A 144,179-nucleotide genomic window follows, 5' to 3' on the forward strand; every position below is an offset into this window, starting at 1 on the left:
GGGGGCACTGTGGATAGGGAAGACAAACTCATCTAGAAAGCATGAATCAATTCTGCAAAGAATGAATTGCTGCCCTACAGTCACACACACCCCATGTCGCAGGAACCCAAAGTAATCAATCTGCCAAAGTGACTGGCTGGTCTCCTTGAGAAATGGTGCCATACTATGGGCTCATTGTTGGTCTCTGCTGCTGGTAGGTTGGGCCAGTAGTAGCTAATTCCGCCTTGTTAAGTGGAAGCCATCATTGGGCTTGAAGGGGGTCTGCATTCCATCAACAGGGATCCCTTGGCCCTTTGTTTCCCTTCTTAGAATGCAAGCATAAGAAGCACCTCGTCCATGGTGGACTACTCAGGCTGCTTATTGCCAGGCAACCTAGATTCGGGTTTTATGGGCATTGTCTGGGACCTTGATACTGATGGGATATTACAGTTCTCCTGAGAGAGGAGACTTGGTTGTAGCCCACCCCTCTGGGAGAAGAGTGGATTCCTGTTTTCAGTTAGTTTCTTGCCTGCAACCCAGCTAGAGTTCTTAAGGTTATTTTCAGACAAATCTCCTCTTTGTACTCAAGTACCCTATTTAAATTACACTAACTTTCACTTCTGTGTAGACCACTTGATTAATTTTATTGCTTTATAATCATATTTTTATTGTGATAATATATATAACATATAATCTGCCATTTTGGCCATTTTAACTGTATGATTCAGTGGTATTAGATACATTCACAGTATTGTACAACTATCACCACTATTTCCAAAACTTTTCATTAGCTCAAACTGAAACTCTGTATCCACTAAGCAAAATCCCTCCATTTCTCCCTCCCCCCAGCCCCTGGTAACCTCTAATATTCTTTCTGTCTCTGTGAATTTTCTTATTCTAGATACTTCATATAAGTGGAATCATACAGTATTTGTACTTTTGTGTCTGGCTTATTTTACTTCACATAATGTTTTCAAGGTTCATCCATGTCAGCATGTACCAGAACTTCCCTTCTTTTTATGACTGAATAATAATCCATTGTATGTGTATATCACATTTTGTTTATTCATTCATTGTCTGATGGACACTTGAGTTGTTTCCACCTTTTGGCTATTGTGAATAATGCTGCTTTGAACATTGGTGTACAAGTATCTGTTTGAGTCCTTACTTTCCATTCTTTTGGGTATATAACTAGGAGTGGAATTGCTGGGTCATATTACCTTGTAATTTAGTGATTCTCAGTGGAAAAGGACTCCCTCATAACCTAAATTTCCCCTTATTTTCTACCCAATCTTTGCTTCCTACATTACCTTCATTTAGCACTTCCCCTGTACTGGTCAATACCCTAAATAATGAGCATGTGAGAATATCTTCCAGCTGGCTGAAAGTGTTAAAGGCAGCCTATTTTAATTTTGCCTATAATTGCCACAAGGAACAATTGAATTGGGCCCTCTTATATCAAGATACTAAAAGACGGAAAATAACATATTAATTAGGTGTGAAGGCCAAAGAAGGAAGAGACACCTAGTTGGAACTATCCATCACCCTCTACTTTCACCTCTGGTCCCAGGGCAGGACAGGCTCACTCTCTCAAGACTCAGCATTCTCTAACTTAAGAATTATGTATCTGATGCTAGATAATATGTTACTGCTCTTCCTTAACTTGGCTCACCTGTGCTCACCAGGACTCTTTTGGGAACAAGTCAGCATAATAAGGTTGGTTCTCAGGTCCTCACCTGGATTGATGGATGTACCACTGATGTGGGCTATGGGTGTCAGGCCCTTTGTCTCTTCAGAGATAATCTAAACTATCTGTGACTTGTGGGTGTGGGATGATGAAAGGCTGCAGTCCTGCCCTTGGGGAGCAGGAAACAGTTTAACAATGCAAGGTCGACAACCTTTAAGTATTCAGGGGAAATGCAAACCAAATATGCTAAAGGCTTATCTAAAATGTCTGGAGTCCATGCTAAAAGCTTACCTAAGATGTGGAAGATATATATGCTAATTGAAGCCTATTGAGAACTGAAACAAAGCGACCTTTTGGCCTTTCCTTGGGGTATAAAAGACATTTGAAAAATCTTGTTCAGGGCTCGGGATTCAAACTGAAAGCTCCCGAGTACAGCTGGCCGTCAATAAACCATTTTTCCTTCTCAAAATCATTCCTGAGTCCTGGCCTCTCTATACACAAATAATTGAACCTCTCTCAAATTCTATAACATTTTTGGCGACTCTGGTGGGACAACAAACGAAGGCCAGAGACGGTAGCATTTTGCTGCCCCTTCCAAATCCCCGAGGAAGCCGGGAGGACTCGGGTGAACCCCAAATCTGGGCGCCCCTGGATGAAATTTAATCCAGAAAAGATGTGGGCTCCACCAGAATCTTCCCGACAAAAATCGAGGGCAATGGAAGGTCTGAAGAGAAAGATTCTGGGAAAGAAAAAGAACTCCGAACATGGAAGAAGGTAAGACTCCCCGGGTAAGCACAGTCTGGAAGGCCCTAGCTTTAATTGCTAGGAAGGGGAGGCTGATCACCTCCCAAGAGAACCCTAGTAGCCCCAGAAGGTTGGGGAGAAGCCATTCTCTCTAGGCTTGGGAAAAGGAGAAAAACCGGGGAAAAGCCCTGGTGTTTTGGGTTTGTCTAACTGCATGTTAGAATCTGGTACTAGTCTTATATCCACTAAAGGAGTGGAGTCTTGATTTTAATAGGAAGGGCTTTTATAGGTTCGAGTCCTAATGTCCTGAAGAAAACTGGGAAAAAGCCCTGGTGTTTTGGGTTTGTCTAGTCTTATATCCACTAAAGGAGTGGAGTCTTGATTTTAGTAAAAAGGGCTATTTATAGGTTCAAGTCCTAATGTCCTGGAAATTGGTCTAGATTAAGAAAAACAAAACTTGGTTACAGGAAAATGGATCGGCTTTTCTGGTGGAGCTTGGTCGGGGTGTAAAGTTTAAACAGTGGAAAAAGTCTAGGTGAAATCTTTTGTTATGGTGCTAAATTGTGAATGAATTCGCTTTATACCAAATGTTAAGTGTTCTGAGGTTTGTGATGGCTGTGGGGGCAGCCATGGTGAAAATATATATAAACTTGTGGGTCAGATTAGTGACCTTTGTGCTTCTGTTTGTGTCAGCTCAATGCTAGTGTTGGAGTTGTGTCCTTATGTAAAGTAGAATTACAGCCGAGCTGGAGCCCTCCCTTGCCATTGGCAAGGGGGTGAAATGATTCTGGGGCAAAACGGAAGAGTCTGGATGTTTGCGGAGTCTAGATGTTTGTGCATGCTCTGCTGTCTTGTCTCTGGTCTGGCCCTTTGCCGGGGCTTGGAGGCCATCTGTGTCCGTGCCATGCACCCAAGTTTGTTGGGGCTGCCCCAGTCAGGGTGGCTGGGTCCCCTGGAGAGTTGATGTATTTGAGTAGGTTCTGTCTGCCCATTTTGGCCTGAAAGCTGGGAAGGGGGGAACGGCTTGCCCCTTTCCAGTGAGTCCACACCTTCTATTCATAAGCTGCATTCCTGTTTGATTGCTGTGCACCTGACTGCCGTGAAGGGGGTTAAAAGCAGAATCAGAATAAAATGCAGTAAAGTTCCCTCCCTAGGGTGTCAAAACCAAAATACCTTTGCATCCTGCCCAGGTTCTTAGAAGGTATTGTAGTAACTTTAAGTAAGAGAATGTGTTCTGTGAAGGTAAAATTTGTCTTAAGGGTATAAATAATTATAAAAGTTTTACAAAGCATTGTTTAAATTAAGGTATTTAAATGGCTAATTGCAGAAGGTCATTATTTAACAAAAACTGAATTGATGATAATAATAATAAAAGGCAATTTTATAACAAACTTATTCTGCAGCCAGTCTCCCCTGCCAACTTGCTTCCAAAAAAACTGTTTCTGGTATTACATGCTACTAAGTATTTAAAGTGAAGAAAAGTTCATTATTTTAACAAACTTGTTTAGTATTAATGGCAATTATATGTTGTAAGAAGTTTGCCTGGTAACTTAGTATGTGGGATATATGGAGTGTGTTTTTATTGTTAAGGAAACAGAAGATGATTTTGTCCTAAGATAAAATGATTGATTATTGGAAAGAGTAGAGTGTGGGACAGAACCTGAATGAATACTGAAAGTGTAGAAGGTTTGTGGAAGGAAAATTTTTATGATTAAAATTGAGTAAGATCAATATACAAAGAAAATCTTTACAAAATAGCTTCTTGTGCTTTAACCTCATCATTTCCTCAGTGTTTGAAGAAGAGTCTTACCTCTTTTAAAAGAACATTTATGTTCTAGAAATCAAATCCTGAAAAATAGCTTTTTATTTCAAACTAACTGCAAGAGATTTATACTTTTACTTTAAAGAAAAAATTAAAGTAATGGTTCAGTTCATTTAATATGTTATAAGTCGAATGAAAGGTATTTAAAGGTGTTATAAAATTAATAGGTTTTTTAAAAAACTTAATAAAAACTGTAAGAGTTAAAATCATTTATAAATGCATTTATGTTATAAAACAGTGGAAAGGTAATAACTGAAATTATAGCTGGGTGAATTTAGCTTGAAATTATTAAGTGTAAACTCTAAACTTTACCTTTCCTTAGTTTATGGTTCCTTCAAGTCTAACCTCACCCCTTGCCTTTGCCTATGGTTATTTCATAATAGCTTCTGCCCCTATAGGCCAGGGAAGAGCTGGGACATCACTGTCTCCTCTCCTGGTATTAGTAACCCTTTCTCTCATGAATTCAAGTGTAAACTAAATAAATTGCTGCCTGATAGAATAAGGTTAAATGACCACTGGAGTTTTATTATCTCCAAAATCAAAAAGGGGGGTCGGGGGGAGAAGTCTCCTGCCTTGACGGTCAGTGCTCCTAAGAGTGGCAATTCATGAGAGAAAGCAGTCTGTCTCCCTGAGGCTTCAAATAGCCTCAGTAAATATATATAAAATTAATCTTGTTGCTTATCCAAAATTCTGCTAAATTCAAAGTAAAATATAAAGTTCTGAAACAAAAAAAAATAGTGCTAAAGCATTGAGAACATTTTGGTTACAATCCATTAAGAAAGAAAATTCTTGTGTAAAACTGCATAGTCATAGTATAAAACTGCACAGTCATAGTGCAAATTAAGAGTTTCACGAGTCTTTGAAATGTTTTGCAGTCACACTTGTTTTGTAAGAATTAGAAGTTTAAAGTAACTAAAGTCATGTTGCTGTGTCAAACTATTCATGTCTGCCTATTTGCTCAAATTGTTGAGGTTAAATATGCAGTTATAAGTAATATATATTTCAGGACCCCAAATTAAGCTAAACAATATATAAAATAATGCAAATTATAAATAATATCAATGAGTTTTGTTTCTGTGTCTAACTCTTTGTGTCTGCCCATTTGCTCAGTGTATGTCTTCATACATCAGGATAATAATATCTAATTAACAAATGAAAATTCTTAAAAGAGCTCTATTCAAATTGTTAATTAAATATGTAGTTATATATGTACATAAATATTCTTAAAGCCCAAATTAAACTGAGCAGGATGAAAAAGTCATAGAAATCTGATTATAGAATCAATTGGGAAAGGGCCTCCTCTTTGCAAGAGCTTTAAAGGCAAGACTAGGTGTAGCAGATTAAACCTATCTACTAGGCTAGGGAATTAAGAATCAGTTTGCCTGGTAATTTCCCAGTTTAAACCTTTTGTCAGCCATAAAATGCAAAAAAACAAAGATTAGGTTAATTTTCACATAAGACAAATGTTGATGTAACCTGGCGGCCTGCTGCCTCAGTCTCCCACTCCCGGGTTGGACAGCAGTGGAGGAGACCAGTTTAGGCCAGTCCTATGGGCAGTGGAAGGATGCCCAAGAAGGAGCTAAGTCGGTGCCATTTCAGCACTAAATTCTATTCCTTATTTGACAAAGGGGGGAGCAGGTAAAAACTGAAATGGTTGGAATGTGATAGAGGAAGCAGTTAAATCAAACTTTTGCATGGGAAAGTTAAATCTCAGATAAGCTGTAACTTCTGAAGTATCCAGTCTATGGAAAAACAGAGGAAGAGCTTGCATGCTAGGCTTAGGGGTATAAATTGTGTCATTTTTCTTTGTTTGGGGCACCAGCCATATCTGGCTCTGCGCCCCTTCTTGCAAGATTGAGAATAAATTATTTTCTTCTCCACAATCTGGTGAGCCGTATTTTCTTCCAGAAGATTTCTTTCCAACAAAATAAAGGTAATTAGTGGCTCTATTAACAAATTTCAGTAAGTAAAGGAAAGTGTTGCTGCCTCCCTTCACCCCTCCTCCTTGCCTTTGTTATCTCCCTTTTCCAGCCGTTGCTATCCTTCCCGCTAGTCCTGTCCACTTAGCCAACTCATAATCTGCCCCCTTTCTTAATCACCGCCTACTTCATAGCTGCCTGCACAGTTCCGCCTATCTACTACCGCCCCGTAGTTTACCCGCCCTAATTCCTACCCCTCCCTTGACCCGACCTTATATAATCAAGTGTATTTCCGCAATAAATTAGACTAGCTCATTCTCACAGGCTGTCTCCGTGGTTTTTACCGTGCGTCCCCCACGCCTGGAGAACCTAGGCCTACGCGTTGGCCTAGGGGCTCACCGCTGAGCCGTGGAAGCCCGCCCGGTCCTCGTAGGTTGCTAACTTAGAATAGCAGCCCACAGCAGGGGTTGCTAACTTGGAAAAGCAGCTCACAGCTGGGGGCCCGCCCGGGATCCTTTCCTTCCACCGCCCTCCGGCCCCTCTCTGCTGCTGCTGCTGCTGTCTACTGGCGACCATTTCAGCTCTCCAGGTAGGGACCCATTGCCGTCTTTTCTTCTCCCACTATGGGCACCTCTCTCTCCTCACACCATACCCCTCAGGTTCGGCTTTTAGCCGCCCTGCTTGATACCAATGGAGTCCGCGTTTCCCTGAAACAGCTCCAAAAATACTGGGACCTGCTCCTCCCTTTTAATCCGTGGCTTGCCACCTGCCAGCTCTGGAGCCCAGACACATACTCTCGACTCATAGATCGAGTCACCTCCGCCATAGAGCATGAAAAGCGGTCTTTTCTGCACGGCCTGCTGCCTGCTCTAGTAGCCATACGCGCCTGTCTCCTTGGTGCGCCGTCAGAAGCTATCCGAGACAAATCGGTTAAGCAACCCAATGACTATGAACCCGATGATCCTGGCGACACAAATTCTCTGTCTGACCAGCTCGCCGCCGCTCTCGAGTGCGAACCTCCCCGCCCGCGCTCCCCACGGCTCGCAGAAGCCGCTTCAGTAGCTCCTCAAAATAGCGGACTTTCTCCTTCTTCTTCCACCTCTGCCCAAAATGGCGCACTTCCGGCTTCTTCTTCACCTATGTCCGAGCCCGCCGGCGGGAACAAAGACGCTTCCTCTCACCTTTACCCGCCCCTCCCTGTCTCGTCATCTTCCGGCCCTGCCCCGGACATAATGTCGCCGCCATCTTGGCCGGCCCCCGGAAATGACGTGACTTCGCCGCCATCTTGGCCGGCGCCCAAAAATGACGTAACTACATCGCCATCTTGGCAGGCGCCTAAAAGTGACGTCGCCGCTCCGCCATCTTGTCCAGCGCCCAAAAATATCCCGCCGCCAGTTTGTTGCCGCCTTGACGCTGCTAAGCCATCATTCTCTCATCTGTTTCCCGCTACCGTTCATCCCTCGCTACCACCGTATGGCAGCAGCTCCCCACCTGCTTCTAGCGAAGCACATTCTCCCGCCCCCCAGCTATACCCGCTCAACCCGCTGCCCACGCAGCAACGCCCTCAGACTTGGCTTCCCTTCACAGCCGAAAAAGTTAAAACTCTTCGCAAAGCTGTTAAAGAAGACGGCATAGGTAGCCCATATGTCCAACAATTAATAGAAGAGTTAGGGGTTCAACTTGCTCTTCCTTATGACTGGATTTCTCTAGCCCGTTCCATCCTTCCGCCAGGCCAGTTCCTTGAATGGCGTGCTTACTATCAAGTAGCTGTTGATAAGCAAGTGGTAGAAAATGTCCAGGCGGGTATCCAAGATCCAGCTGACGCCTACACAGGAATTAACAACTATGCTGACCCTCGTTCTTATATAAACATAGATCCAGGGTTTTGGCACCGAGTAAAAGCTCTTGTCCAGCGATCGTTCTCTTTAGTTTCTACCAAGCAGTCCACCAAATTTACACAAATGCTTCAAGACTCGCAAGAAACCTTTCCAGCATTTGTCGCACGCGTTTTAGAAGCATGCCAGCGGAAAATTACTAATGAAGATGCTCAGTTTGTGTTAGCAAAGGAACTCATTCTTGATGGGTGCCTTGCACCCTTCCGGGCTGTTATTCTTCCTATCCGTGATAAGCCAATACATGAATGGGTATTGGCTTGTCGAGATATTGACCCACAGACTAAAGCACTTACTGCTGCCTTCGCTTCCGCCATGGCTGTGTCATCTGCCTCCACTTCTGCCTGCTTTCGATGCGGTCAGCCCGGTCATTTTGTCCGCGAGTGCCCTCAACAGGCAGCTCCCCGCCCTGCCGTAGCACTGCACAGACCAAGAGGCCCCCCCACACCATGCCCGCGCTGTGGCAAGGGGTATCACTGGGCCCGTGATTGCCGCTCATCGCAACGTATCTCCCAGCCTTTAAACTTCCAGCGGGGCAGGCCTCAGCCCCTCCCCCAAGAGGCCCTCCAGAGAGCTCCAAAACCTTAATGTGGACAATGCCTATCAAACGTCACCAAAAACCTTCCTTAGAGCTTAAAATAAACGGACAATGGCTTGAAGGGCTCTTAGACTCTGGTGCTGAAATCTCTTGTATTCCCTTTGAAATCGCCGCCTTCAATCATTGGCCCCTCGAAACCGGCCCTCAAGTCATCGGCGCCACGGGAGCTGCTACCTCCTGGAAAACCTCCCAGCCTCTGCATTGGAGCGACCGAGAAGGTCACGAAGGCCAGATTCGTCCACTCGTCCTTTCTTCAGTCCAAACCATCCTGTGGGGAAGAGATGTACTCAGCCAGCTAAAAGCTCGAATCACCACAGAAGCCTTCATAGCTGCGCCACCCCCCCCCCCTTATAGGGGCCACTGCTCCCATCTCAAGACCTGACCCTATCCCTCTGGAATGGGACACAGAGGAGCCCATCTGGGTCGAGCAGTGGCCCTTGCCAACTCATAAACTGCAAGCTCTCTCTGCCCTCATCGAAGAACAGCTACAAGCAGGGCATATTGAGCCGTCTACCAGTCCCTACAATTCGCCAGTCTTCGTCATCAATAAAAAGAACACGAGCAAGTTCCGCCTCCTTCATGACCTTCGAGAAATTAACAAACATATTAAGCCAATGGGATCACCTCAGCCTGGTTGCCCGCATCCCACTGCAGTCCCTCAGCATTTTTATGCAGCCACCATTGACATCAAAGATTGCTTTTTCTCCATTCCTCTTCACCCGCGAGACTGTCCACGATTTGCGTTTACAGTCCTGCGTACCAACAATCAAGGAGCAGCACTCCGATTCCAATGGCGAGTACTACCACAAGGCATGCGGAACAGTCCAACTATATGTCAGCTCTATGTCAATCATGCCATTGAGCCGCTACGCTCTAAGTTCCATCCAGAGCACACATACATCATCCACTATATGGACGACCTCCTTTTAGCAGCAAGTTCTAACACACTTCTCAATGATTTACTCTCTGCAGTTACGACAAACCTTTCAAGTCTTGGATTAATAGTGCAACCTGACAAAGTCAACCCCCAGCCACCTTTCCAGTTCTTAGGCTTTCATTTTCATCAATATATTCGGCCCACCAGCCCGCAAATCCATGTTTCTGATCACATGACGCTGACTGAGCTCCAACGGCTTTGCGGACAAATCAATTGGCTTCGATCAGCACTCCCCATCACAACAGCGCAAATGCAACCCCTTTTCGAGCTCCTGCAGACTAAGTGCAGTCCATCCGCTGCAGTCGTTCACCCCATCACCATCACCCCAGCTGCCAAAGAAGCCATCCAACAAGTAAATGCTGCACTCCAGCAATGCCGCCTAGAGCGATTCTCTCCCGATCTCCCAATCCTTGCCTTAGTTTTGCCAACACCAGTCACCCCAACGGGTCTCCTATGGCAAGATGGTCCTCTTCTTTTTCTACACACGTCAAAAAGTAAACTCCCAAAAATCTGCCCATTTACAAGGGCTTGGATCACATTAGCCACTGACTTAGTACTTCTCTCCATACAAACGTACGGCGTCCCGCCACACACCATCGTTTAGCCCTTTGATGCAAAAGAAGTTACCTCTCTCATCATGAATAATGCCCAAATGCAAAGCCTAATAGAATTCTTTCGTGGCTCTTTTGACAATCACTATCCGCATCATCCACTACTACAAGGGGTATCTCAATTAGCATTTCCAACCCGTTCCATCCGCTGCCCGCAAGAAAGCCAATTCCTTTTGCCATCACTGCTTTCACCGATGCTTCAAAAAAGGCATTCGCTGCTGTCATATATACGCCAAGAGAACCTAAGCCACGACAATTGGTGTTTGCTAATGACTTTTCTGTCCAAACAGGTGAACTTTTAGCTGTCGCCGCAGTCCTCAATCTCTACCCGGACCAGCCTCTTAACATCTTCACAGACAGCTTATACACTTTACAAGTGTGTCGCAGCCTCCCGCTTGCTACTTTCCTACCCAGTGACTTAACTATTGACCAAGCACTCGCTTTTGTACAGTGACTGCTTGAAGAAAGGCAACAACCCTGGTTCATTGCTCATATCAGAAGTCACTCTGGCCTGCCAGGACCGCTAGCTCAAGGAAATGCCCTCGCCGACGCTTTAGCATCCGGCCGCCATGTATGCCCAGTTGCCATTCAAGAAAACCTCACTGACAAAACAAGACTGGGAGACTTTGTCAACCAAGCTAAGCTCCTACACTCTCAATTCCACTTCTCAGCGCGATCCATTCAAAAGCTCTTCCCAGACCTCCCCATTGAAACATGTAAACATCTTGTGCGCTCCTGCCAAACATGTGCACCTTTGCTGCCTCTTGGACCCTTGCAGCCTCGCGGAGCTAATCCCCGCGGCCTACGGCCTAACTCCCGCTGGCAACTTGACGTCACACACGTTAGCGCCTTTGGACGCCTTAAGTATCTTCATGTTGCAGTTGATACTTTCTCGCACCTGTGCTACACCATGCCCCTCACAGGAGAGAGCGCTAAACATTGCATCAAAGCACTCCGACAAGCCATTCTATTCATGGGAATTCCCTGGGATCTCAAAACCGACAATGGACCAGCCTATCGCAGTGCCACCTTTGCCAGCTTCGTACAAATGTACCACATCACACACCATTTTGCCATCCCCTACAATCCACAAGGGCAAGGAATTGTTGAGCGCACTCACCAACAGCTCAAGCTACTCATTCAAAAAGAAAGAGCTTCCTCCCCCCATAAAGCCCCTGCTGACGTCATCACTGCCTGCCTTATTCATCACAATCTCCTGACCTTCGATGACAAGGGACTTTCCCCAACCCACAAACATTGGGGACCCATGTGGCAACCCTCGCAAGTCCCTCTTGTTCACTGGAAAGACCCTGCCACAAATCTTTGGCAGGACCCGGCTCCCTTGCTAGCACAGGGGAGAGGTTTTGCTTGTATCTTCCCAGACTCTGAGCCACAACCACTCTGGGTTCCTGGGCGCTATATCAGGCCTGCCACCGACCCCAAGGTTCCCCTTAATGATAAGTACCCTATGCCCTCCGTGAGAGACAACATTAACAGCAGAAGCCCAGATGTCGCCCCATTCGCTCAAATTCAGCACCAACCAGCCCCTCCCTGAAATGCTTATATTTAAATAAGTGCTCTCTCCGAGTTTCTTTCTGCTGATTGCCCCTCCTCTATGAGGGCTCTCTTCTCCTTCTTTTGTCATTACAGATCTCTCAAAGGACCCAACTCTGCATACTCCACAAGAAAAGCCTTTGCTACCTCCGCAACCCGCCGTTGACAAGTGCCTGACCTTCACCAAAACGTGCTTTATAGTTCATCAGAAAAGAACTCTCAGTGCAGATGCTCCTCAAGCTCCCCTCGCACCCACTCTTACTCTGCTTCTTTCTTGTAATTTTCATTTTCTTAACAATCTTCTCAGCTGTTTGCCTCGCAGCTACAGCCCCAACAGATTGGAACCTCCGTCAACGCCTCCTCCTCGCTGTCGCCTTTCTACTTTTAATTGGCATTTTCACCTCTCTCGTCGTCCTTCTCCCATGACCACTATACGCCCCCAGGTAAATTCACCCGAGTCTACCTCTCCGACACCGTCGTCCATGGGAACCACACCAGCTCTTTCTCGCCGCGAACGACGTCGACAACGTTTCTTTGCCCACCGCCTAAGCCGTCTTTCCCTTGAAGATGATGACCCCATCGAACGCCAAGTTCTCCAACTCCTCCGACGAGCCCGCTCTGTTCATACCCCCGCCTCCTGTTCCCCTACCCTCCCCTACCTCATCCATCTCCTCATTCTCATGTTGTCTCTAGCCTCCTCTGCCCAAAGCTCCTCCTCCCATCAGCCATTCAACTGGACCCTGCAGACATTTCCAGAAAAACGTGTTCTCGCTTATAATGTTACTAGTGTCACTCCCTCCTTTTTCACGCACGTCTGCCCTCTTGCTGGAATTTCCTTCCATCCCGAATGCCAAGTGAGTAACATCAAAAAAGCAAAAGTAGGCTTCCACCATTCCTCATCCTGTCGAGGCGGGAATACAGCATGCCTGCTTTCTCGAAACAATCGTCTCCTTGGCCCTCAATTTAACCCTGTGTCTGGTTTTTACATCTGTCCTGCTAGTGCTCGAGGTTGTCATGACCCATCACACTTCTACTGTCCCTCTTGGGAATGTGTGACCATGGCCCATGGATGGTCCGGCGCCCCCAACAGAGACCCGTATCTCTCTCTCCAAGTAGCCAACAATTCCCGTTGGGACTTCATTTCGCTGACAGTAAAAAACCCAAACGACGATACATGGCTGGCCGCTCGCCCCTATGGACTCCGGTTGTATATGAGCAACTATGATCGTGGCGCTTTGTTTGAAATCCAAAAGCGTGTTGTCTCCGCCCCACCCTCTGCTATTGGTCCCAACCACATCCTTTTTTTTTTTTTTTTTTGAATTTTTTTATTTTTTATTGACTTTGTAATAATATTACATTAAAAATATATATGTGAGGTCCCATTCAACCCCACCCCCCCACCCCCCCTCTCCCCCCCCCCCAACAACACTCGTTCCCATCATCATGACATATCCATTGGATTTGGTAAGTACATCTTTGGGCACCTCTGCACCTCATAGACAATGGTTCACATCATGGCCCATACTCTCCTCCATTCCATCCAGTGGGCCCTGTGAGGATTTACAATGTCCGGTGATTACCTCTGAAGCACCATCCAGGGCAGCTCCATGTCCCGAAGACGCCTCCACCTCTCATCTCTTCCTGCCTTTCCCCATACCCTTTGTCCATTATGTCCCCTTTTCCCAATCCAATGCCACCTCTTCTATGTGGACACTGGATTGGTTGTGTCCATTGCACCTTTATGTCAAGAGGAGGCTCAGATTCCACCTGGATGCTGGATGCAATCCTCCCATTTTCAGTTGTAATCACTCTAGGCTCCATGGTGTGGTGGTTGTCCTTCTTCACCTCCATCTTAGCTGAGTGTGGTAAGTCCAATAAATCAGATTGTAGGTGCTGGAGTCTGTTGAGGCTCAGGATCTGGCTATCACATTGTCAGTCCAGAGATTCAAATCCCCTAAATATATCTTAAACCCCAACATTAACTGCACCTCCAGCACATTAGCATGGAAGTCTTATGAAGGGAGATCCCATCTGAGTCCAGATTCATCACACATAAACACCATTTCCAAAGAGGGGCCATCTGCCCTGGTAGTTAACCCCATCGGCCATGACCATAACTCCCATGGGTCTCTTTAGCCCTCAAAGGAACCAATATCTGGGGGTTGTATCTGCTTTATCTGTCTCTCTGACTCTGCTCAGTTGTGCATGAGGGCAAACCTTCTGCCAGCCTCCAGACTCTTTTTTAGAAACTCGTAGCCATATAAACTCATTTCTCCTTTCCATTTCCCCCTTACTTTAGGTCAAACAGCATTTTAAAGTCATGGTATTTTATGTAGACATGGATATTCTGCTGATCCGCATTGAACCTTCCGTATAAGGTCATTTTCCAGTTGCATCATCAGTTGGTAGTTGATAGTGGTCCCTCGTTGCCAGGGAGGCTCATCCCCGCCAACCACATCCTTAACCCTCCTCCCTCACCCACTGTTCACCTTCTTCCGTCCTCATCTACTCCCCTCAAAATCTCTTCCACCTCGGCCGCCGTCGTCCCTTCTACAAGCCCCACTTCCCCCCCTCGCTTCAGGTACACAACCACATCCTCTCATCCCCTCTAGTCCCTACTTCAAACTCCTAAACGCCTCCTATTCCTCTCTCAATGCCTCCCACCCCAACCTCACTCGCTCTTGCTGGTTGTGTCTTTCCCCCAGCCTCCCCCTCTATGATCCACTTGCTATCCCTTCACCACTCTTTACTTCCTCCACCGACGATTCCCCCTCTTCCTGCAATTGGAATCAATCTACTCATGTCCCACTCACTTTTACGCACATCTCTTCCAAAGGTTTATGCATTCACCCCCGTTCTTCCCACACTCCTAGCCTTACTGCCTGTGCCAACTATGCCTCCCCAAACATCTCTGCCAAATACTTAGTTCCTCTAAACACCACCCAATGGCTTTGCTCTTCCACCGGACTTACCCCATGCTTATCTGTTGCCACACTTAACAAGACCAAAGAAACGTGTGCTCTCATCCTCCTCACGCCTCGAGTCGTCTATCACACTCCTCTACATTTCTTTGAAGCCTTTGATCACACTCAAGAAGCTATTTACCTCCACAAACGCGAACCTATTACTGCTGTACTCACTGTCACTTCCCTCCTAGCTACAGCTGGAGCTGCCACTGGTGTTGCAGCCCTAGCCACACAAGCCTCCGCCCTCCAAAACCTCAGACAAGCAGTAGACTCTGATATCATCTACCTCCGAGATGCAGTCAAATATCTTAGAGACTCCCTCAATTCCCTTTCAGAAGTTGTCCTGCAAAACCGCCGAGGCCTTGACCTCCTCCTCCTCAAAGAAGGTGGCCTATGTGCAGCTCTGAGAGAAGAATGCTGCGTCTATGCCAACTATACCGGTTTAGTAGACTCCAGCTTAAAAGAACTTGAAAAAGGTCTCAACCAATGCCGACTTGAACGAGCCCAAACTGCTGGTTCCTGGGGCTTTCTGCAGCCCCTCCTCCCCTATCTCCTCCCGTTACTAACCCCAGTTCTGCTCATCATCCTAAGTCTCACCGTTAGTCCTTGGGCCATTCGACGAATCATCCGCCTTGCCAAAGATCATGCTGACAGTGTATTTTCCTCATTTGTTCAAATCCATTACCAACGTCTTGCTACCTCTGATTCCATTCCTCAATCTCGACCACGTCCTCACCCCCCTTCCCACCGTACTTCCCGCCTGTGAAGCTGCTTGCTGTGAAACTCCCTGACTTTAGCCGCCGGCACGGGTTTGTTTCCCTCGGCGTAAAGGGCTTGGGTGCACCCTCCGCCCCCCTTTATTGCTATACGCCTGAGAATTCTTCGCAGTTAAGCTAGCCACAGCGCTATCCACCCCAAAAAAGCGTGCGCAACATCATGTTAGATATTTCGTCTAGCACCGGCACGCACCAACCCTAAGGGCTATGCATACATTCTGGCCAAATGATATGTCATTTGCCCATCGCCAGTCAATCCTGCCCCCTTTTTCTCTCACCCTCCACAGCCCATCCCCCTACTCTCTCACGCCCCTTTTTTTATAAAACAAAAGGAGCAATTTTTGCTGCCTCCCTTCACCCCTCCTCCTTGCCTTTGTTATCTCCCTTTTCCAGCCGTTGCTATCCTTCCCGCCAGTCCCGTCCACTTAGCCAACTCATAATCTGCCCCCTTTCTTAATCACCGCCTACTTCATAGCTGCCTGCACAGTTCCGCCTATCCACTACCGCCCCGTAGTTTACCCGCCCCAATTCCTACCCCTCCCTTGACCCGACCTTATATAATCAAGTGTACTTCCGCAATAAATTAGACTAGCTCATTCTCACAGGCTGTCTCCGTGGTTTTTACCACGCGTCCCCCACGCCTGGAGAACCTAGGCCTACGCGTTGGCCTAGGGGCTCACCGCCGAGCCGTGGAAGCCCGCCCGGTCCTCGTAGGTTGCTAACTTAGAATAGCAGCCCACAGCAGGGGTTGCTAACTTGGAAAAGCAGCTCACAGGAAAGTCCATAAAAACTATGGAGAGATCTTTCCTGGGTTATGATTTTAAAAAATTAAGTAATTGTGTAATGTGTTTTAAAACCTGGTAGTCAGTATACTTTTAAATTAATAATTTTCATAACTTAAAGAAAAGAAGTTTTTAGCTTCTTGTAAGGGAAAAAGAGAACATTCCTTGCATAAACTACTATGGTTTCAATTTTATTTAACTTGAGTGTAATCTCCCATAGTTAATTTATAAACTAAATTAACATTATGTACGAAATCTTTAGAGTAATGAAAATTGTAAGTTCACATTGGTGAAATTAGGCTAAAGGAAAAAGATTGTAGATATGCTCTCTTAAATAAATAGAGTAAATTTCTTTGGTAATTGTAATTTAATCAGTTTATTTAAACATGAGGTGTCTAGTCAATGTGGTTATAGTCAATTATAAGGAGTTTATTGAAACATTTTCAGTTTGGCAGATGTTTTACAGTTCTAGTTCTAGAGAAGTCATTGTTAACTAAAAATTAGATTGGTATTGGTAGCAGAAATAACTTAATGATAATAAAACCTGTCTGAAGGCCACCACAAAGTACATATTTAAGTAAATGGTAATAAAAAGTTATCTTTTTTTTTCTCTGATTCTCTTTTTTTTATTATTATTATTATTATTTTTTATTGACTTTGTAATAATATTACATTAAAAATATATATGTGAGGTCCCATTCAACCCCACCCCCCCACCCCCCCTCTCCCCCCCCAACAACACTCGTTCCCATCATCATGACACATCCATTGGATTTGGTAAGTACATCTTTGGGCACCTCTGCACCTCATAGACAATGGTCCACATCATGGCCCATACTCTCCTCCATTCCATCCAGTGGGCCCTGTGAGGATTTACAATGTCCGGTGATTACCTCTGAAGCACCATCCAGGGCAGCTCCATGTCCCAAAGACGCCTCCACCTCTCATCTCTTCCTGCCTTTCCCCATACCCATCGTCCACCATGTCCACTTTTCCCAATCCAATGCTACCTCTTCTAAAAGTTATCTTGATTATATTGGAAGTCTTCTGTTTTCATTTTAACAATGAAAAATAATATTTTTCCTCTATTACTAAAGTACCTACTGTTATCTTCATAATAAAATTGTGTAAGTAAACAGTCATTTAATATATGATGTGTTGCATTAAATTGTTTAAAATATATATATATATAAACAAGGAATAAACGTTAACATTATCAAACTCTTGTGCATTCGAACCAGGCCTTGTATACATTACAGGTGGCCTCTCCATGTGAGTTATTGGCTAGGCTGGTCACTGACCCCTCAATTAAAAATATTTGCTATATCAGCCTCTGGTTCTGCTCCTGAAGTCGATGGAAACTACGTTGCAGTTTCAAGCTCCTGCAGCAGCCAATAATGACTCAGTACAGCCAAGTGTACAATGGATATCACCTCCAGATTGGCACTGTTCCATAGTGCCGGAGAGCACTATGCACCAGGCTAGTAGAATACTGGAAAATCTCTCTAAGATCAAGGATGCTGCAACTTGCTCACTGCGTTGAAGAACATGCTAAGTGGAGCCATGATACCAGGATACTGTAAGTGAAACCTAAACACAATTGGCATTATGGCCTGCTCTCATGGAGAGATAACATGTAAAGTATTACAAACCTGAAACTCAAAACTAATAATTGCAACTCTGAATCCTTATGCATTAAGTAATACATTAGTTAATATTAAGTGCTGTACTTTTATCCTGTACTAAATATATGCCTAATAATTATAACGTTATCTTTTCTATTTTGGATCAAGTGCAGAAGTATATTAGACATGTTAAATTCCTGGTAAAATCATTTTCTAAACAGTTAATAAACATGTCTATAGAATAAGGTGGCAGTCTCAGCCAGTCTCAGTCAACTTCTATATTCTGCTGTACTCTGCTGTGTAGCAAAGGTGAGGCTTGCTTGCTGATGGTGAGTCACCTATTGAACAAGTCAAAATTGCTAGAAATTGTACAATGAAAACCAAGGTGTAAAAATCTTTATTCTGTAGTTCTGATCACTCCCACAGGTGAAAACTAAGAGTATTTCCAAATTAGTGTTCTAATCCTGAGTGAAGCCAGTTGCCCAAGGAGTGCCAGTTCACCAGGAGCATCTGACAGAGCGAATGAGTGTCAATCATTGAACAGCTTGGGATGTGTCTTCAGACAAAGCTAAGTGTCTGTTGCAATTTCTCTCTAAAGATGGATAACTTAAGAATATATATGCTGTTCCCACCAGCTTTTAAGGAGTGCCATCTTTATAGGCACCTAACCTTGTCTACCTCTGTAATCCAATGTGCCCTCTTTTAAAAACGGGTATTCCAAATTTTTAATTAAGTTTGTTTCTTTCAGTGTGAACATCTTATTAACCATATGAAAACTTCATCCAACTTCGTACAGAATGCCAGATCCATCTTCTTCCAGTTAGAATAAATTAAGAGTTTTACACCTTATTAGGCAATGACTACAACCCATGGCCAGCAGGAAGCAGTTACAGAAAAGAGATCCATCTCCCTTCAGCACCCCTTTTAAATTAAAGGTGTAAACTCTTCAAGGGTAAAATAAAATTAATAGATGGATCTGGAACCTGACTGGAAATCCATGTGAGCGCCGGTGGCCACAGGATGACTGCAGGAGGCTCCCACCCCAGGATTCTGCTGTCCAGAATGAAATCTTCTAAACTCTTAAAAACAGTCCTGGATGCTACACTAAAGATTGATAAATAATCAATCAAAACAACAAACAGCCATCCACCTCATAGCTCCAACGATAATTATGCCAAAGCTTAGCAAGTTAAACTTTGGCAAAGGGGGGAAATGATGTGGGCTATGGGTGTCAGGCTCTTTGTCTCTTCAGAGATAATCTAAACTATCTGTGACTTGTGGGTGTGGGATGATGAAAGGCTGCAGTCCTGCCCTTGGGGAGCAGGAAACAGTTTAACAATGCAAGGTCGACAACCTTTAAGTATTCAGGGGAAATGCAAACCAAATATGCTAAAGGCTTATCTAGAATGTCTGGAGTCCATGCTAAAAGCTTACCTAAGATGTGGAAGATATATATGCTAATTGAAGCCTATTGAGAACTGAAACAAAGCGACCTTTTGGCCTTTCCTCGGGGTATAAAAGACATTTGAAAAATCTTGTTCAGGGCTCGGGATTCAAACTGAAAGCTCCCGAGTCCAGCCGGCCGTCAATAAACCATTTTTCCTTTTCAAAATCATTCCTGAGTCCTGGCCTCTCTATACACAAATAATTGAGCCTCTCTCAAATTCTACAACACCACCACCAACTTCAGCAACTCCAGCCAGATGCCAAGAGCAACCCTTGCACATTTCTCCCTTTCCCTGCTCTTAACTACTGGTTAGCTACTTGTGCCCCCATACAGTAGATTAAGGTCAACTCTCCACTGGCTCATTGCCACCAAGCTGCCTTCTCAGGAACTGTAATTTATTTCTGAGGGGAAAAAAAGAGCATTAAAATTGGTTCAAATTCTTTCTCTTGTTTGTAGTCCAAGTTTAATGAATAGTAGAAATCAAAAAATTTTGGGGGCCAGTTCTTTTGACCAGTACAAAGTGATCTCTAATTCATATTTTTTAAATGCCTTTCAAGTAGAAAACATGCTCAATACCTATTTCTAAAAAAATTCGTGGTGACTCCCAATTTACCTTACCTTAATGCTAGATAAGCTCAACAATCCTCTGGGAGACTCTGCATACACAGGCTAGCAGTTGCCCACCTTCTTTAACTCCCAAGTTTTTAAATAGATCTTTTAAAAAGTCTCTTCTCTAATGGGCCAGCAAGGTAGGCTTACAGATATAGTGGGTAGGTAATTGTGGTAGGGGAAGGCAGGAGAGAAAAACAGTGATTTTGGTTAGCCAGATAGAAGCAAATGAGTGGATAGTGGATCAGGGTCCAGCAAAAAAAAAAAAAAAAAATGCAGAAATCACTCTAGTTCTTACAACAGAGGGAAAATGAAACAGGAAGTTGACTTCACAAGTGGTGAAGCTGAGAAGTCAATTAGGGAATGGTGAAATAACCCAGAGATTAGAAACCACAGAAAGATGCCACTCCTAGGGATGGAGAAACACTTGGAGGAGGTGGCATTTTCAGACCCCAGACACCAGGGCCACCTGGAGGAAACTAGAACCTTGGCTGGGTCTGTCTGGTCGGAACTGTCCCAGTAGGAGGTGGGACCATGGAGGGAGGTTTGGTTTGGCAAAATCTGGGTCCACAGAAGAGATGCTGCAAGCCTGGGGGAGAAAAAAAGAGGAAGAAAAATACTCTGGTCTTTTCCCTCTTGCTCTCCCATCTTCTGTCACTACCTTCCACTGGCCAAACCTATCCGGAAGCCAGAGAACAAAGGAGCCTGGGAAATAAAGTTCCCTATCATACAAAGCAGAACTAAAGGGCAGCAAGGGATCGGAGAGCAAACCAGGCAGTAATGAATGAATAAATCACTCTCACCAGTATTTCCAGTATTGTGTGTTATCATCATTATAAGTGTTCTTTTGGCATGGGAGACTATATAGTTCAGTAGTTAAGAGTACTAACTCTGAAATCAGACACTCCTGGGTTTGAAACCTGCTCTAAGCACTTCCTAATTATGTGACCTTGGGTGAGTTGCTTAACCTCCTCAAGCCTCTGTTTCTCATATATAAAATGCTGTGAAGATTAAATGACATAAAGCACTTAGCATAGTGCCTAGCACAAAATAAGTCCTCAATAAACATTATCTAATGTAATTGTTAAGGGGAACATGAAATTTCTCAATTAGTGTAATTTTCATTCCTTCATAGAATAAACATTATCCAACTGATTTTCCTTCACCATATGTATTTGCCCAAGAGTCAATTTTCTTTTGTTTCTCTTAACTAATGAGGCTTAGATATCGTCCTTATAAATTTGAATGACTTGTTAATATGGTGTAGTCATTAATTCTTTGTCACCCTTTATGTTTCACATCGCTTGAAGCTGATGGGTAGTCATTCCTATACAAAAATGAAAATATTCCATTTTCTTCTGGATTTCTAGAATTGGATTATGATGTATAATATTATTAATTATATGTTTGTGTATAACAGATAAATAAAAATCTCTCCTCTAAAAGTCTAGGCTAGTATAACACTCTAAAGTATCAGAAAACCAGGCTCCTTCCACCTTGTTCTTTCATTTATAGTGTGCTGCCATGGTCTCCTGGTCGAGGTTGGCTCTCTACCACCTCCATATTCCAACCAGCAGGAAGGGGGAACAGGAAAGACATGCGCCTTCACTTTAAGGACACAAACTGCAAGTTGCTCACTTCATGCCCACTCACATAACATTGGCTAGTACTTAGTCCCATGACCACGTCTAATCACAAGGGAGACTGAGAAATGCAGTTTTTATTTTAGGCGGCCCTAGACTCATCTCAAAATTCTATTATTAGAGAAGAAGGGGTAAATGGATATTTGGGGGAAAGTTATTGGCTTCTGCCATTCTGCCATTCTGGCCACACGAACGTTTATGCCTGCCCTTCTTCCCACCCTGAGAACATATCGAGAGAACTCCAAGGTACAATCCAGTTACTACATACAGCTCAAAGTCCAGGATGTCTGAGTGAGGTGTGCGGCTCTTTATCAAGTTCAGGTGTGTGTCCTTGTGGTCCTGCAATTTATAAAACATGTTGTGTGTCCCATCTACAACATCATGGTGGAATCAGAGCAAACTATCAACAACAAAGGCACTGATACTGAAGAGGGAGAAGGGGAACCATTCAGCAGTCATCATGGCAATTATTAAGTCCAATGGACTTAGAAATGCAAAATCTCCCTATCCTAGTCTTGGTTTAAATTCCTCACTCAGCATCTCTGACAGCCCTTTCTGCTGCCTTAAAGGAACCCCTTGTTCATTGTCCTGTGTCCTGTGTGGCTTTTGTCTCTGCCCTCCTGAAGGTTCATTTCCATTGATTTGTGTGGCCACATTTGCAGTGGGCCTTTCTTCGGGATTGCTCAGCTTTCACAGCCTCTTTCCTGCAGAGCAGTTTGGGGGTGGTAACTTTACTCTGGGGTTCTAGTAATCACAGGCATTTGCAAGCCAGGCTTTTGGTCTCTTTGGCTTTCTGATTGCCTCTAACACTTCATAGGCCTCGGGTCTATTTGCTTCTTGTCAATTCCACGTAGAAGTAACCATAGTCTAAGATGTCTTCCAGGGAAATGTTCTTGCTGTTTCACTGTTCTCAGTGATGACTCAGCCTCCTCTCATTCAACTTAATAGTTGCTACCTGACACTTTTCTGTTTGGGTGGGAAGTGGATGTCCTTGATATGGACTTGCTCTCACTTGCTGGTCAAGAAGGAAGGTGCTTGAGAAAGCGAGGAGTCACAGTCTCATCTCCTGCCAAGTGTTCCTTTTTAGCACACTTTAAACTGCTTTGCCGTGGGGTTACCAAGAGTAGTTGGTTTTTTCAGTTGTGTGGGGCTCTGGAATCGCAGGCCACAGGCAAAGAATGTACTCTTGACAGCTGTATTCCCTTCCATTTTTGGTTGCTGCCTGGCCGGCTCTAACCAGGGTCCATCCCTCTGTAGGATGTTGCTAAAAGTAGCAAGCAGCAGCAGACACTTCCCAACACTGTAAATCTTTCTTATCATTTACCCAAATGCTATTGCTTCCGTTGCCTGTAACCTGCCTCCAAGATCTTGCTGACCATACTTAATGTTGTCCCTAGCTAAAGCCATGTGCCAAGCGAAAATTTCTATTTCTGTGGAAGAAAGAGAAAATTGATATTGGGAGAAAACTAGCACGGTCTGCCACAAATGCCTATTGATTCAGACAGGTTCTTAAGTCTGCTCCATAAAGTGAGTCAGCAGCTTGTGGGAGGCATGGGGCCAATGAAACAAAAACAGGAGTCCCCAGATTGCCTTATTGTTTGGTATCAAAAGACTCACTGTGAAAAAGGAAACTCAGACAATCTCCTTCCATCCCTCCCTCCCCCCAGCCACCCACCCTGGCCCATTGTAGCTATTTTTGCTACTTTTGATGTGATTGGTATAGATACCCAAAGATTTATCTCATAACTAGTGATGAAATTTACTTTCTGGGCCCTGTCAAAAACTGAGGGGAGCGGATGTGGCTCAAGCAATTGAGTGCCTGCTTCCCACAAGGGAGGTCCTATATTTGGTTCCCAGTGCCTCCTGAAAACAAAAACAAACAACAAGCAAACAAACGAAAAAAACCAACTCAGGGGAACCAATGTGACTCAGTGGTTGAGCACTGGCTTCCCATATACCAGGTCTTGGGTTCAATCACCAGCCCCAGTACCTCAAAAACAAAACAAAACAAACAAACATAAAAAAATAACTGAACAAAAGCTTGATTTTAAAAGTCTAATAAAACAACTATACACCTATACACCAATTTCAAAGCTATAAAGATGAGAAAACCCATGCACTATTACGATTTTTCAATCTTGTTGTCAGATTGCTAAAGTTACTTCTGAAATTCTTTGATTCTTTTTTAGATATCTTTACTGACGATTTGGAGTTGTTACATATTCTAAATATCTCATGATTTTTCCTCCCTTCTTACATTATAAAATAAACCTTTAAAGAGAATTAAAAACTAGAGATTGTCACAAAGATTTTTCTTTCTCTTCTCAGCATGTTTATTTTCTTTATTATCACGGTTTTTTTTAATGTTCATTTTGTCTGATAAATCTGCTCCTGAATCTTTCATCTCTAGCACTAGAGACACCTTCATTAGTTTGTACTGTCAAAATACAAATTAAATATCAATTTTATTTGAAAATGGAGACTGACCATTTTCAGCAGAAGTTCTGAAACAAAGCCTACAGACTTTGAAAAGTTTATATTCTTGTGGTTATTCATATTGGTGTGAAACATAAAAGACTTGTATCTATTTTGTCAAGTACTTGGTAGACACAAAAATATATTGGGCTAATGAATTGATGGATTTTTCTTTTTTAATAATCCTAAAATACACTGGAAAATATAGCACACCAAAGTAGTTCGAGGAGTGTTGGGGCTTTTTGAGTTCAAGAAGGAGAAAACATGGTGGGCTTATATAATTCAGAGTATTGAAGTTTGTAAAAGTATTAAGACTGGGTGAAAAGGAATTTATCTCAGCTTAACGTCTCTGAATATTCATACCAGGAAAGAGGAGGATGGACACAAATGGAGGGGACACAGTTATGTGAGATAAAGTATCTCAGACATGAGTCTCTGACAGGAAATGATGGCTGGGAAGACACGGATCATACTGACTGGTAACATCACTATTGAAATAACACACATTTTCAAGTGCTCTCCATATAGATACTCCTAGTCTCACAACAAATTTGAGAAATATTTTCTATTTTTGTTCTCATTTTCCAAATGTGGAAATTGAACCTTGGAGGGATAACTTCTCCAAAGTTACCGAGCTAATGATTGGGTAGAACCAAAACTTGAAGGTCTTTGAATGTTAGAAAATGAAGTCATGCATTTTCTCCATTGGCATTCAGCTCTTCTGCAGTTTTCTCTCTCCCTCGACCCCCTTCTGCAGCATATCTCCCTTTCAACTTGTTAAGGCTATTATACTAATCTAATGTTAATAACACCAAGGACATATTTTCTCTTCACGTGTCCAAGGGGTGCATGTCTTTTGCTTGGTCTTCAAGTAGTAGATAGTAATGGCTGGAGCCAAAGTCCCAGAATTCTCCACTAGCAACCTACCATGTCACAGATTGCTGGGAGAGCTATTTAGTGGGAATACGCTAGCCCACGGTTTTGAGGCTAAGAGAAAGCCCAAATTAAGGCATCATCAACTGATGCTTTCTTCAGAAGACTGGCATTCTGGGGCTGGCTGTTGGCAATCCTTGTACCTGGGCTCCTCTGTCTCAAGGCAATGAACATGGTGGCCTCTTCTGACCTATCTCTTTTCTTCCAGGTTCTGCTGATGTTCAGCTTCTTGCTTTCCATGGCTTTCTCTCTCGCTCTCTCATTCTGAATTTCATTCTGCTTATAAAAGACTCCAGTAATAGGACTGGACTGAGGTGGGCCACACTTTAACTGAAGTAGCCTCATCAACACGTTCTTCTTACATTTTGTTCACACCCACTGGAATGGATTACGTTTAAGAACGTTTTTCTGGGGTACATAGTGCCAAACCACCACAACTGGAAACTGGCCAAGTGTCCTTCACCATGTGTCTTTTGTCTTGAGCCTGAACCTGATTTCTTCTGCATGCACATGGGATTGGGGGCCTTCTTCCAAGCCGAGGTAGGGGTTGATAGAAAGAAGGCTGTGGCATTACTAGTCACTGAGGACAAGAGAAAGAGCCCAAGAATAAGAACCTCCAAAGAGGAAATCCAGAGAAAGAGGCATCCTAATGACTTGCTCACAGAGTAATTTAACTTCTTAGCTCATCAGTGGAAGCTGAGGCTATTGATTTGAAACCTTTCTTCTTTCCTAACATAGGCATTTAGTGCTGTAACTTTTCCTCTAAGCACTGCATTAGATGCACCTCACAAATTTTAATATGTCATGTTTTCCTTTTCATTCAGTTTGAAATACTTTCTAACCTCCCTTCTGATTTCTTCTTTGCTCCATTAGTTGTGTTATCTAGTGTTCAAATGCTTGGGGAATTTTCCAGACATCTTTCTGTTATTGTTTTCTAATTTAATTCCATCATAGTCATAGAAATACTTTGTATGATTTAAATCTTTTTAAATTTATTGAGATTTGTTTTGTTGCCCAGAATACAGTCTACCTTAGTAAATATTTCATGCTCACTTGAAAAGAGTGGGTATTCTGCTCTTGGTGAATGGAATGCATTATACATTTTAATTCAGTTGTATTGATTGATAGTCTTGTTCAAGTCTCCTATATACTTACGGCTTTTTCTGTTTACTTACTTTATCGATTATAGAGAAAAGGGTATTTAAATCTCCAACTGTAATTGTGGGATTATCTATTTCACCTTTCAATTATATCTGTTTTTGCTTCAGGTATTTTGAAGCTTTCTGATTAGGTTCATAAACATTTATGGTTGTTATGTATTCTTGATAAATTGACTCCTTTATCATTACAAAATGACCCTCTTTATCCCTGACAATAGTTTTTGCTGTGAAATCTACTTTGATATTAATATAGCCATTACAGCTTTATTTTGATTAGCATGATTTATATTTTTCCATTCTTTTTACTTTTAACCTATTTATGTCTTTAAATTCAAATGGGTTTCTTGTATGCAGCACATTTGATCTTGCTTTTTTATCCAATCTGACAATCTCAAAAGTCATTAGGCATTCTATTTATGTCTAGTTTGCATTTCAAACTAAAAAATTCTTTCTGATGTATGTGTGTGTTGGTACATGTATATATTTTATAAATAAAGGAATGTATAAATATTGGAAAGCACTATCAATTTTTTTTTACTGCTGGGGCAATCCACCAAAAAAGCATGAAGAGGGGAGCCATGCAGCTCAAGCAGTTGAGTGCCCACCTCCCTCATGGGAGGTCCCGGGTTCAGTTTCTGGAGCTTCCTAAAGAAGACAAACAAAGAGAAAACAATGAGCAGACAATGAGCAAAAGAAAAAACAAAATGAGCAGGGAGCAGATGAGGCTCAAGCAGTTGAGTACCCACCTCCTACATGGGAGGTCCCAGGTTCAGTTTCCTGTGCCTCCTAAAGGAAGTACAAATAGACAACGAGTGCAAACTGAGCAAAAAAGCAATGAGCAAAACAGATGAGGGAGCCATCTGTAGGTATTGAAGCATGAAGAGGAAGCCAGTGTAGCTCAGTGGTTGGGCACTGGCTTCCCATGTATGAGATCTTGGATTCAATCCCCAGCCCCAGTATTTTAAAATAGTAATAATGATTCCATTTTAAAAAGCATAAAAACCATAGTTTTAGGGGAATATGGACAGAGGGACAGCCATTTCAGTGAGTAGAAATAAGGACTAGATGGTGCAACAACACAACTCTGAGTGGCACCCGTGGTCACATAAGTGAATGATACTCCCTAAAATTGTGTTATGCTGTGGCCTTTGCTTAAGCATCCATCGGTGGGGAAGAATAACAAAGCCATGCGGGAAAGAGGCTGTAGGGGTCTGTTCCCAAGTGGACACAAGGCCAAGCAAGCTGTCCTGACACAAATCATTGCCCATGAGTCCAGAGTGTTGTGTTAATCTCCTAGGGCTGCCATAACAAATTATCACCAACTTGTTGGCCTGAAGAAACAGACATTTATTATTCTTCACCAATTTGGAGGCCAGAAATCCAAAATCAAGGTATCAGCAGGTCTATGTTCCCTCCATAGACTCGAGGGAATAATCCTTCCTTGCCTCTTCAAGTCTCTGGTGTCTCCTAGTGTTCCAAGACTTGTGCCAGTACAAACGCCTATCTCTGCCTCCATCTTCACATGGCCTTCTTCCCTGTGTCTCTGTGAATCCTCCTCTTGTATCTCTTGTAAAGACACTTGTCATTAGATTTAGGGCCCACACTAAATCCAAGATGATGTCATTTCAAGATCCGAAACTAATTACATTAGCAAAGATCCTTATTTCCAAATAAGGTCATATTCTGAGATTCTGAATAAATGTGAAGTTTGGAGGATGGGGTGGGGTGGGGGACACTATTTCAATCCACTACAGTTGTTCACTGGAGGGAGCTGTGTATCCTGGGCAAAGTACCGGAGGGAAGGGGATTAAGAAAAATTGATCCAGAAATCCGCACAGGGGTCCCCTTGAGTCTATAACTGAGTAGTAAGCTATACAGATGTAGGATTTAAATGCATAGTGTGCTCAAAAGTTGCGAAGCCTTTATTTGGCAAAGGCAAAGTTTAAAGTACAGTCTCTGAAAAGGAGCTATTTTACAAAAGCAAATACTTACAAAACATGCTATTTAAAATAGTTCACTTGGGTCAATAAGTACATTCCACTAAAGAATATTGGTAATTATCTATTTTTAAATGATACTTTTAAACCCAAAGTGTGTATGTGGACTGCCTAAAGATGATCACATTCAATATCAGCCTTCCTGAATTTATTTTGTGAACTTCCAAAAGCAATCCAAAGCCTGATATTTTCTGAGTTGTGGATTGAAGGTGTGAATTTTCCTCAGCCCTTGTAGAGAACTACTTTTGAATTTGTTTCCCTGGCGTGAGATTGCTCCCTCCAAAGCAATTTTGGAGGAGCTATTAAGTGCTGTAGAACTGGAATTGGAGAAATGGGCCAACAAAATCATTTTAATCAGAGCTGTGTGGGAACACATTTAATCACTGTGTAATAGAAGACTTTAAAGGAACAACACTTTGTTTAAGAGACTTATTGACTGAGAACTTAATTTAAATTGGATTCTCTTTCTCCCTCTCTTCCCTGGCTTTCCATTTGGAAATGTTCAGGCGTGTTTGAACTCAGTATTTCTGTTTGGTAGCTATTCCATAGACTACCCCACTACCCGCCCCCAGCATCTTCATCCTTTGGACTATAAATGGAAATTCACATGTTTTGGTTTTTGTCCTTGCAAGTTATACTTGTCTCTGACAATTCCCTTTTCATTTGAGAAAAGCCAGAGTGGTGCTGTGTATTTTCAGTCAGATTCTCTCTAGTATCAAATGTCACAGCTGGGTTGCATGAGGGTTTATTTGTATTATAATAGCATTTCCTTTAGAGCTCAAGGGACCTCTATCTCTAAAATCACTTGTCTACTGGAACTTCAGGGAGAATAACTTGACCTTTTTTTAACGTAAATTTTCCAACTGAGTATCTCCCTCTGGATCTAGGTTCAGATGGTGTGTGTGTGTGTGTGTGTGTGTGTGTGTGTGTGTGTGTGTGTGTAAGAGAGGGAGAGAGGGAGAGACTTGAGCTTTTAGGTTAATGTGAAATCTGACTTTTCAAAGTGATATAATGTGCCTTTGACTTCCTAAACAGTGGGAGCTTTTGTTGATTGTGATGATGAGTAAGCTATAAGAATTTCTTGAGATAACTATGTCTGCTCTTCCTTCCTGTGTTTCCTTCCCCACCCCAGAAAGTTCATCAATTCTTTTGTGCTCCTTTCCAAAGGAGTAGTTTATATTATATTCCTAGGCAGAAGTAGGGTGACCAGTTGTCCCAGTTTGTCCAGGCCTTGGGAGATCCCCAGGATGCAGGTCTTTCAATACTAAAACCAGGAAATCCTGTGCAAATGGACATGAGGTAGTTACCGGAGGCGGAAGTCAGGTACTTGACACCTCCCATCCTGGATTTTTTTTTCTGAACTCTGAGTTCATTGAGGAGAGATGCCCCTAAGGGCAAGGTAATAGAGGGATACCATTTTCATGTAAAATTCTAATTGAAATATAACATCCATGTGGAAATATGCCCAAATCATAAGTGTGCAGCTCTAAAGTCTCACCAAGGGAATTAGACGTAATTAGAATCCAAATAGCCATTATCTACACTCAAAACACCTTAGATTAGTTTGGCCTGTTTTAAAAATTTTATAGAAATGGAACCATACAGTTTGGACTCTTGTTTCTGGTTTTGTTCATTCAGCATTATGTTTGTGAGATTCATCCATATTGTGTTATTAATTTGTTCATTCTAGTTGCTGTATAATTTTCCCCTGTATACCACATTTTATTTATACATTCCACTTTTGATGGACAATTGGATTGTTTTCCAATTTGGGGCTATTATGAAGAGTGCCACTATGATGAATACTTTTGTTGGTAAGGAGAGAAAGGGAGAAAGGGACTGGACAATCGCAGGGAAGCAGCAATGATCAGAGGGGTGGCTGCAAGGTGGACACAGGGAGGCTAGACCTGAGCCATGGATTTCCCAGCTCTGTGAATTCTGTGATGTATGCAGGGCATAAAAGCAGGGAACTGTTTTATCAAACTGCCCCTTTTCTCTATAAGACTTCTGGATTCTAATGCACAATGGAAGGGGAACTGTCCTGATAATGATGGAGATCATTTGTCCAGTGGGAATAGAGACCCAAAACAGAATTTAAGGTAATTTATAGAGAACCAATAATGCCCTATCTCCTGTGTGTAGCAGAAGAATATTTTGAAGTGAATATCAACGTGTGTTTCATGACGAGTAATTCCTTTGAACCCCCACAGCCTTATTAAAATGAGCAGGAAGAGAATCACTTAATTTTTAAAAAAACTATGATATATATGAGACCTAAAATTCCCCATTCGAACCGCTTTCAAGTATATAATTCAGTGGTATTACTTGCATTCACAGTATTGTGCTACCATCCCCATTCTCCTGTCTGTTAGAGAATCATTTACTTTCGTATTACAAAAGAGGCTTTTGAAGCTCTTTTGCAGAGCTGACATTTATGAGAGAAAAGGTTTTGGAGTTGCAAGAGCCTGAGTGGTTTGGGTATCAAAAGCTAAGGCCCTGAAGGCTTCAGGGTAGACAGAGAAAGATCTGGACGAAGACCAGATCAATGAGAGCCGCCTAAAGCTATATAAAGGCTTCCCAGGACTAGAAGAGAGGAGAGTCAGAGGGGAAAGAGAAACTCACAGTGTGTTCACAGTGTGTTCCTGAGAAGGAGCTCTGTGCTCTGTCTGCACTCCCCCACCCAGACCTAGGCAAAGAGAATGAAAGGGCAGAGGAGTAAATGTTGCTTGGAGCAGACAATGTCAGTGCCCCATCCAAGTCCCTCAGACCTTAGCCATTTCTGTGTGTTCTCTCTGACTTCCCTTGGCCAGTAACTGCCTGCATCTCTGCATCTGAAGGTTTTTTGTTCCCCCTCCACCCCGGAATTGCTCTGCTTGATGTGGCAGGGCCAAAAATGCCAGGAAATCAACTCTTGAGAGCAGGCCTCAGCCAAAAACGCTCATTATAATTATTATAACCCATTTGAAATTATGTCTCATGAATAATATCCCAGCTCCTTCACCCCTCAGAGATAAGTCTTTTTGTTCTGTTTTTACATTTTTGTTCTGGTAACATATACAACTGAAAATTTCTCCTTTTACCCACTTTCGGATATACAATACAGTGGTATTAAGTCCATTCTGAAGTTTGTGTCACCATCACCATCATCCATTATGAAAAATTTACATCACCCCAATCAGAAACTCTATACCAATTAAGCATTAACTTCTCATGCCTCACCCCCACCTGGCCCCTGGTAATCTGTATTCTAGTTTCCGACCCTATGAATTTGCGTGTTCTAGTTATTTCATGTAAGTGAAATGATACAATATTTGCCCATTTGTGTCTGGCTTATTTCACTCAACATGATGTCCTCAAGGTTCATCCATGTTGTCACATGCACCAGATATCATTCCTTTTAATGGCTGAATAATATTCCATTGTATGTGTATACCACATATTTGGTTTATCTATCTGTTCATCAGTTGATGGACACTTGGGTTGTTTCCATCTTTTGGCTATTGTGAATAATGCCACTGTGAACATTGGTATACAAATATCTGTTCGAGTCCCTGCTTTCAGTTCTTTGGGCTACATACTGAGAAGTGGAATCACTGGGCCAAATCATAATTCTATACCTAACATTTGGAGAAACAGATAAACTGTCTTCCACAGTGGCTACACCATTTTACATTCAGGTAGGATAATTCTGAGGAATGTCTTTTACACCTGTCTCTCAGAGTTGCCTCATAGGATTAAGCTCCAGGTACCCACCAGAGTAGCTAGCTTAATAATATACCTCATTACCTGCCTTGCCTTCTCTGGTTTATTTCCCCCTCTCCCTACAAGTGTTTCCCCCCTGACCCCCACCCCTGAGATGGCTCCCTTGTTTGTTTGCTTCTTGTTTTTGCTCGTTGTTTGTCCTCATTATCTGCTCGATGTTTCTGCTCATTGTCTGTTTTGTGTTTTCTTTAAGAGGCACCAGGAACTGAACCTGGGACCTCCCATGTGGGAGGCAGGCACTCAACTGTTCGAGCCACATCTACTCCCTACAGGTACCTTCCAGATTAACTACTTGCCCTTGAATTCTTGTCTCAGGGTTTACTTCTGGGGGTGTCCAAACTAAGGAATAACTCTTCCCAAATGTTCTTTTTTAAAAGACTCATTAAGAATAAGTAGGGGAGTGGATGTGGCTCAGGCAGTTCAGTGCCTGCTTCCCATATGGGAGGTCCTGGGTTTGGTTCCTGATGCCTCCCCCAAAAAACAAAAACAAACAACAAGCAAAACAAACAAAAAAAACCAACTCAGGGAAGCCGATGTGGCTCAGTGGTTGAATACCCGCTTCCCACTTATGAGCCCGGGTTCAACCCCCGGCGCTGGTACCTAAAAAAAAAAAAAAAAAAAAAAAAGGAGGTGGTTCCACCCTACACTTATCAGATATCAGATTTCTCTGTGGTTCCTTGCATAAGGATTATTTGAGTAATAGCATCTGCTAATACTCAGGGCAGACAGGGTAGAGAGTTTCCTTGTGTGCTTTGTAATTTTTTCCTATCTTATCTTCAGTGGGAGTTATCTTCTATGAGAGTCCTCTGTGTACCCTAGGATGAGGAGATGTCTCAACTAGATGGCTTGATACTTGCTTCTGCTCTGGCCCTGCAAATGTCATAGATTCAATATCAGTTTTTTCCCCAGATTTTTAAAAAGCCATTGATGAAGAAAATAACAAAAAACTGCTTTGGCAATCACATACATAAGCAGACACACAACTACCAAAGTGGCCCTGTAATAGATACCAGTGGGGCATTCATCATACAGTACCTGAAAAATAAACAGCTAAAAAGGAGTCTGCTGAGCATTTAATTTTCAAATTCTTACTTGACTCCCTGTTGAATGGCTTTGAGCTAGCATATAGTGAGTGAGAGGTAGAGTCCCAAGTATAATATCTGATGCCTCAGGGCTCCATTAAAAACAAAAACAAAAACAAAACCATTTCCTTCTCTACTCAAAGGGAAGCCTATCCTATTTTTTTTTCCTTTGTGAAAACAGAAGCCAAGTTTCTCTTCCCAAACGGTTCAGCACTCCCAATCAAAAGTGTTGTGTGGTAACCTCAGCATTGTGCTTTGTTGAGCCATCGGATTTTCTTCACCTTCCGAATTCTGTAACCATTCAACAGAATGCTTCACGTGGTCAAGAAAAACACTGGTCTTTGGAAATATGTGCTTCTTTGTACCATGTCAATGCTGCTTCTTCACTCGAAGATGTCAGCTTTGTGAAAGAGAACCACAATCTTCTGAAAGGCTTCCATGAAATGGATGCTGTCGTAACACCATTCCTGAACCTTCTGGAGGAGGATCAGTTCTGGCTGACCTTAGGAGCTGAACACAGCCAATAGGGGAGCGTATTGCTTAAGGTGCTAAGGACTTGCTCCGCACCGAATTCCTCCTCCTTGTTCCATTCAACAGCATTCCCACAGGTCCACAGAAGTCCAATCACTGCTGTTTCTGAGAGACCATTCCTCTTCATTTCTTCTTTGACACAGAGCACCATCTCCTTGATTGGGCATTCCTGAGAAGGATGCTCCTTGAGCAGCTTCCAGAGTTCTTTCCAGGTGCCCAGGGACTGCTGGTCTTGGAGGAAGTCAGAAAGCTCCTTCAAACCTGCGTCAGTGAAATATTTAGCAAAATGATCCACGCTCTGTCTGTTAGCTGGAAAGAGTTCAAGCAGCCTTTTGTCTATGCTGGCTTTTTTTCAAAGAGGAGATAACAGGGTTGGCATTCTTTTTCTGCCATCCCTGCTTTAAAAAGCTTGATAGCAAATGAGGCCACGATGCCTTCTTTGACTAAGTTGTCAGTGAAGAGACTGGTGAGAATGGTGGCAGGAAGAGTGCCGTTGTCCAGCAGGATCCCCGACAATATTGCCAATTTTGTCTGTTTGGTTCCAGAAAAGGCTTTAAGGGAGAGGGGAAGCTTTTTCATTCCATTTTCAAATACCTTTTCCAAATACTTGTATCTCCTGATGAGTTTATTGAAGGTCTGAGCAGAGTTTCAGATGGTTTCATGATCTTCATTTGCTGAAAACACACAGTGGTTGCTCATCTCAGTCTTGTCACCATCATCACTGCGTGTTCTTCCAGGGGCCAGCAGACTGCCAGCCACCAGGATATTGAAGAGTGTGTCTGTATAGCAAAGATAATCTAATCTTGAGCCTGTAGAGTCCATAAACTTGGCTATAGCTTCAAGGTCATCACCAGCTTCATTAAGGCCCGGACGAGGGTATCCCTGAAGACTGTGGGTTTGAATTTCTCTTTTTCATCCCTTTTCTGAGTTTTGAACCACTGGGCCTATTAGCACTGGCTTCAGATGCTTATTCATAAAATTTCTGTCTGAGGAGGGTAGCGGTGATGCACAAGACTAGGGCTGCAGTGATAATGGCAGTGGTGATGGTGGCAGTCTCAGTATCGGTTTTAAGTGAGTTTCTTAGCAAAGGATACTCACACTCCAAGGTAGTGTGAATCTGCCCCCAACTCCCAGGCACAGATGAATCTTGGGGTTCCAGTTTCTTACTGGCAGCTCTGTTTCCTCCAGTGGTTCAGGTGAGCACTGTGCTTGTGTCCGTGGTGCTTCTACTCTCTGAGTATGGTCAGGGAAGCCCCTTCCTGAGAGCGTAGGTCCAGTGTCCCAATATGACTTGCTCCTTTCACCTGGACTCCAGTCAGTAATGATCAGATGTCAATAGCCCAACCCCTGAAATGTGTTTCCAGGACCAATACTCCAAAAGCTCCTGGAGTTCAATTCTTTTTCACTGCTTTGATTTTTTTTTTTTTGAGGTACCAGTGGCCAGGTGGGAAGTCAGTACTCAACCATTGAGCCACATCAGCTTCCCAGAGTTGGTTTTCTCATTTGTTTTGCTTGTTATTTGTTTTTGTTTTTTCAGGAGGTACCAGGAGCCGAACCTGCAACCTCCCATGTGGGAGGTTGGCACTCAATGGTTTGATCCACATCCGCTACCTGATTTTGACACCTGTTGTTCTTCTGCCACCTAGGGATTTGCTTTTGTGCTCAATTATGTTCTAAAATTACTTTTTCATTTCTTACCTAGCATTTCTATTTTAGGAGCAGAAGAAGGACTCCATCATCTTGCCAAGTAAAAATAGATAGCGAACATGAGTCAAAGCAGCATAAACTCTAATCATTACCACCCTTCCCATAATGAAGACAATTTTTTCACATTATGCAGTTAGATTAGCTTCTCATTGTCTATTCTTGAATAGGATCTTGGCTTTACTTTTATGTAACCCAAAGGCTTCCCAAAGCAAAAGAGCTCTGGAAAAGGAATTTGAGCCTCTGTTTAAAGCACTTAGGCTTTGTTTCAAGATTTCAAGAATCCCAGGAACAATTTCTTAGGCAGGTCTCATAGTAAGTGCACCTGAACTGTTCCTTTCCCCAGAAGTCTCTGCAAGAGGAAAGTGCTTCCCAAGATGGGGGCCTAGCCTTGACATGAGGAGATATGCAACATAAGATGTCTCTTCCAATTGCAGAGAATTTAACCTCAGGCATCACAGCTCTTTTCCTGCGCTAACATATATTGGAAAGCCCATCTTGAAAGTAATTTGGTATAAAGACCAAGGACATCATAGTATCAAAGACTAATTTTCAAAAGTTAAAAACACAACTCATACAAATATAAGATGGGCACATTTCAAAGTGTTTATTCAATGCATTAATGAGGGAATCAATGAGATGGTAAAGCTGGTTCAAAGAGCATATTTATAGTCAACCAGGAAAAGCATTTTGAAATAAGTTTACTAAGTTAGAGACAAAATCGGCTAATGTCCAAAGGACAATGAAACTGTAACTTGGCAGTTACATTTTCTACTGGACATAAGTATTAAAAATATAACATTGGAGTCTAAACCCTTAATTAAAAGAAATGGCAAGTGGAGCAGGTATAGCTCAGTGGTGGAGTACCTGCTTTGCTTGTATGAGGTCCCAGGTTCAATCCCTGGTACCTCCTAAAAAAGAAGAAAAAAGTAAATGGCAAAGCCACACACAAATATATCCCACTAAATAATTAAATAATCCTTGCATGATCCTGTCAGTGCTCCAGTATGGCATCAAAAGGACATGTAGGGAAACGGACTTTGGCCCAGTGGTTAGGGCGTCCGTCTACCATATGGGAGGTCCGCGGTTCAAACCCCGGGCCTCCTTGACCCGTGTGGAGCTGGCCATGCGCAGTGCTGATGCGCGCAAGGAGTGCCGTGCCACGCAAGGGTGTCCCCCGCGTGGGGGAGCCCCACGCGCAAGGAGTACGCCCCTGAGGAAAGCCGCCCAGCGTGAAAAGAAAGAGCAGCCTGCCCAGGAATGGCGCCGCCCACACTTCCCGTGCCGCTGACGACAACAGAAGCGGACAAAGAAACAAGACGCAGCAAACAGACACCAAGAACAGACAACCAGGGGAGGGGGGGAAATTAAATAAAATAAATAAATCTTAAAAAAAAAAAAAAAAAAAAAAGGACATGTAACCTAACTTTTTCACTTATTTCCCAAGTTTTAAAGAACAATAGCTAGGATTTGTAGTTATGTAATATACAGGCTTGTGAGCATCTACCTAAATCCTTGGACTCAGTTTCTTCATTCGTAAAATCGTAATAATATCTATCTTGCCTGACCATTCATTTTTTTCTTGCTCCCCAACTAATGGAGACCATCTGGGATAAATATCTGGTCTGACTGGAGATGGAGTTGGGTGGATTTTACATTCTTGATTGGGAGCAGAGACCTGAGGATTCCAGGGTGTGGGTCAGGAAATGGACCAAAGCTTGGATCACCTTATCTGAGGACTGGGGAGTCTAGAAGGAAAACCAAGTGAAAGTGAGCAGCAAATCTAAGGAGCAGTCAAAAGGAGAAGGAATCCAGAGATGAAGTCAGGAACGTGTGCCACCCAAAGTCATACACAAATTTGGAGCTTGAAAAGGAAAGGAGTAGGGAAAAGAGGATAAGAGTAAATCAGAACCTGAGTCATGGAAGGTGGCAGCTTTCCTGCTATTCAGTTTTGCCAATAGTGTGGGATGACCTATGCTTAGAGGTCAGGGTTACCCTTGGAAAATGAGTAAAGGCTAAAGATAATTTACACCAGGCATCTTGTTTAGTACATAAAAATAGGAGGTGTTTATAAACTGTAGCAGTGATTATACTTTTCATCTGCTTGCTTCTCAGTAAAGATTGTAGGTGAGACAGTTCTCCTTAGATGGGAACTATGAGAAGAAAAGTGGCTGTGAGTTGCTTGTTTAGTACAGAAGCCATTCATATTACTGATGAAGATGAGGTGGACATGTGCTGATTTTGCCTGCTATGGCAAGAGGGGAAGTGTGCCACTTGCATCTTCCTTTAAGAAAGACCACCTCTGACTGCAGTTCCTTCAGGAGTGGCCTCAGCAAAGGATTATGCCCCATACATAGTTGTGAGGCCCTGCTCCTCCAGGGTAACCCCAGGCAATGCCCAAGCATAATGTGGCTCCTAGAGCCTGGCCATTTTTTCCCAACTTAGGTCTTCACTAACAACAATCCCTGATCCAGAGCTCCCAGTTGTGTTGGCTGAGACTTTGTTAGATGTGCATTGCAATCTGAGGCTCTCTGCCCAATTCTGTTTCTCCCTCCCCATTTTTTTTTCATAGGGGTCAGATCTGCATCAAGATCTTAGAACCAGATTTTGTCTAGGTTCTTGACTATGCTGCAGAAATGAATTTCAAGAGCATGTCAGGTTAGTTAGTCCAGTAATTTATTAATGTAGGGAGGGAAGAGAAATGGGAGAAAATAACAGATCCTGGGTCCTAGGTAGACAGGAAGGGGCTGAAAAGTGGTAAAGTAGAATGATTTACATACAACTATTTCCCATTATAGATTATAAATGTCCAGGTTTTACTTGTGTGTTGATCCATGTGGGGAGACACAATGAGAGCAGGGTGCAGAAAGAACAGGGTTCCAAAGGCAAGAGAGCGAGTTCACCCTTTGTGCTTGCTTTTTATTTATTTATTTTTTATTTCTCTCCCCTTTCCTGCCTCCCCCACCCCAGTTGTCTGCTCTCTGTGTTCATTCTGTATCCACTTGCATTCTTGTCAGCGGCACCTGGAATCTGTGTCTCTTTTTTGTTGCGTCATCTTGCTGTGTCAGCTCTTCATGTGTGTGGCACCACTCCTGGGCAGGCTGAACTTTTTCTTTTGTGCTGGGCGACTCTCCTTATGGGGTGCACTCCTTGCGCATGGGGCTCCCCTACATGGGGGACACCCCTGCATGGCATGGCACTCGTTGCACGCATCAGCACTGTGCGTGGGCCAGCTCATTACACGGGTCAGGAGGCCCTGGGTTTGAACCCTGGATCTCCCATGTGGTAGGCAGACGCTCTATCCATTGGGCCAAATCTGCTTCCCATTTATGCTTGCTTTTTGAACCATTAATTATGGCAGGAGAGGAATTCCAGCTGTTTGCTGTTTTGACTGATTGCCCCACCCATCAATCACCCAGGAGGTCCCAATTAAAGGCCCCTGGAGAATATCCAGAGCTTCTCCTGGCTTCCAGAGGAAATCTTGTTCTGAATTGGATTTCTCATGAGAGACTTCCAGCAGCCATCTTGGGGCATCTTGGATTTCTTGCTAGGTTCCAGATCTGTCTATTGATTCCCCGTCTTACTATCCTGCTTCAGTCTGAAAGGCTTTTCCTGTTGATTTTGCTTCCTCCTCCTTTATTTTTTCACAGGTGTTAAGCCCCCAATAAAACTTTTTGCACACCTAACTTCATCTAACCATTTGCTTTCTAGGAGACCTATACTGACACAGTTGGTACAGGGAGTGGTCTGAGAAAGTAGGAGATAAGATGGGGGATGCTGACATAGTCACTCACCTATGGCTGGTAATGAAGAACCCCATCTCACTAGTGATTTGGGAAAATATTCTAGAAGGGAATGCTCTGGCCCAGGCATTGACTTGAAAAGTATGTGGGTGGGGAGGTGGCAGTGCTTATAAGAAAAATAATATTGGCTGGTTGCTCTTAAATTTCATTGACACCCTACAGAGGGAGTGAAAAGCCCAGGGTAGTTAATAACCAATTGAAAAAGAAGTGTGAAGGCCAGAGGGTCTAGTCTCTTTAGGAGCTTATCTAGAGGCCTTGATCTCCTGCCCTGGGAGAACAGAAATAGCTCAAGACAAAAGTCAATATAACTATTAACTTCGTTCACTGACCTTTAGAGATGATTAGAATGCTCAGCCTAGACAGTCTGTTATGTCAAGGTCAGGGCCCTGTTTGGGGTTTCTGAAGATTTTGGCTCCCCAGACTCCTTTGAATCCTGAGAGCCTTCCGAGGTGGTCCACCCCTTCCCATTAAAAGCTAGTGCTCCCATCCCAGGGGAGGGGGAAGTTACTGAAGAGTCTTCTCCCCCACAAGGCAATAGCAGCCTCCCTCATGATCTGCCTCCACTGTAGCTTCTGGTTGCCAGGCCAATAATCAGAATTAAGTCACAGCTTATCTCACCTGGGAAAGTGCTGGGCCTGATAAGGGAAAAAAGGGGACTGTACCCCAAAGGGGCTGCTAGACCTAGCAAACTTTACCAGCAGGTGCCCGAGAGTACCCATGGACTGAACTTCGAGGGTGGTTGATCAATGGGGTAAAAAATTTGACTGGATAAGGGAGAATTTATTGACTTGAGGGCACTCTCTTGGCATTAAGATTTAACACCCTACCAAGGATCCCGGAGCACTGTGAGGGTGGCTCCTAGAAGCCCGGAAAAAGTGGTAGCCCAAGAAGAACAAAGTTGAAATGCCCAAAATGCCATAGCAAATGGTAGAGGAAGGAATAAAGAGTCTGAGAGAAGTGGCAGGCTGGAATGTATCTATGATGTGAAACCAGTAGTTCCTCCTGACCCCCCAGTGAATTATGTTTACCACAAGGCCCAGAGAACACCCCATTCACCAAAGCCATGAGAAATGGACTGGTAAAGGGGCATCAGTATCACTAAGACATTCAGTGATAGGTTCCTCTGCAGGCCAGGGTGTCTCAGAGCTTGGGTATGATGGGCTCAAAAGTGAGAGGCCAGCTGGTGGTGCTTGACCAGAAGCAGGGGATTGCAATTATCATCAGTATCAGAAAGGTCAGAGGAGTTGCCAAGGAGCCTTAGCTACCAGAAAATTGTGAAGATGGCTAAAAAAATCACAGCTCCAACAAATAAAATAACAACAACAAAAATCAGATCTCCCTGGGCAAAACTGATGGGCATATGCCTCAGTTTCCTGGCTGCCATAAAAAGTACCACCAACTAGTGGGTTTAAACAACAGAAATGTATTGTCTCCCAGTTCCGTAGGCCAGAAGTCTGAAATCAAGGTGTCAGCAGGACCATGTTTCTTCTGAAGTCTGTAGGGTTCTGGTGGCAGCTTGCCAGCAATCCATAACTCAATCTCTGCCCCCATCACATGGCTATCTGTCTCTGCCTGTCTCCTCTGGACTGTCCAAATATCCTCTCCTCATAAAGACACCAGTCATGTTGGATTAGGACCTACCCTAATCCAGTTTGGTGTCATCTTATCTAATAACATCTTCAAGGATCCTATTCCAAATAGGATCACATTCACAGAACCAGGGATTAGGAGTTGAACATATTTTTTTTTTGGATACAATCCAATCCATAACAGCATATAAAAAGAGTGCTTCTTTTGTATGCTCAAAATATATACTCAAAAGGAAGCAAAAATGGATGAGGCTTAGGGTGATCACTCAAATAAAAACTCATGAGGCATTGCCTGTTTCCCGGATCTGAATCCAGTTTTCAGATCTGGAACCACCAGAACCCATTGACTGAAGAGGTAGCTGGGTAGCAAGGGTATCAGGTTACTAGGAGTAAATACCTTGCAAGACCATGACAATTCCCCCATCAACTCAAGTGATGGTATACTGGGGAAAGGGGAACACCCAGATATTCTGAGGACTGTTGGACACTGGCTCTGAGTTGACATTGATATCCAGAGACCTAGAGCAACTTCATCATTCCCCTTTATAGAGTAGAGGAATATGAGAGCCAAAGTGTAGCTTACAGTGTCTTTACAAGGTTCATGGATGCAGCTGGTGATCATTTCCCTGGTCCCTGGCAATAGCTCAAGGAAAGGGAATTTAGAATGGATAGTGAAGGAGTGTGTATTAGTCAGCCAAAGGGATGCTGATATAAAATACCAGAAATTGGTTGGTTTTTATAAAGGGTATTTATTTGGTGTAGGAGCTTATAGATACCAGGCCATAAAGCATAAGTTACTTCCCTCACCAAAGTCTATTTTCACGTCAGAGCAAGATGGCTGTTGATGCCTGCAAGGGTTCAGGCTTCCTGGGTTCCTCCCTTCCAGGGTCTTGCTTCTCTCTGGGTTCAAGGTTCCTTTCTTCCTGGGGCTTGCTTCTCTTTCCTCTATGTGCTTGCTTCCTGGGGCTCCAGCTTAAGACTTCAGCATAAACTCCAATATTAAGAACACTCAACTCTGTCCTTTGCCATGCCTTTCATCTGTAAGTCCCTATCCACCATGGGGTGGGGACTCAACACCCTAATGGCATAGCCCAATCAAAACCCTAATCATAACTCAGTCATGCCCAGGTACAGACCAGATCACAAACATAATCTAATATCTACTTTTGGAATTCATAACCATATCAAACTACTACAGAGGGAGAGGGTAAATACCACTTATGCCAGAGACCAACTGTACAGACAGGGTCTGTAGTTTGTCCCATTGCCTCCCCTGTTCTAAGTTTCCTGTCAGGTGGAAGGGCTCATGGAAATACTAGAGCAGTTGCTTCTCAAACATTTATAGAGAAGTGGATCTGTGTGGTGCAAAGGATGGACCCTGGCATTATGGAGAGGCACTGCTCATATCTCCCGTCAAGAGGACCTATAATTAGCACTATACTTGATAAATACATGTCCCAGAGACTTAAATCTTTGGTCGTTGATGTGCCAGTTGAGACCTGAATCTCAGCAGAGTTATAACACCTACTCTTCAGTTCATTGGACTCACCCAGGGCAACTAACAAGGTGGTGATGATGGACAACACCCATCCCAAAGATAAAAGAGTGTCAGCAACTGCAAGCAGGATAGCTCCATTCATCTGCCCCATGGGATCTAAGCTCTCTCTCAGTTAGAGGCAGAATGGGCATCACCATCCCAAAAGCCTCAAGATTGGGGAATGAGCAATGGACTAAAATAAAATTATTATTCTATTACAGACGTATTATTCTAGCAATGGAAGAATTTTTTTTAGAGATTTATTTTATTTATCTCCTTCCCACACCCCACTCATTGTTTGAGCTTGTTGTGTCCATTTGTTGTGCACTCTCTGTGTCTGCTCATCTTCTCTTTAGGAGGTACCAGGAACTGAACCCGAGATGTCCCATGTGGCTCAATTGTTTGAGCCACCTCCACTCCCTGCATTGCTGTGTCTCTCATTGTCTTTCCTCTTTGTGTCTCCTTGTTGAGTCATCTTGTTGCGTCATCTCACCACACCAGCCCATCACATCAGCTCACTGTCCTTCTTGTCTTCTCTAGGAGGCTCTGGGAACCCACCCTGGGACCTCCTCTGTGGTAGGTTGGCACCCAAATGCTTGAGCCATACCGGCTTCCCTGGAAGAACTTTTATCATTGATAAAAAGGCAGCGGCCACCAGAGGTCCTGAGGAGAGGAAGAGAGAAAAATAGTTGTAATATGGGGGCATTTTCAGGACATTGGAATTGCCCTGCATGATATTGCAATGTTGGATCAGACCATTCTATATTTTGTTGTAACCTACAAAATTGTGAGAGACAGAAAGAAAACTATAATGTAAACTATAGCCCATGGTTAGTAGCAATGCTTCAATATGTGTTCATCAAGTGTAACAAATGTACCATACTAATGAAGAATAATACTGTGGGAAAGTGTGGGAGAGGGAGAGAGTAGGGCATATGGGAATCCCCTATATTTTTTATGTAACTTTTATGTAATCTAAAGCTTCTTTAAAGATAAAAAAATAATAAAAAAGATCAACTTAAAAAAAAAAAGAAATAACCTGCTTGCTCACAATTGCCAAAGGATGGAAACAACACAAGTGTCCATCAACCAATGAATGGATAAACAAAATGTGCTGCATACATATGATGGAATACTATGCTGTAGTAAGAAGAAATGAAATTGGGACACATATGATCACATGATGAATCCTGAAGACATTATGCTAAGTGAAATTAGCCAGGCACAAGAGGACAAATATTGAATGGCCTCACTAATATGAACAAAATATGAAGAATAAATGCATGGAGCTAAAACCTAGAGTAGAGGTTATTAGGAGATAAAAGGAGGGCTGAGAAGGAGTACTGATGCTTAATGTATGTAGAAGTTTTAATTAACTTGTCTGTAAATGTGTAGAAATGCATAGAGTTGATGGCAACACATAGTGAGTAACAGCTGCTTTATAAATGGGATTGTGGCTGGAACAGGTAGTCTGGGGATGTAAATGTCAATTGAAAGAAAGCTAGAGAATAATCTAGGAACTGAGTAACACTGTGAAACCAGAGGTGGATGAGAATTGTGGTTGATGGCACAAATGCAGGAATGTCCTTCTGTGAACTAGAACAGATGTATATCACTATTGCAGGGTCGTGGGAATGTGGAGAAGCATGGGGAAAATACAATTAATGTAACCTATGGACTATAGTTAACAGCAATACTGTAATAGTCTTGCATCAATGCCAAAGATGTACTGTGTTAATAATGGGGAGGTATGGAAAATATGTCAGATGTATGCTATGGACCATAGTTAGTGGTAATTGTCTGGTGATATTATCTCATAATCTGTAATAAATGTTCCACCACGGTGTGGTGTGTTGGTGAAGGAAAGTTGTATGGGAATTCTGCACATATGCAGGATTATTCTGTAAATTCACAACTTCTGTAATAAAAATATATTTTAAAAAAGAAAAAGAAATAACTTGCTGTTCAGCTGCCAGGAGTGCAGTTCGCTGTCTCCAACTGCCTTCAGAATCTGCCTCAGTTTTGATCTGAGGCCTCGCTTACCTGGGCAACCTTCAGCCAATGACTTAGCATGATCAGGGTAGGCTATTTATGCCCCATGTGGGACTCCTTAAACAAATAATCTCTGCTCCAGTGCTCCCCATGAGGCTGGCAGAGACTTGTTCAATTTGTATTGAAGTCTGAAGCCCTACCTACCCAAAGTCTGCTTTTCCTTTCACAAGAATTGGGGTCAACATCATTGTCTGAAGCCTTTTCTTGATGATCTTCTTTCCTCCCCTTTTATTTTTCCCCAGGCATCATCACTCCTCTGTGAATCATTTGCTCTCTTAATTCTGTCTTTTTTTAAAAAATTTATTTCTCTCCCCTTCAACCTCCCCGCCCCCCTGCCCCAGTTGTCTGTTCTCTGTGTTCATTTGCTGCGTGTTATTTTTTTTTTGTCTTCTTCTGTTGTCACCAGCATGGGAATCTTTGTTTCTTTTTGTTGCATCATCTTGTTGTGTCAGCTCTCCGTGTGTGCGGTGCCATTCCTGGGCAGGCTGCACTTTCTTTCATGCTGGGCAGCTCTCCTTATGGGGCGCACTCCTTGCGTGTGGGGCTCCCCTACGCGGGGCGCACCCATGCGTGGCACTTCTGCGTGACACAGCACTCCTTGCGCGCATCAGCACTGCTCATGGGCCAGGTCCACACAGGTCAAGGAGGCCCGGGGTTTGAACCTTGGACCTCCCATGTAGTAGACGGTTGCCCTATCCACTGGGCCAAGTCCGCTTCCCTTAATTCTGTCTTAGTATCTGTTTACCAGAAGACCTGAACTGACTCCCTTGTCAAATAGCTCTTCCCTCATTTCCAAAATAGAACCCTTCTTTCCTGAAGGAAATATATTCCATATAGTTTGAATGGAGCTAATGTTTGTCCAACACACAAGCGTGGACCTATGTTCCAATTCAGGCCACATAGACAAAGCCTTCCTGGGATATAACCCAACATAGGAAAACAACAACAGTAAACATATTTAAGAAGTATAGATGATTTTCTGATGACACAGTCTGAGTACGTAAAATTAACCATTCGTGGACTTTTCAATTACGTGAGTTAATTTACCCCTTTGTTGTTGAGCTAGTTTGAGTTGAGTTTCTGTTACTTAAAACAAATAGAGGGAGGCAGATGTGACTCAAGTAATTGGGTTCCTCTCTACCATATGGGAGGTCCAGGGTTTGATTCCTGGAGCCTCCTGGTGAAGGCAAGCTGCTTGTGTGGAGAGCTGGCCCATGTAGAGTACTGACCCATGTGGTGAGCTAACCTGAGAGGAGTGCTGGCCCATGTAGGAGTGCTGGCCCACACAGCAAGCTGGTCCTAGCAAAAATCTGGCACAGCAAGATGATGCAACAAAAATAGACACAGAGGAGAGACAATAAGAGACGCAGCAGACCAAAGAGCTGAGGTGGCACAAGAGATTGAGAGCCTCTCTCCCACTCCAGAAGGTCCCAAGATCAGTTCCCAGTGCCACCTAAAGAGAAGACAAGGAGGCGGCAGACTTGGCTCAGTGGTTAGGGCATCCACCTACCACATGGGAGGTCCGCGTTCAAACCCCGGACCTCCTTGACCCATGTGGAGCTGGCCCATGTGCAGTGCTGATGCACGCAAGGAGTGCCCTGCCACGCAGGGGTGTGCCTGCGTAGGGAAGCCCCACGCACAACAGAAGCGGACAAAGAAGAAGACACAGCAAATAGACACAGAGAACAGACAACTGGGGGCAGGGGTAAGGGGTGAGAAATAAATAAATAAATCTTAAAAAAAAAGAAATAATTATAGTGTATCCATAAATTATCTTATTTTAACTAATACACATGGTGGGTTGTTTGGAAAACTGTAGAAGTATTGGAGAGGAGTCAGTTGTAGCTCAGTGGTTGAGTGCCAGCTTCCCACATATGAGGTCCTGGGTTCAATCCCCAGTATCTCAAAAAAAACAAAAATAAAACCCAGATCCTTTGGGAGTAGATGTGACTCAAGTGCTAGGGCACCTGCTTCCCACATGGGAGGTCCTGGGTTTGGTTCCAGGTGCCTCCTAAAAAAAAATAACAAACAACAAGCAAAACAGGTGAGGAAACCAACTCAGAGGAGCAGATGTGGCTCAGTGGTTGAGCACTGCTTCCCACATATGAGGTCCTGGGTTCAATCCCACCTCGGTATCACACACACACAAAAAAGTATATTAGTGGCTCCTCGTGCCCATGTAAAATATTGCCTGAATGATCTCATAAATAAAGTTTGTCAAGTAGGAACAGATATTGAATATAAATCGAATCAAACCAATAGGTCTGTAATTTGGGGAAGATTGCCTATAAAATAATTTGATACTGTGTGAAGAAGCCCCACTAGGAATACAATTTTACCAAGAATGATTATATAAGATTTTAGGCAATTATCCTTGGATTAGTAAAGCTGAGTAAAGAAAACCTTCTGGGTGTCAATTGAAATCAGAACTTGCTTCTCTGACCTCACTCACCAGTTTCAAAATAAGAATTCATAACGTTCTCTAAATTATGTTCATTAGTGCTTACAGAGACCTAGCCTCAGGCAATTATATATGACAAAGGCATGTTTTACTTATGCAATTTTTTTACTAAAACAATTTTTAAACTTTTTATTATTTATTTTTTACTTAATCAATTTCTTAGACAATATAAAGTCTGTAATGAGCATTCATTTTAATAAGACCCTCTGAGCTGGCCTCTTCTGTGTATCATTTCACATGACACCTCACTGAACTGGTTAAGGTTTTGTTTTGTTCTGTTGCATCCCCAACAGTACTTGTCAAATCAGAAACTGGAATGGTGAGGCCCACAATTACCAAAATCTGGAACATGATTTTAATTTTTAACGGTCTGTTGTTAGACATGAAAGGGGAAGCATCTCTCTCCAGGCACACAGGGTAATTTCAAGGAACAGAAGAAAATTGCCAATGGAATTTTTTTTTAGGATTTATTTTTATTTCTTTCATTCTTCCCTCCCGTTGTTGTTTACGCTCACCTTCTGCTCACTGTGTCTGTTCATTGTGTGCTCATCTTTTTTTTTTTAAGATTTATTTATTTCTTTCTCTCCCCTTCTCCCTCCCGCCCCAGTTGTCTGTTTTCTGTGTCTATTTGCTGCGTGTTCTTTGTCTGCTTTCTGTTGTTGTCAGGGGCACGGGAATCTGTTTCTTTTTGTTGCATCATCTTGCTGCATCAACTCTCCATGTGTGCAGTGCCATTCTTGGGCAGGCTGAACTTTCTTTCGTGCTGGGCGGCTCCCCTTATGGGGCGCACTCCTTGCGTGTGGGGCTCCCCTGCACGGGGACACCCCTGTGTGGCAGGGCACGCTTTGCGTGCATCAGGACTGCACATGGGCCAGCTTCACACGGGTCTAGGAGGCCCGCGGACCTACTATGTGGTAGATGGACGCCCTAACCACTGGGCCAAGTCCACTTCCCCTGCTCATCTTCTTTAGGAGACACCAGGAATCAGACCTGGGACCTAACATGTGGTAGGCGGACGCCCAACTGCTTGAGCCACATCCACTTCCCTCAATGGAATTTAAAAACCCCTTGCTTTGGATTAGTTTTCTCAACCTTTTAATCTCCACCATCAATTAGACTAATAAGACTCCAGTACAAGTTAAGCCACCAGTTAAAGAGAGGAAAAATTGTATACTTTCTACAAAATATCTATGATGCAATATATAGAAGTGCTGTCAAGGGTATAAAAATATTTTCTCAGGATTGGTCACATTTCCTATCACTCAGAAATATGCAATTTATGATTATAAGTAGTTTGTCAAGAAATTTTACATTCAAGCAAACACAGCTTTCTTTGGACAGCTAGCTTATGGAGAACCTGCCCTTTGCCAATTGTGATGTTTAGATTTCCAAAGATCCATAAATAAAGATTATTAAAACTAGTAAAGAATAAAAGAGAAAAACACTATCTCAGATACATTCAAAATATAAATTGGAATATAATATTCTGAAGGGCAGTTTGGCAATATGTATCTAAAGCTTTAAAAAGTGGATTTCTTCATCAGGGGATGAACAGGCTGGTGGATGTGTGACACAGGGCTCCATGTTTTCTTTGGTCTCCTTGATCATATTGAATATAATTTAAAAAAATATTTATTTGTATTTATTTATCCCCCTCCCCTTGCCGCTTGCTTGCTCTCTGCTTTGTGTCCATTTGCTGTGCGTTCTTCTGTGTCTGCTTGTCTCCCTTTGTTGTGTCATCTTGCTGTGCCAGCTCTCCATGTGTGCAGCCCGTCGGCTCTTCATGGGCGCAGGCCAGCTTGCCTTCACAAGGAGGCCCTGGGAAGTGAACCCAGGGCCTCCCATATGGTAGACGGGAGCCCAATTTGTTGAGCCACATCCGCTTCCCTGAAGATAATTTTTAAGAAAGTCTTTTTCTGGTATGTCCAAAGTCTAGCATTCTTCATTGATGGTTTCTCAATTTTTGTCTTGTCTCTTTGAATGGGCAATAGTTTCCTGTTTCTTTGTCTTGTAATCTTTTGTTGCACAATGCACATTTTAAAGTTTTAACTCTGGGATTTAGTCCCTGAACTCTGTCCTTAAATTTGTATCCAGCTAGCGCCATGACAGATCCTCCCTTGAGCGCCAGGAGTTAACAATTGCAAAAAGACCAAGGCAAAACAACAGTACCTTTCACAATCTTTGCAATTGGCTCTGTGTTGGCTGGTGCTCACTTTCACAGTTTAGCCCTCTTATTAAGAAATCAGCCTGGGGCAAAAGCAAAGTGCAGGGTTCTGTCAGTGTTTTCTGAGCCTCTGTCTCTATCTGGGCTTGTGCTTGCTTATTGCCTTAGGAATTCTTCTGTTTCCAAAAATCCCAATGCCCCACCTATGGCCTGTGAAATAGACTTTCTCTCCCTCCCCCTGGGTGCTGTACTGTCAGATTTAAAACAGGTAGTCCTTTGCTCTAGGCCACTTTGACTTAATTTTTCTTACACTGCTTTATCTGTCTGGAAGTTGCCTCTGCCTGCAGGGCTAGTTCTGGGAGGGTGATCAGAGATGAAGCTTCCTGGTTCAGTTTCTCAGGCTGCCACCAATAGATTGTCACTGACATATAGAGGTCCCAGGATGAGCATGGGGTTACTACTCTGTTTCCTCTGGAACAGGGATAGGGACCCACAGTGGGTGTGCAGGTGTGGAAGGGTCAGCAAGCACTACTATATTCTCCGACTTTTTTGAAAGCTGCCTTTTCTTTTAAGATTTATTTCTTCCCCCTCCCCTCGTTGCCTGTTCTCTGTGCCCATTTGCTGTATGTTCTTCTGTGTCTGCTTGTCTTCTCTTTAGGTGGCACCGGGAACCGATTCTGGGATTTCCAGAAAGGGAGAGAGGTGCTCAATCTCTTGCACCACCTCATCTCCCTGGTCTGCTGTGTTTCTTATTGTCTCTCCTCTGTGTCTCTTTTTGTTGCATCATCTTGCTGCACCAGCTCTCTGTGTGGACCAGCTTGCCATGCAGGCCATCACACCACGTGAGCCAGCTCGCCACGTGGGCCAGTTTGTCTTCACCAGGAGGCCCCGGGAATCGAACCCTGCACCTCCCATATGGCAGATGGGAGCCCAGCCGCTTGAGCCACATCCACTTCCCAAGCTTCATTTTCTTGATTTGGCACTTGCCCAGTTATTACAACCTTTTACCTGTTTTCTAGATTTTTAAGGAAGATGGCTCTGCCAGTTTTTGCTAGTTGTTCAAAGTTTCTGTGAGTGAATGGCACTCTGGAGCATCTTAACTGCCATCACAGTCTACTGGAAGCCCAATCCTATGACTTTTAAGTAGCCTTTTTCTTGATTCAGCGCTTGCCCTCTTACTGAAGTACTTTAAGTGTTTTCTGGAACTTTGAGAAAGATATTTTTGCCAGTTCTTGCTGTTTTTTTCAAAGCTTTTGTCCAGATATATTTTTTTATGTCCATTAGTAATGGTTACATTTATTTGTAGGTCCCCAAGCATTTTTGTGGTTGTTGTAAATGTGATCTCTCTTTTTTATGTACTTATTAGTTGGTTTTTTATATGTAAAAATTTTTTTAAACTTACAATTGTTACAAAATTTACCAAAATATTAATGATTCCTGAGAGCACTGTTGGTTCTTTTTCATTTATTTCTCCCTCCCACCACCCCCGTTGTCTGCTCTGTGTCCATTCACTGTACGTTCTCCTGTGTTTGCTTATTGGTTCTTATTTCTTACTCTTTTCCCATTAGTTTCATTTTCTCATTTCTGAAGTATATAATCTAATATTTATGTAGGGAAAGTCTGTTTTAAACTGTCCCTCACTCTTTATAGTTTTACAGTATGCTGTCAGTCTGTCATTCTTAGTAGATTACCTGTTTTGTTTTGTTTTTCCTTTTTGGTAGCTGTGGCAAAGATTAGCTCTATGGTTTGTAACTGTTTTCTCTTCTTGGGCACAAAGATAAATTACATTTCCCAGCTCCTCTGCATCTAGATGGGCCTATGAGACTAGGATTTCTTGCCAAAGAAATTTAAATGGCAGTGACGGGTCATTTCTGATCTGAGGCAGCTAGGAGCCAGTATGTATCATCCACAAACTCCCTCTTTTCTCAACTCCTATCAGGATTCAAAAATTCCAGTGGGGGGCGACAAGGACCTTGAAAATGGAAAGAGAATTGTTCCTTGGAAAATCATATGGAAGCCTTTTCTTTTCTTTTTTTTTATTTTCCTTTTTTTATTTTTTTTATTTTTTTTATTGACTTTGTAATAATATTACATTAAAAATATATATATATGTGAGGTCCCATTCAACCCCACCCCCCCACCCCCCCTCTCCCCCCCCAACAACACTCGTTCCCATCATCATGACACATCCATTGGATTTGGTAAGTACATCTTTGGGCACCTCTGCACCTCATAGACAATGGTCCACATCATGGCCCATACTCTCCTCCATTCCATCCAGTGGGCCCTGTGAGGATTTACAATGTCCGGTGATTACCTCTGAGGCACCATCCAGGGCAGCTCCATGTCCCAAAGACGCCTCCACCTCTCATCTCTTCCTGCCTTTCCCCATACCCATCGTCCACCATGTCCACTTTTCCCAATCCAATGCCACCTCTTCTATGTGGACATTGGATTGGTTGTGTCCATTGCACCTCTATGTCAAGAGGAGGCTCAGATTCCACATGGATGCTGGATGCAATCCTCCCATTTTCAGTTGTAATCACTCTAGGCTCCATGGTGTGGTGATTGTCCTTCTTCAACTCCATCTTAGCTGAGTGTGGTAAGTCCAATAAATCAGATTGTAGGTGCTGGAGTCTGTTGAGGCTCAGGACCTGGCTATCACATTGTCAGTCCAGAGATTCAAATCCCCTAAATATTTCTTAAACCCCAACATTAACTGCACCTCCAGCACATTAGCATGAAAGTCTTATGAAGGGAGATCCCATCTGAGTCCAGATTCATCACACATAAACACCATTTCCAAAGAGGGGCCATCTGCCCTGGTAGTTAACCCCATCGGCCATGACCATAACTCTCATGGGTCTCTTTAGCCTTCAAAGGAACCAATATCTGGGGAAGCCTTTTCTTAAATACCCAATAAGTCTGTGACATAAGCAAGAAATAAAACTTTTATTTTGTTAAGCCACTGAGATTTGAGAATTTTTTTATGGCATCTAGTTTTCCTTAACTCTGACTAGTAGAGTAACTAAGATTTTTCTCTCAATCTTTAATATATTGCAGTTTCTCCACATTGTATCTGATTGTAAACTTTATTTTTCTTGGTGTTTCATATGCACTTTTTTAAAAATGAGGATTTAGTTCTTTAAAATAGGAAAATTCTCAAATACTAATTCTTCAAAGAGTACTACTTCTGCTACTTCCCCTTTTCTCTTCTTCTGAACCATATCAGATATGTTTTGGAGCTTCTCAATATATTTTCCATGTCTTTTAGCTTCTTTCTGATACTTTTTAATCTATCTCTATGTTGCATTTTGTGTGAATCGTCCAGTACTATCTTCTAATTACTTAGTCCTTAAAAAAAATTATCCAGCTTATAAATTCTCATTTTGAATATTTTACTTTTCATCTCTAGAAGTTCCATTTAATTATTTATTTTTCTTTCATTTTTCTCCTCACTGTGTTCCTGTTTTTCTTTAAATACTTGAACATGGTTATGTTCGCCCTTTTAAAGTTCTTTCACACTAACTCCAGCATCTCTGTCATTTCTGGGTCTGTTTCTAGTGATTGATTTTTTTCTCCTGGCTATGGATAACAACTCCCTGCTTTTTTTCCCCAAGTCTAATAATTTTTTAAATTTATATATATTTTATTAGAAACGTTGTAGATTTACAGAAAGACCATGAACAAAATATGGAGTTCTAATAATTTTTTATTGGATGCAGAACACTGAAGTTTTCATTGTAGGATGCTATGTCATTGTTTTTCTTTAAAGAGTGATGGACATTGTACTAACAAGCAGTTAAATTATTTGCAGACCAGATTAATCTCTTTGAGGCTTTTGAGGTTAGGGTGGATTTAGAGAAGTCTTTATTCTAGAACTAGGTTAACCTCTCTACTAAAGTGTAATCCTCTGGGCTCTTCACTGAAGGTCTGTATGTTCAACACGAAATCTCTCCTCTAGTTGGGTAGAACTCAAATATCTCACAGTCTTGTGTGATGTCTAGGAATTGTTCAGATTATTTCTCTTTTCCCTAACATCTAGTATTTTCACCCTATGCATGTATAATGTAGTATTCAGCAACAAACTCAGGGGACCTCTACATTTATTTTTTGGAGTTCTTTCTTTTTGCATTCCCTCCTCCCTGGTACTCTGCCCTACAAATTCCAGACATTTAAGTTTTCCTCAATACTGATATATGTCTCTTCAATTTAGTAGTAACATCTCCATGGGATTCTACACCACAGTCTGGAAATTTCTGTCAGGCAGAAAACTGGGATGATTGTATGACTCACTTCATTTATAAAATGGAGATGATGAGAGTATCTACCTCATGGAGTTATTGTGATGATTAAACCAGATAATATAAACCAAAGGTCTAGCATGATACCTTGCCCACAGTAAGTGCTCAATTAATATTTTATTATTACAGGGTGCCATCATCAAAGTTAAGCAGGTAGATGCAGCTAGACCTTCTCCTGTCCATATACTCACTTCACGGTCACATTTTTTCCCTTTAAGGTTGTACCTAATTTTTTTTTTAAGATTTACTTATTTATTTATTTCTATCCCCTCCCCCCCACCACCCCAGTTGTCTGTTCTCTGTGTCTATTTGCTGTGTGTTCTTCTTTGTCTGCTTCTGCTATTGTCAGCGGCACAGGAATCTGTGTTTCTTTTTGTTGCATCATCTTATTGTCAGCTCTTTGTGTGTGCGGTGCCATTCCTGGGCTGGCTGAATTTTCTTTTGTGCTGGGCAGCTATCCTTATGGGGCGCACCCCTTGCGCGTGGGGCTCCCCTACCCGGGGACACCACTGCGTGGCAGGGCACTCCTTGTGCGCATCAGCACTGCACATGGGCCAGCTCCACACAGGTCAAGGAGGCCCGAGGTTTGAACCGTGGACCTCCCATGTGGTAGACGGACGCCCTAACCACTGGGCCAAGTTTGCTTCCCTGTACCTAATTTTTTTTTTTTTGAAGGAAATTTATTTATTTTTTTAATTTATTCTGTAAAAATATTACATTAAAAAAAATATATGAGGACCCATTCAACCCCACCACCCCCACCCCACCACTTCCCCCCCAGCAACACTCATTCCCATCATCATGACACATCCATTGCATTTGGTAAGTACATCTCTGGGCACCTCTGCACCTCATGGTCAATGGTCCACTTCATGGCCCATACTCTCCCCCATTCCATCCAGTGGGCCCTGTGAGGATTTACAATGTCTGGTGATTGCCCCTGAAGCACCATCCAGGGCAGCTCCAAGTCCCAAAGACGCCTCCACATCTCGTCTCTTCCTGCCATTCCCCATACCCATTAGCACCATAGTGGGAACAATTAAAAACTACAGCTGGGGGGGTACTGGGATCCTGGCCGGTGGTGCTCTGTCATGGTCCCTAGGGGAGCAGTGATAGTCTCCCAGGTGCAGCAGCAAGGACCGGGAAGGAATGAAGGTCCAACAGTGAGCCCCTGATGCTAATGACTATGCTTGTGAACTGATATGCCTGAAATAAGAACAAGACCTACAGCAGCATTGTGCCTGGGAATTTCCTCCTGACAGCCTTCATGTTACTCAAATGTGGCCAGTCTCGAAGCCAAACTCAGCATGTAAATGCAATGCCTTCCCCCCAGCGTGGGACATGACACCTGGGGATGAGCCTCCCTGGCACCGAGGGATCACTATCAACTACCAACTGATGATGCAACTGGAAAATGACCTGGAATGGAAGGTTCAATGCGGATCAGCAGAATATCCCTGTCTACATAAAATGACTTTAAAATGCTGTTTGACCTAATGTAAGGGGGAAATGGAAAGGAGAAATGAGTTTATATGGCTATGAGTCTCTAAAAAAGAGTCTGGAGGCTGTCAGAAGGATTGCCCTTATGCACAATTGAGCAGAGTCTAAGAGACAGATAAAGTAGATACAACCCCCAGGTATTGGTTCCTTTGAGGGCTAAAGAGATCCATGGGTGCTAGGGTCATGGCAGATGGGGTTAACTGCCATGTCAGATGGCCCTTCTTTGGAGCTGGTGTTTATGTGTGATGAATCTGGACTCAGATGGGATCTCTCTTCATAAGACTTTCATGCTACTGTGCTGGAGTTGTAGTTGGTGTTGGGGTTTAAGATATATTTAGGGGATCTGAATCTCTGGACTGACAATGTGATAGCCAGGCCCTGAGCCTCAACAGACTCCAGCACCTACAATCTGATTTATTGGACTCATCTCACTCAGCTAAGATGGAGTTGAAGAAGGACAACCACCACACCATGGAGCCTAGAGTGCCTGCAACTGAAAGCGGGAGGATTGCATTCAGTATCCATGTGGAATCTGAGCCTCCTCTTGACATAGAGGTGCAATGGACACAACCAATCCAATATCCACAGAGAAAAGGTGACATTGGAGTGGGAAAAGTGGACATGGTGGCCCTGTACCTAATTTTTAAATATCAGATTATATCAGGATCAAAGCAGAAGGAGGAAGCAAAGCAGAAGTTCCAGCTGCCCCAGGGACGGACTGATGCATTGTTGAGAGCAAGAGAGGACCTTGAAGATATCATGATGAGTGAAATAAGCCATACATAAAAGGACAAACATTGTATGATCTCACTGATTTGAAATAATTAGAATAAGCTCATAGAGTCAGAATCTAAAATAAAGGTTACCAGGAGATGGGGCGGGGATAGGGAATGAGAAGTTAAAGCTTAAAATATACAGGGTTCCTATTCAGAATGATGGAAATATTTTGGTAACGGATGGTAGTGATGGTAGCCCAATATTGTAAATGTAATTAATAGTACTGAAATATATATCTGAATGTGATTAAAAGGGGAAAATGTTAGTTGTATATATGGTAACACAATACAAGTTTTAAAAAAATCTGTGGAAGTATACTTGGCAAAGTGAGCCCTCAGTTAAACCATGGGCTATAGTTAATTAAAAAAATCCATGGAAGTATACTTGGCAAAGTGAGCCCTCAGTTAAACCATGGGCTATAGTTAATTGTACTATTACTATAGTTAATAGTATAATTATTAAGAAAAAAATATGCAAGGTGATTATGATTATGAATCCCAACTTTTGGAATTCATCTGATACTTCCTGGGCACTTTAGTTCTGATCTCAGGTTGAATGTCATGCATTTTCCTCTTCATTTTAATATTCAGGTTGACTGTGACCTGAATATGTTAACAGTGTGGTCAATGTTTGTTGAGGGAGTCATCTCATAATCAATTCTATGTGACACAAGAAGGAAAATGAAGCCTAAAACTAGTTTCAATACCAAAAGCAAAATCAGCTACCATTATAGCTAATACAAATTTCTGCAAAAGGGAATCATGCCCAAGAGAAATAAGGTATTTTGTTAAAGAATATCATGTCCAAACAACTTTATAAAATGAGATTTTCCAACCATCAATTGTGGACTGGCTTTGTTTTTCCTTTTTCTCCCAAAAAGTCTGAAGAAATACTGAGTTCAAACTAAAAAAGTATTATCCATTATGAAGACAATAGTTAAAATGTCACCTTACATTATTAAAGACCTTTATAGTTTTCACAGAGCATTTTTTTCCACTTGATTCCCTTTACCACCAGCTAATTGAAGTAGAACATAAAATTTGTCCATAAACAACGAAGTCGGTAAGAAGCATGATGATGTAAGAGCAATTTCTGCCCCGGACCAGGTGAGGATTCTATGAGGGTGAGAAAAAGGAGGAATTTGGAGAGGAAACTGAGAGGCTTAGAGATTAGTGAATGTCACTAAAAGAGTACTGGGACTTGGCCCCCACTCTCTGGGATGGGTTTGGGGTAGGAGGAGTTTAATGCAAGCCTCAGTTGGATTTGGGAGGATCTGAAGGTGGAAGGAATCATTTCATACATCTCAGGTGTAACCAGAAGATTGCAAACCTCTAAGAGAAGTCTCTTATTTAGCAAGGCACCAGATCAGAGGCACTAATACTGAGAGATGTCTCTAGCAGATTTACCAGATGTCAGTCTTACAGAGGTTTGTGCACATCAGCCAGGTGTGTTGAAAGCAGGTGGGTGTTCTTACAGCTCTGAGAGTCTGAGAGAGTATCAGTATGTCTGAGAATGCTTGGGATCAGGATGGAAAAGAATTAGAGTTGTTGGTCCTGGTCACCCCGGGCCACTATGGGATTATAGACTTCAGCATGAATGCTGAAGACGTGATAAAGACTGGATGAGCAAATTGAATTCCAATAAATTCTGGTACAAGACCTATCCCTACTGAAGTCTGATGTGTAGTGCTGGGAATACTGAGTTACTCAAAAGAGTCTCAGTTTCAAACTGGAAATGGCTAAGTTACTTTGAATTGACAAGATTAAGCTTTATACTGCTGATGCTGCTCAATAACTAAATTATATATGGCTAAGGAGAAAGGAAGAAAGTTACATTTCTACACACTTACATTTTGGGATTGTGAATTTAATACCCATTGCTTTTGTGCAGGTATGTCATACATTTCCCTATCTCATGGAAAAAGGTCTTCTGAGGTTGGAGGGATTATAGACTGGAGAAATGAGAGAGAGGGAGAAAAGGAGAGATGGAGACCTGCTTTGAGTTCCTGGAGTCCCAATTTAGCTCCACTCTGGGATTCTCAAATACATAAGCCAATGTATTTTATTTTGTTTTAGTTCATTTGTTCTAGTCTCTGTCACTCGCAACTGAAATTCTTGACTGATAAAAAGAATCTAATAAGAACACACAAGTCTTATATGAAGACAACTGTAAAGCTTTATATTATATTCTAGGAGACATGAATAAATGGAATAAGTGGAAGTATATAACGTGGACAGAAACAATGGACATCCAAGAAGACACCTTTCTATTTGGAAGGGATCCCCCACTATGCAGTACTAGTAGAAGCACCATGGAAAATAAAGTGAGAAAGCCTCCTTTTCCCTTTGTTCTTGGGAGGTGGTAAGGGAGCACATGACAAGGGCTCAGCAAATCAACTGTATGGTTCTTGAATATGAATGTTAAGAAATAGAGAATTTTAGAAATTATTCGTAGGTGCAGTGGCCATGAGAGCCTAGTAGTGGTAGTAACAAAGGCCTAGCACCAGAGCAGTGTGTGTGTTGGTGCCAGCATTTCCATCCTAACTGTGGTAGACACATTCTAAGGTGATTTTCCCCACCAATGAATCTCGCCATTGAATAATCCCCTCACTTTGAGTGTGGGAGGAACCTGTGACTTTCTCCTAGCCAATAGAGCATGGCAAAGGTGATGGGCTAGTCACTTAGCAGGCAAGGAGCAAGAAATTCTCCTGTTGCTTGTTGTGAGAGGGCCACATAGCAAGGAATTGTGGACAATCTCTAGAAGATGAGTGCAGTCCCCAGCCAATAGCCAGCAAGAAAAGAAGGACTTCAGTCTCAGAACCACAAGGACCTGAATTCTGCCAACAACTATGTGAGCTTGGATGAGGACCTGGAGACTCAGATGAGATCGCAGTCCTGGCCAACACCTTGGTTGAAATTTTGTGAGACCCTGAGTGGAGGACCCAGCTATGCTATGCCATCTCCTGACTCATTAAAATTATGAGATAATAAATGTAGGTTGTTTTAAGCTGCTCTGTTTGTGGTAACTTGTTGCAAAGCAATAGAAAACGAATACACTAACCACCCCTTCTTATGCCAAATGATGTCCAATGTCTTTTAGCTGTATACTCGCTCTTCACTTTCCTCTTCTGTACTGCTGGGGTTGAAAATCTGCAAACTACATTTCCCCAACTCCCTTATTAGCCGGCTTTCTGTTAGATTCTGGCAATTGAAAGTAGTGATTGAAGATTTGAAGGCAGGGGAGAAGTCTTCTTTTCCCCACTTTTGGAGGCGGTATCTGGTAACAGCAGTATCAGAGAAATTAGCCTAGGGTAACTGTAGGAAGCTCTGGGCTCTCTCAACATTGGTGAGGATGTGGGATCCTGGATTTGTGCTCAACAGTAGTGGTGCAGTTTCAATAGCTGTGTCCCCAGAAGTTCAATGGTGAGTGCACACTCACGGGCTCTGACCCAGGGGCTGTAGCATCTTCCTGATATTTAAGTGACACTCTTCATCTGTTTTATTATTCTAGTAACTCCTCCTTCTCTCATTTTCTCTAGCCCCCTTCATCACTTTGCTCTTAGCACTTCCAACACCTGTATAACCAATTTCCTGCTCAGATTCCCTCTGTTTGAATACCTAGCATGGTTTCTGATTTTTAAAAAAATATTATTGGACACTGGCTGATGGAAAAACTTCAGCTGTGCGTCTTGCTGCCTGGTATTCCTTGGTTCTTGCTTTGCTTCACACCCAGACTTACCAAAGTTTTCTGGGTTCTATGAGATCTCTAATATCATTGTAATAAATTCCTTTTGTATTTACATTAGCCAGAGTCCATTTCTCTTGCTTGCAACCAAAATCCCAACTGTTACTGGGATATCAGTATTGTAGAGTGTATCAGTTTTCTATTTCTGCTGTTACAAATGACCATAACTTTAGTGGTTTAAAACAACACAAATTTGTTACCTTACAGTTCTGTAGGTTAGAAGCTTTGTATGGGCCTCACTGGGCTAAAATGAAGGTGTTGGCAGGGCTGTGTTCCTTCTGGAGGTACTAGGGAAGAATGGATCTAGGGGAGACTCAGTTCTTTGACTTTTCCGACTTCTAGAGGCCGCTGCATTCCTTGGCTCATAGCCCCCTTCTTCTTCAAAGCCAGCAGCATTGCCTCTTTCTGGCCCTTCTTACATAGTCACATTTCCCTCTGATTCTATTCTTCTGCCTCCCTCTTCCACTTTAAGCACGCTGGTAATTGCATTGGGTGCACCTGGTAATACAGGATAAACTCCCTATTTTAAGATCAGCTGATTAGCAACTTAAACTTCATCTGCAACCTTAATTCCCCTTTGCCATGCAACATTACATATTTACAGTTCCTGCGGATTAGGATACAGACATCTTGGGGGGGGGGGTGGATCATTATTACACCCACCACATAGAGCTATCATTCTCCCTGCCCCCGAATTAATCTATACACTTAATGCAATCTTTTTTTTTTTTTTTTAAGATTTATTTATTTATTTAAATCCCTCCCTCCCCCGGTTGTCTGTTCTCGGCGTCTATTTGCTGCATCTTGTTTCTTTGTCCGCTTCTGTTATCGTTGGCGGCACAGGAAGTGTGGGCGGTGCCATTCCTGGGCAGGCTGCACTTTCTTTTCACGCTGGGCGGCTCTCCTCACTGGCGCACTACTTGTGCGTGGGGCTCCCCTATGCGGGGGACACCCTTGCGTGGCAGGGCACTCCTTGCGCGCATCAGCACTGCGCATGGGCCAGCTCCACACAGGTCAAGGAGGCCCGGGGTTTGAACCCCGGACCTTCCATGTAGTAAATGGACGCCCTAACCACTGGGCCAAGTCCGTTTCCCACTTAATGCAATCTTAACCAGACTCTTGATGAGGCTCACTCCTATGTTTGGGGCTTTGGCTGGAATGGCTGGGATAGCTGGGGCATCTGTCCACATAGTGTCTTAACCTCCAGCAGGCTAGCCCAGCTCAATTCCCATAAAGATGTCAGGGTTCAAGAGCAGCAAGAGTGGAAGCCGCAAGGCCTCTTGAGGTCTAGACTTGGAACTCACACCATCACTTTCACTGAATTCCTTTGGCCAGAGCAAATTACAAGAACAGCTAAGATTCCAAGGATGAGGAAATAGACCCCACCTTTTGATGGCAGAAACTGTTACAGGGAAAGGTGATAGAGTGCAGGGATTTTTACAAGTTATTCTAGATACATAGCTAATAAGTCAGTATGCTGTGATGAGACTTGGACCTGATGACTGATGAGTGCAGACCAACAGCAATATAATAAAACAAAATACCCTGAAATGTCACTACATTCTTATTTTTTTTGCTGTGGGGGGGGCGGGGGATTGAACCCCAGACCTCATGTGTGGGAAGCTGGTGATCAACCGCTGAGTCGCATCGGCTCCCCTCAGTTGTTTTTTTTTTTCCTTGTTTTTTTTGTTTTGTTTTTAAGGAGGCACTGGGATCTGAACCCAGGACCTCCCATGTGGGGAAGCAGGCGCTCAACTGCTTGGGCCTTATCTGCTCCCCTGACTACATTTTTAATTTGCTCTCATTCTTTTAATATCCTTAGAAATGCTTGGCTTTCAGTCAAAAGATTAGACTGGAGTTTTTTTGTGGTCCCCCCCCCCCGAATATTGACCAACCAAGGAGTTAGCTGTCTCAAAAAAGTAGAATGACTTCTTAGTGACATTCTTAAAGAGTGACAGTAAAACCTGTCTTCTATAGGCTGAATGTAGGACAAAATTGTTGGAAAAGATGAGGGAGTGATGACAGTACACATAAGGACTTTAATGTCCCCAAATCAGTCACGAATGGAAAGTTAAAAAAAAAACAAACTCCACGACACTTTAAAAAGTCTGCCTCAGGCATTCTCAAAACGCTTGACATTTCATTTATTGGAAAAATGTAGCTTTTTGTAATTAAAAAAAGTTTTGACAACTGAAAGTGACTTGAAGACCTGTTAAAATCAGGTCAGCGAAGCTGCCAATGACCTCAACGTTTTTATCTTAACATTGAGAGACTGAAGGCTGTGGATTTTCAGCTGTCCATGTCATAGATATTACAGGGGGAAAATGCATCCTAATGAACATTTTTAGAGTGCAGTGATGCATAGGTTTGCAGAAGCCTAGGGAATCCTAAATAAGTTTTATTCATGGCCTACTTTTATATGGTAACTGTACAAGAAAGGAGCCCTATTAAGGTAGTATTCTGTTGTAGGCAATCCTTATTTGATTTGTCATCTGTGTCCACAAAATCACTCCTGCAATGGTCAATAGAGTCCCCTGCAGTAGTACAGGAAGACAACAAAAGGATTAATTATGCCAGTGAGGGCCTCACTTTCCCTCTTGCGTTGTCTCTGTTCAGTCAGTGCATTCCCTCACCGTTTGTGTCCACACCAGCAGATGCCAAGATGTTTGAATCATTGCTCAGAGTTCACTCTGGACACATACTCTATCCAACCGTAATTGCTAAGGAAAAATCACCTCCTTCCCAAACTGCTCCTGATTGATTATCAGACTGTAGCTTCATTGTATTCGCATGGTTCTGCAGTCTTCAGCCTCTTTCAAGATGAGCTCTGCCTGTTCTCTGATCAACTTCCTGAGCTCTGCTAGTTCTAGGGCTGTGAGAGCAGTGTTCCAGTCAATTTTCTTTTGGTGGGAAAGGCAATTTCTAGCTTGGGTTCGCAGCAGATAAGAAGTCTCTCCAAGGCTCAGTATCCATTAAGATTTTTTTGCTTGTTTGTTTGTGAGGAAAGTAGCTGACTCTTGTAAACTTAAATGAAAAAGGGCTTTATTAGAGGGATATGGAGTTACCCACCCAATTAGAGAGAAAGCCAGACAAGCAGGCCTTGGAAAGGACAGGAATCAGAGACCCTCCAGAGATTGAACGAGCAAGAATTAAGAAGAAATTGGAATTGGGACATTGGAATTGTCCTGCGTGACACTGCAATGATGGAGACAGGCCATTATGCATTTTGTCATAACCTATCAAATTGTGCGGAATAGAGTGTAAACTGTAGTTCACGGTTAGTAGCAATGCTTCAATATGTTTTCATCAATTTTAGCAAATGTACCACACTAATGAAGGATGATGTTAATGTGGGAAAGTGTGGGAGGGGGAGGAGGTGGGGCATATGGGAATCCCCTACATTTTTTATGTAACTTTTATGTAATCTAAAGTTTCTTTAAAAATTAAAATTAAAAATAAAAAAAAATAGAATTAAGGAGAATCTCTGAGTGATTCAAAATCCAGAGGAATGGGAGAGGATGAGGGGAGGGGAGGAGGGGAATGTTTGGGTCTAGCTTGTATTGTGTGGGCCAAAGGCAGGGCAGGGCACCTTGATTGACAGTCCCCTTGAGCCTTATGCAATGTGGGAGGGGTCATTGCCCAAGGGAAACTTGAGATGTTTCTATCAAAATGAGGTGGCAGGAACATTGCATGTTGGAAACAAAAAAATGTCACGGTACTTTAAGCCAAGCATCCTTTTTGGTTGTAGAAGTCCAGGGTTTTGCTTTCTAAACATCCTACCCTTGAATGCCTGGGTGGCATTTACTTGAATTCTGGAGCCAGACTGCCTGGGTTGGAAGCCCAGTACAGTCATTTCCTAGTGGTATGGGCTTGGAATTTTTACTTAACCACTCTAGGCCTCAGTTTCCTCATCAGTAAAGTGGGGATAATAAAAATATTTTCATCATAGTGTTGTAAAACCCTTAGAACAGTGCCTGGCACCCCAAGAACTATATACTTCTTAGGGAGACAGTACATTGTAATGTCTGTACTCTTTAAAAATATTAATTATGCTTTAAAATTTTTTTTTTTATATTTAGGTACCAGGTCCAGGGATTGAACCTGGGGCCTTGTATGTGGGAAGCTGGCACTTAACCACTGAGCCACACCAGCTCCCATGAGTTGGTTTTTTCGTTTGTTTGTTTGCTTTTTCTGTCCTTAGGAGGCACTGGGAACCTAACCTAGGACCTCCCATGTGTGAAGCAGGCACTCAAACACTTGAGCCACATCCACACTCCCATGCTTATTAAACAAAGAAGTGGCTTCTCTTTCCTGGCTTCACAGGTCACAGTTCCTGTTGGATTTTCCTCATGATGGTGCTCTCCTCATGGATGCCACTGTATTAGTTTCCTATTGCTGCTGTAACAAATTGCCACACATGTAGTAGCTTAAACAATACAAATTTATTACAGTGCATTTCCAGAGGTCAAAAGTCTCACTGGGAGGGTTCAACAGTGAGCCCCTGATGCTAATGACTATGCTTGTGAGCTGATAAACCCAAAATAAGAACAAGGCCTAGAACAACTTTGTGCCTGGGAATTTCCTCCTGTCAGCCTTCATGTTACTCAAATGTGGCCAGTCTCGAAGCCAAACTCAGCATGTAAATGCAATGCCTTCCCCCCAGCGTGGGACATGACACCCGGGGATGAGCCTACCTGGCAACGAGGGACCACTATCAACTACCAACTGATGATGCAACTGGAAAATGACCTTATACGGAAGGTTCAATGCGGATCAGCAGAATATCCATGTCTACATAAAATACCATGACTTTAAAATGCTGTTTGACCTAAAGTAAGGGGGAAATGGAAAGGAGAAATGAGTTTATATGGCTACGAGTTTCTAAAAAAGAGTCTGGAGGCTGGCAGAAGGTTTGCCCTCATGCACAACTGAGCAGAGTCAGAGAGACAGATAAAGCAGATACAACCCCCAGATATTGGTTCCTTTGAGGGCTAAAGAGACCCATGGGAGTTATGGTCATGGCCGATGGGGTTAACTACCAGGTCAGATGGCCCCTCTTTGGAAATGGTGTTTATGTGTGATGAATCTGGACTCAGATGGGATCTCCCTTCATAAGACTTTCATGCCAATGTGCTGGAGGTGCAGTTAATGTTGGGGTTTAAGATATATTTAGGGGATTTGAATCTCTGGACTGACAATGTGATAGCCAGATCCTGAGCCTCAACAGACTCCAACACCTACAATCTGATTTATTGGACTTACCACACTCAGCTAAGATGGAGTTGAAGAAGGACAACCACCACACCATGGAGCCTAGAGTGATTACAACTGAAAATGGGAGGATTGCATCCAGCATCCAGGTGGAATCTGAGCCTCCTCTTGACATAGAGGTGCAATGGACACAACCAATCCAATGTCCACATAGAAGAGGTGGCATGGGAATGGGAAAAGTGGACATAGTGGACGAAGGGTATGGGGAAAGGCAGGAAGAGATGAGAGGTGGAGGCGTCTTTGGGACATGGAGCGGCCCTGGATGGTACTTCAGAGGCAATCACCGGACATTGTAAATCCTCACAGGGCCCACTGGATGGAATGGAGGAGAGTATGGGCTATGATGTGAACCTATGTATATGAGGTGCAGAGGTGCCCAAAGATGTACTTACAAAATCCAATGGATGTGTCATGATGATGGGAACGAGTGTTGTTGGGGGGGGGAGAGGGGGGGTGGGGGGATGGGGTTGAATGGGACCTCACATATATATTTTTAATGTAATATTATTACAAAGTCAATAAAAAATAAAAAAATTAAAAAAAAAAAAGTCTCACTGGGGTAAAAGCCAGGTGTTGGCAGGACTGTGTTCCTTCTGGAGGCTGTAGGGGAGAATCGGTCCATTGCCTTTTCCAGCTTTGAGAGGCTGCCCCATTCCTTGCCTGGCGGCCGCTTTCTCCATCTTCAACACCAGCAACCACATCACTCTGACCTTGGCTTCTGTTGTCCCATCTCCTTTTCTGACTCTGCCTCTCCTGCCTCCTAAAAGGATGCTTGTGATTACACTGGACCCACCCTGCTAATCCAGGATGATCTTTCCCTCTTAAGAGCTTTAAATTCATCCCATCTGTAAAGTCCCTTTTACCCCCAAAGGTTCTAGGGATCAGGACATGGGCACCCTAGGGAGTGGGGCATTATTCTGCCTACCACAGCCACTCAATCAGTAGTCACTGTATTTAAGATTTTGAATTATTTCTTATAGAAAATGGTTAGGAACTTGTTCAATGAGGTCAACGTAGCTGTTTTGTTGTTCTTGGGTGGTATTTTGTTTGAAGCTAAATTGAAGGGTCAGTTTTTCAAGTGAAAGCATATTATTAATTGTTGAAAAACAGTCTTCCCCTGTCACATATCTTTTGGCTAGATTTTGGGCTTCTATTAAGAATAGGATTTGCTCCCAAATAAAGTATTGGCAAGATTTAAAAAAAAGACAAACCCAGTATTCATGTCTTTTGGGGGTGTGTCTTTTTAAAAAAATTTATTGTGACAAAACATATATGACATAAAATTTTCCATTTTAACCATTTTAAGTGCAAAATCCAATGATGTTAATTACATTCACAATGTTGTGCAACCATCACCACGATCTATTTCCAAAAATCTTCATCATCACAAACGGAAACTCTGTACCCATTAAGCAATAACTCCCCATTCCCCTCTTCCCCCAGCCCTTGGCAATCTCTAATCTACTTTCTGTCACCATTAATTTGCTTATTCTAGATGTTTCATATAAGTGGAATCATATATTTGTCTTTTTGTGTCTGGCTTACTTTACTCAACATGATGGTTTCAAAGTTCATCCATATTTTAGCATGTATCAGAATTTCATTCCTTTTTATGACTAAATAATTTCGCATATTTTATGTATATACCACAGTTTATTTATTCGTTCATCATCTGATGGACACTTGAGTTGTTTCCACCTTTTGGTTATTGTGAATAATTCTGCAATGAACCTTGGTGTACAAGCATTTGTTTGGGTCCTTGCTTTCAATTCTTTGGGAGTATATACTTAGAAGTGGAATTGCCAAACATAGGACCATATGGCTGTTCGATGTTTAATTTTCTGGGGGACCACTGAACTGTTTTCCATAGAGGCAAGCACCATTTTACATTTACTGGCAAATTTGGACACCTTTGAATTAAGGAAGTTAAATCCTTGGGCTTTGGTTTAGAGGAAAGACCTGCGAATTCTGTCTCATTCTAATTTCATGCTAGGCCAGGACTGCTGCTATATATTCCACAAAGCAACAAAGCACAGAACAGCTTGCCCTGCCCCACAACAGAGAATTATCCTGCCGAAAATGTCAGTGGTACTGAGGCTGAGAAATCCCGCTCTAGTGAGTAGCTCACCTCCCTACCTCCCACTGATTATGTGACTCATTTAGACATAGTAACTTACAGATATAGGGAACGTTTTCCTAGCCAACTGAATTTCAGATTTTATCAAACCCTTGAGTATAAAAAAACCCCAACAAACATCAACTTCATGATGGTTCTTTTAGAAATGAAACGATATTAGACTCAAGAAAATGCAGGAAATAAAACTAATTCGTTGTAAGTGGAATGTTTCAGCTTTCTCTTTTTTTTCTCACATAATCACTGACTTAAATAAAACATTTATTTTCCTTTCCGTGGGAGGGGAGCAGATGTGTTTTTCACTGAAGGGTTTATAAATCTTTTCAGACGTGAATTTTCCAATTTTCTACATTAATCCTTGGTTTTGTAAAGGCAGTCTATATTTTAGAAGTTTTCTTTTGAAGCTACAAATTCAGAAATCATTTGGTGTGGATGAGGAAACATCATAAAATGGCATCCGGTCTCTACCTAACTGGAAGGCATAGGGTGTGCAGCTCCTCTCTGAGATCTGGAAGAGAGAAGGGAAGAATGAGCTAACTTTCGGTTCCTCAATGAAGGTGATTCTGATTCAGAGCTGTGTCTTTTCTCACACAGGGCTCGCAGCTGGGTGAAAATCAACCAGTCCCCTGGAGATGGCAGTAGCAGGCCGGGATGGAGATGGTTTGTCAACCAGTCACAGCCTGAACTGCAGGCGGCAGGGCTCCTGATGGCGGCTTGTCCAGAGAGCAGCCACACAGGATCCTTGCAACTGCAGGGGGCTGATTTTGCTGGTGGCTGTTTCAGTGAAATTCCACCTTCTCCCTCTCTGAAGATTAGTTCTCAAGAGCTGCCTTAAGCCCTTTCTGAAGGAGGTCTTGTGCAAGTAAAAGAATAAGTAAATAATCTTCACAACGCACGTAAAGCCTGGCCATACCTGCTTTAGTTTCATTCCTTTACGGAGAACTTATTGAACTGCAGGTGCAACATTGGCTGGCACCGAGGTACAAAAGATGATGAGAGTGAGTCCTTGTGCTGGAGAGATGAAAAAGCCCACAAAGCAATAATTTCAGCATGCTAGAGTATGACTAAATAACCCACTATCATGAAGGTCAGTGGTTAAATTTAACCCTCTAGCCCGAGGGATTAGAAACACTTTCCCCAATGAGGGAAGCTGATATGGATCAAGCAGCTGGGTGCCTGCCTATGACATGGGAGGCTCCCAGTGCCTCCTAAAGAACATGAGCAAGACGGCAAGCAGATGGATGGATGGGCTGGAGTGGCGAGCTGACTCAACAAGATGATGCAACAAGGAGACACAAAGAGGAAACACAAAGAGAGACACAAAAAGCAGGGAGTGGATGTGGCTCAAGCAATTGGGCACCTTCCTCCCACACGGGAGGTCTCGGATTCTGTTCCCAGTGCCTCCTAAAAAAACAAGATGAGCAGACACAGAGACACAATGAACAGACACAAAGAGCAAGCACAAACAATGAGGGTGGGGGCAAAATAAATAAAAAATAAATCTTAAGAAAAACAACAATGAAAAAACAAACAACACTTTCCCTGAGGAGATGACCACTGGGCTGAGTTGGAAAGAATAAACACGTGTGAGCCAGGGGTAGATAGATAAAAAGGAGGGTTCCAGGCAGGAGACACAGTAGGAATGAAAACATGGAGGTTGGAAACACCATGACATTGACTAACTTACTGGATTGCAAAGTACAAGGCAGGGTAGCTGGGGGCAGGAATGAGGTTGGAAAAATAAAAGTGGCCAAACCATGGAAGTGGTAAGGAGTTAAAAATGCTTTGGAATTAAAGAGGTCAGTGGTGGGCAGAAGAATCACCTGGAGCTCTTGTTTTACATGGATTCCTTGACTCCATCTGCAGGCATCTCTAGGCATCCTAGTTAGAGTTACCATCTCCATCTGCACAAAGCTTTTATGTGTGTGTGTGTGTATATATATGTTTACTTGTTTGTCTCATTATTTACTGATTTGTTTTCTCTCTTTGTCCTTGGTCCTCATTCCCATTCCATTTCCCTACTGACACCCTCCCTATGTATGTATGCATCTTTACTTAAAAGAAATTGTATTCAAAAAAGGTACATGGTATTTGTTGTTGTTATTGTTGTTGTTGTTGTTGTTTTTTGAGATACTGGGATCAGGGATTGAACCCAGGACTCTGAATGTGGGAGGCCAGTGCTCCACCACTGGGCCACATTGGCTCCCCCTGTGTTGGCTCCCCTGTGTTGGCTTCCTCTTCCGTCTGCTTGTTGTTTTGCTCATTTTTTCTGTTTATTTTGGAGGAACCGGGACCTCCCATGTGGGAGGCAGGCGCTCAACTGCTTGAGTCACATCCACTCTCAAGATATGAGTTTTTAATGTACATAAATGGTGTGCTAGGAATCAGGTTTCTTACAATTTTCATCCATCTCTTCACTTTAAAGATCTTATCACATCGTTCCAGGATTCATTATGTTTGTTGCTTCTAAGTGCTGGATAGTATTTTACAGTATGTCTCCACACATTTTACCTATCCATTCCCCTCATGGTGGCTACATTGTTCTTTCTACAAAAACCATGCTACCACAAACAGTTCTTCGATGAGCTTTCTCACTCACGTCCCCTTGTGGACCAGGTGAAATTTTTTCTAACTCTGGAGATTCTGATGTCACAGGTCTGAATTGGGGGTTCGGATGATTTAGATAAGTTAGGCTGCTATTGTCGTGACGTGGTTCACTGAGAAGCAAGGAGACAAGGGTTCTCCAACTTTAGTGTGCATCAGAATCCCCCAGGGGGCTTAAGACATAGACTGCCTGACCCTGAGCCAGCAGACTATCAGTGCCTGTACGCCCTTGACAGTGAGAACTGACAGGGCTGGGTGGGATGGGGCCTGAGAATTTGCATTTAGAACTAGTTCTCAGGTGATGCCGATACTGCTTGTCTGGGTACCCTACTGTGTTTGGACCACACTAAAGTTTGAGAAGCACCACTTTAGGAGATACAGGGAGGCTACATCTTAATACCAGGGGAGCTAATTACAAGTAGGCCCTCAAATTTCCTCAAAGCAACCAGGAGCTATTTTTAGGGAACCTGAAGTTGAGTTTGTCACTTTAAAACCATGAAGCGATGTCATATTCTGCTGAGGCTGTCTCATCTGGAGATGCGCCATGTCTGCTGGCCCATTATCTGTGGTGTTAATTTTGATCACTTTGTTAAAATGGCCCAATTTTTCTGCTATGAGAATAAGTGATGGTTTGCAAAACCCCACTGTTAGGTTATGTTCACTTCCTCCTTGACACAGTGACTAGAGAGAGACTCCTCCTGGATGAGGCATACATTTCACTTCAGCCCTTCCTTTCTGCCCCAGGACATGTGCTCAAACGGTCAGAACATCTCTTCCCTTTGAAAGAGTGCCCTGGATGGGCCACAGGGCTTGGCTGTGGGGTGTGGGTGATCCACTCCTGTTGCTTGCCCGACCCCAAGCTAAAGCCCCTCATCTAGGCCAGTTCAGAAGGGGGAAGATAAAGCCTATCTTCAGCAGAAGGCTGAAAATGTACACTACTGCACTCCATGATGGTGCTTAGAGTTGTTTTGGAAGAGGAATAAAAAAAGAAAGTCACATGCACAAATAAATGTGCCTGACTCCTGGTAATTAAGAAACTTCTGTCTTGATTTTAAAAGGATCAAAATCATGCCCACACCAGAGAACAGAGTCGTGTGGGACTCTTGGAAGGATCTAAAACACCACCACCCTGTCTCATCCCTCCCTTGAGGCAGTGTGCAGCAACTCACCTACCTGCTTTGACAGGGAGAAACAGGAAGAATGGTAGGGGAAAAAAACAATACTAGTTAACATTTCAGAACTATTATCCATCCATGCATCTGACAAGATAGAAACAAATTGTGTGTGTGCCTGAAATTGCTCAGAACAGGATGACTCCCCCTGAAAAGGGTAACATGTATATTGCACAGTTAGGTAAATTTCCCTAGTATGAATAACATGGAAACACATTTGTGTGCAGTGACTGAGGGATATGCCTCCCCATGTTAAGTTAGGGAGGACTTTTCTGTGGCCCAGATGGGGACACACGGTCCAGGAATCGGGAAGCTTTGCGCCATCAGCTCTCACCCACCACAGTCCCGAAGGGAGAGCGTCAGCACCCCCAGTAGGGGAAAGCAGGAGATGCAACCAATAAACGGGACTAATCATCGTTTCTTGGACATGCCACACACTTCCCCTCAGCCTGGAATATATCCCTTCTCTTCCTTCTTTCTCTCAGGCTCCAGCATGAAATTCTCCAAGGCCCAGTTGAAGTACCCACCTCTTCCATGAAGCCTTTGAATCCTCCCATTCCAATCTTCCAAATGGAATCTTTCTCTCTCTGGCTTATAACTGATTATTTGTTTCTCATTAGAAAGCCTGCATCTCTCATTTTCAGTCTACACTGAACAAAGGGAAAAAACCAAGATCCCAACTAATAATCTGTGAGATAACTGGTTAGTGCTCCCAGCTAAACTCCTGGAACTGTATCTACTAATTCAATTCAACCCAGCAAACCTAATACAATCAGTACTACATTGCTCTGAGCAATGCATCCATTCCAGGCTTGGGGTCCTCAAAGGATAGGAACCATTTTATCAGGCCTCTGGCAAAATTATCTCCATCCCAGACCTCTGCTATTTCTCTCCTCTGGCTCCTGGGTAGCCCGGCCTTTATAGTTCTTCTGTTCTCAACTGTTGATGATTTTGCTCATCTGTTCCCACCGAGGACCACAGCACTTTCTACTCAAAGAGGAAAGGCTCCCCTACGCCCACTCCTTTATGATATTTCTTTCAGCTGCCTTTGATTATCTACACATTGAGCATTTATAGTTCTAGAACTGCTCAATAGGTAGTCTCGCTGTGGTCACGACTGTTGATGTTCACTCTTCTCTTTGCTGGACACACAGCTAAATTAAATTTCTCAGCCACCCTTGTATCTAAGGGGATCATGTGACTGAATTCTAGTCCAGGGAATGTGGGAAGAATTGTGTAGGCCACTTCCAAGTCTAACCCATCAAACATCCCACATAATCTTCTAGGTGCTCATCTCCCCAATGATCAGTAGGATGACACAGGAGCTACCTCGAAATCACAAAATGGAAGCACCTGGACCCCTGGGTCACCACTTGGAAAACAATGGTCCTGGAGAGTGGTCCAAATAGGAATGTCTGCTAGCACTTTAAGGGAGGAAGAAACAAACTTTTATTATGTGAAGTCATTGAGATTACCTACTCTGCCCAGTACACACGCCCTTTCAGTTTTATAAATCCCTTTAATAAAGATCTAGACCAAGACCACATGTAAAATATTTGGCCTATCGCTGCTCTTGACTGTTCTAATAATCTTCCATCATTCCCACTCCTGTGTCCCAAAGTAGATGCTCACCTTTGACTCATTCCCATCTTACGCTTGTTTCCCTACTTTTCTGAACATTGTTCCCAGGGGAAGGAAGGTAATCATGTTCCAACTTCTTTGTGAAAGAGCCTTAATCCCAGTGTTTGATAATCCATTCTTTAGCTTCACAGTCCCCCTTAAATTTCTTCCCAGAGGGCTTAGGGTCCATATATAAATAAGACATCCAATAGCTTGCTGTGATATTCCTGGGTACTGAATAAGTAAGCAGTAAGTGTGACCCTATGCTACCCACTTATGATTCTCTATTTTACAGTGGCTAGTTAAGTACATGACTGTTGTTTTAAATATTAGTGGCTACTTGAGAGTGGGACTCATGAATTTTTCATCTTTGTATCTCTAATAATGCCTACCATATTGTCTTACAGATTGAAACACTCAGTGAATGTCCATAGAATTTAATGGGGGGCAGTTAGCAGTTCTACCAGCAGACCTCACTGATTCAACCCACTTCCTCTAGTTTACCAATATGGGAATTTACAAAGAGAGACTGATATGGGAACCACTTTTGTACTCTGGGAAAACAATTTTCTAAACCCTTGCCTAGACCCCAGTATGATTTTTTTCAATCACCTTTTGTAAGATATAATTTACACACAATAAGAGGCATAGATTTTAAGTGCATAGTTCGATGAATTTTGACAAACAAAAGTGGCCTTGAAACTACCACATCAATTAAGATATAAAACATTTCCATAACCCAGAAAGTTCCCTCGGTTCCCCTTTTTGGTCAGTATCCCTTCACCATTGCCAGCCCTGTTGCCCCAGGTAACCAATGATCATATTTCTATCACCATAGATTAGTTTTATCTGTTTTAGGACTTTAATATCAATGAAAACCATGTAGTGTGTGGCGTTGTGTTCACTTTCTGTCATTCAACATAATGCCAAAGAAATCCATCCAAGTTATTGCATGTATCAGCAGTTTATTCCTTTTTTGCTAAGTAGTAATCCATTGTGTTAACATATCACTATTTGTGTATCCAGTCACTTGTTAATGGGTATTTGGGTTGTTTGTAGTTTGGGGATATTATGAACAAAGCTGCTCTGACTGTCTTGCACAAGGGTTTTGGAGACATTTGTTTCTTTTGTGGAAACACCTAGTAGCAGAACTATTGGTTCAAACAGTGGGCACATGTTTTAATTTTATACGAAATTATCAAACCTTTCCCCAACGTGTTTGTGCCATTTTACACTTCCAGCAGCAATTTACAAGAGGTCCAGTTCTATATCCTCACCAATACTTGTTATTTTCAGTCCTAGTAGGAATTTATAACTGATATTTCATTTTAGAGGATGAGAGAGGAGAGAGCAAGTGAGAGGAAGAGGTAGGAGAGAGGAGAGAAAGGGAGAAAGAAAGAAGAGAGAATGGGGAGGGGAAGGAAAGGGAAGGGAGGGAGAGGTGGAAAAGTGAAGTGTCCAAGAATTAGAGTCCATAAATACAGCCAGGTTTTCCAGTGTCTGCTCTGATCTCTTATCAACTAGACTGCATTGCCTTACAAGGGAGAAATATGAAGCAGTATTCTCCCTGTTTTTGCAGGGGAAGTATGAGCTGGACACTGCATAGAGTTTATTCCAGGGACCTGGTAGTTTTTCAAATATAATTTGGACTGGCAAAACTGCAATTCTGGAGGAATTATCTGCATGACAGGACCTGGCAATAATTTTGAAGTTTCTGTTCATGTTGTGAAACCTTGCTGTTTTGTACTTGTGGGAAGAGACATCTTTTTTTCTTTTGTTAAAGCATCAAAATGAAGGTTTTATTCATTGTAGGCATATTCAAACTAATGACCAACAAAGAGGCAAAAGCCAGTAGCTATGACAGATAACATGGGGAGAAGGAATGAAGGGCAAGACATACATTCTTAAACTTCACTCCGCCTAAATAAGCTCAAAGCTGATCTTGCTCAGCAGGAAAAAAATGACCATTATTAAGGGATATAATTCAAAGAATTAGTCTTTCCAGAGTGAAAGTCTAGTCCTGGGAATGATGACTTTGAATATGGAGAGCAAAGGAAGGATTCTAAATAGTGAGGGCAAAAATGTGGATTAAAAAAAAAAAATCATTGGAAAAGACCGCTACTATGAATACCTGCTCAGTTTTGCAATTAGTCTCCTTATTGAGACTTAAAATTTAATGCCAATGTCTTGTCGCACACTCCTCTGCTCCTTGATGCAGGAACCTGGATTTGGGGAGAAGTACCTACCAGCTTCAAACCTAGAGTAGAGTGGATGAGAGGGTCTTCCTAGCCCTCTCATTTTAGGGTCCTCACTGAGGGTTCAGTGGGCAGCATCTGTGGACAATTGGTGGGCAGAAGGAGGTAGCCCTTCAAATCTGTGTTAAAAGAGATATTTGGCTCACATACCACTAATCAGCTTCTACCCCAAACCCTCAGAACTACTAGCAAGGCACAGAGGGAGGGCCACACTGTCCCTTTCCACACCCATCCCTCATGTTGCCTATCGGTGATCTCTCTCCCAAGACTGTCCTTATCTAAATGAATCAAGGTACCCGGTGCATGGTTTAGGCACAGTAAAATGAGCTGTCATTCAGTTATTCAATTAATATTTATTGAGGTTTTTCTGTCTGCCAGGTACTGTTCTAGACGCTGGGGATACAGTGGTGAATAGAACAGAACAAAACTGTTGCCTTCATACCAGTGGGGGGAGACAGACAATAAAAATAATATATATGTGAATTATAGAAAGTATATGGCGATAAGCGCTATGGGGGATAAAAAGGTACAGGATAAGGGAGATGGGGAGTTCTGGGGTTGGGGAGAGAAGGTCCTACCCGGATAATAATAAGCTATTTTTGGTATCAAAATTTATCAAAGCCAGATTTCACCTGACCCACAAGGTGGAGTATATCTTACCTCCCCATACGCTGCGAACTCCCATGACAACCTAGAACAATGTCAAAATGATTCTAGGAGATTCATTCCCCACCCTGGGAGACTGAATTGGATATAAAATTCTCTGTAGGTAATGACATCACCATTACATACATCTCGGTACCTACTGGGTACCAAGTCCTAGGTCAAGACCAAGATGTAAGGTACAGAGCCATTGTTTACAGTGTAACCCATAGTGTGAATGCCGCCCCTATTCGGGGTCATGCAGTGCACATATTGATAGCGTGCTTTTTTCCTTTTCTTGTAGGAGAATATCTTTCCCCATGCCAAGAAATATTTTTTATAACATGGTTTTTCTTTCTGGCATAGTATTTTTCCTTTGTGTGTATTCTAATTTCTGAACAATCCCATTCTTTTGTTACATTCAGTTAGTTTCCATATTTTCACAGTTATGAAATACTTATACATGTACCTTTCGGCTAATTTATGGTTTTGTCCTTGGAACAACTTACATAAGTGAGAATTATGGGTTCAGAAGACTGTATAAAGAATTTTTTTTGACACATATTACTGATTGCCCACTGGAAAGCATGAATTTCACCTCACCTCTCTAGTCATTATGAGAATACTTATTTCCTTATATGCGTACCACTGTTGGTATTGCCATTCTTTTTACCTTATTAATTTGAAAGGTGGCACTTGGTATCTCATCAATTTTTTTTCATTAATATTTTTAATTGCCCTTTACTCGATTGTGAGCTTTACTGGGATTTGTACATCTCCTTTTGGAACTTGCTCATTTTTAAATATAATAAACTTTATTTTTAGAGAGGTTTTAGATTACAAAAAAGTTGCATCAAAAGCATAAGGGATTCCTATGTACCCTCCTCCCCCTCCCCTTCCCCTATTACTAACATCTTAAAATTTTGCGGTACATTTGTTAACAATTGATAAATAAATATTGAAGCATTGCTACTAACCATGGACTATAGTTTACATTGTGGTTTACACTTAATTCTAGTGCCTTAATGATGCTCTATGTTCTACTTATTATTCCCTCCCCTCCCCCTCAGAACCTCTGATAACCACTATTTTATAACAATGTTGAATGTTCTTCATTACTATTACCACAATATTAATACGTTTACTTTGTCCATAATTGCATTCCCCCCTTGTATTTGTTCATTCCTCAACCTTGAGGCTTTTGGGATGGTCATGCCTGCTCTGCCTCAGATTGAGAGGGGACTTAGATCTTATGGGGCAGATGGAAGGAACTGTTTTGCCTGCAGTTGTAGATACTCTTTGTTCTTTGGGGATGGGAATTGTCCATCATAATCATTTTGATAGTTTTCCTGGGTGAGCCTGATGAACTGGAAAGTAGGTGTTGGCCACAACTCTTCTGAGGTTTAGGGCTCAACTGGCATATGAAAAGACTGAATATTTAAGTCTTTGGAACATATGTATTTAATAGGTATACTGCTGATTGTAGGTTCAAATGAAAGAGGTAGAAGAATCATGTGTAGGGAAATTATAAACTCTGTTACAGTGGGGAAATAGGTTGCCACATATTTCAAGTCAGGTCCACCGACAGGGTGCTGATTTCAAGAGATTGTGTGCCTTTCCCATAGTGTCCAGATGTCTCTAGAGACCTTGGGATCACTGGTATTTGAGGCTTTGTCCACAATGGCAGTAAGTGAGATCTGCCTGAGACATGCATAAGTGTAACTTCTGGAATGACCTCCTAACTCATTTTGAAATCTCTTAGCCATTAAAACTCCTTTGTATTTGATATTTCCCTCTTTTGGTCAAGGTCTTTTTTCCAAATGCATTGCTGGTTGGTGCTTGGTATTAATCCCTCTGTGCCAGGGAGGCTCATCCCCGGGAGTCATGTACCATGCTGGGGGAAGGTAGTGCATTTATTTGCTGAGTTTTGCTTAGAGAGAGGCCACATTTGAACAACAAGGAGGCTTTTAGGAGGTAACTCTTAGGCAATAGTTATTTTTAGGCTATGTTTCAATTTTACAAGAATAAGGTTCATAGTTATTAATATTGAAGCCTTGACATTTTGGTCTGTTTTCTTTTATTAGGCACTGCCTATGTACTCAAGAGATTCTTGTTGCTCTATTTGAGAATGTAGCAGGACTCCCCGGGATGGGAGTTTGTTTTCTTGTGTATTGTGTGGATCTCCACCCACTGAGATAATATCCTATGACAAGACGAACACAATCATATTCCATAGAAGTATGCCCCATGTGACCTTTCCCACATATCCCCCCCCCAGTGACACCCTGCACCAATGACCCTCCCCTGACATATTTGCCTGAAGAACATTCCTACAATAGTATTTTCAGCCACAGACCTCCTCCACCTCCCCAGAGTTCACCTGTTCCTTCCTTCAGCCTCCCTCCAGTTCCATGGATTGTCCAACCTGCCCAACCTTGCTTACCTTCACACTCTAGCATTGTCTCCTCCACTCACATCCCTGTACCACCATCACCCCCATCCACTGACAAATGATTCCTTTCCACCCTATCATAGGTTCTGTCCAGATTGAGCATTGGCTCACCACTCTATACTCCCTTTCTGTCTCTTGGTAACCTATCTTCCAGATTCTATCTCTGTGAGTCTGCTCAATATGCTTAGGTCCTATCAGTGAGGTCATGCAATATTTGTCTCTTAGTGACTGGCTTACTTCACTTGACATAAGGCCTTTGAGATTCATCCATGTTGTTGTATGTGTCAAAACATCAATCCTTCTTACAGCTGAGTAATATTCCATTGTATGTATATACCACTCATCTGTTGATGGACACTTGGGTTGCTTCCAACTTTTGGCAGGAAATTGCCCATTTTAATTGGAGTGATTATCTCTTTCTTATTGATTGCTAAGAGTTCTTAAGATATCAAGGGTGGGAAGTGGATGTGGCTCAAGTGATAGGGCTTCTGCCTACCATATGGGAGGACCTGGGTACGATCCCTGGAGCCTCCTGGTGAAAAAGAAGAAGAGAAAATGTGCCTTCTTGGTGAGCCAGTACCCATACGAGTGCCCACATGGTGAGCCAGTGCCTACATGAGTGCCCGCATGAGTGTCCACATGGTGAGTCAGTGTCCCACACAAGTGAGTCATGCAGCAAGATGATGACGCATCAAAAGAGAGACAAGGGGAGAGTCAAGGTGAAGCCACAGCAGAGACCAGGAACTGAGGTGGCACAATTGACAGGGAGACCTCTCCCTATCAGAGGTCTCCAGGATTGAATCCCAGTGAATCCTAGAGGAGGGAAAATGAGAAGACAACACAGCAAAAACAGCAGGCCAGGAGGAGTGGAAGGGGGGAAATAAATAAATAAATAAATCTTTAAAAAAAGATATTAAGGGCACTAGCTTTTTTGCTGCCATATATATTGCAAATATTTCCCACAGTTTTTAAATTGTGCTTTAATTTTATTTACATAGGTTAAAAAGAGATGTATTGATGTTTTGATACTTAAAAAATCTTATTTAAATTAATTGTGGCACTTTTTCTATGCTTTTTTGAGAAGAAATACTTTCTGTACCCCCAAAATTATGTAAATGCCTATCCAAATTCTCTTGAACTAAATAGTAATGTCTATCTGGGATTTATTTATATGTATGGCATGATATAAGGCTCTGACTACTTCTTCCCAAATACATGTCTAATACTCAAAGGACCATCTATTAAATAATTTACTTTCCCCATAAATATAAAATACCAAATCCCTCATATACTAATCACTTACAGGCACCATATAAGGCCATACATTGTGAAGTTGCTGTTTTGGGGCAAAAGATAGTAGAATATTGATAATTCTGTATGATTCAATCTAATATTTGATTCTGGCAAAAGTGAAATTTCCTTTTATTAAAGAATAATGCAGAATATTTTAATAATTGAAAACATAAGCTCAGTTAAGAAAGAAATTCAGATGTTTGTTAACTGGGAAGTTTCTTTAGTGAGAATAAATGAGTTGTAGATGTGAGATCAAGACAGTGGGTGGGGTTAACTCAAGCATTTTCTCCTCCTTAAAATAAAAGTAAGTGCTGCACACTGCACTTTTTAAAATATAGTGTTCTTTTCTCCCCTGTGGACTTTGGGTCCCCTTCACAACAGCTGAGCTGGCTTGCTGAGCAGAGCTCTCTCTGTTAAAGTCTTTCCTGCTTTCTGTCTTTTCCCTGCTGGCCTCATTATTAAAAATGTGCTACTGTCAGATATAAATGATGGTTCTCACTAAGTACACTCAATAACATTTTCCTTTCACTCTGTTTTTCCTCCAAATCTAACAATAAGCCATTTTACCTTCGTGAAAAAAGATCCCAAGTTTCTCTGACTATTCCCAGGCTTGCAACTTGGCATGACTGGCAGTCTCAGTGATTGATCCATAACCTTTGGGCACTCAGGCAATTATAAGTTGCCCATAAGCTTTGCTGTGCCAGCAGAGCAAATAAAAATACTTGGGGATTTAATTCTGGGTCAACAAAGCTCTCTTTTCATGATGTTATATGGAATAAGAATTTTATCCGTAAGAAGGAATTCTTTAGAGAACGAAGAAAATTATATTTTCCCTTCTAATCACCATGAAACATCATAATGATTACTCCTTACTTTTCCTTTGTCCATGTCTAAATTATTTCTCCTTCCAACCCTCAACATTTCCTTTTACAGCCTTTCCACTAATCTGGGAGGAGGGGTTATGAAATCCAAGTTTCTGGTCTTTAAAGAAAAATGAAAGTCAGAAATAACCCTTGCAAAGGAAAGTTTCAGTATTTCCATTCACATAATTCTGGGAGTTGTCAATGATTTTTATTTTCACTAATGAGGCAATAACTCAAGAGCTGATCTTCTTCCATCAAGAGACAAATATTATGAAACAGAACTATCATTTGTTAGAGCTCTGCTATATGCAGAGGCGTATGTGTATGTGCTTATCAGAGAAAAGGGCATTTTCTCAGCCAAGATTAAAACTGAGTTGTAATAAACTGATTACTAATGGGTTTATCATAAAATCTCAGAACTGGGAGGAAAAACATTAAAGGTCATATGGTTCAGTCTCCTCTCTACAAATATGTTCACTCAAAATATAAGGGCCAAGTTAACGGGTTTAAGAAGCTGCTAAACACTATCATCATCTAATCATATGACCTCTCTCTTCCCAAAATGTTCTTTGACACATATATTTTTCTAATTGATTATCTTTAGAATTTTGTGACACTGAGAAAAATTGCAGGCATCCTAGAGTAGCTTATAATGCTCTTAGGAAAATTATGTTTTTCAGGAGAATAACGTTCACTTTTCTATTTAGATTTTGTTGTTATTTATTGATTGTAGGAAGAGAATACTGCTCCTAATCTCCTTGTCTAGTTTCCCCATCCCTGACATAGACTCTAGGCTTGGCCCTATCACTTCCTTTGGCCAAAGAGACATCAACAAAGTACTTGTGCATTGCGGCTTGCATTTCCCCCTGTTGTCTGCTCTCTGTGTCCATTCGCTGTGTGTTCTTCTGTGTCTGCTTGTATTCTCTCATTAGGCGGCTCCGGAAACTGATCCTGGGACCTTCCGGAGTGGGAGAGAGGCAATTACTCTCTTGTGCCACCTTGGCTCCCTATTTTGCTATGTCTTATTTTCTCTCCTCTGTGTCTCTTGTTGTGTCATCTTGCTGTGCCAGCTCTCTGCATGTGCCAGCACTCCTGCACAGAGTGGCTTTCCCATGTGGGGTGGCATTCTCAACAGGGCGGCACTCCTGCCCAGGGCTATGTTCCCACATGGGCTGGCACTCCACGTGGGCCAGCTTACCATGTGGGCCAGCTTGTCCTCATCAGGAGGCCCTGGGCATCAAACCCTGGACCTCCTATATGGTAGATGGGAGCCCAATTGGTTGAGCCACATCTGTTTCCCATTGCTTTTGCTTTGAGAACACAATTTCCACATGAACCAGCCCAGGCTAATCAGTAAGAGACATGTGCCAGCCAATACCAACTGCCATACATGCCAGTGAGGCCATCTTAGATCATCCAGGCCCAGCTGAGCCACTGGACAACTGAAACTAAGTAAGGCAAGTCCAACAGAAGAACCACCTACCTGAACCCAGCCTAAATTGCTGACCTATGGAATCATGAGCAAATAAAATGGTGATTGTTTTAAGTCACTAAATTTTAGGGTGATTTGTTTTGAAGTAATAGATCATTGATACACTCCTGGTATACAGTAACATCACATATTTCTCTGAGGTCAGGTTTTCCAGCTAATGTACAAGGAAAAAAAAATCAAAATTACTGCTGAAAATCTTTTAATAAGTTACAATATACTCTCAAAACAAACTTTCCCCCCCTCCATTACTGGTTTCAAATAAAAATGGCAGAAGAGGGAAGCAGATGTGGCTCAACTGATAGAGCCTCTGCCTACCATATAGGAGGTCCAGGGTTCAAACCCAGGCCTCCTGGCCTGAGTAGTGAGCTGGCCCATGCTCAGTGCTGCTGTGCACAATGAGTGCCGTGCCACGCAGGGATGCCCCCATGTAGGGGTGCTCCACGCACAAAGAGTGCACCCTACAAGGAGAGCTGCCCCGTGCAAAAAGTACATCCTGTCCAGGAGTGGCACCACATACATGGAGAGCTGAGGCAGCAAGATGATGCAACAAAGTGACAGATTCCTGGTGCCACCGAGAATGCAAGTGGACACAGAAGAACACACAGCAAATGGACACAAGAGAGCAGACAATGGGGGGGGGGGAGGGGAGAGGAATAAGTAAAATAAATCTTTAAAAAAAAGGCAGAAATGTCATGTGTAGAGAACCTATAAAAGGGTCTGTTATACTGGGGAGCATAAATTCCAAAGTAAGGCCCACTGACAGGCTGCTGAATTCCTGAGCTGTCTGCCCTGCTTATAGTTTCTGGTTGTCTCTAGAGCCCTTAGGAGCCCTGCTATTTGAGGCACTGTTTACTGTGGCCATCAATGAGATCCTGCTGAGACTTGCATAAGCATAACCTCTGGAATGACCTCCCAACCCACTTTGAAATCTCTTAGCCATAAAAACCCATTGGTATTTACCATTTCCCCCTCTTGGTCAAGGTCTTTTTCCAGATGCATTGCAGTCAGTGCTTGGTAGTAATCCCTCAATGCCAAGGAGGCTCATCCCTGAGAGTCATGTCCTACACCAAGGGGAAGGTAGTGAGTTTGTATGCTGAGTTTGGCTTAGAGAGAGGCCACATTTGAGCAATAAAGAAGTTTTCAGGATATAACTCTTAGGTAACATATAATAATAGGCTGTTTCAATTTCATAAGAAAAGGTTCATAAGTACAATTATCAATGTCAAGGGCCTGGCATAATGGTCTGTCTTCTTTCTCTGGACATTGCCCTTGCACTCAGGAGATTCTTGCTCTCCTATTAAAGAAGGTAGCAGAACTCCCCAGGATGGAAATTCAGTATTCTTTCAGTCGTTGTGTTGATCTCCACCCACCGAGACAATGTCTCATGAATACTTGAACATATTCATATGCCTTAGAGGCATGCCCCAGGTGCACCCCTTCCCCTGCATCCCAACATTACTGACACCCTGCACCAGTGATCCTCCTCTGCCACTGCTGTGGCCCTTGAGTGGAGGTAGGCGAAACATTATTTTAAAAGTTGGCTATTTAGGGCCGCCACTATTCCCTCCCTACCACTTAAGGAGTTTGATTGGGCCCTGCCTGCCCTTCTGAAGGGAGTGGAAATTGGTCCCCTAACAAGTGGAAGCAGATTACTACCAGTGGCAGTCACCTGAGCCTAGTGGTTCTGGTTTAAAAGACACACATGTGCTTGTACACACACAGGGGTTTAGCAATATGAGTTGGCTGGTCAACTTAAGCATATTCCAATGAGGGAGTATTGGGGTTATTTTCTGGTGGGAGTAGCATTTAACTAAAGCAGATCTTTTCAAATTAAAAAAAATTAAGCAGGAAAAAAAACAAAACCTCACTGACTTTACACACAAAATCAGTGTTGAAGGAGGGAGGGGATGTTGGAGATATAATAAGAGAGAAGAAAGTGTGAAATGTTTATCTCAGATTTGGAATGTAATTTACAAGAGAAATGTAATCGGATTAGCAGGTAATTCTGAAGGCCCTTTGGAGATTTGTTATAGTAAATTTAAATTGAGAGCACTTAGCTGCGATATATAATTTTTTTCCAGCAAGGTTCAGCTTATTCAGAAAAGGTGTGGAGTAGAGGACAGTTGTGAAAAATGAAGTTAGCAGTTTGCCAAGGGAGTATGATGAAGGCAGAGGGACAAGGTGTTTAGGAGTGTTTGCAAGAGAGGTGTGATTTTAGTGATAATCCATTGGGTTATAAGTGGGATATTTAAACAAACAGAATATATATTTCATATAACATGTCCCCCAAACACAAGCCAATTATTTCATCTGGTGATCAAAAAAAAATCAGTGATATCTTCTAGTAATGGAGGGGGGAAAGTTTGTTTTGAGAGCATACTGTAACTTCCTAAAAGATTTTCAATGATAATTTTGACTTTTTTTTCCCCTTGTATATTAGCTGGAAATCCTGACTGCAGGGAAATATGTGATGCTACTGCACACCAGGCATTCATAGGGAAAATCAGGGAGAATCCTGATAAAGCTTCCATCATGCTACTGCCTAGGGGAGAGGAATAGTGGTCATTCCTGAAGTTCTGCCCAACGCATCTCCCCTAACTCCCTTATGGAAAGGAAAGCCTACAGCTTTAGGGGGAAGAGCAACAGAAACGGTCATCTTAGGGCATTGCAGCTGGGGGAAGAGAGGGGGAAAAAAGCTCTGCATCTGAGGGAAAGGCAAAACTACAGCTGGAGGAGGGTCAGGAGCACTTGGGAAGGCCACTCCCTTGAGATTCGGAGACACCGCAGGTGTCTAAGAACATCAGACCATCGGAAAATGCCCCTGTCTCCCACCACTCACCATGAGGTTAAGAAGCATTAAGTAAAAATGATAGAGGGAAGCGGACTTGGCCCAATGGATAGGGCATCTGCCTACCACATGGGAGGTCCAAGGTTCAAACCCTGGGCCTCCTTGACCTGTGTGGAGCTGGCCCATGCTCAGTGCTGATGCACTCAAGGAGTGTCCTGCCACGCTGGGGTGTCCCCCACGTAAGGGTGCCCCATATGCAAGGAGTGTGCCCTGTAAGGAGAGCCACCCAGCGCGAAAGAAAGTACAGTCTGCCCAAGAATGGTGCCACACACATGGAGAGCTGACACAACAAGATGACACAACAAAAAGAAACACAGATTCCTGGTGCCACTGATAAGGATAGAAACGGTCACAGAAGAACACACAACGAATGGACGCAGAGAGAAGACAACTGGGGGGGGGGATAAAGAAAAAATGAATCTTAAAAAAAATAGCAGAATAGAGCTGGGAGTGCTGTAAGAGACATGCTTTCTCTGGGGTACAGCGCAAATGGAAAACCCAAGGCCACAAGTGTAGGAGACATTGAGAAAGTAACTCTGATAGACCAGCCCACACTGGAAACACCAGGTATCGTAAGAAGAATTTGAAGCTTATGATGGACTGAAGGTAACCACAGCAACAACAAATGTCACACTCTGAGAGGGTTAATACAAACCTCCACACTAAAGGCCTAACAGAAAGAAAGTCATGCTCATCTCCAAGCATAAAAATATTTACCTCAGTATTTGTCCTATATAAGGTATCTGGCTTTCAGCAGAAGTATGAGGCATACAACAAAAGAAGAGAAAACAAACTTCCAAGTGACAATTATCAAACTCAGACGCAGATATGACACAGATACTGAAAAAAATCACACAGAGAATTTAAAATAATTTTGAATAATATGTTAAAGGTTCTAATGGAAAAGGAAGGCAACATTTCAGCAGAGAGATGGAAACTAGAAAAAAAAGAACCATATGGAAATGCTAAAAATATAAACACAATAAGAGAGATGAAGAATGCCTTTGATGGGCTTATCAGTAGACTCCACACGGCCAAGGAAAGAATCAGTGAACTTGAGCATAAGTCAATAGAAATGACCCAAACCAAAACACAATGAGAAAAAAGAAGGAAAAAACCAGAACAGAGCATCCAAGAGCAATGGGACAATGTTCTCAAATGGTAACTGGAATTCCAGAAGGAGAAAAAAGAGAGAATGGGGCAAATGAAATATTTGAAGAAATAATGGCTTAGAATTTTCCAAAATTAAAGAAAGGCACCAAACTGCAGATTCAGGAAGCTCAGAGAACACCAAGCAGGATAAATAACACACACACATACAGGTATATGCCACTCTATACATTTAAAAAATAATTTAATTCTTCTTCCAAATAATATTATGCCACTTCACTATACAGAATATTTTCTTATGCTCAAAATATCTCTCCCCAAATATTAATCACTGTGTAGTTTTTCATCATAAGTCCACAAAGTCTTTGTTACTCCAGGACGTGCATTTTAATTCCCCTCCCTTTGAGTGTGGGCTGATCTTAGCGACTTGCTTGTAATGAATAGAATATGGAAGGGAGGGAGTAACTTTACCTTGGAGAAACATGGGAGACACCACCTTAACCAAGTGATCAAGGTTATCATCAACAGTAATAAGACATATTGATACCATGTACCCCCTGATATACAATGGTAAGGGTATTTCACCTTTGTGTTAGTCTTCTCCCCAAATTTGTAGCACAATTTAATCGTGACAAAACTTCAGACAAACACACGTTCAGGAACATTTTATGAAATCCTTTGCCAGTAATCTTTAAAAGTGTCAAAGTCATAGTGTCAAAGAAAAACTGAGGAACTGTCACAGATTGGAGGAGAACGGACAGAGACATGATAACTAAATGCAATGTGGTATCCTGGATTGGATCCTGGAATAGAAGAGGACATTAGTTCAAAACTGGGCAAAATTTGACCATTATCTGCAGTTTAGTTACTAGTAACATACACCGTTGTTAATTTCTTAGTTTTGATCATTGTACTATGATTATTTAAGATGGTCACATTAGGAGAGGACGGGTGAAGGGTATACAGGAAATCTCTGCACTATCTTTGCAACTTTTTTGTAAGTCTGATATTATTTCTAAATAAAAGTTTAAAATAAAACAAGACTCCAATGACTTTCTATTGCACTTAGAATAAAAACTCTTACTATAGCCTTTGTAATCATGCCTCAGACAACCTCTTCATCCTCATCTTCTCCAAATCTTCCCTTTGGTCGCTATACTCCAATCACATGCATCCCCTCTCAGGTCAGTATTACCCAATCAAAACAGAGCCAGGGACCCACGAGGCGGGTTCATACCAGTTCCAAAGGGCCCTGGGGTGAGGGTCAGGAAAGAAGCTCAAAAGCTTTTAATTCTGCTCCCCAAAGGTGCACTTTCTGGACTGCCCAGCAGATGGCGATCTTCACTCAAAAGCCTCCTTTCAGTTTTATTTTATTTTAATATATTTCTTTATTAGAGAATTTGTGAACTTACAAAACAATTATGCATAATTTGCAGAATTCCTGTGCATCACCCCTCCACTAACATCTTGCATTGTTGTGGAACATTTGCTAACAGGTTATGAAAGAACATCATCAGACTTTTATCACTTCCTATGTTCATAGCTTACGTTTGGAATATTTTTTCCATACACCCCCTATTTTTTAAACCATGTATTAATACTGTACATTTGTTATAGTTCATGAGCGAGCACTCTTATATTTGTACTGTTAACCACAGTCCATCTTCCACCACATGGTTCACTGTGTTATACACTCCCATGCCTTGTACAATCCATCTAAAGTATACACTCAGTGGCTCTTTTATCAAGGAGTTATGTGGTGATCGCCTCAGGAAGTTTTTGAACATTTTCCTTAGTCCAAAAGAAAAAATCCCATACCCCCCTATTTTGACCCTTAGCATTGATATAGTAACTTCTTAGATATTGATGCAAGAATATCACATTACTGTTAACTCTAGTCCATAAATTACATCAGTTGTATTTTTCCCATGCATTACCATCTTTCCACCTTGTAATAGTGATGTACATTTGTTCTAGTTCATAGAAGAACATTCTTGAGTTTGTACTATTAACCATAATCCTCATCCACCTCTAGATTCACTGTTATTCAGTTCCTAGATTATTCTCTAGCTTTTCTTTCAATTGACATTTACATCCCTAGACTACCGCTTTCAGCTCCAATCCCATTTATAAACCAGCCATATTAGTTATACTCACTATAATGTGTTACCATCAACTCTATCAATTTCTATGCTTTTATAGTTAAGCTAATTAAAAATTCTGTATACATTATGTACCAGTACCCTTTCTCAGCCCTCATCCTATCTCCTGGTAACGTATACTCCAGATTTTAACTCCATGTGTTTATACTTCGTATTTAGTTCATATTAGTGAGACCATGCAATATTTGTCCTTTTGTGTCTGGCTTATTTCACTCAGCATAATGTCCTCAAGGTTCACCCATGTTATCACATGTGTCCCAATTTCATGTCTTCTTACAGCAGCATAGTATTCCATTTTTGTTTATGTATATACCACATTTTGTTTATCAGTTCATCAGTTGATGGACACTTGGGTTGTTTCCATCTTTTGGCAATTGTGAATAATGACCCTGTGAACATTGGTGTGCAAATTTCTGTTCATGCCACAGTTTTCAGTTCTTCTGGATATATACCTAGTAGAGGGATTGCTGGATCATGCAGCTTCCTGAGGAACCGCCATACTGTCTTCCACAGAGGCTGAACCACTCTACATTCCCACCAACAATGAAGGAGTATTCTTATTTCTCCACATCCTCTTCAGCACTTGTTGTTTTCTGTTTTCTTTCTTTTTAAAAATATAATGGTCATTCTATGAGGTGTGAGATGATATCTCATTGCAGTTATATTTCTTTTTAAAAGTTTTTGTTTTGTAATCTTTTGTTCTCATTGTAGTTTTGATTTGCATTTCCCTAATAGCTATTGATATTGAACCTTTTTTCCCTGTGATTTTTGCCATTTGTATTTCCTCTTTGGAGAAATGACTATTTTAGTCATTTTTAAATTAGATTGCTTGCTCTTTTATTGTTGAGTTGTATGATCTCTTTATATAGCATGGAAATTGAACCCTTATCAGATATGTGGTTTTCAAATATTTTCTCCCATTGAGTGGGCTGCCTTTTCACCTTCTTGACAAAGTCCTTTGAAGCACAAAAGTGTTTAAGTTTGAGGAGGTCCCATTTATCCATTTATTCTTTTGTTACTCATGCTTTTAGTGTAAGGTTTAAGAATCTACCACCTATTACCACGTCTTGAAGATGTTTCCATACATTTTCTTATAGGAGTCTTATGGTTCTAGATTTTATAGTTTGGTCTTTGATTTTTCTATAAGATGTGGGGTAGGGGTCCTCTTTCTTTCTTTTGGATATGACTATCCAGTTCTCCCAGCACCATTTGTTGAATAGATTGTTATGTCCCTGCTGGCAACCAAAACCTTCTTGACATCTTCCTGAAGGCATGCTTTCCTGGCTTGTCCAGTGGCAACCTATTCCCTGCAGCCTTCAAAAGGCAGGCTACTTTTAGCTCTATGCTTGCTCCCCCTGATGCTAATCAAAACCATGATTGCAATGGGGGACCCAGTAGTCTTATTTCACTAGCCAAAAGCTGGAACAGTGCAGGAACATGTCCTGCCCTGCTCTTGGGGAAGTGGATTTCTGTTGCCCTCTCAGGCCACAGCCACCTGCTGGACAGGGACTGGAGGATCTAAAGCTATTTGCCCTGAGAGGGAGCTACAATCTCACAGCAGTTTCTCTGTCTCTGCATTCCAGTCTTTCCTGGGTGTTGCAAAGTACTTCCTTGGTCTTCAGAACCCCAAAAAAGTTGTTCCAGATAGTTTCTACCTGTCCCTTTTCTGTTCTTCTGGGAGAGAAGTGAGCCCTGCAAATCCCTAAACTGCAATCTTCCCAGAAGTTTCTCTTTTGTCCATTTTTAAATTGGGTTTGTCTTGTTGTTGTTAAGTTAAAGGATTTCTTTATATATACTGGATATTAATCCTTTATTGGGCACCTTTATGTGGTTTCCAAATATTTCTCCCACTGTGTAGGTTGTCTTTTTACTTTCATGATAAAGTCCTTCAAGGAACAAAAGTTTTTTATTTTGGTGAGGTCCCATTTATCTGTTTTTTTGTTTTGTGTTTTGTGCTTTGGGTGTAATGGCGAAGAAACCATTGCCTAACACACATGATCCTGAAGATGCTTTCCTATGTTTTCTTCTGGGAGTTTGATAATTCTAGCTTTTACATTAGGGTCTTTAATCCAGCTTGAGTTGATTTTTTTAGATAGTGCTCCTTCTTTTCTCTCTCTCTCTCTTTTTTTAAAATGGAGATCCAGTTTTCCCTGCACCATTTTTTGAAGAGGCTATTCTTTCTCAATTCAGTGGTCTTTGCCACCATGTCAAAAATCAGTTGGACATAAGAAGCAGATGTGACTCAAGCAGTCGAGCACCTGCCTCCTACACGGAAGGTCCCGGATTTGGTTCCCGGTACCTCCTGAAAAAACAAAAACAAACAACAAGCAAAACAAATGAAAAAAACCTTCTCAGGGAAGTTGATGTGACTCAGTGGTTGAACACCTGCTTCCCACATACAAAGTCCTGGGTTCAATCCCCTGCCCCTGGTACCTCAAAAAAAATCAGTTGGATGTAAATGTGAGGGTTGATTTCAGAGCTCTCAATTCTATTCCATTGATCTATGTGTCTGTTCTTGTGCCAGTACCATGCTCTTTTGATTACTGTGGCTTTGTAATAAGGTTTAAAATTGAGAAGTGTGAGTCCTTCAACTTCATTCTTCTTTTTGGAGATGGCTTTAGCTATTTGCAGTCTATATCTTTCCACTTAAATTTGATAATTGGCTTTCCCATTTCTGCAGAGAAGCTTGTTGAAATTTTTTTTTAGGAGGTACTGGGGATTGAACCCAGGATCTTGTACATGGGAAGCAGGTACTCAACCACTGAACTACATTTGCTTTCCAATAAGAGTTGTTTTTTTATTTTTAATTTTTTTTTGTTTTTTTAAGATTTATTTTATTTCTCTACCCTTCCCCCCCACCACCCCGTTGTTTGCTCTCTATGCCCATTCGCTGTATGGTCTTTTGTGTCTGCTTGTGTTATGGTGGCAATGGGAAACTGCATCCTTTTGCTGCATCAGCTCTCCGTATGTGCGGTGCCATACCTGGGTGGGCTGTGTTTTTTTCATGTGGGGAGGCTCTCCTTGCGGGGTGCACTCCTTGTGCATGGGGCACCCCTGTGTGGCATGGCACTCCTTGCCTACAGCAGCACTCTGTGTGGGCCAGCTCACCACACGGGTCAGGAGGCCCTGGGTACTGAACCCTGGATCCTCCATATGGTAGGCAGATGCTCTATCAGTTGAGCCACGTCCACTTCCCTTATTTGTTTTTAGGAGGTACCAGAGATCGAACTCGGGACTTTGTACAGAGGAAGCAGGAGCTTAACTACTTGAGATACATCTGCTCCCCAGTTGTTAGAATTTTGACTGGGATTGTGTGGAATCTGTAAATTGCTTTGGGTAGAACTGACATCTTAAAAATACTTAGTTTCTCAATCCATGAAGACAGAATATCTGTCCATTCCTTTAGGTCTCCTTTAATTTCTTTTAGTACTGTTCAATGATTTTCTGTGTACAAGTCCTTTATATCCTTGGTTATATTTATTCTTAGATATTTGATTCTTTTAGTTGCTACTGTAAATGACAATTTTTCCTTGATTTTTCCTTCAGATGGTTCATTACTAGTATATAGAAACACTGCTGATTTTTGACATTGCTCTTGTACCTTGTCACTTTGCTGAATTCCTTTATTAGCTCTAGGAGATTTGTTGCGGTCATCATATTTCAATAATTATATTTGGAGGTATTCCATTGTTCTCTTCCTTTAAGGCAAATGAAGTATAGGGCAAAGCCAATCCTAGTTCAGGCCCAGGAAGCTTTAGAGCAATGGAGAATATGGTAGAAAAGTGAGGACAATGGGTTTGAGAGAAGAATAAACCAGTCTAAGATTCTACGGGAGGAAAGTTGTTGTTCTAGAAATGAAAGGAAGAAACAATCAAATCCATTCTTGCTTGGAGGAGGAAGATACTCCTACTGCAGAGGCACTCCTTGAAAGAATATGGAGAGTAGAAAATGAACTATAGTTGAGAATAAAATACTGATATTCCTGGAACAAAGCATCAGGTACCTTCTAAGTGGAAGAGGTAATTGGGTCAAATACATTAAACAGAGAAATTAGGCATTATAGCATAGTGCTTAAAAGCTTGGGCTTTGGAATCAGACTTATATTTGCTGGAATCTTGAATTCACCATTTGTTAGCTATGTAACTTTGGGCAATGTTGGAGAAAAGGGGGTGCTCACTGGGACATGAAGACTGCAGGCAGAAAGTTTATTGGGAAACTCTCCCAATGGAGGGAGTATGAAGAATAGACTTCAGCACCCCCGCTGGCATGGTGAGGGTCTGAAGAGAGACTTCAGTCCACTTCTGGAAAGGGGGGATTTGAATTTATACAGTACAGTCCTAGGTGGGGAAATGATAGTCAGTGGGAGGTGATCGGGGGTCTGAGTGAGGTGCAGGGGCCAATAGGAATCCCTAGAGGTGAAATTTTCCCTTGCATGGCTAGAGGGTAGTGGGTTAGGGAGTTATGTTTTCTTGGAATGCTGGAGGAGCAGGTGGTGCTTTGATTTGCAGGGAGTGAAGGTCTCTATCTCACTTTACTCCCATGTCCAACCTTTGGGGAAGTGCCATGCTTTTAGATGACTTATGGGGGTGGGGGTTTGTCTCTCCTCAATGCCTATCTGCAGAAACTGAGTCACAGTTTGTTAATTATTGCAAACCTAGTTATCCCTTCTCTCTGAGCCTTGATCTCATCTATAAATTGGAGATAATAATACCTTCCATATAATATTGCTGTGGTGATGAAATGACAGAGTGCATGTATAGCACTTGTACACTGCCTGGCACATAGTAATCAGTGGTGAATATTGGGTACATTTGTATTACTAGATCATGGAAAATGAGTACTGTGGGGGAAAGCGTAATCATTTGCCTAGTTCTTTTTTAAATGTGTCAATGTATCATGAATATTAAGGAATTTGTGAGCTGCATCAGACCCAAAGAACTTCAGAATTTGTTAAAAGACATTTCAATTTTCATGAGAAGCAAAGTAAAAAGTATGCAGTTCCAAATATTCTATAAATAAATACAGATGTATTTAATTTTACAACCCCATCCTTCATAACTAAGTTTTCCAGGCAGTTAAGGGCATTATTGTTTTATCCACATATTTTGTGGCTTTTCTTGGGGGGATTTCTGTTGTTGAGGCAATTGAGCCCACAAGAGGAGAAAAAACTTGCTTACTATCCACCATGACCCATGCCTACTATTTTACTAAAGGCCCATAACTGTTACCACAGATAACTTTGACACCTGTACAATTGGATGGCCAGCGTACTGGAAAGGATCTTATTTTAAAAGGCTGAACTACTGGCAGACAAACAAACAAACAAACAAACAAAAAAAGTCATGACATTTATTATGTTTGCAAAGTTAGTTTTAAAAAGTATAGAAAATTTGTGATGCTTTAAAAATGATATATTTTCTAACTGGCACATACTCATTGCAGACAACTTGGGAAAAAAAGAAAATGAAAATTCCCCATAATCTCACTATCCAAAGTTAACCACAATTAATAATTTGGTTTGTTTTCTGCTAGGCTTTTTCCTAATCAGAGTCAGGTAGGGCTGAAAGGAACCTCAGCGATCATCTAGTCCAAACCACTCATTTTACAGATGAAGATAATCCATTAAAAGGTTGACTCTATTTATAGTTTTGTTTCAAGTTGGCTAAACAAAAATAATAGACTCATTATAAGACTCATTTTGCAGTGTAGGCATATTTGCATAAACCCTGGGTTGCATCATGAGCCCCCAATGAGAAACATGGATGCCCCAGACAGAGAGTTGATCTTACTTACTAAAACCTTCTTATTTGATCATTTTCTGTCATGATGTGATAGTTGGAGCTGTAGCAGCTACATTGTGATGATGACGCAATAAGCCTGAGGACAAAAGGTTTACACACTGAAAGTGTACCTAATGACATAATTGAGCTGCCAGACCAAGCCTGGAATTATCTCCCCTCAGGCTTGGTGAGAAAATGAAATGATTCTGTTGTTTACTTGCAGCCCCCCAAATCCAAATTAATTAACTGTGTGCCCTTGAGCATGTACAAGTATTTAACCATTCTCCACCTCATTGCTTTTAGTGGTAAAATAAATATAATTTGCACACATATATTTTACAAAATTGTCACACTCTTCTGTATTCTACATTTGTCATCTAAGATTATATGATGAGATTCTCCTGTGCTTTTCAACATTTTTCTAAAAGGCTAAAAGTACAGTTCTCTGTAACTTTAATAACATATTCCCCCCCCCCCAATGTCCCTATTGTTGAGCATTTACTTTGTTGGCAAATTTTCTCTTGCATAAGTAAATGTTGTAGTGAATCCTTGCACGTGAATCTTTGTATTTCAATTATTTCCTTAGGATAAATTCCTAGAAGTGGAAATACTGTGTTACATTTTTAAGGCTTATAATATGAATTGCCTCATTGTCTCTTTCCTCTAGACTTAACATTGCCATTAAGAGGGTACAAAGGTGTGTCATATTTTTTAAAATAAGAAATGCATTTACATGGTTCAAAATTCAAAAGTATACACTTAAAGTTTCTCTTGCGTCCCTGTCTCCTAATCACCCAGTTCCCCTCCTCAAGATTTCTGGAATAGCTTTCTAAATACATTCTAAGCACATATGGACCCTAGTAAGAAATAGGTAATTTGAGGAGCGTTTAATAAAGAGATTATTTACAAAAGTGAAGCGGAGTAATGAGGGTAATGAGAAATCCAAAGGAGCAATGTAATGCCCTGGAGTTGGTAACTGAGGGCTCAGAAAATACCCCTAGAATTAAAGAGGTGAGGGGAGGGAACTTTTATCTAAACCCGGAGATGGAAAGACTGCGGGGAGAGAGCAGTCTTAAAGGAACTTCTTTTTTAAAATTATTTCTTAATTGTCTTTTTTAAAAAAGATAAATAGATCACACAAAATGTTATGTTAAAAAACATAAGAGGCTCCCATATACCCCACACCCCACCCACCCCCTCTCGTCCCACATCAACATCCCCTTTCATCAGAAAGGCACATTCATTGCATTTGGTGAACACATCCTGGAGCACTGCCACACTACAAGAACCATAGTTTACATTGTAGTTCACACTCTCCCCCAGTCCATCCAGTGGGCTATAGAGGGGGGCAGGAAAACAGCTAGTGGCAACCCACATGGAGAGGGTTGGGGGAAAAATCTCCCGCTGCACCATACTCCTGCTGGCACTCCACTCTGACCGAGCCCAGTGGAAGCAAAAAGGCAAAGGAGCCTGCTCACATCATCCACTTTGATACCAGAGAACACAATTTTTTTTTGTTTTTTTTTTTTAAAGATTTATTTATTTATTTAATTTCCCCCCCCTCCCCTGGTTGTCTGTTCTTGGTGTCTATTTGCTGCGTCTTGTTTCTTTGTCTGCTTTTGTTTCTTTGTCCGCTTCTGTTGTCATCAGCGGCACGGGAAGTGTGGGCGGCGCCATTCCTGGGCAGGCTGCTCTTTCTTTTCACGCTGGGCGGCTTTCCTCACGGGCGCAACTCCTTGCGTGTGGGGCTCCCCCACGCGGGGGACACCCTTGCGTGGCAAGGCACTCCTTGCACGCATCAGCACTGTGCATGGCCAGCTCCACACGGGTCAAGGAGGCCCGGGGTTTGAACCGCGGACCTCCCATATGGTAGACGGACGCCCTAACCACTGGGCCAAAGTCCGTTTCCCAAGAGAACACAATTTTTAAAACATTTTTAAAAGTTTTTTGAAGTATATCATTCATACATGAACACACCTAAACAATAAGTGTATAGTAAATATTGTGAACTTACAAAATAAACATACATGACATCACACAGGGGTCTCATACATCACCCATCCACCAACTCTTTGTATTGTTGTGAAATCCATTTGTTACAAGCTATGCAAGAGCATTGTCAAAATATCACTACCAACTATAGTCCTTATCTTACATTTTTCCCCCAACCCATACTATTTTTTAAAAATATTTTTTTGTTACAGATATTGTGATCTTGCAAAACAATCATACAGATGTGTAGATTTCCCATACAATTCCACATCCTGGTGGAACATTTGTTACAGATTATGAGACAATATCATCAGACTATTACCACCAATCATGGTCCATAGCATACATTTGGTACACTTTTTCCATATAACTCCATTATCAATACAGTACAGCTTTGGCATTGATGCAAGAATATTATAGTATTGCTGTTAACCACAGTCTATAGGTCACACCAATTGTAGTTTTCCCATACTTCTCCATATTCCCATCATCCTGCAATAGTGATGTACATCTGCTCTAGTTCACAGAAGGACAGTCTTGCCTTTGTACCCTTAACCACAATTCTCAACCACCTCTAGGTTCACTGTGTTTTTCAGTCCCTAGATTATTCTTTAGCTTTCTTTCTATTGACATTTAATTTTAGGGGAACCCAATTTTGTGGCAGCATCTCCTATTTTCAATCTTGTCCCTTTTCTTACTGGAGCATTCCTTAATTGCTTTAATGAAGGAAGAGTCCTCTGGATCCTCCCAGAGAAGTAAGTCAGATGCTGTGATTTTCCAGCTACACATATCAATCCATTCCAACATCCCCCCTCCCTAAACTTCTGGCCTCTTTTCAATGCTCTCTCAAGGCATGTTAAGCATCTCTACCAATGCTGTGTCTGCCCAAGCTTCAAGGAGCCATCCTAGCAGTGCTTTAAGATCAGCCCCACATTGCCACAGTGGGTAGAGATACACACAACTGAAAGAATATTGACTAGTGAAGAAGGATGGCCCATTGATGAGCCCTTGAGCCTTTAGCTCTTGAATTTGCAACTTAGCCTAGTATTGTAGGGTGCCTGAAAGTTACCTTCTGAAAGCCTCCATGTTGTTCAAATATGGCCTCTCTCTAAGCCAAACTTACCATATAAATACATTACCTTCCCCCCAGCATGGGACATGACTCCCAGGGATGAGCCTCCCTGGGACTGAGGAATTACTACCAAGTACTGGCTGGTGATGCAACTGGAAAAGGCCTTGAATAAAAGGGGAAAGAGGTAAAGACAAATGAGGTTATATGACTAAGAGGCTTCAAAGTGAGTTGGGAGGTCATCAGAAAGGTAACGCTTATGCATGTTTCAGTAGGATCTCACATATGGGGAGTAGGACATATGGGAATCCCTTATATTTTTTATGTAACATTTTATGTAATTTAAGTATTTTTAAAAAATAAATTAGAAATATATATTTTTAAAAAGACCAGCCCCAGGTGTTCTTGCCAGGATATTAAATTCTGAGGCATGGGAAAGTGAGCCCATGACAATGCATTCTTCTCTGTCTAGCCTGATCATCCACTCCGGTGGTCCACACCCCCTGGTGTTGCCACACTTCTTGTTGGTAAATATAGACCAGATCTTGCAATTGTTTAGGTAAGCATGCTATTTCCTCCTAGAGCAGGGATTGTATTTCAATTCACTGTATGTGCTTTTACCTGATTTGCATTATTGGTCTGGCAGCAAGGAGGGAAAATGGGGGCAAACCATGAGAAGGACAAGTTTCACTTGAGAGGTAGGGTCTTTTCAGGGTATCCAGGTGTGGGGAGGCTGCTATCATTGAGCATGGGGGAAGGAGCTCCTTCTGCAAGCCCAAAAAGCTTGTGTGTGGGGGGTGGATCTGGGGGTTCAATATTCTCAGACTTGCCCACCCAAACATTCCAATTCTAATTCTCAGTCTTATTTTGTTTTTTACCTGGTCCCTGACTTTGTCATAGGAGCGCTATTAAAGCTGTTTATTCTATTCCTTTGCTGCAGAAAAAAAATAGATGTTACTGGATAGTTGGGAAAAGTTTAAAAAAAAGTTGTGGGCAGGATGACCAAAAGGTTATCCTATGTCCTGTTGGTTAGATTGGGGTTTATGGGAAGCAACCAAAGATGGTACAGAAGCCTAAGGCTAACAACAGAGTTAAAAGCTAACCACTTTTGGGAGCAGATGTGGCTCAAGCATTTGAGTGCCCACCTCCCTCATGGAAGGTCCCAGGTTTTGTTCCTGGTGATTCCTGAGGAAGATATGGAGACAATGAGCAGACAGACAAGGGATCTATCTTAGGGAGGGGGTAGGATTTTAAAAAAAACACTAATCTTTCTAGTCCTGAAGAAGGCTAGAGGAAGAGACTAACAAATATCCACAGGGCAGGTTACCTTGTGTACCTGATCATTGGGTCCACCTCTGAAATGGATGGCTCCTGGTGGGAATTTATAGGGATGTAAATATCTTCAAACTTTCTTTCCATTCCAAGAAACCTATCTGTATACATTTCCCCAGTCCTTGCCATCAATCTTTCAATCTTGTTCTTTCTAAGTCTCTGAATAGCCAGTCAACCTGTTAGTCAATCACCTTGAATTAGTGTAGATCCTTATCTTAGACAATCTCTCCTTCTAAAAGAAGTGGAAAACCAGATTTATAACCTGAAGTTGTGTTCTCTGGGGGATTTCTCTTCATCATTGTCTTTCAAGGTTGCCCAGGGGTAGGGCTGTATTGCAATGGCTATTTATTTATAGCGGTGCTACCATGTTACGCAGATAAAGGTCTGAGTTTTATCTCTTTCAATATCTGGTCAGAGTGAACTCCTGGAGTGGCTATAAGTGTAAGTTAAATGCAATTGGCAAGACAGTTGGTGCAGTTAGTATGGGGGTGTGAGCCACCAGTCTGAGCAGTTTGTGCCTTTTAGACTTGCTTGGGTTCGGTCTTACATATACCATTTCTAGTTCACAATGGAATGCTGCTGTGCAATTCAGTTTTTTTAAAAAAATTATAAAATGTCTTATTAACAAAAACACAAAATTTGAGAAACACGGTGCATTTGCATTGCAAAAACCAAGATGCTCCTTTGCAAAACGCTGCTTGTATGTACCATGTTTTCCAGACTTTTCCAAATAACATTCTATGTTATCAGTTTAGAAATAACCATAGCTACTAAATTCAGAGTGTCTTATTTCTCACTGCTTGAATTTTAAGGAATATGCACTAAAGTACATTGTAAAGTAATAATATTTACAATAGCAAAAGTAATTATCAACTGTGACAGCTTGAAGCTGGATGGACCCCAGAAAATCCTGTTCTTAAAGCTAATCCATTCCTGTGCACGCAAACCTATTGTTGGAGGGAGGTTTTGGTCAAATTACTTCACTTAAAGGCTGTCTTAGTTTGCCATAGGACTGCAGATGCAAAGTACCAGAAATGGGTTGGTTTTTATCATGGGAATTTTATTTGGATAAAAGCTTACAGTTCCAAGACCATGGCATGTCCAAATCAAAGTATCATCAGAGATGCTTTCTCACCCTAGTTAGCTATGGTGATCCTGGCATCCTGCCATGTGGTGGATCAAAATGGTGGCTGACCTCTGCCAAGGCCTTTGCTTCCATTCCAGAATTTACCATCTCCTGGAGCTCATCTATGGGCGACCAGGCATAGGGCTTGTCTCTGTCCAGCCTCCTCTCTGTCTCGCATGTCTTCACAAGTTCAGCTCTAAGTTATCAGGCTTATGGCTTATCTCTTCAGCCTTGAGCTTCTCTATGGGTCCAGCCCCATGGGGGCCTCTTTCTGTGTCTCTGTGCTCTGCTGGTTCCAGACTCCAGGACCTCTCTCAGCCTCTCGGTGTTCCCCTGCTTTTCCGCAGCTGTAGGTGAAACTGGAATCCTTTCTCTACTTTTTTCTTTCTCTCATGTGGCAGAATCAAAAATGCAGAGCTCCCTTTTCCTATGTCTCTCTCTTTGTGTCTCCATTTATAAGACCCAGCAAGTAGGCAGAGACTCAACCTGAGTCATGCCTCACTGATGTAGCCCAAACAAAAACGTCTCACATCCACAGGAATGTTAGTTCAAAACCATAATCTTTTTCTTTTTTGGGATTCATAAAAGAACTTCAAAATGTCACAAGGGCCTTTGATGAGATTGCGGGACCCTGGGTGGGTCTTAATCCTCTTACTGAAGTCCTTTATAAATGGAGGAATAAAAAACCACAGACACAGAACTAACTGCAGTGTCAGAGAAGAACCCAGAAACTGAGAGAGAAGGTCCTGAGGACCAGAAGCTGGAATCAACAGAACACAGAGGTTGAGAGGAAGTCACGTTAGCCAGAAGCTAGCCTAGAGCAGAAGGGAGAGAGGAGCCATATGCCGGACTGTCCACAGCTGCACATTTTCTGATGTTGCAACCGTGTGTTTGATCACCCACAACTGCAGCTTGGTGAGATAGCATCTCTGATGATGCCTTGGTTTGGACACTTTGATGGCCTCAGAATGAAGTGTAAGCTTTTAACCTAGTAAATTCCCATTATAAAGGCCAACACATTTCTGGCACATTGTTCCCACCAGCTTTTAGCAAACCAAAATAGAAATTACTACCAGGAGAGTGAGGTGTATGCTGCTATGCAAATACCAAAAAAGTTAAAAGGACTTTAAAAATGGGTAAGGGGAAGATTTGGAAGAATTGTAAGATGCTTGATAGAAAAGGCTTAGATTGCTTTGAAGAGACTGTTGGTAAAAATATGGATGCTAAAGATACTTCTGATGAGGCCTTAGAAATGATGATGAAGTCATTGCAAAGTGGAAGGAAGGCAATTCTTGCTTTAAAGTAGCAGAGAGCTTGGGAAAATTGACTCCTGATGTTAGATGGAAGGCAGAATTAGAAAGTGACGCATTTGGACATGTAACTGAGGAGATTTCCAAACTAAATGTGAAAAGCATGGTCTGGCTTCTCCTTTCAGCTTAGAGCAAAATGTGAGAGGAGAGGGATAAGCTGAGAACTGAACTCCTGGGTACAAAGAAAATAGAAATTGATGGTTTGGGAAATTCTGAGCTTCTGGAAAATGAGTCCCCAGAGAAAAATGCACCATGTGAAGACTCAACTGAACATGAAACCAGCCAGTCTTTTCAGTGTAAGTCAGGATTGGAACTGTAGTTATCCAGGAAGGATCTGAGGAAAGTCTTACTGTCTGACCGTTTGGACCCCTTGTTCCTGAATGGGAAACCAACTTTTTTTTTTGGTTAGCAAGATCTGTATGAACAGAACTGCTGCCAGCCTGGACTAAAGGGGACAGAAAAGGGAGAGATTGAATGAAAAACAACTTCAAGGGCAGAACTGTGGAAGATGAGGTCTGGACTTAAGGTATCTTCTTGGGCCAAGAGAAGGACCCACCGTGTGTGTGAAAAGATGAGTATGCCTCAGCAGTTGGAGAGGGGGTGTCTTCTACCCCCTTGTTCAAGAAGAGTGTGGCTGCCCCAGGCTTCAGAGAGGGTGGGGCACATTCCCTGGGGACTGGGGAGAGTTTGGTCTCCACCCCACTGTGACAAACGGGCTGAGCATGTTCTCAGGAGATTGGGGAGAGTGTAGCCATCACCCAAGTGTCCTCAGAAGGTGAGGTCTAGAATTTGACTCCCACCCAGATGCTTGATGAGGGTGGAGCTGGAAACATGGCCGTTGGGCAGGTCTTTGGAAGGGGTGGGACTACTGCTCCATGAGGCCTGGAGAAGAAGAAACCTTCACTGTACAGATGACTCTCAGACTTTGAAATCTACTAGAGTATACTATGCAGGTTTTCAGAACTCTTTGGGACCTGGGACCCTTCTTTTCCTTCCAATTTCTCCCTGTGTCTATGCGAACGTTAATTCTCTAACTGTCCCTCCTTTGTACAGAGGAAACAGGTAACTTGTTTTGTTTTCTAAGTTTCCCAGGTCTACAGCCTGAGGAGAATTCTGCCCCAAGACAGACCATATGCCTTTAACTGATTTTGATAAGATTTTCTACTAAATACTGTTACTGAAATGATTTATGATTTTTGAAATATTGTGATGGAATGAATGTATTTTGCATATGGAAAAAACATGTATTTTGGGGATCTATAGGGTGGAATGTGACAGTTTGAAGCTGGGTGGACCCCCCAAAAACCTGTTCCTTTTGATTAAATTACTTTAGTTAATGGCCTTTGATTAGATTGCATGACCCAGAGTGGGTCTTAAATCCTCTTACTGGAGTCCTTTGTAAATGGAGGAATAAAAAGCCATGGACACAGAAAGAAGGCTGCAGAGACAGACAGAAGCCTCCAGAAATTGACGAACTAAGGAGAGAGAAAAGCCACAGAAAGAGCAGCCCAAAGTTGAAGGCACTGAGGTCAAGAGGAGACAGGAGAGAAGAGCCTGCAGGCAGTGTGCTCTGCCATGTGCCTGATTGCCCACAGCTGCAACTCAGTGAGAAAGCATCTCTAATGATGCCTTGATTTGGACACTTTCACAGCCTCAGAACTGTAAGCTCTTAACCTAATAAATTCCACTGTAAAAGTCAACCCATTTCTGGAATATTTCTCCCAGAAGCTTTTATTTATTCATTTATTTATTTAGGACAGGGGTTCTTAACGAGGGGTCCATGAGTCCCCAAGGAGTCCGTGGAGAGATTGCAGGGGGTCCATGAACTTGAATTGAAAAAAAGCAACTTATCTTTGTTTTCTCTGACCTCTAACTGAAATCTAGCATTTTCATCACTTATGAATGTATGTGATAAATTACAGTAGTATTCATTTCATATCACATCACAGTTGTTGCCTAACTTGAAAAATTGCTCTCACTCATCTATACTTCGAAATTACGGTAGTTGTTAGGCCTGACACTAGTTGAGTGTCATAAAACTATCTGCTGCTACATTCTGAGGGGTCTGTGGTTTTCACCTAACTGGCAAAGGGGTTCATGGAACAAAAAAGGTTAAGAACCCCTATTTTAGGGGGTACCAGTAATTGAACCTGGGACTTCATACATGCAAGACAGATGCTCAGCCACTGAGCTATACCTGCTCCCTAACTAATTACTAAACTACATCTAAACTACACTATTTGACCTCTTACAATTCCAACCACTCCAGTCTAGTCAGAAAAGAGTACAGCTCTTTGCCTAAAACAAACAAATCAGCTCTCCATAGTTCCCTGCTTCAGACTGCTTACAGGATCACTGAAGAATATAATTCACACAGCTATATTCTACTTCTTTAATGATAACATTTTATAGACATGTACTATTTAATTAGGTTTGCAGAGAAGGTAAAAAAAAATCTGTTTATGAGGGTGTCACTACCATTCTCTTGGTAAAATGTGCTTTTGACTGTATATGTTTACTTAATTTCAAGGGGAAGTCAGTGAGTGTGGTTGGCTCAGCAAAACCCATCACAACTGCTAAAAGATGAAGTGACTGATGAGAGGTAAGGGAATAGATTTTCTTTGTTGAGTTAACTGGCCCACATGTGAATTGAATCCTGTACCAAGGTCTCATTAGCACCAACACTGAAAACCAGTTGTGGCAGGAAAATTGCCACATTCCATCACCCCCATTGCTAGATTTGGTAGAGAGAACCTTTGAATTTCACACAGGGCTCAGTTCTCAGCAGCCCACACTCGCACTTCAGATCAACACATAGTCCTCACAACTCTATGAGGAGGTAAATATCATTACTTCCCTATTGGTGGAAGAAACAGAGGCCAAAGTGGTTAAAGATCTTGCCTGAAGCCTGAGTAAAACTAAGACCGAAAACTCAAGGAAGTCAACCTGTCATTCTTCATTTAGACACTATGAAAAGCTGTTACCAACAGTCCCCTCCTGCCCCTTACCTGTTCTTGCCACTTGGCAGGACAGACTCCATGGCGGAGGATTTACCACTGTGTCTGGAAATACAAAGCCTATCTCTTCTCCTTTGGGTAGAAATAAATGTGAAGTCACTAGACTTCCTAGGCGAGTGCTTCTAAACAGCTCATGTGAGATAGGGCGGGCAGAGCTGGCAGAAAAGAATTGAAACAACTTAAAGACTGGACTAATGGGTTAGTTATAGGCATACATTTTTCCAAATATAATTTCACAGGCCTAACTTAACTCCTCTGCATGTGAGACAAGCGCTACTCCCATGATGCCTGTCTGTACACCATCATATTGTTATATCAGAATTACTGAAAGCGCTATTTGCTGAAACTCAATGTACCTGAATTCCAAAGTGAACTGCATGACTAATCTGGAAAAAAAAACCCATATAGAAATACATCAAGTTTTTTTTCAAAAGAAAGTTCAGCCATAATTCCATTATTTCCATGGCAATTATCACCTGTTAATGCTCTTGTTAGTGTGTAAAAACGTATTCGTGATATACAGAAAATATGATCAAGTAGTGGTCAATAAAGGCTGACCTTGAGAATAGATTTTTAATTACTCAAAAGATTAAGTAATACAAAATAAAATGAGGGATTTGGCTCAATGGACAGAGTGTCCGCCTACCACATGGGAGGTCCAGGGTTCAAACCCAGGGCCTCCTGACCCGTATGGTGAGCTGGCCCATGCGTAGTACTGATGCGCACAAGGAGTGCCATGCCATGCAGGGGTGTCCCCCGCATAGGGGAGCCCCACATGCAAGGAGTGTGCCCCGTTATGAGAGCCGCCCAGTGCAAAAAAGTGCAGCCTGCCCAGGAGTGGTGCTGCACACACAGAGACCTGATGCAGCAAGACGATACAACAAAACGAGACACAGATTCCTGGTGCCGCTGACAAGAATACAAGCGGACACAGAACATGCAGTGAATGGATACAGAGAGCAGACAACTGGGGGTGGGGGCGGCAGGGAAGGGGAGAGAAATAAAATAAAAAATAAATCTTAAAAAAAAACCCAAAAACCAAAATGAAATAGAAATATGACTACTCTTGTACTTGGGAAGAATGTCTTTAGAATGCTGACTATTTGTGTACACCTTAATAGATTTAAGGACATCCCCAAACACCAAACACTGTAAATGTATTGCTATGTTTCCAAAAATATTCTGAAAAAGTTATTAAAAAAGTGAATGTTTAAGAGCAAGGCACTGAGATACATAGCATGTAAATCTGGTTTTCAGGATAGTGTCTAAACACTGATGAAACTACGGTCATCAATTGGCTGTAAAGAGACAGCATCTTCATTGTACATCTATACACATGTCCACAAACCAAAAGAAACCACCCAAAACACTTGAAAGTCTTAATAATTGAACTGACATGGGCAGGGCTGATGAACAACCCAGCCATGTGCTTGACTTGCCAAGAGTGGCAATCCCTGGTAAGATTTTGGCAATGAAGGCTATTTCTTTTCAGACACTGCCTTTCACTACGTTCTTTTATCCACTGGGAAGGGTGAAAGCTCTTGGGCTGTTCCAGAAAAGTTGTATGAACAGCAAGAGCTGCAACACAGCAATGAATTTGCTGCCCCATTTAATTTTGAGCTTCCACTTCTGTGTTAGTGAGTCTTTTTAAAGATACATTTTTAATTTCTTTTGAAAAGATACTTAGATTACATAAAATGTTACATAAAAAATATAAGGGATTCCCATATGCTCCATTCCCCACACCTCCCACCCTTTCCCACATTAACAGCTTCTTTCATTAGTGTGGTATATTCATTGCACTTGAACACATTTTGGAGCATTGCCACTAAGTATGGATCATAGTTTACATTGTAGTTTACACTGCCTCCCAGTCCATTCAGTGGGTTATGGCAGGACATATAATGGCCTGCCTCTGTCTTTGCAATGTCATTCAGGACAACTCCAAGTCCTGAAAATGTCCCCATATTACACTTCTTTTTCCCTCTCCCTAACTTCAGGAACTCCAGTGGCCACTGTCTCCACATCAATGATATAATTTCTTCCATTGCTAGAATCACAATAAGTCTATAGTAGAATACCAATAAGTCCACTCTAGTCCATATTTTATTCCCTAATCTTGAGGGTTCTGGGATGGTGATGCCCACTCCACTTCTAATTGAGAGGGGGCTGTGATCCCATATGACTGATGGATGAGACTCTCCTGCTGGCAGCTGTAGACTCTCTTGGCTCCCTGGTGCAGTAGTTGTCCATTGTCACCTCCTTGTTAGTTGTCCTGGGCAAGTCCAGTGAACTGGAGAGTAGGTGTTGCAACTCCGCTGAGCCTCAGGGCCCAGCTGGCACATGGACAGCCCAGAGATTCAAGTCTCTTGGACATACACCCACCAACTCCAGCACCAAACATAGGTTCAATAAAAGGGACAGAAGAGGCATGTGTCAAGAAGTCACATCTGAATCTAACTCTGTCACACTCGGGCGCACAAACTCCAAAGTAGGGCCCACTGGCAAGTCACCAAACTCCGGAGCCATCTGCCATGTGTGCCAGTGAGTCTTATAAGCAGCTTTTCTTGGCCCTGGGACTAGTTGGGTTATGCAATTTGCCAGTACCCCAGCTGGCCTCATTCAGACGTGGGCAGGACTTACATACAGTAAACAGACATGCTGGGATGTTCGATGAGGTTTTCCATAGGACTAGTTTCCACCTTGAGAGTGGTTAATCCACCTGCAGTAAAACATGGGGAAAGGGTAATAAGCTAGGTCTCTTCCATTGGACAGGACTCAAACTCTAGGAAGCTGGAATCACTTGGACCAGCCAAGTACTCAAGAGATGCAGGGCAACAGGAGAAGACTGAAGGTTGCTCTGTAGGCTGCTCTTCACTGATGTCCTCTACTTCCTCTGTTGAGAAACCAGTACAGGTGTCTCTGAAGTTAACAAGAATCCATTCAACATCTTCTTCCTCACTAAATTCTGCTTCTTCCCCCACAAACATTTCATTCAGCCTCTGGAACATGGTTAAGGTAAGACTGAGAGCTGGGCCGGATGTCTCGATAGCTGAGATTTCACAACTCAGGAGTGCAACGGGACTGGCAGGAGACTAAGGTGCACAGGGTGCTTGTTCAATTTAGGGGAGAAGCAGCGCGAGTTACTATTCGTGGGCCCGACTTGCAGACCGGCCTGTGCGGCGCAGAAAGATGGCTCCCTTGGAGGGGGAAAACGCGCGCCCAGGGGCGGGGCTGCTGAGGTAGCTGGGAGCCCTGGTGGTTCTCCGACCAGCGGGGCGCCCGCTCCAGCCCTCCTGTTTCCGCGCCTCCGCGCCGTCTCTCTCCTTTTGTTGCTGTGCAGCGCAGGGGGAAAGCTCTGCAGTCCGGTTTTAGATAATGCCTGTAAGATAAGCACCCAGCTCATGGGTGGGCGGTTACCTCGGTCAAGCATTCGGTTTCTCCCAGGGCCTAGCAGCAAGGCAGGCATTGCTTGGAAAATGGAGAATTGCTGGCAGATTTTCCCCTTGAGGTTTACCAGAGGTTCCCTGCGGTACCCCGGGCTGCCCCCGGCACTTCTAATCCTGGTCTGCTGAGAGAGGGCCGGGTGACAGGACAGCTTTGTACTGTGGCCTGGACCTGTCACATGGTCTTCTCTTGCTCCTTACTCAAAACAGGCTTACAGGTTCCCCAGTAAATGGGCTCAAGAAGTCTGCCGAAATGTAGTCAATGTGGACTCCAAAATCATTGTGCCTCTTTCACTGTGATAGACTGAATGAAGCAACTTATCTCTCATTTTAGAGGTGATATCCCAAATTCCAGACCTCTGGACCCTTAGGAACTTGTGGCAGTCCCCTCAATCTTCTTGGTGTTTATCTCCCAACCTCTGGCATGTATATATCTTACTTAAGCACCTATGTCTACTTTCTGTTCACTCACTGGGCGCAAGGTTATAATTATATTGGGTGAGCGTGATATTCTGTGGGAAATCAAGATGATCAAGGACTCTTTTGACTCTATTATGACAGAGAACAAGATTGCCGCCTGAGCCCTGAGTGTATTCAGGTGTACTGCTGTGCCTACATGGAAAGGCAACTGGCTTCTGATTACCTTTGCTGATAGGGATAGGTTAAAAAAATTTGTTAGGGTGGTAGCTACAAACCAGGCGTCAAAAGTTCTATTTCTTTGCTTCTATAAAATCATATTAAGAACCACGGCTGTGACTGGAATCATCATCTAATTAAGTTTGTAATTATCTATTGTAATTTCCCAAGATCTATTTGGCTCTTGCACTGGCCAAACTGTGTTAAATGGGGATGTGTTAGGAATCACCACTGTTACTGTATTTCACATCTTTGATGGTGGCACTGGTCCTCTATAATTCCCCAAGGGATGCAGCACTGCTTTGGGCTCCCTATCTTGGTGGAGTGTGGGGGCGCATTTCCAGAGCTTCCTTTTGGTCCTCCCTACTATAAAAGCTCTGACTTCATGTGTCAGGAAAGCGTTGGAATTCTTCCAGTGTACCCATTTCCACAGTGGGACTGTGGAAATAACCACAGGATGTGTTCCACTGGACACATTGTAGGCTGGTTCTCAATTTTGCCTGTGTCTGTCCAAATGTCCCTATTCTATTTCTGAGGATCCTACTTAGCATCAGTAGTGAGCTTGATCTTCAACCATACCTACCCTGTAACTTAAGGAGAATGCCAATCACTTAAGCTGCCATCAAGGCTTTCCAATTTTGACCTGTGCCCTATGCTGAAAATCAAGCTTTCACTTTATTTCCTGACCTCTACCACACGATTTCTAGGGCAATTAGAAATAGGTGACTTCACAATAGTTATAGTCACCATCATTTCATGGTGAGCAAATGCCACAGCCCTTTGCTCTCACAAAACCATCCCTAGGACCCTGAATAATACAGTAATTGATACTAGAATTGTCCCCAAGACATTAGTTTAAAGTGGAATTCTGGGATAGTGTGGATCACATATTTGAGAAGTGCATAGGTAATTTCTTTGCCGAGAGAAAGTAGAAGCTGCATTATTCTAGGTCCCACTGTGAACCATATGGCATGCTTAATAGGGTAATTGAGATGAGTCCGTGAAGGGGCCCTTTACAAAGGTGTGGGCAGTGTTTAGCGAAGGGATGGTGCAATGTCCTAGAGCTAGCAACCACTTGAAGGAGCAAAGGGAGGAAAGAGTTTCAGAACCAGAAGAGACTACCTGTATGGAGAGAACCACCAGCCAGAACCTATGGCCTCTGACAGAGGGACGTGGGCAATCCACAGCCTAGCAGGGAAGGAGTAGATACCTTTTCTCCACTCTTCTACCTTCCAGTCTCCTGTTAGTGTTACCATTGGCCAAACCCAACCTTAAGCCAGAGAGTGAGAGAGACCTTTGATATAGTCCTTCCGTTCAGTTCAGCCTCTTGGGCAGAGAACAGAATACAGATAGGTGTAAGTAAAAATGCCCAGCACAACTCTCAGTCCTGTGCTTCTCATCACTATACACCAAGATGCTAGCCCAAATCTATTGTTTGTAATTGCCTTAGTTTGCCACAGGACTATGTATGTAAAGTACTGGAAATGCTTGACTTTTATAATGGGAATTTTATCTTGGGTAAAAGCTTACCCTAAATAAGTTCTGAGGCCATGAAATGTCCAAATCAAGGCACCATCAGAGATGCTTTCTCACCAAAGTCAGGTGCCACGTGGTGAAGCAAGATGGCAGGTGATGTCTGGCTTCTCTTCCAGGCTTGGCATCTTGGAGCCCAGCTTCCAGAGCTCAGCTGTGAGCATCCAGGCATAGGGCCTGTCTCTTTCCAACCTCCTCTCTCAGTCTCAGCTGCTCTTTCTTCCTGAAATCAGCTGTGAGCTATTAGGCATACGGCAGAGCTCATCTGAGTCTTGAACTACTTCGTTGATCCAGTCCCTCAGGGGCGTCTTCCCTTGTCTCTGTGCTCTGCTGGCTCCAGACTCTGGGACCTCTCTTAACCCTTGGAGCGTCTCTCTTTTCCTAAAGTCCTCTCTCTCAAATGGCAGGAGCAATGTGATGGCTGCCTTTTCCTTTTTCTCTGTCTCTCTCTGTCTCTCTTTCTCTGCTTCTGTCAAACCTAGCAAGAGGTCAGAGACCCAAGCTGGCTCATGCCTCACTGACATAGTCCAGTCAAAAGAGTCTCACACTCACAGGAATGGATTAGTTCAAAATATAATCTTTTTCTTTTTGGGATTCATAAAAGAACTTCAAACGGTCATTGTAATAAATATAGAAATAGGAAATCCAGGAGAACTTTTCTATTATTTTATTTTATTGTTCCAGGATTTCATTATTCTTGTTGACATTAAGGAACATAATTCCATGGAGGTATCACATCAACTGACCAGCCTACGGATAGATTATAGTCATCACAGATCTTTTCAAGTATGGTGGTCATCATATTTACTATTTTTAAGGCATGTGTATTTAATATTCTATTTTTAAAACTATTTTTAAAATTTATTTAATTTTATTTTTTATTTAATTTTTTTTTTTGAGGTACCATGGGTTGGGGATTGAACCCGGGACTTCATATGTGGAATGCTGGTGCTTTAGCACTGAGCTGCATTGACTTCACTGGGTTGGTTTCCTCATTTGTTTTGCTTGTTAATTTTTTGTTTTTCAGGAGGCACCAGGAACCAAACCTGGGACCTTCCCTGTGGGAAGCAGGCCCTCAACTGCTTGAGCCACATCCACTACCAAAACTTTTTATTTTGAAATACTTTAAAACTTACAAGAGAGTTACAAAAATAATACAAACTCAGTACAGATACACCAACATACCCCTATCTTCTCAGATACCCAGATGCACCAATTTTAACATTTTGCCACATTTGCCATATCTATCTATCTATCCATCCATCCTTCTATCAATACAATTCTGAACACTTGAATGTAGGTATTCACATGGTTTTTGAACACTCGGTTTTGCCATGCACATTTCTTTTAAGAACAAGGATATTCACTTATATAATCTCCTTAAGTGCAGTTATCAAGTTCAAGAAATTTAATATTTATATAAAGCTGAGAATCTATATTTCCATTTTTTCATATGTCCCAATAATGTCCTTTTGAGCTTTCCCTCTTCCCTTCTTAGATCCTTTCCAGGTTCACACATTGAATTTAATTGATATTGCCTCTTTAGTTGCTCCTTCTATTTTTTTTTTTAATTGTGGGAACATATTATACAGCATAAACTTTTCCATCTCAACCAAGCATACCATTCAGTGGGATTAATCACATTCACAGTGTTTCAGTATCTTTACCACCTTCCATTGCTAAAACTTCCCCATCTCCCCAAATAGAAACTCTACCTTTATTATGCATCAACTCCCCATTCCTGCGCCCTGCCCTTGGCAACCTGTACTCTAATTTCTGTCTCTATGAGATTTCGTAGTCTCTGATATTATCTTTGTAGTTACTCTGGGACTTAAATTTAACATCCTAAATCTATAACAATCTCATTTGCTTTGATACCACCTTGACTTCAATAGTATATGTAAACTATGTTCTTACACCCTTCTGTCCCTCCACCTTATATAGTTCCTTTTTTTTAAAGATTTATTTTATTTATTTCTCTCCCCTCCCTCTCCCCCATTGTCTGCTCTCTGTGTCCATTCACTATGTGTTCTTCTGTGTCCGCTTGCATTATCTGGTATCACTGGGAAACTGCATCTCTTTTTTGTTGCGTCATCTTGCTGCATCAACTCTCTGTGTGTGCAGCACCACTCCTGGATGGGCTGCAGTTTTTTCACACAAGGAGGGGCGGCTCTCCTTGTGGGGTGCACACCTGCATATGGGGCATCCTATGCGGGGGCGCCCCTGTGTGGCACGGCACTCTTTGTGTGTGGCAGTACTACGCGTGGGCCAGCTGGTAAGCTGGTAAGCTCCCACAAGAGTCAGGAGGCCTTGTGGATCAAACCCTGGACCCTCCATATGGTAGACAGATGCTCTGTCAGTTGAGCCATGTCTGCTTCCCATAGCTCTCATCACTAATTACGTGCTTATACATTATGAGTTATTTTATTTTATGCATTTGCCTTTTAGATCTTGTAGGAAGTAAAAAGTGAAGTTACAAAACAAAAATATAATAATATTGCCAGTTATATTTACCCATGTCATTACCTTTACCAGAAACCTTTATTTCGTCATACAGCTTTGATCTATTTTCTCTTTTCCTTTTCTCCCAACCTGCAGAACACTCTTTAGTATATATTGTAGGGCTGGTCTAGTAGTTGATCTTCCTCGGCTTTTGTTTATCTGAGAATATCTTAATCTCTCCCTTTAAAAAAATATATTTTAATTAATTTATTGAAGTATATCACTCGTACATAAACATACATAAACAATAAGTGTATAGTAATAGTTGTGAATTTACCAAACATATATAACATCATATAGGACTCTCATAACTCACCCTACCACCAACACCTTACATTGTTGTTAAACCTTTTTAAGTAATGATTAAAGAGCTTTGTCAAAATATTAATTAACCAAGGTATTTTTCCCCCAACCCACCCTATTATTATTATCTTTATATCATTTATATATGAACATGCATAAACAATTAAGTGTATAGTAAAAGTTGTGAACTTACAAAGCAAACATGCATAACATCATACAGGTGTCACATACATCAACCTTCCACCAACACCTTGCATTGTCGTGAGATGTTTGTTACAAATTACGAAAGAATATTGTCAAAATCTTACTACTGGGAAGTGGTTGTGGCTCAATCATTGGGCTCCCGCCTACCATATGGGAAGCCCTGGGTTCGTGTCCCGGGGCCTTCTTGTGAAGGCAAGCTGGCCTGTGTGCCACAGAGAGCTGACGGCCCACGTGCCATGGAGAGCTGGTGCAGCAAGATGATGCAACGAAAGGGAGACAAGCAAAAAACACAGAAGAACACACAGCAAATGGACACAGAGAGCAGACAGCAAGCAAACCGCAAGGGAAAGGGTGGAATAAATTTTTAAAAAAATCTTACTACTAATTATAGTCCTTATCTTACATTTGGTGTGTTTTTCCCCCAACCCACCCTATTATTATTATTTAAATATATATTTTTTATGCCAGAAGTTGTAAACTTATAAAACAATTATGCACATGTGCAGAATTCCCAAACAACATCCCTTTATCAACACACCATGCTGTGGTGGAATATTTGTTACAGATAAGATAATATCATCTGATTGTTACCATGGCCATATTGTACATTTGGCTCACATTTTCCCATATTGCCCATTATCAACACAGTACATCTTTGGCATAGATGCAAGAATATTATATTATTACTGCTAACCACAGTCCATAGGTCACTCCAGTTGTATTTTTCCCAAGCTTCTCCACATTCCCAGCACCCTGCAGTAGTGATGTACATTTGCTCTAGCTTACAATGGATACTCTTGCATCTGTACCATCAACCAGAATTCTCATCCATCTCTTGGTTTATTGTACTATTCAGTTCCTAGATTATTCTCTAGCATTTTGTCAATTGGCATTTACGTACCTAGACTACCATTTTCAGCCATATCCCCATTTATAAACTAGCTTTTACTCACAATGTGTTACCATCCACTCTAAACATTTCCACACTTTTACAGTAAAGCTAATTAAAACATTCTACATACATTACACATCAGTAGTCCATCTCAGTTCTCCTCTTATCTCCTTTAAGAATCCACCACCTACCACCAGGTCTTGAATATATTTTCCTACAATTTCTTCTAGAAGTTTTATGGTTCTTGCTTTTATTTTTAGGTTTTTGATCCATTTTGAGTTAATTTTTGGATAAAGTATGAGATAGGAATCCTCTTTCCTTCTTTTGGCTGTGGATATCCAGTTCTTTCAGCACCATTTGTTGAATGGACTGTTCTGCCCAAACTGTGTGGGTTTGACAGGTAGTAAAAAATCACTTGACCATACATGTAAAAGTCTGTTTCTGAACCATAAGTTTGGTTCCATTGGTCTATGTGCCTGTCTTTAGGCCAGTACCATGTTGTTTTTACCACTATAGCTAGGTAATATGATTTAAAGTCTGGAGATGAGGGTTCACTATTCCTTTTTATGATGTTCTGGCTATTCAGGACCCCTTACCCTTCCATATAAATTTGATGATCTTGTTTTCAATTTTTAAAAAATGCTGGTGGAATTTTTATTGGGATTGCATTGAATCTGTATATCAATTTGAAGTAGACTTGACATCTTAATGATATTTAGTCTTCCAATCCATGAGCATGAAATGTTCTTCCAGTTATTTAGGCTTTTTTTGATTTCTTTTAACACTGAATTGTAGTTTTCTAAATACAAGTACTTTACATTGTTGGTTAAGTTTCTTCCTATGTGAGTTTTATCTGTCATATTTTATTTTCACCACTCTTTTGACACTTTTAGTTACTTTTATTGATACAATCTTCATTTCTAGACTCTCTTCCAGACCCCTCTCTCCTGTCTTTTCTTTTTAGGCTCTAGCATACCCTTTAGTATATCCTGAATATCTGGTTTCTTGCTTAGAAATTCTCTCAGTTTCTATTTATCTGTGAATATTCTAAACCTGCCCTCATTTTAGAAGGACAGTCTTGCTGGATATACAATTCTTGGCTGGAAGTTTTTCTCTTGTAGTATCGTAAATGTACCAGCCCACTGTCCTCTTGCCTCCATAGTTTCTGGTGAGAAATCGGCACTTAACCTTATTGGATATCCCTTATATGTTATGCATTGTGTTTCTCTTGCTGTTCTCAGAATTCTCTCTTTGTCTTTGGCATTTGACATTCTGATTAATATGTGTCTCAGAGTCAGTCTGTTTGTATTTTTTCAGATGGAAGTATGTTGTGCTTCTTGGACATGGGTATCTATGTCCTTCAATAGGGTTGGGAAATTTTCTACCATTATTTCTTCAAATATACCTTCTGTCCCTTTTCTCTTCTTTTCTCCTTCTGGGACACCCATGGCCCATATGTTTGCATGCCTTTTGCTGTCATTTAGTTCCCTGAGACCTTCTTCAATTTTTTCCATTCTTTCTTTCATCTGTTCTTTTGTATGTTCATTTCTTCAAGATCACAATCCTTTTTTTCTGCCTCCTCAAACCTGCAATTATATGATTCCACTGTTTTCTTTTTTAATTTAATTTTTATTGTTTATTTTAAAAATAGATAAATAGATCACAAAAAACATTATGTTAAAAAACATAAGAGGTTCCCAAATACCCCACTCCCCACCCCACTCCTCCCACATCAACATGCCCTTTCATCAGAAAGGCACATTCTTTGATTGTTGGAGCACTGCAAGCATGCATGGACCATAGTTTTACATTACAGTTCACACTCTCTCCAATGTTTTTTAAATTTCATTTATTGCACCTTTCATTCCCATAAAATCTGCTAATTTTCTATGTATGATTTCAAATTCTTCTTTGTGTTGATCTAGTGTCTTCTTAATATTCTTAATCTCTTTAGCCATCTCATTGAATTTATTAAGGAGATTTATTTGAACATCTATGATTAGTTGTCTCAACTCCTTTATGTCATCTAGAGACTTATCTTGTTCCTTTAACTGGGCCATTTCTTCCTGTTTCTTGGTGTGGATTGTAATTTTTTGTTGGTGTCTTGGCATCTGGCTTACTAGAGTATTTATTCTGGGTGCAGTTTTTCTCTTTAGTTTAGGACTTCCTGCCCTTTCTCCCTTGCTGGTTGTGCAGTAGGAGCCAAGGATGTAGTTGGTGCTATAAGCTGTGGAGGCTCAAGCTGCCCTCATTGCCCCAGGGACTGATGAAGCTTTCCCAACTTTCTCCTTTGCAAGGGGTAGTGACAGAGTCACAGCTGTGTGGAATAATCCAAATCATGGAGGCCTAGACTGTAGTTGCCCAGAGAGGCTGATGAAGCTTCACACCCCTTTCTCCCCTGCCTGGGCAGGGATGGAACTGCAGGTGTGGGTAGCAATCTATCCAGTGCAGGTCTAAAATGACTGCAGTTGCCCCAGTAGACTTCCAATTATTCAGTGTGTGCCAGCCAAAGGCACCTGCAGTTACCTGGATAGGTTGGTTCAGGGCCTGCCAGCCTCCTTCCTGCCAGAGGTAGGGCTGAAGCCTAGTCTAGGGCTGCAGGCTGATCTGGGTGAAAGAAACTAGTTCCTACCTTCACTGTGATTTTTTGTCAGCCTGGCTTCCCCTCAGGCTGGGGGCAGAGTTAAAACAGCAGCCACTGGCCTCTTTCCAACTTGGACCGATTCACACCCTAGTTGTTCCTCAGGTTATACCTTAGCCAGGTGACTCTACTAAGTGATAGCCAAAATTGGCAACCAACCATCTCCTCCTCCCCTGTTTCTGGGAAATGGAACTTTCAATTCCAGTCACAGAATATCTCCTGGGGCAGCTTGCATTGCCAGAGTAGGATAATCACTGGCCTCTGTGACTTGGCTGATAACTTCCCGGAGAGGCTGGTGTAGGTTCCCTCAGCTTCCTGCCTGCTGGAGGTGGGGCCTAGGCTAGAGCTGCAATCTGACCTGGATGGAAAGAAGCTGCCCACCCCCCCACCCACCCAGTGCTGTGATTTTCAGTCTGCCCTGCTTCCCCTTGTGCCAGGTGCAGAGTTAAGATGGCAGCTCCCAGCCTCTTCCTACTGGGACAGCCTCAAACTTTAGCTGTTCTCAGGATTATACTTTAGCCCACTGAATTAACTCATCAGTAGCTGAAGTTGGTGCCCAACCATCTCCTCCTCCCTCATTTTTGGGAACTGGAGCTTTCAATTCCAGGTGCAAAACAGCTCCCGAGGTAGCTTGTGCCTCCAGAGGAGGATGGGCCCCAGCCTCTGGGGTGTGGAGTGCCCTACTTATGAGTATTCTCTGCAGATGGGCAGTCCCTTCCATTCCTTCAGTGATGTGGCAGGATGCTCTTCTGGTCTCCTGGAGCCCCCAAACAGGTTCAGCTAGCTCCAGATAGCTCTGGGTGCTTACTAATTGCCCTGTAGCAGGAGCTGACTCTAGGAGCTCCTTATTCTGCTGCCATTTTGCTGGTTGTTCTCTCCCTCATTTTTGAAAGAGAGCTTTGCCAGATATAGAATTCTTGGTTGACAAATTTTTGTTTGCAGCATTTTAAATATGTCCTCACAGAGCCTTCTTGTCTCCATAATTTCTGGTGACAAATCTGTATTTAATCTTATTGAGGCTCCCATGTATGTGACACATTGCTTCTCTCTTGTGGCTTTCAGAATTCTCTCTTTATCTTTGGCACTTGATAATTTGATTACGATGTGTTGCAGTGTGAGTCTATCTGAGTTTATCTTGTTTGGAGTTCATTGAGTTCTTGTTTGGAGTTCATTATCTTGTTTGGAGTTCATTGTCTTTCATCAAATTTGGGAAGTTTTCAGCCATTATTTCTTTGATTATTCTCTTGGTCCTTTGCTCTCTTGCTGCTGCTTCTGGGACTTCCACTATGTGTATACTGATATGTTTGACCATGTCCCACAGGTTCCTTAGGCTCTTGTCACTTTTCTTTATTCTTTCTCTTTCTCAGACTGAATGATTTCAATGACCTGATCTTTAGTTTCACAGATTCTTTCTTCTGCCAGCTCCATTCTGCTATTGTACCCCTCTAAGGGATTTTTACATTTCTGTTACTGTGGTCTTCAGCTCTGTTTGGCTCTTTTTCATAATTTCCATCTCTCTATTGATATTGTCTTTGTGTTCATCAATCATTTTCCTGATTTCTTTAGTTCTTTATCCATATTTTTCTTTAGCATTTTTAAAAAAAGACTTATTTTATTTATTTATTTCTCCCCACTTCCTCATTGTTTGCACTTGCTGTGTCTGTTCATCTTCTTTGTTTCTTTTAGGAGGCACAGGGAACTGAACCCAGAACCTCCAATGTGTGAGGGAGGCACCTAATCACTTGAGTCACCTCTATTCGCTATTTTGCTGTGTCTCTCATTAAGCTTTTCCTCCTGCATCTCGTTGTGTCAGCTTGCCATGCCTGCCTGTCCTGCCAACTCCTTTTCTTCTTTTGGAGGCCCAGGGAACCAAACCATGGACATCCCACATGGTAGGTGGGAGCTCAATCACTTGAGCCACATCTGCTTCCCTCCTTTAGCTTTTTGAGCATATTTAGAACCATTTTTTAGAAGTCTTTGTCTGGTTCTCCTCATTGACGGTTTCTAATACTTTAATCATCACCTTTGCCTGGGCTGTTACTTCCTGTTTCTTTGTATGTTTTGTAATCTTTTATTGAAACCTGCACATTTTGATATTTTTATGTGTTTCCTGGAACTTAGGCTCTGAAGTGTTTGTTCCTTATGCTAGCGATATGGCAAAACTTTCCTTGAATGCTGGAGCTAACAAAAAGAAGGACAAGAAGAAAAAATACCTTTCCCAGTCTTTGCAGATTGACCTGGGAAAGTGCACTCCTTTAGAGCTTATTCATGTAATGGGTTTAGAGAATAGCACAAGGTCAAAACATAGGGACCACCCTAATCCTTTCTGCACATGTGTCTTGTCCTAGGCATGTGCATGTGACCCTAGGAATTCCCCATTTGCATGAATGTGAATGTCCCCTTTTCCCTAGGAGATAGTTTCCTCATGGTCAAGACACTGTATTGTATGCTTTACAGCCAGCAATCCCTTGCGCTAGGTAGCCACTACTTGATTGCTCTCCCATAGCATTCTGTAGGAGAGCTCTGTGAGCTACCTTCTTTTTTTTTTTTTAAAGATTTATTTATTTATTTCTCTCCCCATCCCCCCCTCCACCCCGGTTGTCTGTTCTCTGTGTCTATTTGCTGCATCTTCTTTGTCTGCTTCTGCTGTCAGCGGCACAGGAATCTCTGTTTCTTTTTGTTGTGTCAGCTTGTTGTATCAGCTCTCTGTGTGTGTGGCACCATTCCTGGGCAGGCTGCACTTTCTTACGCGCTGGGCGACTCTCCTTATGGGGTGCACTCCTTGAGCGTGGGGCTCCCCTACGCGGGGGCACCCCTGCATGGCAGGGCACTCCTTGCACGCATCAGCACTGCACATGGGCCAGCTCCACATGGGTCAAGGAGGCCCGGGGTTTGAACCGCAGACCTCCCATGTGGTAGACGGACACCCTAACCACTGGGCCAAGTCCGCCACCTGAGCTACCTTCTATACACAGGGCAAGTTCTGAGAAAACAAGCCTGCAACAGGTGTACTGGTTCTGTCACTCAGGTTGCCACCAGACAGATTGGTCCAGACATACATGTTCCTAGTATTTGCACAAGGGTCAGCTCTGCTTCCTCTAGAACTGGGGCCTGGGGTCTATACTGGAGAATGGGCTGGTTCCATATAGCAACAGTGAGGGGTTGGGGAATGGTTCAGCCAGGGTGCCACAAGATCCTACCACTTCTAAGATGCCTTTTTCTTGATAAGATACTTGCCCTGCTCTTGCAATGCTATTTTCTGGAGCCTTGAGAAAGATGTTTCTGCCAGTTATTTCTTGTTGTTCAAAGCTTGTGAGGGGGGTGGGCCCCTGAAGATTCTGACTCTGCCACGTTGATCAGGGTGGGACCCTTCACCTTATTTAATACTCTTCTGATGAATTGAAATATTTAAGTAAGAAAATTATGAGATTAAGAACACATTTGCCAACATGGTCAACTACTCATTTTATGATTGTTCATTCAATCGTTTATTCAATAAATGCCTATTGCCCTGACTATTGCCAACACACAATCAAAAAACAAACATAGTTCATGAATTTCACACTCTACTAGGGAAGACAGGCAATAAATGAACAAATGAATAAATAAACCACAAACAAGCAATAAGCCTAATTCACATATAAGTGACATAAAGAAAGCAAAAGAAGATAATGTAAAAAGGAGTATATAATGCAGGAAGTCGAGCCCCAGGAAGTTTGACCAAATAATTTGATATTTCAGAGAAACCACATGGCAGCTGGTGTTGGTCATGCCTTTATTACTCATGTGACCCAGTGGTGGCCTGCTGGGAGAAGCTCCGCCCTGCCTAACAGGTATGGTTAGCTTTTATAAAGTTAGAAAGCAGGGAGAGGTTCATAACCTATACCGAGCAGTGGGGCACAAGTGTTACTAACTGAAAATGACCAGTCCTCTTGATTATTGTTGCAGATGTTCTTTCGACATTTACATCCAGCTCCCTGTTTATGAGGGGCAGGTGGCTGACCAGACCAACCTGTCCACATTGCAGAGCCTCAAGTTCACAGAAAGGGCATTGTGTCTTCATTTACCCCACAAAGTGACAGGGGCAGTTGGGGATTGGATGGGAATAGGAGGCAACAGTGGACCCCTCTTCAGAGGTAGCTTTGATGACTGCATTTTGAGAAGGAGCCAAGCATGCATTTTGGGCATAGAGAATATCTGCATAGGCCCTGAGGTGGAAATGAACTTGGTATATTTGAGGAACAGAAGGAAGGCCAATGTGACTGGAACATAAAGAGGAAAGAAAGAGTAACATGATAGCATGTAAGTGAAGATGGCAAGGCTAGATTATACAATAATGAGCTTGTATTTTATTTATTGTGCAATGCAAAGCCACTGGAGGATTTAAGGAAGGGAGTAATACAATATGATATATGTTGATAAGTTTTAAACACATTTTGACTGCTGCCTACAGTAGCTTAGAAAAGAAATGATGGAGTTTTGAATTAATTTCTTAAAAGAGATGACAGAGAGAAGAGGATGCACCTGTGATATAGTTTGGATGTAGAACTTAGCAGGACTTGCACCGAAAGGGAGAGGGAAAGAAAAAAAATTGAAAATGGCGTCTGTCCTTCTGACTTATGAATTAGATGATTGGAGATACCAGTAACTCATATTAGGAAAGCTGTAGAAAGGGAAGGTTGGGGGTTCAGGTGGGGTCCAGGATGGGGATCCAGGGTGGGGCATCAAGAGTCCTGTTTTGGACATGTTAAATTTGTGCGGCCTCTTAGATATCCATGTGGAGATGTCTAGCAGGTAGTTGACTAGAGGGCAGGGCTGGAGATAGAAATACGGGAGTCATGAATGTGTAGATGGTATGGGAGAGGATGAGTTACCCAGGGGAGTAAAATCAGTGATGACCCAGAGGCGCAACCTTTAGAAACTGGGGAGAGGAGGAAGAATCAGAAAGGAAACTGAGAAAGAGGGGCAAGTGAGGTAGGCCAGGGAAGTTTGGTGTCCTGGAAGCAGGTTCAGGAGAGCGAAGCAGACAGAAATCCAACTGGAGAGGACTGAGGATACAAGAGGCAACAATGAGTGTAGAGAACTCCTTTAATAAGCTTTAATGTGAATGGAATGGAGGAATGGAGCCATAGTTCATTTTATCTTCTCTTTTTCCCTCTCTCTATTAAATGAGGTGCTTAAGTTAGAAACCTCAAAGTTTTCTATCCTTTTTCTCTCCTAGGGTAGCATGAAAAATATTTAAGTAGCTAAATAAAAATGTATTTTGTGGGAAACCATTTTCTCTCAGCACTTCAATAGTCTAAGTAGTAAAATAAACTTTGATTAAAGACCCAGTATTGTTTTCATTAATTATTTTCAGAAATTGTAGAGAAATAACACAATTGGCAGACTAAAATATGAAACTTATTTTAAATCCCCTTATAACAAAATGTCAGTTACTATCCCAGTAATCAATTTCCTTTTATTTGTTTTCCTACAAATATATGAAGAGGTAATCACCAATAAATGGAAATATTTAAACACTTGAAATAATATTAAGCAGTACTTCTGTCTCTGGTGATGGTGTGTATGTGTCTTATCTGAAATTTGGCAGCAAGTGAAATTAAATGGCGTTCCAAATAACTGCATTGTCAATCTACCTTCTTTCTGCTAATTGACTGACTTCTGTCATTTCTTCCTTCCAAGAGCTCACTTGCACTGACTGACGTGGAGTAATGACAGTCATAAAACGGTATTAAAACTTCCTATAGCCATCAGGCAGTGCAACTGTGTAAGGGGCCTTTTATTTTTTATTATTATTATTTTCTTCTTTATTTTCTTTTAAATGTTACAATAAAAAAATATGACGTCCCCATATACCCCCCACCCCCCCCCCCCCACTCCTCCCACATCAACAACCTCTTCCATCATCGTGGCACATCCACTGCACCTGGCGAATACACTATGGAGCACTGCTGCACCACATGGACAGTGGTCCACACTGTAGTCCACGCTCTCGCCCAGTCCACCCAGTGGGCCACAGCAGGACACACAATGTGCAGCATCTGTCCCTGCAGCACTCCCCAGGACAACTCCAAATCCTGAAAATGCCCCCACACCATATCTCTTTTTCCCTCTCCTGACCATCAGCAGCCACCGTGGCCACCCTCTCCACATCACTACTACAATCTCTTCCCTTACTAATCACAATAGTTCCCCAGCAGAACACCAGTAAGTCCACTCCAATCCATATAAAGGGCCTTTTAGAAAGTACTGCACAGGAATTCTGGCATTGCAAAGGGAGAACATTGTTGCTTCCCCCTCCAAAGAGCTTTGTAACAATTCTGACCCTCAGTTTACTCATCTGGAAAATGGGAGATTGCCTCTTAGGTCTTTTCTCAATCTGTGTCCATATGAGCCATGCCCAGTGCAATGTAATCAGTACTTATATGAACTAGAGAAATGGAGGAGGGGGCCCTGATCACCCCAATCCTGTTTAAAATAGGAGGCAGGTACAATTACAACCAAGATCTAGCAACACATTTAGCGTTCTGCAGACATGACTCCAAAGTCCAAATAAATCAAGTGTAATAGCAGAGTAAGAATCTGTATCAGGTTTCTGCAGAGAAATGGAATCAACAGAGATATATAAAGATATATATAGGTGTCTCTATATAGCTAGAGATTTACTATAGGAATTGGTTCATGTGGTGGTGGAGCCTGACAAACTCAAATTCAGTAGGGTAGGTCAGAGGCTGGAAATTCAGTGAGGGATGTTGAATTCTTGAGTCCCGATTCCTTAGGCTGGAAACTCAGGAAGGAGTGGAGGGTGTAGAGTCGAGGCAGAATTCCTTCAGACCCCTGGAACCCTCAGTTTTTTCTGTTAAGACCTCCAGCTGATTGGATGCAGCCTGTCCACATTATGGAGGGCAATCTCTTACTTAAGGTGAACTGACTGCAGATGCTAATCCCATCTACGAAATACCTCCACGATAACAACTAGGCCAGTGTTTGACCAAACAACCGGACACTGGAACTTAGCCAACTGACACTTAAAATCAGCCATCACAGAATCCAAAACTTCATGTACACCAAAAGGCTGCAGTTGTCTGCTGCTGATAGTAGTTTCTGATCAGAATCCTTGCTTTTTTGTTAGAAAATGCCTGTGCAGCATTGTCTTGTGGAAGTAGTGACTAGTTGCCTGCTTTCTGAATTCCATCAGTTGAGCAGATCAGAAGAGAGTCTCCAGCTTTTGGGTCCCAGAACACTATGAGAATCTGTGGCAGCTACAGGTGCAGTCAGTCCCCACTGTGACGCGCATGAGCACATAGCTACAGCTCATCAAGCAAGTGATGGAGAAGGCTTCAGGGGGCATAGGCAGTACGGGAAACCTTCTGGTTCTGGCTGACCACCCCCCTTCTCTGTTGCTGACTCCCTCCTGTCAGGGCATCATTCCTCATTGTCTCAGCTCTCACTGGCACCCATACCAGTCCAGCCACTCAGCTTGAAAGAGAAATCCTTCATTTCCAGGTAAATTTCTCATCCTCTTCTATTTATCTCCCTCAAACTTCTTTGTCTCCACACTCCCCAGGGTTTCCACACCGAGCAAGCGCCTGTGTTGAGTGAACATTCTGTCGATCTGGTGCCACATTGAAAGACTTCAGAAAAGACCTGGGAGTTCAAGTCACACAGTCTTTAGAGGTGAGTCCTGGACTTTGGTCTAAAATGTCTCTGTCCTCTCCTTCTTTCCTGCCTCCCAATCTTAGAAGCACATAGAGCAAAGAGCTCTCCAGCTCCCCAGCTGCCACATGACCACACAAAACTTCCATGGTATGGCTGTTCGAAACCACTGCCCCTGACCCTTTCTCCCATACGTCTGTGGGCCTCATGGGAAAGGGTCAGGAGTACTTGAAGCTGCAAGTAATGTAAGACCTGTCTGACAGCAGCTTAAACAAAGATGGCCTTGATTTTTCTCTCAGAACATCAAGTTTGGGTAAAGGCAGCTGTTGGCTTTGATCCAGCAACTTGACGATTTTGGGGCTACAATCCTGCAACTGTTTGATTCCTTATGGTTGTGAGGTGGCTACCCCAGCCCCATATTTTTAGCAGATGTCTTATGATTAAACAGTGAATCCAAAGTAGGGTTTCCCAAAGCTGGGTGACCACAGGCAAGTTACTTAACTCTCTGAGCCTCATTCATTCATTCATCAAATATTTATAGCTAAGTGATGAGCACATGGTTAAGGAAAGGTTAGCAAAACAGGGATTGTTGCTGTTCTAGAGAAGTCTACATTGCAATTTGATGTTTGACATCAATGAACAAACCCCAAATGAATGCTTAATTACCAATTGCAGTAAATTTTATGAAGGGAAAGAAAGAAATTCTATGAAGAACCCAATATCCTAATCTGTAGTATGAGGGTAATATCTCAAGAATTAAATGGGATGATGCATGAAAAACACCTTACATAGCATCTGGTAGTCAGTAAGTGCTTAACAAACATGAGCACTTTTTTTTTTAAAGGAAGTACCGGGGATTGAACCCAGGACCATGTATATGGGGAGCAGGTGCTCAACCACTGAGCTACAGCCACTCCCCAAACATGAGCACTTTTGATTTTTTTTTTTTTGCCATGTAACTGAAAGCTATAAATGTATTCTATATCAAAAATTTTGGCTGATTTATAGTGATGGTTTCTTCTTAGGAATTTATAGTGTTATTATTATTGTAATTTGCCAACTTGTTATTCTACCCTTCCATAAAGAAAAATTAACTGTATCTGGGTACTGTGTCCCAATAAAAGCACATATATTTCCTTCCTCTGCCCATAATCACAGGGACTTGCTAACACTATCACTGTCAGACAGAATTGACAAGCAAATTATGTGATGGTATTTGCATTATTTTCTGGCAAGATACTAAGAATTTATATTATTTATATCATGCAGAATATCCAATTGGCAAGTAAATCATCCCTGCCAGTTTTTACTATCAATTATTTACTTAGGTTCATTTCAGTTTTCCTAGCAGTCCTGCAAAGTCTTACTATTTTGATTCTCTTCTACCATATGTTGCTTTTTTCTACCTTTGGAAAGCATTTTTGGCACACACACCTCCTTCTCAGAGGTCACTGTGGGAGCAGGGATGGCACCAAGGGTGAAGCTGCAGTCTTGGGCCGCCTCTGTGCCCCTCCAAGAGCGTAGCTGGGAAGGAGCCAGTACCTCTCTCTGAGGAGGAAGGAATGGTGGGCCCCTCCTGGGTGCGGCACGGGGTTAACCACGGCTTTGTGCTGGGATGAGTCTCTGGTCTTTTCTGCTCTTTACCTCTGCCCATGAACTTTCAGGCAATAAAGCCAGTTGTAGGGTCATAGCATACAGCATTTAAAAGTTTTAAAGCGCAGCACTTCAACCCCCCAATCACCACTTCCACCCTACAACTGGCACAAACTCCAAAGTAGGGACAACTGACGTACCTCCCCTTTTCGGTGCCTGCTCTGACTGCCTCAGGTGGCACAGTGAGTTCCAGGAGGGGCCACCATGGTGAAAGGGCTGCACGAGAGGCAGTCAGCACTGCCTTCTTTTGTCAGCCACTTGCTTGTCAGCAGTTACCTTCTTGTTTGTCTGTTTTTTTGTTTATTATTATTATTGAAATAACAAAAATGCTCTAATGATGATTGAAGTGATGAACGCACAACTCTGTGAAATACCACTGATTGTACACTTTGGATGAACTGTATGTTTTATTATATGTATCAGTAAAATTGATTTGTTTAAAAAGTGTTCTTAAAGAGCAAATAAAATGAATAACAAACCTGAGGGAAAAACATCAGCCACAAATTCTTCCCATCCCTGAATGCAGGCCCCGGTTCAGTGTGGCACTGCAGATGCTCCCACTCGGAGGTGGCCTTTATTCCTCCACCCCGATTCTGGGGGGCTCCATGACCTAGTGTGACCCAAGCAGAGGCTTGGAAGCCCATGCACACTGGGCCTCATCTTGCTGCCCTTGGAGCTCGGAGACCACCACAAGAACGAGCCCGAGCCAGGCCGCTGGGTGACGAGAGACGCTCATGTGACAAAGTCGTCCCCTCTACCAGAGCTGACACCGAGCCAATTGCGAAACATGTGAGTGAGGCCATCCCGCACCCTCCACACCTTACAGACCTGCCAGCTGACCCCAGGCGCAGGGCAAGCTCTGCAGAGATCAGGGCAGCTGGTCCAGACAAGAACCGCCCGGCCCGCTTTGGCCTGCTGTAAAAGCTAACTGAAAGAGGGCCCGGGATCAGACCTGTAGGAGGGCTGCAAGCAGACGTCGAGGACCTGCCCGCAGCATCCGTGGTCCGCTGTGCACAGAGGGCCATCCTGCTCACCTGGATGCGTGGCTTCCTCTGGCTTCCCTCTTGGTCAGCTGGGCCTGGCCAGCTGTCATTTGCTGAAAGAAAGAAGTGCTGTGGCATGGAACGTGATGACTAATTTATTTTTGGAATTTCTACTTGGTCTGACCTAGTATGCTTCCTCTCTGGGACTGTAAAATTATTGCCCTGGAAAGAACAGTCAATTTTTCCTTATAAGCCGCTATTCTCTTTAAGAAATGAAACAGTTAAAATGGCTATTTGGTCTGCTTGTCTTGGTGACAGGTTCTATCCAGAGGGTGATATCTTTATCAAGAAGTAGTCAAGATGCAGATGAGTACCAGAGGGATTACTGGAAAAACACACCTCTGCTGTATATTTCATAATAGCAATAGCCCCATCTATCTCCAGGGAGGGGAGGAGGCAGCAGTCAGAGAGGGTTTTGTAGTTCTGTGAATAAAGGTTTATTACTTTCCTCTATCTTCCATCAATCAGCTCAGTGTTAGGAGAACGGAAAAGGAAAAAGCAAACCTAATCTTTGTGTCTGCTCATAAAATAAAATGGGCAAGAAATTTCCTCATTCCTGACCTTGAAAGTAACTTTGTCAAAGTTGGATAAAACCAGGGAACATTACTTGATTAGAACCAGAAACGGGAAGAGAAGATCTATAACTTCTAACCTCAGCTTCAACATCTATCTAGCCATCACAGTTTGAGTGAGCAAACATTTATGGACACCACCTCTGTGCAGGGAGCAGGTAGGTGATGCAGAGAATTCAGAGATGTGCAAGACAAAGTCTCTGCCCTCCCTAGACACACAAAATAGTAGGTAACGAGCAACACCCAACTCTAACATGCAACAGAAGGCAATAAATGTTAGACTCAGAAGACAGACCAATGAAGAAACAGGGAAGGAACTGGTTAATTCTGACTTTGGGCCTGTAGGGGAGGTAGACTGCAAGATGCAACTTCACTTTCACAGGCAGAAATGGTAGGGAAGATGGCTGTCTGAGGGACAGGGAGAACTGGAGCAGCTGCCATGGATCCAGGGAGGGAAGGCCTGAGGAAGCCTATACTTCCTATATTTACACTATTACAGGAAAGAAGAATAAATGTACACCTTGTTGAAGCTGCCATTGAAAAGAAAACGGTGAGAAGTGCATTCTAGACAATGAAGAGGGCATGAGAAAAGGCAGGTGTAAGTTGTCCAAAAAGCTCTACAACTTCCACAACAGCTTCTGATGCCAATTCTATAGGTATCAGAAACTTCAATTAATTCAGTCCTGATTCTAACTACCTGGAAACACCACAGGTTCAGGGCAATCCTCTACAAGATTGCCCTTCAGGCACCAGTTGTAAGTTCAGGGACCCAGACCACCTGCACTTCTGACCAAGTGGCTCCAAATTTGGGGGTTCCCACCACACCCTTGGGTTCAATAACTCACTAAAACGACTCACAGAACATAGTAAAAGGATCCAAATAAGTCAAAAGAAGAGACTCAGAGGGCAAGGTCTGGAAGGATCTCAGATGCAAACATCTGTGTCTTCTCCAAGGGGGAATCAGAATGTGTCACCCTCCCGGCACAGCAGGGTTGTATTTTCCCAATCGTGGAAGCTCTTTGGATCTTCAAGAACCTTAAGTTTATACAGGGTCTCATTACATAGGCATGACTGATAGGATCAATGTCCACATGGGAACTCAGTCAGCAGTCCTCCTCTCCTCCCAGAGATCAGCTCCACCCCCTAATCACATGGTCTTTCTGGTGGGGCCAGCCCCCACCCTAAAAACTTGAGGTGTAACCGGCCCCTTCCTGTGATCTCATTGGCATATGAACTCTCAGGTGTGATCTGGGCCAACCTTGAAGAAAAACAGACTCTCCTATCACAGGAAATTCTTACGATTCAGAACTTGCTTCCCCAGGAACTGAGGACAAAGAAGAGCCAAGTTTTTTCATTATACTGCAGGCAGAAAACCAGAAAATCTGTTAAGTGGAGCAGAAACTACAAGCAATCCAATGAAGACTGGATGGGCAGTGGGGACCAGGTGTGGATGGGGGAAGGCCAAGAAGAGATTGTTGGAGAGGTAGGTTGGGATAAAATAATGGAGGGCCTGATTGTGTACTGCATATTATATTTGAAAGCATAATTTCCTCCATAGAGAATAGTCTTTGCTCCTTCCAGGAGTCTGGGGGCACTAGCAAGTCAGGATTACTTCATCCAATTTTAGGACATCTTGGATGACTCGAAGCGGGGTTGCAAGTTCTTGATGGGGCCAGTTGGCTTCTAGTTCTCCCTGAGTTCTAGGGTGGTTTACCAGAATTCATACCCTGGACAGGTCCTGGACTCAGACTTTTGTCCTCCTAAGCCCTGAGAAGTTGTCAAAGACACAACTCTGCCTCTCAGCTACCTCAGTTAGGATAAGAAATGGCCCCCGGACAAAAGCAGCTTCGAGAGTGTTCTCACCTATCAGAATTTCCTCTTGGGTTCTCATTCATCACTAGTTTGTTACCTACTTGATGCTTTTAAGAAGATGAAAGGAATACTTTGTCCAGCCCTTTTGCTTGAGCCTTGGTCTACGTTACCTAGCTCTTCTTACTGGGTGTGGAAATTCTGCTGAGCTGCTACTTTAAATTTATGATTGAAAATCTGAAGTGGACTCAGCACTGTTGAGCAACCAAATACATTTGATAGTTAATTCACTCCCCCTTTCTCTGGGAAAACAAATATATACCTTCTTGCTCCTCAGATTTTCACCCTTTCCTGCCTCCTCCCTCTTAGCTGGTGCTCTCAGTTCTTGTTGCACTAAAGTATTAGGAGCAGAATGATGAGAATGACTTTATCTTGCCGTCACTTATCATCATAACTGCATCCTTACCCATGTGTTCTCTCTATACAGTGGGTGAAGAGTCTGAGCTCCAACTAAGGTCCAGTGAGGTTAGGCGGCAGTCAGGGCCCGCCTCACCCGGCCGGAGCCGGGGGCAAGCATGCAGCCCCTGGTCGAAGTAACAGGCAAGGGTAGGATACCCGCCCCCTGTGGCTTCCCCGGCACGGAATCCGCGGCCTTGGCCGACCGCCGAGCTCACTTTCCCACTGATAAAGCACTAATCGCCACCACTAGCGCAGACCTCCCAACCATGACACTCATCGCCACCTCCAGGCCTGGCCACACCCAACAACGGCCAGTTTTCCCCAGCCTATTAGCGTCTGACACCTGTTCCCCCGTTTCACCCCGCTGCGCAAGCGCCTACCCCTCCCAGCATCCCTTACATGGCTGCCAGAGCAGAGCCCACTTCCTTGTTCTTCTTCCTCCCTGCTCCTTTGTTCTCCGTTTCCCGCCACTGCCCAGGCTGATAAAGCAGTGCGCAGGCGCAAGGCGCGAAACTGAAGTCTGCCTTCCACCCCAGCAACAGCAGCCACCAATCCCTAAACCCTGCCACTTACCCCAGCACGCCTAATAAGGCATCCCAGCAAGAGCTCCACCCCGCCCCCATGATAGCCCTATATAACCTCTGTACAGCCCCCAATAAACGGCTCTGTTATAGCTCCACAAGGGTGTCTCGTCTCCTTCGTCCCCGCCGCCCTCCACACCTTGCACGCCTCCACCGGAGACTCGGCCTAGTCTCCCGCCTCGCCCTCGCCTCCGGGAAGAGTTGCCTGGCCCCTGGCCGCCCGTCCCTTGGCCAGGCTCAGACTGCCGCTGCCGCAGTCCAGTGGTCTATTTATGTACTGGATCTCATCCCCTCATGCCTACTCAGTGACTTTTCTCCTGCAATTTGTCCCTTTCTCATGAATCATTACTTTTTCTACTTCATCATAGTTAAAACATTCCTGTTGCATATTTTTTTAAAGATTTATTTTATTTATTTATTCCACTCTCCCTCATTTTTGCAGTGACTGTCTGCTCTCTGTGTTTATTCGTTATGTGCTCTTTGTCTTCTCATATTCTCTTTAGGAGGTACCAGGAACCAAACCCAGGACCTCCCATGTGGGGAGAGAGGCACTCAATTGCTTGAGCTACCTCCACTCCCTGCTTTGTTGTGTCTCTCGTTGTCTTTCCTCTTTGTTGCATCATCTTGTTGTGTCAGCTCACACACCTCCCCATAGCACCAGCTCGCTGTCTTGCTCATCTTGTCCAGGAGGCACTGGGAACTGAACCCAGGACCACCCCTGTGGTAGGCGGGAGCTCAATCACTTGAGCCACATCTGCTTCCCACCCCTTTGCATATTTAAGAGGACTCCTATTAAAACAAACAAGCAAACAAAAACCCAACTCTCTCTTAACCACATGTTTCCCTTCAGCTAAGCAAAACTCCTTGAAGGAGTTGTCACTTGCTCCATGCTGCTTTCTTAATCTGTTCTCTCATCGACATATCCCAGTTTTGTTTTTATCCCCAGCCCTTTCCTGAAATGTCTCCTGTCATGGTTGTTGATAACCTCCCTCCCTCTTGTAAAATCTAAAGGTCAATTCTTGAGCAGCTTTTTAACACAATTGGTCTCTCTTTTCTTTTACCTTTTCACTTTGAAATAATTTCAAACTTACAGACTAATTGTTAACAGTTGGCCACTTTGGCTTCGTCATTCTCATTCTCTCTTGATATATACCTTGAGTCAAGAAAACCATTTTTGTTCCACAGACCCCTTTGCCAGTCAGGTGAAAGCCACAGACCCCTTACTAAGTCCACACTATATTATGTATTATTTAATAAATATATCACACTCGCACAAGAGTAATGCTTCTTTGAATTTAAATTCAAGCTCATGGTCTCCTTGCCAAGAACCCCTGATATAGAGTAAGTTGCAGACATCATGCCCTTTTACCCTTAAATACTTCAGATGTATGTATTTCCTAAGGACAAGGACATTCACTTACATCACCAGGTTACAATGATCAAAAGTCACATTGTTGCAATACTATTATCTAATCAACAAACCTTATTTAAATATTGCCAATTGTCCCTATAATGACTTTTAAAAGTATTGGTTGGTTTGTTTTTTCTCCCTGGTTCAGGATCTAATCCTGGATCATGCCCTGTATTTTATTTTTATGTCTCTTTAGTCTCCTTTGTTTTGAAATGTTTCTTCAGCCTTCCCTTGACTGTCACGACCTTGACTTTTTTGAAAAGTAGAGGCCAGGTATTTTGTAGAATGCCCCTAAATTTGGGTTTATTGGGTTCCCAATATAATCAGTATATTTACTCATTTGCTCAATCCTACTATGCACCGAAAATGTTTGCAAAATTGCAACTCAAACCACTGAGAGAAACAAATTAAACCCACCAACTAGAGTTCAAGATTTGTTTGCAGTTCTTCTGGATTTTAGATTAAGACTAAATTGTCAGAGTACCTTGTTCAAGAGTTACTGAGGTTAGTTCTTCTTCCGACCTTTTTCAGTGTGGTTATTTATTCATTGGTTTCAGTTTAATTCTGTTTTGGGTTTTCTGCCCATTTTTAAATTTAATTTTATGTTTTTTAAAAAAATAATAGGTAAAACATCAGTAAGTTTCCAAAAGTCCAAACTCTAGAGAAAATACATATCCAAAGACGTGTCAGTCTCTCTTCTATCTCATCCACTTTGTTATTGCCTAACCACTATAGTCATCAGTCTCATTAGTTTCTGGTTTATCTTTCCTGTGTTTCTCTTTGGAAAAATAAGCAAATAGATATATGTTTCCTATTTACTCTTCTTTCTTATGCAAAAGGTAGCATACAATATATACTCCTTTACACTTGACTTGTTTTTGTTTAATAATATATCTGGAAATCATTCAATACCTGTCATAGAGACCTTCCTAATTCTTTTTACAGCTGTGTGGTAGTCTGCTGTGTAGATGTATAATAGCTTATTTGAACAACCAGCTATGTAGATTATTTTCAATATTTTGCTGTTACAAAATGATGCTGCAACGAATACTTTTGTGAATATGTTCCATTTTGTGTCTTCTGGCTCAATTTCTACCACTGGGATTGCTGGGTCAAAATGTAAACACATACATATAATTTGCTAGATGGTGAATTTCCTTACATAAGAATTGTAACATTTTCCATGCCTGTTTCTCCACAGCTTTCCCAAGAGAATGTGTTGTCAAGCTTTAAAAGTTTGGCCCATAGGATACATGAAAAATAGTCTCAGTGCAATTTTATTTTGCATTTTTCTTATTTTGAGTGAACTTGAACTTCTTTTCATATATTTGAGTACCAATTATATATATTTTCTGTGAATTGTCTGTTCAGACTTTTTGCCCATATTTCAATTGAGTTTTTGGTCATTTTCCCCCTCAATTTTTAAGGATTCTTTATATTTTGGAGTGATATTAGCTCTTTATCTGTATATATTGCAAATATTTGCAATATGTCGTATATTTTTTCTTTTGCTCATGGTGCCTCTTGCCTTGCAAAAGTATCAGTCTTTTCCTTTAATTCACCTGGATTTTGAGTCATAGAAAGTCTTTCTTTACAATTAGCTTATAGAAAAATGTATCCATTTAGTGAATCTGTTTCATTTGGAATTTGTTCTTATATACAGTAATGAGATATGGGTCTCATCTGATCTTTTTCCAAATGGCTGTTAGAAAGAAAGCTACACCTGTAAGAAAACAAAAGCTCACCTGATTGTGAAGGAGAAAATAATCTTATTAATTCTTACAAGAACGGATACGACCTGGATAAAATGGCCAGTGGGACAAACAACAAGAAACAGTGATATTTATATCCTAAACCTAACATGCAGGTCCCTCCCCTGTTCCCCATTGACGGGGTACTTAGGGGTTACGCCTATCTGAAACGTTTAACCAAGCTTCATGATTTCCGCTCTCAATTGCCGCTCCCGCTCTCTCTACTCTCTGGTGGGCTGGGCAGGCTTGGCACCCGCTTTCACTCCTGGCATGCTTTTCAAATTTGGCTTTCACTATTGGCCCCACCCCCACTTCTCACCTTTGGCCCTTTTCACTTTGGCTCCACTTTTCAAATTCCTGGTGCACCAAAGCCGCTGGAATCCCTTTCCCTCCCTCCTGGAATGGCAAAGTCAGCTCTGGCTTCCCCTTTGTGAAAATTAAACTTAACCCTTTCCCACACTATCCAATTGTCCCAGCACCATTTATTAAAAAGTATATTCTTGTACCCATCATTTGAGTTGCAATCATGTATTGAATTTCTGTATTTACGGGTTTTAATTCTATGATGCTTTTTGCCCATTTATTTAGTTGCTAGAATGACACTGCTAATAATATATTTTAATTGAATAATATATTCAATGCTTTGCTACTTCAGTGTTTTTTAGCCATTCTTGAAATATTTATTTTTCCATGTGGACTTTAGTTTCAATTACATTAAAAATCTGTATTTTTATTGGTATCATGTTAAATTTTAAAAATTAACTTAAGGAGAACTGATGTCTTTTTTATGTTCAGTTGTCTCATCCAAGAACAAGAGATCTCTTTCCAACAGTTTAAGGAATTTTTAAATGTTTCCTCATATAGGTTTTACACACTTCTTGTTAAGTTTGTTTTTAAGTATTTTATTCTATTTATTACTAGTGTAAATGGAGTTTTCTCTACATTATTTCATCTAATTTGCTACAGTTTATGAAGAATTCTAATTTCTTGATTCCCTTGTGGTTTCCAGGTATACAATCATATCACAAATAGACACAGTTTTACTTATTTCAAATTTTTACTCCTCTAATTTATTTCTCTTCTCAAATTGCCTTGTTAAATACCTTTAGTACAATATTCAATTGTATGGGGGATAATTGTCATCCATGCATTATTTCTAATCACAGTGGAGATACTGACAGCATTTCCTCTTTAGGTAAGAGGCCAACTTTAGGAACAAGATATGTAGATTTTTATATGGTAAGGCAGTTTCCATCCATTCTTTTTTCTTAAAATTTGTTTAAAAATCAGGAATAGAAGTTGAATTTTGTCAAAGGGTTTTTAAGCATTTATGGAAAAAATAATTTGGTTTTTATTTAAATCTATTAATATTATATATTATATTAATGAATTTCCTAATATCAAACCATCTTTGAATTGCTGAAATACATTACACTTGATAATGGTATTTTTAAAAAATTTTGTGTTGGATTCTATTTACTAATATTTTATTATTGAGTATTTTAATATTGGCCTGATTTTTTTTTTATGAGTATGTGCTATCTTTATGAGGGTAGGTATCAATGCTACATTTACATCATAAAAATAATTTGGAAGTTTTATTTCATTTTCCATGCTCTGAAACTGTGTAGCATTGGGACTAACAAGTGCTTTAAGGTTAGGTTAGACACTGCCTATGAAATCATTTAGGACTGGTGGTATTTTCATGAGATAATTTAATAACTTTCTTTTTTTTTTTTAAAAAAAAAGATCTATTTATTTATTTAATTATTCCCTCCCCCCGTGCCCCGCACCCCAGTTGTCTGTTCTCTGTGTCTATTTGCTGCGTCTTCTTTGTCCGCTTCTGTTGTTGTCAGCGGCACAGGAATCTGTGTTTGTTGTGTCATCTTGCTGCTTCAGCTCTCCGTGTGTGCGGCGCCATTCCTGGGCAGGCTGCACTTTCTTTCATGCTGGGTGGTCCTCCTTACGGGGCACACTCCTTGCACGTAGTACTCCCCTATGCGGGGGACACCCCTGCATGGCAGTGCATCAGCACTGCGCATGGGCCAGCTCCACACGGGTCAAGGAGGCCCGGGGTTTGAACCGGGGACCTCCCATGTGGTAGATGGATGCCCTAACCACTGGGCCAAGTCGCTGCCCTGAATAACTTTCTATCTTCAATAAAACTGATCTTTTGAGACTTTTCTATTTCTAGGTTTGGTCAATAGTATTTTATAAAAACTCTGTATTGTATGTTAACAAATTTGTTTGAATAGAAATATGCAGATTTGTCTCATGATTATAATCTTGTTTTCCATGGTTAATTCCCCTTGTCATTTTTTATTTGGTATATTTGTGGGGCCTCCTGTCTGTTTTTAAAAATTAGGTTAGTTAGTGATTTCTTTACTTTGTTAATTTTTTCAAAGAACCAGGATTATGAGTTATTAATTATACTATTTTTTCTATATCTGTTGCATTTGTTTATTTCTTTATTATTTCTTCCTTGAGCTTTCTTTTGACTTAATCTGTTTTTCTCTTTCTAGCTTTTTGAGTAAGGAATTTAATTTATTTACTGTCTTTCATTTTTATAAGTGTTTAAGGCAATGAATTTTACTGTGATTATTGCTTTAAGTGTATATCATGGATTTTGCTATGTAAAAACCATTATTTGTTATAAATGCTGTCATTTCAGTTTGCATTTCCCCTCTCCCTTACAAATTTTTAATAGAATTTTCTTTTATTCTAAATGAAAGGGTCTTTTTGCTTTTGATTTTGTTCTTGATTTCTAGTTCTAGTGCATTGTCATCAGAAAATATTATTTTCAGTATTTCTACTTTACAGAATTTTCTGAAGTGTGGAATCTATCCTATTATAATTTTTGTGTGTGTTCAATGCACAGTTTAAGTAAAGGTGCATTCTGCATGTAAAGTCTGATATGTAATTATACAATCTATCTTACTGATAAGTTTCCTGTATCAGGAATTATTTTTGTTCACTTAACCTGCCTTGTACTGAGAGTGGTGTGTTAAAAATTTCTATTATTACTGTGATTCTATCTAGTTTTCCTTGCATATTCTGTAGTTTCTATTTTATAAAAGTAGTTACTCTGCTATTTGGTGCATAGATATTCATAACTGCTCTTATCTTCATTGTAAATTGTGGCTTTTAGAATTGTAAAGTTTCTTTTTGGCACTTTTAATACTTTTTGGCTTTAATTCTACTTTGTCTGATGTTGAGATCTCAACCTCTGATTTCTTATTGTTTCCATTTCTGAGTCACTTTGTTTTAGTTGGCTCATATACAGCTTATTGTTAGGTTTTGCTTTTTCCAGTCACTTAAACTCTTTTTCTTTGATTTATATGATAAGTTCTCTTTGCTCTTTTGTTTTAATTTCTTAACATGGTACTAAGGAAGGTTTTATATTTGTTTCAATGATTACTTTTGAAATTTTAAGTTGTTCTATAAATCTTTGTCTCCTATTTTCTTATTTAATCTTTTACTATCTGCCAGTTTTTAATAGTATCCTTTGACTCCCACCTATTGTGTATTCACAATCAATAATCTTAGTCTCTTTTTTAAACTTTTTTAAAATATATTTTTTGTTTTTTTAAACAGATACTTAGATTACACAAAATGTTACACAAAAAAATGTAAGGGATTCCTATATGCCCCACTCCCCACACCTCCCACCCTTCCCCACATTAACAACTTCTTTCATTAGGGTTGCACATTCATTGCAATTGATGAACACATATTGGAGCATTGCTACACAGCATGGATTATAGTTTACAGTGTAGTTTACACTCTCTCCCAATCCATTCTGTAGGTTATGGCAGGATATATAATGGCCTGTAACTCTTGTTGCAATGATATTCAGGACAATTCCGAGTCCTGAAAATGTCCCATATTATACTTCTTTTTCCTCTCCCTTCTTTCAGGAATTCTAGTGACCACTGTCTCCAATTCAATGATACAACTGTGATTCTAAGTTAGTCTATTTTGTTCTTCTGCCTTGCCCTCCCATTTTTAGTGCCATTTTTTCTACTTTGTTAAAACATATAACATTTACATAGTTTTCTTGTACCCTTGTCCTCACCTTCATTTTACTGTTAAATATGCAATTAAATATATTATATGCTCATCATCAGTCCTTTTGCCAAAATCTCCCCAGTCTTTTCTTGTTTTGATGAAGCTCATCTTTAATAGACTCCTTAAGAAGGGCTCATGAATATTGTATTCTGAGTCATTGAATATTTAACTTTATTTATTTTTTGTAGTCTTCCTATTTGAAGGTCAACTTGGCTGGATATAAAATCCTTAATTCACACTTTGTTTCCCTGAGTTTCTTGAAAATGCTGCTCCACTCTTGCCTTGCTTTGCATATTACTCTTGAGAAATCTGATACTAGCCCAATTCTCTTGCTCTTTTAAGTTATTTGGTCTTTCTCCTGGAAGGCACTGAGGATGTTTTCTTTATCTTTGAAATCTAATAGTTTTACTAATATATGACTCAGAGTTGACTATACTGGGTAATTGTTCCAGGTGTGTCATTTCAAAATGTGGATTTAGATTTCTTTTTTTTTTCTGAAAAGTTATCTTGCATTATAATTTTAAATAATAGTTTTATTCCTTGTTTTGTTTTTGTTTTTCAAAGTCTCCAGTTATTAACCTAGTATTTTGCTTTTGACTGTCATTGAAATAACTTTCTTTTTGACTCCCCTTATTTCTTGCTCTCATTTTTAGTCTTTTGATGTTTTTCTGCTTTTCTTTAATGTCTCTTTAATTTTCTTTTTCTTTTTACTTGAATCTATTCTCCTCTGGGAACTTTCTAATTTGGCCTTCATTTTTTAGATGATTTTTGTTTTTTCCTTCTATTTCCTTCCTGATTTCAATCATGTCTTACTTCATTTCTTCCTTTATTTTGTCCATTTCTATTCTTTTCTTCTTTTCTCCATTTGTATACTTTTTAAAAACTCTAATTCAATTCAGAATTTTTTTTTGTCCCAAATGCTTTCTTGAAGACACTTTATTTGCTTTGAAATGTTGGATTAATATTTTATTTTCTTAAATTTTTATGGTTGGGGAATTTTATCAATTGAAATTTTTTGATCTTTGCTTTCTGATTTGTTCTTAAGACTTCTTTCATCTGTGGGCATGGTTGGGGGACTTGGGGTGGCTTATTAGATTTCTAGTTAAAGAGTGCCCTATTCTCTCAGAGTAGCAACATGCAGTTTCATTAATTAATGACTTTTTTTCCTGAGGGGAGGTATTAGATGTTCTCCAATTTTTTGGTTACCTTTTTGTCTTTCCTATTCTTGCTTCTTTTTTCCCTTCAATACCCAATCTCCAAAGAGTGCCTCTCCATTCAATTTTGCCTTCTTCTTCCTCCAAAATGATGGCTTTCTGAGAGCCACTTCAGATCCCACACTTCTTTCAAATCCCTTATTTGCACTCAGTGCTTTTTTTTAGTATTTTCCCATTTAGGGTGCTTTTTTTTTTTTTTTTAAACTTTTTTTTTTAAAGATTTATTTATTTATTTAATTTCCCCCCCCTCCCCTGGTTGTCTGTTCTTGGTGTCTATTTGCTGCGTCTTGTTTCTTTGTCCGCTTCTGTTGTCGTCAGCGGCACGGGAAGTGTGGGCGGCGCCATTCCTGGGCAGGCTGCACTTTCTTTTCACGCTGGGCGGCTTTCCTCACGGGCGCACTCCTTGCGCGTGGGGCTCCCCCACGCGGGGGACACCCTTGCGTGGCAAGGCACTCCTTGCGCGCATCAGCACTGCACATGGCCAGCTCCACATGGATCAAGGAGGCCCGGGGTTTGAACCGCGGACCTCCCATATGGTAGACGGACGCCCTAACCACTGGGCCAAAGTCCGTTTCCCTATCCTCCTGTCTTATGCTCCCTTTTACCTATAATCTGATAATAATAAAAATGGCTAATATTTCTTGAGTACTATGTTCCAGACTCTGTTATAACTCATTTACTCTTCACAATGACCCTATGTGATGAGTACTTTTATTATTACCATTTTATAGAGGAGGAATACTGAGGCACAGAGAAGCAAAGTTGCACAGTAAATCACAGAGCTGGGATTCAAACCCAGGTAGTCTGATTCTAGAGTTTCTGTTCTTAACCACTCTGCTAAATCCCATCCACTGATATTTCTCTATGTCCCTGTGCTACTCCGCACAAACTTGTATTACAACTCACCACAGTCCATGTCTATTATTTCTTTTTCCTCCTGTCTCCCTCAGTTTATTCTGAGCATCTAGAAGTCAAGGACACAATATTAGGTGTCCTTCCATGTCTGGTATCTAGTAAAGTGGCTGTCCCATAGCTACCTCTCACTAAATGTTTGTGAATGCTGTTTGCTGTTGAACTGCCTTGTCATCAGTCAAATTTTCATCACAAATTACAGGAAAACCGGTCCAAATTGCCTTTCTCTGAAACATGAAAAAGGCACAACATATTTTGAGAGTGATTTATAGAAAATCATGCATTTTATAGAATTGGAAAGGGTACAATGATAAGGAACTTTTCAAGTTTCCCCTCAGGCACTTGCCTTTTAAACATCAATCAAACAATCAACAAATCATGACTGAGTACCTCCTATGCATCAAAAATAGGCCAACCACTTGTACTAGAGGTGGCTAACTAATTACTCTGTGCTCTGGTGGCTGTATTTCATTATTTTCAGATCCAGTCTTGTTTTTGAGTCTTTGAGCCAGTGGGATCAATGAATATGGAAAGAAGTTAAGATAAAATAAAAATTTTACCTGACAGCCTTTCTCTGGAAGCTTCAATGGCTTTGGGAGAGTTTATTGATTCTAAAAGAAAAATTACCATTCTCTTTTAAGGAAGGGGAAATAGAGAAGGATTTAGTGAATAAAAGGAATCAGAACAATTAGCATAGCCTTTTAAAATCCGGGATTATCTCTATTGATTAGATTGTCTTAGAATTGTTGAAGGTAATGGAAATTACATATGTGAGCTAGATAGGAGTTAGGGGTGCAAACCAAGACCTACCTCTTTGAAGAACAAAGGCCAGGATTGAGAGAATTCAGTCACCAAAGTGCAGTGAGAATTTTCTGAAGATTTCAAAGCGTAGTAGGAAAAAAATGTGCTTTTTTTCTTTATAACGGCTAGGTACTTATAGACATGTGTTGTGATTTTTGGCTGGGGCTAAACAAAATAATCAGAACAAAAAGGGAAACTCAAGGCAATATTTATTCAACCTATTGGACCCATGAAAGTGAACAGAGGGTAATAATGATAAGTAAAGTCTCATTCTTTTCAAACTTCCTTTGTTTCTGAGAGGGTTGTTATCTGCTAGTTAATGCACGGTTATTTTTCTTTGGTGATGGGACATTGTAGGGAGATTTACCGTCCTAACCAAACTTAAAACAATGCATGCAGTGAGATTCAAATATTACAGCACAGCTAATCAGGGGGAAAAAAATAGATGAGCAACATTCTCTTCCTTAAAGTTGATTTGCCAATTCCATACGAATATACTCAGTGGAAAAAGTGGATTTTTGAATGGCCCAGTGATTTGTTTGGCCAAATCTTCCCTGGGCTTTAGAGAATTAAAACAGATGCATGCTTTCCTTATCATATGCATTTGCTGTATCAACAGAATGGTTTGTTTCCCAGATGTGGGAAATGCAATTTAAGAAAAGTAAATCTCAAGGTTGAAGAAGGAATATAATGATGAAAAACATATTTGAGGCCAGAAAGCACAGAGCTCGGTATTTTGTTAGTTTGGGTAAATTAAAATATCATTTATATATAAAGAGGGAGATCAAGATGGTTTTGGTTTTTTTTTAAGATTTATTTTTATTTATTTCTCTCCCCTTCCCTCTCTCTCCCCCCCCAAGTTGTCTGCTCTCTTGTGTCCATTCACTATGTGTTCTTCTTTGTCTGCTTGCATTCTCGTCAAGGAGCACAGGAATCTGTGTCTCTTTTTGTTGCATTGTCTTGCTGCGTCAGCTCTCCGTGTATGCAGTGCCACTCCTGGACGGGCTGCACTTTTCACACAGGGCAGCTCTCCTTGTGGGGCGCACTTTTTGTGTGTGGGGTTCTCCTACGTGAGGGGCACCCCTGTGTGGCATGGCACTACTTCCACACATCAGCACTGCACATGGGCCAACTCACCACACGGGTCAGGAGGCCCTGGGTTTGAACCCTGGACCTCCTATATGGTAGGTGGATGCTCTATCAGTTGAGCCACATCCGCTTCCCAAGATGGGGTTTTGGTGGTTCTTTGTGTGGCATAGCATAGGCTGAATGATACACAATTAGAGCATACTATAAAATCGTATTTTAATAAACAGTGAATGAGGGAGAGTTGGCTTTGAACATGGGCCAGCATTCCCACTGTAAGTCAGGACTCCTTTTATCAAAACACATGCTCTCATCTATTCCATTGCACAACACTTTGTTTGCCGTGTATATATTCATTTATTCATGAATATGTATTGAGTCCAAACTATATGCTTAGTTGGGGACACAGTAACTCTTCTGTAGTTCCAAACCTATCACTCCTACTGTCTTGTCTTTAGACCTGGAAAAATGGGGAAACCTGCCCTATCTAGGGTCCCACTTGGGTCCTCTTTTGGCCATAGCCCACCCTACCGGGTGCGGAGTTCATAGGACTGAGGAGATATGCCCACTGAGAAGCTTGGTCCACTGAGAACTTGTGTCCATTGAGAGTCTGTTCCTTTAGCCTTCTAGACCACACTCCATGTCAGGAATGGCTTCATGGTGTGTCACCTATGCAGTCACACAGGCCCCTATGCTCTGAAAGGCCTATACTTGGTTTAATGCTCCACTGTCACTGTCTTGAAATTCTTAATATTTTTATCCTTAAAAAAAACAAAACACTTTTTATTTTGAAATAACTTAAAACTTACAGGACAGTTGCAAAAATAATACAAACCCTTGGGAAGCAGATGTAGCTCAGTGGCTGAGCACCTGCCTCCCATGTACAAGGTTCTGGGTTCAATCCCCAGTACCTCCTAAAAATATATATATACAAACCCCATACAGAAAACTCCAACATACATCCACACTCTTGAAATCCAGATCCATCAACTTAAACATTTTGCTACCTTTGCTGTATTTTTCTTCTTTCTTTCTTTCTTTTGCTCTCTTTCATCATCAATCATCTATCTATCTATCTATCTATCTATCTATCTATCTATCTATCTATCTAAATCTATCTGTTCTCTGAGTATTTGAGAGCAGGTTGCACACATCATGTTCCTTGAGTACATAATACTTTCATGTACATTTCCTATGAAAGAGGATATTCATCCATGTAATTATCTTAATGCAGTTTTCAGTTCAAGAAATTTAACACTGATATAAAGCTTACATTTTATATTACAATTTTTTTTATGTCTCAATGTCCTTTTGAGGCGTCTCCATTTTTATATCCCATCAGTATCATGTATTGCATTTAATTGTCATTATCTTTCTTTTTTTTAAATTGTAGAAACATATATACAACATAAATATTCCCATTCTCTCTCAATAATACCATTCAATGGGATTAATCACTTTCACAATGTTGCAGTACTCATCACTACCATCCGTTACTAGAATTTTCCTTTTACCCCAAATTGACACCCTACACTGATTTTGCATCATTAACTTCTCATTCCCCATGGCCTCCGCCCCTGGAAACCTGTCTGTCTCTGTGAGTTTGCACATTCTCTGATACTTTCTTTATGGTTAATATGGGGCTTAAATTTTGCATCCTCAATCCATAACAATTTCCTTTGTTTTGATACCAACTTAACTTCAATAGAATGCATAAACTATGCCTATATTTCCATCCCCCCACCTTTATGAAGTTCTTGTAAAAAAAATTTTACATTATGAGTCAAAAACCACTGATTTATTAGTTCATTTCATGTATTTGCCTTTTAGATCCTGTAGGAAGGAAAAAGTGCAGTTACAAACCAAAAATACAATAGTATTGGTATTTATATGTACTCGTGTCATTATCTTTATGGAGATCTTTATTTCTTCATGTGACTTCAGTCAGTTGTGTAGTATCTTCTCCTTTCAACCTTCAGAACTCTCTTTAGGATTTCTTGTAGGGCTAGTCTAGTGGTGACAAAGTCCCTCAACTTTTTAAAAAATCTGGGAATATCTTAATCTCTCCTTCATTTCTGTTTTTCTTCTCTCATTTTGAAAGACACTTTTACCAGATATAGAATTCTTGGTTGGCAATTTTTTGTTTTTAGGACTTTAAATATGTCTTCCCACTACCGTCTTGTCTCCATGGTTTTGATGAGAAATTGGCACTTAATCTTACTGTGGCTCTCTTGTATATGACACATTGTTTCTCTCCTGCAGCTTTCACAATTTTCTCTTTATCTTTTCCATTTGGCAGTTGGATTATAATATGGGTCAGTTTATACTATTGGGTTTATTCTGTTTGGAGTTTTTTGAGTAACTTGGATGTGTATATTCATGTTGTTCATTAAATTTTGGAGGCTTTTCACCATTATTTCTTTGAATGTTTTCTCTGCTCTTTTCTCTTTCTCTTCTCCTACTGAGGATTCCACGAGTATATTGGCACACTTGATGACATCCCACAGGTTCCTCAGGCTTTGTTCACTTTTCTGAAAAGAAAGTGATGGAGCCCTGAAGCTTCTCGCTCTTCTATCCTGACTGGGAGAAGATGACAATCCTTTTTTCTTTGCACCTGTGTTTTGTAAGTGACATCTGATGAGACAATGGCGTATGTGCAGGAGCAGAGGAGATAAACTCTATCTCCTGTAAGCTATAGCTCTGCTGCTCAAGGCCACTCTTTCCATTCGTTAAGAACTTGTTTCAAATGCAGAAAGAAAGAAATTCTAAGACAATGCAAATGACTAAGGAACCCTATTGTGTCATTTTGTACTTCTTTGTATTAGCCTTAGAAAGGAAGACAGGAATAGGTTTGCAACCCAAAGTTCCTTTTCCTTTCAGCTCTTCCTTACTCATCAGTAAGCTGAAGGTAGAGCTATTGGTAGAATACGTGCATATCCAGAAATGAAATGGAAACAGCTTAGTTAATTTTTTGTGAGTTTCCACTGTTCTGATAAGAATTAAATACAGACATATGTATGAGCTACAAACTAGGAATTGTGTAATTTTGGTGATTATTCATACAGATTGGAAGCTCTCATAGTTGATTTAAAACTGGCATTGCATAATACAAAGATGAATGGTAAAATCTGTGACACCAACTTAAAATTTTAATTTTTCTTTACTAAGAATGGCTTTATTTTTGTAAATAGTCTGATTTCATTTTTACAAAAGATTTATTTTATTTATTTATGCCCCCTGCCACTTACCACTTGCACTTGCTGTCTGCTCTCTGTGTTCTTCTGTGTCTGCTTGTCTTCTCTTCTTGTCTTCTGCACCAGGAACCAATCCTGGGATCTCCTGACTTGGGAGAGATGCACTTATCACTTGAGCCACCTCAGCTCCCTGGTTTGCTGTGTCTCTCACTGTCTTTCCTCTCTGTCTCTTTTTTGTTGTGTCATCTTGTTGTATCAGCTCTCCACACAGGCCAGCTCACTGCAAGGGCCAGCTCACCACGTGTACCAGCTTGCCTTCACCAGGAGGCACCAGAAACTGAACCTGGGACCTCCCATATGGTAGACAGGAGCCCAATTGCTTGAGCCATATCTGCATTCCCTAAAAGACTTTAAATAGCAAATAAAAAACACCATGATAAGTTGAGAGAGAGAGATCATGGAAGAAAGCTTTATATTTTGGTATCTTTAACAGTACCTATTCCCTGATTTTTGAACAAGAGTTCCTGCATTTTCATTTTGCAGAGGACAATTTAAAAAAATTTCCAGTCCATAACAGACCGACACGTTTGTAAAAATACAATAAAACCCAGTTACTAGAAAAATAAAATGAGAAACAGACATAAAATACAAACCTAACTTTTAAATTCAATTCAACAAATATCCAATTACATTTCAATAAATATAATCAAAACAAATATACAAAAAGAAAGGCAAAAACCATATGTATTATTTATGAACATGTGCATAGTCAATTAATATTGAGAATAATTACTTCTTAACTTTTTATTATACCACAATCATAACTAAAGTTGAGAAAAATAGCAATTCCCCATATTAAATGCCAATACACATTTTTGAACAAACTTTATGTCTATCAATACTTGATATTAATGTGACGAGTAAGCTTTCTTGTTTGTTAACTGATCTAGACAACACTGCTCACAGGGCATAATGTATATCTAAAATGTCTCTGTGTTTTGTTTTAATAACATTCGTAGTAGAGAGATCACTCTTTATATATGTGTGCTGATGGAAATGGAAGAAGATAATTTCAGCAAGCTCAGAGTATTTGTTTTTA

General features: G+C 41.8%; 2 pseudogenes; both read right to left on the reverse strand.

Moving 5' to 3' along the window:
• Positions 1-32,498: 32,498 nt before the first annotated feature.
• Positions 32,499-102,733, reverse strand: LOC101418103 (eIF5-mimic protein 1-like; annotated as a pseudogene).
• A 2,528-nt stretch (positions 102,734-105,261) lies between these two features.
• Positions 105,262-105,721, reverse strand: LOC101413727 (tumor protein p53-inducible nuclear protein 1 pseudogene; annotated as a pseudogene).
• Positions 105,722-144,179: the final 38,458 nt, after the last annotated feature.

This window comes from Dasypus novemcinctus, chromosome X (assembly GCF_030445035.2).
Source record: "Dasypus novemcinctus isolate mDasNov1 chromosome X, mDasNov1.1.hap2, whole genome shotgun sequence".
NCBI classification, from domain to species: domain Eukaryota; kingdom Metazoa; phylum Chordata; class Mammalia; order Cingulata; family Dasypodidae; genus Dasypus; species Dasypus novemcinctus.